The sequence below is a fragment of the Phyllobates terribilis genome, unplaced genomic scaffold (assembly GCF_046119375.1).
Source record: "Phyllobates terribilis strain yellow unplaced genomic scaffold, ASM4611937v1 Scaffold_12__6_contigs__length_324123572, whole genome shotgun sequence".
Classification (NCBI taxonomy): Eukaryota; Metazoa; Chordata; class Amphibia; order Anura; family Dendrobatidae; genus Phyllobates; species Phyllobates terribilis.
The window spans coordinates 290,810,483-290,954,661 of record NW_027362772.1 but is presented as its reverse complement, the minus strand read 5'-3'; the positions used below and the strand labels follow the sequence as shown (position 1 = coordinate 290,954,661).

Below are 144,179 nucleotides of genomic sequence, written 5' to 3'. Positions count from 1 at the left end.
GAGGAGCGGAGAAGGCTCCAGGAACGAGGAATGAAGGGATCCCAGGGGTGCGGACGGGCGAGTCGCCACCGCACGCCCGAATCCACCTGCGTGGAGGGGTCAGGCCAAAGGGGGAGACCGGTCCCCGAAACTAGTGGAGGCAGGAAACGACCCTCAGCTAGAAACCGGAGGCTGTGACATTTTATGTGGCACAGCCCCTCGCTACACCTGCTAGGAAGGCACCACATAGGGTCAGGGAAACTGGCGCCAAGTTTACCAAGAGGAGGCCCGAGGCAGCCGGACAGAAGAGTTGGTAAGAAAGGCCAGACAAAGGACACACAAAGGGGGTCCTGTGAAGCGCTCCAAAGTTATCTGGGAGTTGTCTGAGCCCCTCACCTGGTGAGCACAGTACGACGTGGGCAGCCGTTACCTGCAGACGTGGTCTGGATAATAAGAACTGTGAGTAAAGGCCCTGGACTGCATCACTGACTCCGTGTCGTTACTGCTGCTGCCCTGCACCATCACCCCCATCCTCCGCATACACTGCCCTGAGGCTATACTCCTCCCGTGGGGAGTTATGCTACGCTCTGCTGCACCCACAACACCAGCCTCAGCGGTCTGCCCTGCAGCGGCGGTTCACTCTGACCGCAATCCACGGGTGGCGTAGTCGGACATTTAAACATCAAAACCACATAAATAGTTCCGCCACTGGTTTGACCACCCTGAGCCACGGAACCGGGTCGCCGCCACGAAGACTACAACCACCAGCATCCACCAAAAAGGGTCCGGCTCCGGGTGTCCCAAGGCCCAGGGGGTGCATCAGAACATTTTCATCACCTTTCACAATCACCAATGGGACAAGGCAGGGATGTCCTCTGTCCCCTCTCTTATACATCCTAGTGACGGAGCACCTGCTCTCATCAATTCGCCATAACCCCAATATTAGGTGGATTGAGGTGGGAGGCACCGAGTACAAGTGCTCTCTATTTGCTGATGATGTCCTAGTATATATCACTCAATCACATATATCCATCCATGCTGCTATGGCTGAAATAGATCACTTTGTTACATGGTCAAATTTTAAAATCAGTGCAGCGAAGTCTGAGGCCCTCGATGTCTCCCTCCCCAAATCCATATAGGATTCCATCCAGTCCAACTTTTCCATTGCCTGGCCCTCACAGGGTATCAAATACTTAGGAATTCCTATTCATAGAGACCTCTCCCATCTATGTTATCTTAATTTTGGGCCCTTTATTGAACAACTCCATACAGACCACTGTTGGCAAGTTAGAACTGTAAGATTCACTACGTGAACCACTGGTGTTTTGTGGAAAAGCACATGTACACTGTGTTCCAAATTATTATGCAAAAAGTGTTTAGGAGTGATAAGGGAAGAATTTGTTTGTTTGTCAGTTAAACTCATTGATGGTGATGTGTGTCAGGGCTCTTTATATCACTGTAAGCAATTGCAGACACCTGTGCTAATTAGTTTGGCAGGTGTGTCCAATGAAAGGCAAGACTACTTAAGAAGGCTGTCTCACATTATTAAGCAGCCTACATTTTCTGCCAAAATGGGAAAGAAAAAGGATGTGTCGGCTGCTGAGAAGCAACAAATTGTGGAGTGTTTAGGTCAAGGCATGACTACAATCAACATTGTGCGATGATCAGGATGAAGTGTCTTGGCAATCAAGAAGTATGTAGCTGATTCACAGTACACACGTGTGCGTGCTGATAAGGGCAAATTGAGGACTCTTTCCTACAGGCAATTACGTCAGGTTAAAAGAGCAGCGGCAAAAAAGCCTTGTCATAGCAGCAGACAAGTTTTTGAAGCTGCTGGTGCCTCCAACGTTCCCCGAACAACAAGATGCAGGGTCCTTCAGAGGTTTGCAGCTGTGCATACGCCATCCTGTCAACCTCCTCTATCCACTTCACACAAGCAGAAACGGCTCCAGTGGGCTAAACATTACATGAAGACTGATTTCAAAACTGTTTTGTTCACGGATGAGTGCCGTGCAGCGCTCGATGGTCCAGATGGATGGAGTGGAGGATGGCTGGTTGATGGACACCCCACGCAAACACGGCTACAGCGCCAACAAGGAGGAGGTGGAGTAATGTTTTGGGCTGGAATCATGGGGAGAGAGATTGTCAGCCCCTTTAGGATCCCTGAAGGCGCTAAAGATGAACTCCATAATGTATGTGGATTTTCTCAAACAGCACTTCCTGCCATGGTTCAAGAAGAAGAACCGTGTATTTCACAGCAAGATCATTTTTTTGCATGATAATGCATCATCTCATGCTGCACATAAAACATCTGCATCTCTGGCTGATATGGGCATAAAAGGGGACAAACTTATGGTGTGACCCCCATGCTCCCCTGACCTCTACCCCATTCAGAACCTCTGGAGCATCATCAAAAGGAGTGTCTATGATGGCGGGAGGCAGTTCACATCTAAGCAACAGCTCTGGGAGGGTATTCTGTCCTCATGCAAAACAATTGAAGCAGAAACCATCCAAAACCTGACAAATTCAATGGACGAGAGAGTTCAGAAGCTCCTTTCGAACAAGGGGTCCTATGTGAAAATGTAACATCACCTAGAATAAAGTTTTGAGTTGAAAACTGTTTGATTTCAGTTTCTAATAACCTGCTAATGCTTATAATTTCAAAAATGACAATTTTTTTGGTCTTTATTAAAATGAAAAGGTTGATCGAAAAGTTTGGGGGATCTAAGAGTGTGGCAACCCAGTAGTCATGATTACTTCGAATTCTGACAATATGAGGGTCATGTTGCAGGTAGTGCAGCAAGAAGGCACTTATGTGTCTTGCGCATCTCGGAGCCCCAAAATTATTTTCCGGGCTAGATGCAGCTAAAAATTATTATTAATTTTAAATCTGATGGAGCTTAGTATAGATGGCCTAATAGGATCAGTGCTGCACACTGCTACAAAGCCCAAATTATTTTCCAGCCAAGATACAGATAAACATGATTAGTAATTTTAAATCTGGTGGAGCTTATTATAGATGGCCTAATAGAATCAGTGCTGCACACTGCTACAAAGCCCAAATTATTTTCCAGCCAAGATACAGATAAACATGATTAGTAATTTGAAAGCTTAAAACGGTTGGTAGGGTGATTTTAACCAATCATCAAGCTTTTACTCTCCCCAGGGTGACACAGGGGTAGAAAAGTCGTTTCGGATCCATGATTTGTTCATCTTTATGAACGTGAGTCTGTCTACATTATCAGTGGAGAGCCGCGTGCGCTTATCTGTCAGCACACCACCAGCAACGCTGAACACACGTTCAGACAGAACGCTGGCTGCGGGGCATGACAAGATCTCCAAGGCGTAAGTGGCTAGCTCCGGCCATTTATCCAGATTGGAAGCCCAAAAAGAGCAAGGGTCCAGTGACACAGTCATGGCTTCAATGTTTACTTGGAGATACTCCTGTACCATCGTCTCTAGGCGTTGACTATGTGTCAGACTTCTTGTCTCCTGTGGCCTTGCAAAGGATGGGCTAAAAAAGTGGTGAAATGATTCCGCAAAATTGATGTTACCAGCAGATACTGTGATTCTGTTACGGTTTGAGTGCTGAACACTTGACGGTCCCACGGTTGGCAAGTTGGAACTGTGAGATTCACTACGTGCACCACTGGTGTTTTGTGGAAAAGCACATGTAAGATTCTGCAACAGTCTCTGCTGATACTCCTGCATGCGTGCATCCCTTTCTATGGCAGGAATAATTTCGGCAAATTTACTTTTGTACCGGGGATCTAACAGTGTGGCAACCCAGTAGTCAGGATTATTTCTAATTCTCACAATTCGAGGGTCATGTTGCAGGTAGTGCAGCAAGAAGGCACTCATGTGTGTTGCGCATCCAGGAGCACCAAGTCCCTGTTGTGTTGGTGGCGAGGTAACAATCATGCTTCCTTCCTCTGTCCTCTCCCCCCAACCTCGCACAACAGAAATGTGATCAAGGTCTCCCTCATCTGATGAGTCTTCCATCAGTTCGTCCTCCACTTCTTCCTGGGCTCCTGCACCTTCCTCACTAGTTTGGCTGCTACCATGCGCCCTGGTAAAACCATCTCCCCCACCCTCACATGCCTGCCGCCTTGGTGCTGCCGACCGTCTGGACCTTGCAGATGTTAGCCCTTCCGCATACAACTCCTCCTCCTCTACTTCCTCCACCTCCTCTTGTGCCACCACCTGACTCCGAATTCTGTTTAACATGTGCTCCAGCATGTAAATCACCGGAATAGTCATGCTGATAATGGCATCGTCAGCACTAAACATCTTCGTCGCCATTTCAAAACTGTGCAGAAGGGTGCATAGGTCCCTGATCTGAGACCACTCCTCCAGCGTGATTTGCCCCACCTCTGGATCTCGTTGGCCCAGGCTATACGTCAGAACGTATTGCAACATGGCTTTTCGGTGCTGCCACAGTCGCTGCAACATGTGCAGAGTTGAATTCCACCGGGTAGGCACATCGCATTTTAGCCGGTGAAGTGGCAGGCCCAACGACTTCTGTAGAGATGTAAGTCGCTGAGCTGCGGGATGCGAACGGCGGAAGTGAGCACACAGCGACCGTGCCCTCTGCAGAAGGCCATCTAGTCTGGGATAGTGGGCTAAAAATTGCTGGACAACCAGGTTCAACACGTGAGCCATACAAGGCACGTGTGTGACATTGCCCCGGCGAAGGGCCGCACCCAGGTTTGCAGCATTGTCGCACACGGCCTTCCCTGGTTTCAGGTCCAGTGGAGACAACCATTCATGAAATTGGTTCTCCAGAGCTGACCACAACTCCTCAGCTGTGTGACTCACATTTCCCAGACATTTCAAAGTAAAAACCGCCTGATGATGTTGAGCCCTACTGCCAGCATAGTAAGGAGGTGTGCAGGATCCCTTCTGCGCAGTTAGAAAGCTTGTGGCATGACCAGACAGGCTTTGGGTGCAGGTGGAAGACCGAGAGGAGGTTGAGGAGGCAGAAGCAGTGGAGGAAAAATGACATAAAGAGGATTGACGCACAACTCGTGGGGACGGCAAGACTTGGACAGCAGCCCCTTGTCCTGCTGTCACCATAGTTACCCAGTGCCCAGTCAGCGACATGTAACGCCCCTGTCCATGCCTACTCGTCCAAGTGTCTGTGGTGAAATGCACCCTGTCACACACAGAGTTTCTCAAAGAAGCGGTGATGTTGTGTGCGACATGCTGGTGGAGCGCAGGCACACCTTTCTTTGAGAAGTAGTGCCGACTGGGCATCTGGTACTGGGGCACTGCGACGGACATAAGGTCTCGAAAATCCTCTGTGTCCACCAGGCGGAAAGGCAGCATTTCTGTAGCCAAGAGCTTGCAGATGGTGAAATTCAACCTCTTAGCTTTCTCATGGCTAGGAGGAAATGGTCTTTTACTTGTCCACATCTGAGGGACCGAGGGCTGGCTATTGTGCTTAGACGGGGTTGATAAGGGTGTCCCCGGCAAACTGCCGGTCTGTGAGGAAGATGCAGGCGGACATGTTAGATTGCCTTGATCCAAAGGTGGTGCTATCGATGTCGGACAGCGCTCAACACCAGCTGGTGTTACCACCTCCAAAGAAAATGATGACCTGCCAATCACGCTGGCTGTTGCGGGTAAAGAGGTGGCAGGTCTGCGCCCCAAAACAGGTGTGACTGCTGTCCCCCCAGTCACAGAGGATGAAGAGGCCGCGGATGCACAAGATATGGCAGACGGTGGTTGGCCCGGCCGGCTAGACCGCATTGTAGCACACTGAGCTTCCCACTGCAACTTATGCTTCATGTCCATGTGCCGGTTCATGCATGAAGTACTCAAACTATGTATTTTTTGGCCTCTACTTAGCTTTTGCTGACAAATGTTACAGATAACACGAGTTGGGTCATCTTTATCGATCTGAAAAAATGCCCAGGCTATGCAAGGCTTAGCACCCATGCGACCTGAAGAGCCACCACGACTTGTGGTGAGAGGCAGAGTTGTGTTTGAGGATGCAGTTGTTGACGTGCTTCCAGTACTACGTCTCTGTCCAGGAAGGCGCAACCTGACCTCGTCGTCACTAGCATCTTCCTCCACCTCCTCTGCTGACCTCATCTCTTGGCTGACTGTGGGTTGACAGTAAGTGGGATCTCCAACCTCATCATCATCACCCTGTGCGTTATCACACCCGTCGTCCTCAGAGCCAACCTGTTCCTGCCCTGACAAAAAACTAAAGTTGTCGCTCCAATCAGGTATTTGAGTCTCATCATCGTCTTCCTCATTGTCTCCACCAACAGGAGTTACAGTTTGGGAATGAGGGTCTACATTATGGTCAGAACCTTCTGCGTCTGGTCCTGGATCCGACTCATAAAGATTCTGGGCATCAGTGCAGATCATTTCCTCGTCTGGATTCACAGAAGCGCTGGAGTCGACCTCTGATTCCCAGGCTATAGTATGAGTAAACAGCTCTGCAGACTCAACCATCTATTCTACCTCATACTCAGACGGGCAGCTGGAGATTTGGGAGCTGTGAGAAAGCAAGTGCGATTGGGGTGACACCTTTGAGGACTGGAGTATTTGTGATGTTGAAGTTGATGTGCAGGAGAGCCCACTTAAAGGAGCACTTGATATCCGTTGAAGCACCTGCTGTTTTTGTGCCTCATCTGGAATTTGTAGCGATTGGCGTGGCCGTAAGAAAGGGATCTTATCACATTGTCCGCTAAAAGAAGTAGACATTTAAGTTTGGCTGGAAGATGGTCTTTCTTCTGCAGATGTTACTGTTGCTTTAACACCTACCCCATGGACACAACCTTTTTTCCCCTTTCCAACACGCCTATTCCCCTTTCCACCAGCAGCAGGCCTTTTTCCACTCATTTTGGTGGTTAACTAATTCACAACTCTGGAGTTGTTTGCACAAAAAAACAATGGATGGGAACCGAGCAGAGCTGAGTGGCCAAACTGTGGTATTAGGCCAAAACTATTGGCTGGGTTAGATGCAGAAAAAAATTATATTCGATTTGCAACCTGATGGAGGTCAGTATAGATGGACTAATAGAACAAGTCCCACACACAGCTAGAAGCCCAAATATTTTTTCAGAGGTAGATGCAGATAAAAATTATTTTTAATTTGCAACCTGATGGAGGTCTGTATAGATGGATTAATAGAACAAGTCCCACACACAGCTAGAAGCCCAATATTTTTTCAGAGGTAGATGCAGAAAAAAAATATATTCAGTTTGCAACCTGATGGAGGTCAGTATAGATGGACTAATAGAGAAAGTCCCACACACTGCTAGAAGGCCAAATATTTTTTCAGAGCTAGATGCAGACAAAAAATTATTTTGAATTTGCAACCTGATGGAGGTCAGTATAGGTGGACTAATAGAACAAGTCCCACACACTGCTAGAAGGCCAAATATTTTTTCAGAGCTAGATGCAGAAAAAAATTATATTCAGTTTGCAACCTGATGGAGGTCAGTATAGATGGACTAATAGAACAAGTCCCACACACAGCTAGAAGCCCAAATATTTTTTCAGAGGTAGATGCAGATAAAAATTATTTTTAATTTGCAACCTGATGGAGGTCAGTATAGATGGACTAATAGAGAAAGTCCCACACACTGCTAGAAGGCCAAATATTTTTTCAGAGCTAGATGCAGATAAAAATTATTTTTAATTTGCAACCTGATGGAGGTCAGTATAGATGGACTAATAGAGAAAGTCCCACACACTGCTAGAAGGCCAAATATTTTTTCAGAGCTAGATGCAGAAAAAAATTATATTCAGTTTGCAACCTGATGGAGGTCAGTATAGATGGACTAATAGAACAAGTCCCACACACAGCTAGAAGCCCAATATTTTTTCAGAGGTAGATGCAGAAAAAAAATTATTTTTAATTTACAACCTGATGGAGGTCAGTATAGATGGACTAATAGAGAAAGTCCCACACACTGCTAGAAGGCCAAATATTTTTTCAGAGCTAGATGCAGAAAAAAATTATATTCAGTTTGCAACCTGATGGAGGTCAGTATAGATGGACTAATAGAACAAGTCCCACACACAGCTAGAAGCCCAAATATTTTTTCAGAGGTAGATGCAGATAAAAATTATTTTTAATTTGCAACCTGATGGAGGTCAGTATAGATGGACTAATAGAGAAAGTCCCACACACTGCTAGAAGGCCAAATATTTTTTCAGAGCTAGATGCAGATAAAAATTATTTTTAATTTGCAACCTGATGGAGGTCAGTATAGATGGACTAATAGAGAAAGTCCCACACACTGCTAGAAGGCCAAATATTTTTTCAGAGCTAGATGCAGAAAAAAATTATCTTCAGTTTGCAACCTGATGGAGGTCAGTATAGATGGACTAATAGAACAAGTCCCACGCACAGCTAGAAGCCCAAATATTTTTTCAGAGGTAGATGCAGATAAAAATTATTTTTAATTTGCAACCTGATGGAGGTCAGTATAGATGGACTAATAGAGAAAGTCCCACACACTGCTAGAAGGCCAAATATTTTTTCAGAGCTAGATGCAGATAAAAATTATTTTTAATTTGCAACCTGATGGAGGTCAGTATAGATGGACTAATAGAGAAAGTCCGACACACTGCTAGAAGGCCAAATATTTTTTCAGAGCTAGATGCAGAAAAAATTATATTCAGTTTGCAACCTGGTGGAGGTCTGTATAGATGGATTAATAGAACAAGTCCCACACACAGCTAGAAGCCCAATATTTTTTCAGAGGTAGATGCAGAAAAAAAATATATTCAGTTTGCAACCTGATGGAGGTCAGTATAGATGGACTAATAGAGAAAGTCCCACACACTGCTAGAAGGCCAAATATTTTTTCAGAGCTAGATGCAGAAAAAAATTATATTCAGTTTGCAACCTGATGGAGGTCAGTATAGATGGACTAATAGAACAAGTCCCACACACAGATAGAAGCCCAAATATTTTTTCAGAGGTAGATGCAGATAAAAATTATTTTTAATTTGCAACCTGATGGAGGTCAGTATAGATGGACTAATAAAGAAAGTCCCACACACTGCTAGAAGGCCAAATATTTTTTCAGAGCTAGATGCAGATAAAAATTATTTTTAATTTGCAACCTGATGGAGGTCAGTATAGATGGACTAATAGAGAAAGTCCCACACACTGCTAGAAGGCCAAATATTTTTTCAGAGCTAGATGCAGAAAAAATTATATTCAGTTTGCAACCTGATGGAGGTCAGTATAGATGGACTAATAGAACAAGTCCCACACACAGCTAGAAGCCCAATTATTTTTTCAGAGGTAGATGCAGAAAAAAATTATATTCAGTTTGCAACCTGATGGAGGTCTGTATAGATGGATTAATAGAACAAGTCCCATACACAGCTAGAAGCCCAATATTTTTTCAGAGGTAGATGCAGAAAAAAAAATATTTTTAATTTGCAACCTGATGGAGGTCATTATAGATGGACTAATAGAGAAAGTCCCACACACTGCTAGAAGGCCAAATATTTTTTCAGAGCTAGATGCAGAAAAAAATGATATTCAGTTTGCAACCTGATGGAGGTCAGTATAGATGGACTAATAGAACAAGTCCCACACACAGCTAAAAGCCCAAATATTTTTTCAGAGGTAGATTCAGATAAAAATTATTTTTAATTTGCAACCTGATGGAGGTCAGTATAGATGGACTAATAGAGAAAGTCCCACACACTGCTAGAAGGCCAAATATTTTTTCAGAGCTAGATGCAGAAAAAAATTATATTCAGTTTGCAACCTGATGGAGGTCAGTATAGATGGACTAATAGAACAAGTCCCACACACAGCTAGAAGCCCAAATATTTTTTCAGAGGTAGATGCAGATAAAAATTATTTTTAATTTGCAACCTGATGGAGGTCAGTATAGATGGACTAATAGAGAAAGTCCCACACACTGCTAGAAGGCCAAATATTTTTTCAGAGCTAGATGCAGATAAAAATTATTTTTAATTTGCAACCTGATGGAGGTCAGTATAGATGGACTAATAGAGAAAGTCCCACACACTGCTAGAAGGCCAAATATTTTTTCAGAGCTAGATGCAGAAAAAAATTATATTCAGTTTGCAACCTGATGGAGGTCAGTATAGATGGACTAATAGAACAAGTCCCACACACAGCTAGAAGCCAAAATATTTTTTCAGAGGTAGATGCAGATAAAAATTATTTTTAATTTGCAACCTGATGGAGGTCAGTATAGATGGACTAATAGAACAAGTCCCACACACTGCTAGAAGGCCAAATATTTTTTCAGAGCTAGATGCAGAAAAAAATTATATTCAGTTTGCAACCTGATTGAGGTCAGTATAGATGGACTAATAGAACAAGTCCCACAAACTGCTAGAAGCCCAAATATTTTTTCAGAGCTAGATGCAGAAAAAAATTATATTCAATTTGAAACCTGATGGAGGTCAGTATAGATGGACTAATAGAATGATGCTATGCCCAAAAGATTTTACCTCACTAGGTGCAGTAAAAAAATTGGTATTCTATACACAGGTGGTATATCTTGCAACACAGATCGGCTACTCCACTGACTAACACACTCTGCAATAGGCCAAAAAGGATTAGCTTTGCTAGATTCAGCCAAATGCTGTGAAAAAAACTTGCACAGCACTGGCACAGACCTGCCTGGCAAAAACTGATAGGAACTGATGTAACCTAGTCCTGAAAAGGACTGCAATTACAATTAGTCTTTACTCCCACAATCTATCTATTTAAGAGCACAGACCTGCCTGATAAAAGTCATAGGAAATGCTGTACCCTAGTCCTTAAAAGGACTGCAATCACAACTATTCCCTACTCCCAAGCTATCTGTAGATTTGTGTGAAAATTGGCTTGAAATTAACAAGGTATAGCGCACACAGCAACAGCGGTGCCGTCTAACACGCAGCTGCAGCAGTGAGAAAATGGTGGCGACGGGGAAAATGGCTTGGTCTTATAGGGCAAGGACATGTGACATACACTGCCAATGACACATGCCCTTGCTTGTGTGAAAAACAGCAGTTCGCTCCGTGTGTGCGCTGCTGATAGGCTGACAGACTGCACCTCCCCACTGCAAATGCGGGAAAGAGAAAAAATAATGGAGATCTTCATTATTCCTGCAGAGATCCATCCCCTGCCCCTCCCCCCGCCCCGCTGTACACTCAAACTGCGTATTAACATTAATTTTCATCATTACTGAGAAAAAATCCAGTTATGATTTTGGTGCACGAACAGTTATCGAACATAACCTCGAACAGCCGAATTTTTCTCAAATCGTTCGTGTTCGTCGAACGGCTCGAACACCGCCCAAAACAGCTCGAATTTGAGATTGGCGAACAGTTCGAGTAGAACAACGCTCATCTCTAGTCCTAGAGTCTGGAGGAAGAGTGGAGAGGCCACAATCCAAGCTGCTTGAGGTCTAATGTGAAGTTTCCACAATCAGTGATGGTTTGGGGAGCCATGTCATCTTCTGGTGTAAGTCCACTGTGTTTTATCAAGACCAAAGTCAGCGCAGCCGTCTACTAGGACATTTTACAGCACTTCATGCTTCCCTCTGCCGACAAGCTTTTTGGAGATGGAAATGTCATTCTCCGGCAGGACTTGGCCCCTGTCCACACTGCCAGAAGCACCAATACCTGGTTTACACAACAGTATCACTGTGCTTGATTGGCAACAAACTCGCCTGACCTAATCCCCATAGAGAATCTATTATAGAGAATCTATGGGGTATTGTCAAGAGGAAGATGAGAGACACCAGACACAACAATGCAGACGAGCTGAAGGCTGCCATCAAAGCCACCTGGGCTTCCATAACACCTCAGCAGTGCCACAGGCTGATCGCCTCCATGCCACATTGCCGCATTGATGCAGTAATTGATGCAAAAGGAGCCCTGACCAAGTATTGAGGGCATTTACTGAACATACATTTCAGTAGGACAACATTTAGGATTTTAAAAACATTTTTCAAGCTGTTGTTATAAAGTATTCTAATTTACTGAGATAATGACTTTTGTGTTTTCAGTGCCTGTAATCCATAATCATCAACATTAACAGAAATAAACACTTGAAATAGATCACTCTGTGTGTAATGACTCTATATAATATAGGAGGTTCACTTTTTGTATTGAAGACCTGAAATAAATTAACTTTTTGATGATATTCTAATTTTGTGAGAAGCACCTGTATGTACATGTACATTAAATGCATAAATACTATACAGAAATACTGCATATACTCGTATAAGAACTTGCACAAGCCTCATACACAGAAGATTTTGAGTCGGTTCTCAAAGATGTTTGGAACAACCTCCGCAGAGTTCCTCCATAAACTGCGAGAAAATGTCAAGTGACTATGAAGAAGACCAGATACTGATGGGATTTAGATTTCTCTTGTGTTTATTCACTTTACATTTTGTTAATTGATACAAATAAACTCATCACTTCTACGTTTGTAAGCATTCTTACTTGAAAGCACTTTTTCAACGCCTGCCGAAAATGTTTGCACAATACTGTACATATAGACATACATTGCGCACATACAGTTAGGTTCAAAAATATTTGGCCAGTGACACAAGTTTTGGCATTTTAGCTGTTTACCAAAACATATTCAAGATACAGTCTTATAATCAATCTGGGCTTAAAGTGCAAACTCTCAGCTTTAATTTGAGGGTATTCACATCCTAATTGGAGGAAGGGTTTAGGAATTACACCTCTTTAATATGTAGCTGTCTCTTTTTAAAAGGAATAAAGGTAAGTGGACAATTATCTCGAAAGTTCTTTAATAGGCTGTATGGGCTATTCCCTCGTTAATCCATTATCATATAAGCAGGTAAAAGGTCTGGAGCTGATGCCAGGTGCGGCATTTGCATTTGGAAGCTGTTGCTGTTGACCCACAACATGTGATCAAAGGAGCTCTCAATGGAAGAGAAACAGACCATCATTAGGCTGAAATAAAGAAGAAATCCATCAGAGAGATAGCAGAAATGTTAGGAGTGGTCAAATCGACAGTCTGGTACATACTGAAAAAAAAAGCGCACTGGTGAGCTTGGGAACTCAAAAAGTCCTGGGCGTCCACAAAAGGCAACAGTGGTGGATGATCGCAGAATCCTTTCCATGGTGAAGAAAACCCCTTCACAACATCCACCTAAGTGAAGAACACTCTCCAGGAAGTTGGTGATTCAGTATCTAAGTCTGCCATAAAGAAAAGACTTCATGAGAGCAAATACAGAGGGTTCACCACAAGGTGCAAACCATTAAAGAGTCTTAAACAGAAAGGGCAGATTATACTTTGCCAAAAAACATCTAAAGAAGGTTCCCAGTTCTAGAAAAGCAAAACTAAGATCAACCTGAACCAGAATGATGGAAGAAGACAGTATGGAGGAGGCTTGAAACGGCTCATGATCAACGGCACAGTACTTCCTCTGTAACACATGGTGGAGGCAGTGTGATGGTGCGGACATTCATGGCTTCCAATGGCGCTGGGTCACTGGTAGTTATTGATGTGTCTGTAGACAGGAATATGTGGATGAATCCTGTGTGTACAGGGTGATACCTTCTGCTCAGATTCAACCAAATGCAGCAAGGTTGATAGGATGACGATTCACAGGACAGATGGACAATGACCCAAAACATCCTTCGAAAGCAAAGAAGTGGAATATTCTGCAATGGCCGAGTCATCACCGGATCTCACTCCATCGAGCAGCATTTCACAGGATAAAGACAAAACTTAAGGCAGAAAGACCCAAAAATGAGCAACAACTGAAGTCACTGCAGTAAAGGCGGCAAAGCATCACAAAGGGGGAACCAGCGTTTGGTGACGTCCATGGCTTCCAGACTTCAGGCCGTCATTAATAACCATAAGAAAGAAAAATGAGCTGCACTCACCAGTCCTTAAAAGCAGTATCTTTATTCCATAAGGATAAAAAGTCCGGCAAGCAGGGAGAGTGGGAAAGAAAAAAGCAGACAACAGCTGTTTCGCGTGAAGACGCTTCTACAGGTCTGTGTTACACACAAAACATGACATCACATCCTTTATATGCAAATTAAGCAAGAACACATGATCAGAAAAACAAAAAAAGCACAAATCAGAACAGAATCATAATAACAAAGAAAAATCCAGACGATCATTTAAGCCCAATGGACCATTAGCATTCAGGCGAATGATCCATTTAGTTTCGATTTGAAGCAGCAGCTTATTCAGATTGCCGCCTCTACTGGGAAAATGAAGCTGTTCTAAGCCAGCAAATCTCAATGATTTAGGGTTAGCATTATGAAATTCAGTAACATGCTTAATAAATCTTTTAGAGCCCTTTTGGGTTTCTAGGGAATGTAAATGCTCCCTGATCCTAATAAATAAAGAACGTATAGTCTTCCCTATGTAAAAAAAATTACAAGGACAAAAAATTACATAAACAATATTTTTGGACCTCCAGGTAATGAAATCCTTAACAAAATGTGTGATCGGGCCAATACGCAAGGGATTAGTCGTGAGGTGCAGATTACAAAAAGAACAAGAACCGCATCTAAAATTCCCGGAGGGAATGTTTTTCTGGAACCAATTTTTAGATTTTCTGGACGTTTCCATTTCAATTGACTAGGCCCTGCTCCTTTCTCCACTCCTCTGAGCAGAGATCCTACAGAGCTCCTGCTCCCAACTCTCTCTCCTCTGACTGATCTCTCCACAGAGTGATCTCATTCTAGATGGTTCCTTTCTTTCTTATACTCCTTCTGCCTGTGCTCCCCTGATCTACTTCCCACACCCACTACATGGTTTCCCCTCTCTTGATTCCCCCCCTTCCAGCCAGGGACAGGGCTCAGCACTGTACGCATGCATCTTGCCCCTCCTGCTGGTCTGGAATGGTGTAGTGTTGGATGCAGGTGGGTGGGTCCCGGGTAGTACCCCATCCTAACCTGAGAGTGGGGTACCACACCTCTGGGTGAGATGCAGTACCTCTGTGGTGACTGAACCCACAGGGGCGCCACATATACAGTACATGGATACTGTAACATTTCTCAGCTCGTGACGTGGGGGCGCCTGCATGGGTTAATTTATGTTATGGATCCGGGTGGTGGACCCTCTGTGCTGCGGTGCAAGGAGGGACCCAGAGGGGCGTAACTAGGTATCAACTCGGACCGACCAAGGTCGTATGGCGGCTCAATCGACTCCGTGACCAGGGAGGGACCGAGCAGAGGGACCAGGTGCTACTCTGGGGACTGACCTTGTATGAGAGCAGGTGACGCCCACGGGTCAGATGGCAGGAACTGACCGGTACAGCAGATGAGCACGGCAAGCAGACTGACGGGTGGTCCGGACTGACGGACTGGCAGACACGGCTGGTAACAACCAGGAGCCTCTAGGTAGGCTGACAGGTAGGCACGGCAGGTAACAGGCAGAAGCCTCTAGGTAGGCTGTCAGGCAGGCACGGCAAGTGACAGGCAGGAGCCTCTAGGTAGGCTGTCAGGTGGTCACGGCAAGTGACAGGCAGGAGCCTCTAGGTAGGCTGTCAGGCGGTCACGGCAAGTGACAGGCAGGAGCCTCTAGGTGGGCTGTCAGGTGGTTGCGGCATGTGACAGGCAGGTTCTCCAAGTAGGCAGGCTAGCCTAGCCCATAGATAGACTGGCGGGTTGACCGTAGGCAGACCGTCGGGCTGGAGAGTGTCCTTGGTTGGCGGAGACAGGTAGCAGGTGAAAGCTCCGGTTTAGCGGACTGGCCAAGCCCATAGACAGACTGGCAGACAGAGCTGTAAGCAGACTGTCGGGCTGGACGGATAGTCGGAAGTAGACTGGCAGACTGGGCTGGTAGTCAGGCAGGCAAAGGGACCTGAGGGCTGAAGCAGAGATTAACACACAAAGCTACAACCTTGCACGGGCATCTCCATTTTGGAGGAGGTGCCTTTTATAGGGGAAGTCCTCCGGCCATTGGCCGGAGACTTTTTAGGACGGCTCGCGTGGCCCCTTTAAGAGGGCAGGAGCGCGCGCGCGTGCCCTAAGCTCAGGGCCAGGGAAGCTGCGTGCACCAGCAGCAGCTGCAGGGAGGCCAGAAGACGCCGGAGCAGGACCGCGGCGGTAAGGGGGACGGCGTCTCTGCCGGGCAGGAGGCAGAGATGCCGATGCTACAGTACCTCCCCCCCCCCTTTAAGCCCCCTCTTTTTCAGGCCAGCAAGAATTTTTTTAAGGAGAAGCAGGGCGTGGATGTTCTCCCTGGGTTCCCAAGATCTCTCCTCTGGGCCAAACCCCTTCCAATCCACCAGAAAAAAGGTTTTTCCTCTTACCCTCTTGGTGGCCAGAATGTTCTCTACCTCATAGACGTCCTCAGCGGAGACCGGAGCTGGGGAGGTACCTGGATTGTCTGAAAAATAATTAAGCACAACTGGTTTGAGGAGAGATATGTGGAAGGAGTTGGGAATCCGTAAGGTGGCCGGGAGTTTTAACTTGTAGGCTACTGGGTTGATTTGCTTGAGGACTTCAAATGGGCCGATGAACCGTGGACCCAACTTATAGGAGGGTATTTTGAGACGAACATGTTTGGAGGAGAGAACCACCATAAATGAGGAGGGCACCATCTAATAAACGGGATCTACCTGCAGCATCTCATGAACTAACAAGTGAAAAATTATTTTTGGGAAAGAGGAGATGCTAACTAATAGAGATCACCAAAATGATCAAGAAATAAATAAATAGATAGTGATCAATAGCAACATCAATCTATGAAAATATGTCAATTTATTAAATACAAATGTTTCCTGACACATATACATGTAGTAACAAACTAACAAACATATAAAACACCATAAAATAGTGGAAAAACACCACTGTCTAAGGAGCCAGCTGATACATTATAATAGAATCACGTATATAATGATACAACAAATACTATATATGATAATTCAATGAATGAAGAAATACAGAGCGCACAGGCTCAGTGCAATATCTGTGATGGTCAATGATGTCTAGACCCTGCAATGCACTAGTTAAATAACAGGGTAAATGTGTAAAGGCAAGTGAAGCACATAAAAGGCTGAAAAGGCAGAGTATGGCAAAAAGCAGTACCTGTTTCCCCACACTGAATGGTGCCCCCACAAGGATAAAAGTACGATCCTAATGGATAACCAAATAGGTCCCTACAGCTAACATAAGCTAATGACCACAGCGGAACCTAAAGCACTAAATAAGGGGATGATACCAGAAAGTGAGAGCCTGTGCTGAAAAAAATATAATAAGAACAGCTGGCGCCGCGGAGCCCAACGCGTGTCCCTGATGAAGCCACCGTGAGTGGCGACACGCGTTGGGCTCCGCGGCGCCAGCTGTTCTTATTATATTTTTTTCAGCACAGGCTCTCACTTTCTGGTATCATCCCCTTATTTAGTGCTTTAGGTTCCGCTGTGGTCATTAGCTTATGTTAGCTGTAGGGACCTATTTGGTTATCCATTAGGATCGTACTTTTATCCTTGTGGGGGCACCATTCAGTGTGGGGAAACAGGTACTGCTTTTTGCCATACTCTGCCTTTTCAGCCTTTTATGTGCTTCACTTGCCTTTACACATTTACCCTGTTATTTAACTAGTGCATTGCAGGGTCTAGACATCATTGACCATCACAGATATTGCACTGAGCCTGTGCGCTCTGTATTTCTTCATTCATTGAATTATCATATATAGTATTTGTTGTATCATTATATACGTGATTCTATTATAATGTATCAGCTGGCTCCTTAGACAGTGGTGTTTTTCCACTATTTTATGGTGTTTTATATGTTTGTTAGTTTGTTACTACATGTATATGTGTCAGGAAACATTTGTATTTAATAAATTGACATATTTTCATAGATTGATATTGCTATTGATCACTATCTATTTATTTATTTCTTGATCATTTTGGTGATCACTATTAGTTAGCATCTCCTCTTTCCCAAAAATAATTTTTCACATGTTTGGAGGAGAGCCAAACCTTGTCTCCCGGACGGAATTGAGGTGGGTCCAGACGTCTTTTATCAGCATGCTTCTTCATCCGCTCAGAGGATTGGAGAAGTGCGGATCTAGTGACCTCCCAAATAGTGGAAAATTTGCTGACCAGAGACTCTGCGGCCGGGTTGTCCACAGAAGCGGAAACGGGAAACGGAATCCGGGGATGTTGGAAGAAGATTCACTCTCATGGTTGTTGTAGGAGAGCTCGGCCCATGGTAGGAGCTTCACCCAATCGGTATGGTGAGCGTTGACAAAGTGCCGGAGGTAGCTGGCAAGGATCTGGTTGATACGCTGCACTTGGCCATTGGACTGTGGATGATAAGCAGAGGAGAAATCCAGGGTGACATCCAGCAGTTTACACGTAGCTCTCCAGAAGCGCGAAGTGAACCGGACCCCTCGATCAGACACAATGTGGAGGGGTAGGCCGTGGAGACGAAAGATGTGATGGATGAAGTCCTTAGCCAGCACAGATGCAGACGGGAGACCAGGCAGAGGGATAAAGTGAGCAATTTTAGAAAATCTGTCAGCGACCACCCAAGCGACCGTACAACCGGCAGAAGCAGGGAGATCTGTAATAAAGTCCATAGCAATGTGTTGCCACGGGGCAGCAGGTACGGGAAGAGGCAGGAGACGGCCGGCAGGAAGAAGTCTGGGAACCTTGTTGAGGGCACAGGACGAACAGGCAGTGACGAAGTCTACCACATCCTGGCGCAGAGTAGGCCATCAGTAATGCCGAGTAATGAGCAGGAAGGTCTTCTTCTGGCCAGCATGGCCGACTAATTTCGATGAATGACCCCAGTGAAGAACCTTCTTACGATCCGGAACCGGTACCGCTACAAACGTCTTACCGGGTGGGAGACGAGACAGATCCAAGGGGGCCACATTCATCACTTTGGAGGGATCGATGATATGCATAGGCTCCTCCTCTTGATCGGAAGACAGAAAGGATCGGGACAAGGCGTCAGCTTTAATGTTCTTGTCCGCCGGGCGGTAATGTAGGGTAAAGTTAAAGCGGGCAAAGAACAAAGACCACCGGGCCTGACGCGGATTGAGTCTTTGGGCGTTCTGAAGATAAGCCAAGTTTTTGTGGTCAGTATAGATGACCACCGGATGCAGAGTCTCCTCGAGCAGGTAACGCCACTCCTCCAGCGCCAATTTGATGGCTAGCAGTTCTCGGTCTCCTATGGAGTAGTTGCACTCAGACGAGGAGAAGAGCTTGGAGAAGAAGCCGCAGGTTACCATTCTCGCGGATGGAGATTTCGGGGTGAGCACCTCTCCGGCTCCGGAAGCGGAAGCATCAACCTCCAGAAAGAACTGCTTGTTGCTATCCGGACGGTGCAGCACAGGGGCAGAAGAGAAGGCTTGTTTTAAGGAGAGGAAGGCCTCCTCCGCTTCAGACGTCCATTCCTTAGGATTTGCTCCCTTACGGGTGAGCGCAGAGATGGGAGCAGTCTGGGAAGAGAAATGTGGGATGAAGAAACGGTAATAGTTGGTGAAGCCCAGGAATCGCTGAATCACCTTCAACCCCTCCGGACGGGGTCACTTTAAGACGGCAGAGACCTTTTCGGGGTCTATCCGTAGACCTGTCTTAGAGATAATATAGCCCAGGAACGGAAGAGAGGACTGCTCGAAGAGGCACTTCTCAAACTTTGCGTACAGGTGATTCTGCCTGAGCCTAAGCAGAACCTGACGAACATCCCTCCGATGTGAGGGAAGATCCGGAGAGAAGACCAAGATGTCGTCCAGGTACACCACCACGCAAGAAAATAAGAGGCCACGGAAGATGTCGTTAACTAATTCTTGGAAGACGGCTGGAGCATTGCAGAGACCGAAGGGCATCACACGGTATTCATAGTGACCGTCCCGGGTATTAAATGACGTCTTCCACTCGTCCCCTTGGCGGATCCGGACCAAGTTATACGCCCCACGTAGATCTAGCTTGGTGAAGATCTTAGCGCCCTTAAGGCGGTCGAACAGCTCAGAAATGAGCGGGAGGGGGTATTTGTTTTTGATGGTAATTTGATTGAGACCTCTATAATCGATACAGGGACGTAGTGAACCGTCTTTCTTTTTGACAAAGAAAAATCCGGCTCCAGCCGGGGAGGTAGATTTCTGGATGAATCCCCTAGCCAGATTTTCTTCGATGTACTCTGACATGGCCCGGGTCTTGGCCGACGACAACGGGTAAATACGCCCACGGGGTGGAGTGGTACCGGGTACCAGATCGATAGGGCAATCATATGTCCTGTGAGGTGGCAGTGTCTCTGCTTCTTTCATGTCAAAGACATCTGCATAGGCCCAGTAGGGTGCCGGAAGACCAGGTAAATTAGCCGGAGTAGATGGAGGTCGAGCCTGGCGAACCGGAGCCAGGCAGGTCCCATGGCAATCCTGCCCCCAACAGAGCACCTCACCAGATCGCCAATTCAGGATGGGTTCATGTCTCTGTAGCTAGGGCAGGCCTAGTAATAGGGAGTGAGAGAGTCCGGGTAGCACATGGAAGGAGATTCTCTCCAAGAGCAGCATTCCCACCTGAAGAGTTACAGGCTCCGTAGCGAGCAAGATGGTCATCGGAAGGAGTCTTCAATCCACGGAGGTGACTGACAAAGGTTTGGCCAGGCGTTTGGTCTAGGACGACCTCTCCGAGCGGTCCTAGACACTGGAGTTTCCCGACCTCTCCGGGCAGGAATGGATCAGATGCTCCTTACTGCCACAGTAGAAGCAGCTCCCTTCGGCTCGGCGTGCCTCCTGACGAGACTTGACCATCTTGGTTTGGTCAATCTGCAAAGGTTCAGGCGAGCGTGCCCGGGGAATTGCTGGTTGGGAGGCAGGTCTCGGGAAAACAGGAGCGAGGCGGGGGAGTCCTCTACCGGGTAGCCTCCTTAGCTCGTTCCAGGAATCGGATGTCAATCCGGGTAGCAAGTGACACCAGGTCGTCCAGGGTGGTAGGAATGTCACGACCGGCTAGCTCGTCCTTGATCCGACCGGAAAGACCCTCCCAGAAGATGAATCCCTGGGCCTCATTGTTCCAGGCAGGCTCAGAAGCGAGGGTACGGAACTGTATGGCATATTGGCCCACGGTGAGACTCCCTTGGTGGAGACGTAGCAGAGAGGAGGCAGTAGAGGATTTTGGTCCAGGTTCATCGAAGACTTTCCGGAACGCAGCGATGAAAGACGATAGATCGGACACCAAGGGATCCTCTCTCTCCCACAGAGGGTTTAGCCATGCCAGTGCTTCTCCAGTGAGATGAGACATGATGAATGCCACCTTGGCCCGGTCGGAGATGAACTGGTGTACCAGGAGTTCAAAGTGCAGGGACCACTGGTTTATGAAACCCCGAGCTAAAGCGGGGTCGCCAGCAAAACGTAGGGGTGCCGAGAGCCGGGGTCCATAGCCGGATGCTATAATAGGACTGGGTTGCGATGCCGTGGGAGTAGGTGCCGCTTGGCCTGAGGCGGACACAGACGGGGCGGACAATGTGCCTAGGCGAGAGTTAACAGACCGCAGAGAGGACAGGACAGTCTCCTGTTGAACTCTCTGATGTAAGACCTCCTGGTGCTGGTCGGAGACCGCGGGGGTCTGGAGGTCACGGGTTCCATGGCCCGTACAAACTGTTACGGATCCGGGTGGTGGAACCTCTGTGCTGCGGTGCAAGGAGGGACCCAGACGGGCGTACCTAGGTATCAACTCGGACCGACCAAGGTCGTACGGTGGCTCAATTGACTCTGTGACCAGGGAGGGACCGAGCAGAGGGACCAGGTGCTACTCTGGGGACGACCTTGTAAGAGAGCAGGTGACTCCCATGGGTCAGATGGCAAGGACTGACCGGAACAGCAGATGAGCACGGCAAGCAGGCTGACGGGTGGTCCGGACTGACGGACTTGCAGACACGGCTGGTAACAAGCAGGAGCCTCCAGGTAGGCTGACAGGTAGGCACGGCAGGTAACAGGCAGGAGCCTCTAGGTAGGCTGGCAGGCAGGCACGGCAAGTGACGGGCAGGAGCCTCTAGGTAGGCTGTCAGGTGGTCACGGCAAGTGACAGGCAGGAGCCTCTAGGTAGGCTGTCAGGTGGTCACGGCAAGTGACAGGCAGGAGCCTCTAGGTAGGCTGTCAGACGGGCGTGGCAAGTGACGGGCAGGAGCCTCTAGGTGGGCTGTCAGGTGGTCGCGGCAAGTGACAGGCAGGTTCTCCAAGTAGGCAGGCTAGCCTAGCCCATAGACAGACTGGCGGGTTGAGCGTAGGCAGACCGTCGGGCTGGAGAGTGTCCTTGGCTGGCGGAGTCTGCAAGCAGACTGTCGGGCTGGATGGATAGTCAGAAGTAGACTGGCAGACTGGGCTGGTAGTCAGGCAGGCAAAGGGACCTGAGGGCTGAAGCAGAGATTAACACACAAAGCTACAACCTTGCACGGGCACCTCCATTTTGGAGGAGGTGCCTTTTATAGGGGAAGTCCTCCGGCCATTGGCCGAGGACTTTTTAGGATGGCGCGCGCGGCCCCTTTAAGAGGGCGGGAGCGCGTGCGTGCCCTAAGCACAGGGCCAGGGAAGCTGCGTGCACCAGCAGCAGCTGCAGGGAGGCCAGAAGACGCCGGAGCAGCACCGCAGCGGTAAGGGGGACGGAGTCTCTGCCGGGCAGGAGGCAGAGACACCGATGCTACAGCTTACCCTCTCAATCTTGCACTCAACCTCTATTATAGGCCACAAAATGAGAATAAATCACACCCTGACAGAGTCCATACAGCCCGGCTACATACACAACATGCTGCCACCACTCATCAAACACACGGGGTGATGAGTAGAGATGAGCGTTGTTCTACTCGAACTGTTCGCCAATCTCAAATTCGAGCTGTTTTGGGCGGTGTTCGAGCCGGTCGGCGAACACGAACAATTTGAGAAAAATTCGGCTGTTCGAGGTTATGTTCGATAACTGTTCGTGCACCAAAATCATAACTGGATTTTTTCTCAGTAATGATGAAAATTAATGTTAATACGCAGTTTGAGTGTACAGCGGGGCGGGGGGAGGGGCAGGGGATGGATCTCTGCAGGAACAATGAAGATCTCCATTTTTTTTTTCTCTTTCCCGCATTTGCAGTGGGGAGGTGCAATCTGTCAGCCTATCAGCAGCGCACATGGGACATATTCCTTTTTGAGGGGAATACCCGGCACCGGATCAGATGGGGGGTTGTAGTCTCCGAGCGGCTGTGACCCGGCCCGTGCCCAGGGCGTCAAACTCAGTGTTATGTGGCAGTCCTACAGATGTTATTAAGAGTTCTTTTGTGTCGACTACGCCACCCGTTGTGATGCGGTCACTGTGGCCGCCGCTGCAGCAGGGTCCGCTGAGGCTGATGGTGGGTGCGCAGCTTGGTGGGATAACCCCCAACGGGAGGGGTATAGCCTCAGGGGGGACAGGTGCAGAGGATGGGGGTTGTGGTGGTGCAGTGCAGACGGCAATGAAGACAGAGTCGGGTTGTGCAGTTAAGGGTGTTTACTTACTGCAGATGTTGTACTGGTCACTCCAGCTTCGAGTGACCACCCGAGCCGTGCTGCGTCCACCAGGTCCTGGATCCAGCCAACCCCCAAACAAGTCCGGAGCGTGGCCCTGAGCTCTCCTTCTGTCCCGTTCTCTGGCCGTCCCCACCAGTGATCCACCTAGGTCCAGCTCCCTCGGGCCTTCTGTTGGGACACCCTTGGCCCTGGGTTCCCTGACCCTTCATGTGGTGTGCCTTCGGGGTGGATGTGATGGGTGACCGTGGCAAACGCTGCCCACGGTCTCCGGTCTCTGGCTAGGGTGTGTTTTCTGCCCCCACCAGCTTGGGATCCGGTACCCTATGCCGACTCTTCACCCGGGGATTTAAGTTGGGATCTTGGAGTCCTTTTCTGCTGTTTCCCCCTCTGGGTCTCTTTCTCTCTTCTCCTCTCTCACTCTGGGTCTCTCTCTTCTCCTCTTCCTCTGCTTGCTGACTTGTTCTCTGCATCTGACCCTGTTCTTAGTTGGTGCCCACCTTATATACACCCTCTATGTGTGAGCTCAGGTGACCAGCACCCAATGAGCTCCTAACTTTACCCAGGCTGCTCCCCCTATCTGCCCCTACACTACTTGGGATGTACCACCCCCCTCCCACTCCAGCCAGGAACAGACTCGGTCGTACCTGCACATTTCTAAGTGGGAGTACCGTCGGCCTGTTCCTCGGAAATGGGATGTGTGTAGTGCATGCAGCCTACCGAGCTCAGTTCCACACTCCTTCCTTACTCGGGAGTGGAATATCACACCTCTGGGTTGAGGTGCAATACCCCTGTAGCAGCCGAATCCTCAGGGTGCTACATTCCCCCCTGGTAAATCACAGCACGTCCTCGGGCTGTAAGACATAAACACCAAACATACATTTTTTTTTCATAAACATATAAAACAACATATATTAGCAAATAAAACATTCTCGTCGCCTCTGGCTCCTCCTCCGGTCACTGTGCAACGTGTGACCGGGTACAGTGCGACAGTCTTTCTAGAAAAAATGGTTTTCCTATAAAACCAGTAGGGGGCGCTTTAGGAAGCGCAACTATATACAGGGGAAATTGGCCGCTCTCAGTCCTCGGCCAGGTAAAGGGAAGGGAATGGCTGCTCACAGTCCTCAGCCTGGTATGGATTACGGAATAACGGGTAAAAAGTTCACTCATGCTGGTCCCAACGGGGACTATATATATGTAGCAACAGTTTCTTTGGTACCCGGTCGGGTAACTATTTACATCTACTGCTCTGCCGCACTCAACGGCGTCTTCCTCCTGCTCTTTGCTTGTAGCTGGTTGTAACTTCAGACCCGTCCGGGTCCTCTTGCTCCTCCTCCTCGCACCGCAACTCCTCCTCCGTCAGGCGGTGTACGTGGAGAGCGTAAGGTCCTTTGGCACACTTGTGCCGGGTGAAAGTGACCTCGTCTCCGATGTAGAGGTCACGACCTCTGTGCCCCTCCGGCAGATGGGACTCCACGTCTCTGCGCGTGACAAAGACGTCGCCGGGGGTGTTGTTGTCTCGAATGAAGCCCCACCCATGCTGCTGGTTGAACTTGATCACTGTCCCGATGGTGCGGGGACAATGCGCTGCACGGGGGTCCCTCCTGGTCCGGCTCTTCTGCTCGGCGCTCCTTATTTGGGCCTGTTGTTCCCGGACCCGCCTCTCTCTCCGCTCCCTCGCAAACTCTTCGAGCTGCTGTCGGCAACACTCAGCGCGCTCTGCTGCAGCTGCCCTAGTTTCCTGAGTGAACCCCATTAGATCTTCTCCGGTGGGGTCCCACTCAAACTGTGCTTCCGCTAGCGGGGGCGAGATCCGTGTCACGGGCTTCGGAGCCGGAATCAGGGGTTCATCCAGGGGTCTTAGTCTCTGCTGCCGTTCCAGCTCATGGTATTCTTCGGGCCAGATGAAGGGCCGCCCGTCCGGCCATGTGAGCTGGCTGAACAAGTCCTCCCCCAGGTGTGGCACCCTTGGTTTTACGGGTGCGGGCGCGGTGGTGGTGGCGCCCGGGTTGCCCAGGCCTTGCGGCCAGGCCTGGGGCACCTGGAAGGTGAAGGGCACCGTTAGGACGGCGGCGCCCTGGGCTACCTGGCCTTGCGGCCAGGCCGGAGGCTCCGCGGAGGTAGGGGGCGCTGTCGGTGATGCGGCGCCCGGGGGTACTAGGCCTTGCGACCAGTCTGGTGGTATTTCCTGCTTTGTCACGCTCCGGGTCGAGGCGCGTGACGTCACAGGGGTCGCTGCGGCGGCTTCCGGTCGGGGCCTAGTCCATAGCGGTGACATGGCGGCTACGGGCACAGCAGGGGGACTTTCGGGCTCTGCGACGGGGAGCTGGGGCAGGTGGGCGGTTTCCCGGCTTGGGGTATAGGCGTCCCCTTTACCTGCCTCCATGCGTTCGGCTCCCTTCTCGGCGCCGTCTTCAGCCTTTGGTCCTCCCGCGCCATCCTCAGAGGCGGTCTGCTTCCTCTTCCAGGGTAGCGTGCTCCGTTGACTGGTCTCAGCTTGCTGGGCCATCTCCCGGCTCCATTCCGCCAATATCTCGCGCTGTACCCGGGCCATCCTCCGTGCGAGGCCCTCCAGGGCAGTCTGTGCACACTCCCGGTCTCGGGGGAGCTGTGCTAGGACCTCCACTAGGCCTAGTGGGGTCGTGGTGTCTAGCAGGCTCCTGACCAACGTGTCGGTGTTGCTCTGCTCTTCTTCCAGCAGGCTCCTGGCCAGCGGGCCGGTGCTGCTCTGCTCTCCTTCCTCGGTCTCTAGCAGACTCCTGGCCAGCGGGCCGGTGCTGTTCTGCTTTCTCTCCATATCCGGGTAAGCTCCTCCGCTACTCCTCGTTAGACTTCTTGCCTCCGGGTGCGCTCGCTCCAGACTGCTCCAGGCGGCACCCATCTTCGTTCTTTTCTTTCGTCTCCTCCCACTTAGAGGGCGGTCCCGGGGCAACTCGGTGACTGTCAGCTCCAGGGGCAGTTCTTTCACGCTGACAGACACCTCCAGCATCACAGTCTCTGTTGGTGGGGGCGGTTTCCACTTTTGGCGCCATTTTCTGTCCTGGCCCACGATGGGAGGCGGCCTCCTGCCCTCCTTTGGCACGCCCATAATGGCGTCCGCTGCTCTTCCAAGGCGGGAAATCTGCGGATTTGGCGGGAAGCGTCGCCCAGTGGCGGGAAACTCTGCAGATGGCGGGAACAAGCTGGAAATGGCGGACAATCGGCGGGAAACGACTGGTGATGGGGTCCGATGGCGGGGACCCTCCGGAACCGGCAGGAGACTTCTTTCTGAGGTAAACTTGCACTTTTCTTCAGGCACGCAGTACCCGGGTGTTGCGGGCACGTAATCCTGCCGACTACGCCAAAGTTGACGCGCCCCCTGGGACATATTCCTTTTTGAGGGGAATACCCGGCACCGGATCAGATGGGGGGTTGTAGTCTCCGAGCGGCTGTGACCCGGCCCGTGCCCAGGGCGTCAAACTCAGTGTTATGTGGCAGTCCTACAGATGTTATTAAGAGTTCTTTTGTGTCGACTACGCCACCCGTTGTGATGCGGTCACTGTGGCCGCCGCTGCAGCAGGGTCCGCTGAGGCTGATGGTGGGTGCGCAGCTTGGTGGGATAACCCCCAACGGGAGGAGTATAGCCTCAGGGGGGACAGGTGCAGAGGATGGGGGTTGTGGTGGTGCAGTGCAGACGGCAATGAAGACAGAGTCGGGTTGTGCAGTTAAGGGTGTTTACTTACTGCAGATGTTGTACTGGTCACTCCAGCTTCGAGTGACCACCCGAGCCGTGCTGCGTCCACCAGGTCCTGGATCCAGCCAACCCCCAAACAAGTCCGGAGCGTGGCCCTGAGCTCTCCTTCTGTCCCGTTCTCTGGCCGTCCCCACCAGTGATCCACCTAGGTCCAGCTCCCTCGGGCCTTCTGTTGGGACACCCTTGGCCCTGGGTTCCCTGACCCTTCATGTGGTGTGCCTTCGGGGTGGATGTGATGGGTGACCGTGGCAAACGCTGCCCACGGTCTCTGGTCTCTGGCTAGGGTGTGTTTTCTGCCCCCACCAGCTTGGGATCCGGTACCCTATGCCGACTCTTCACCCGGGGATTTAAGTTGGGATCTTGGAGTCCTTTTCTGCTGTTTCCCCCTCTGGGTCTCTTTCTCTCTTCTCCTCTCTCACTCTGGGTCTCTCTCTTCTCCTCTTCCTCTGCTTGCTGACTTGTTCTCTGCATCTGACCCTGTTCTTAGTTGGTGCCCACCTTATATACACCCTCTATGTGTGAGCTCAGGTGACCAGCACCCAATGAGCTCCTAACTTTACCCAGGCTGCTCCCCCTATCTGCCCCTACACTACTTGGGATGTACCACCCCCCTCCCACTCCAGCCAGGAACAGACTCGGTCGTACCTGCACATTTCTAAGTGGGAGTACCGTCGGCCTGTTCCTCGGAAATGGGATGTGTGTAGTGCATGCAGCCTACCGAGCTCAGTTCCACACTCCTTCCTTACTCGGGAGTGGAATATCACACCTCTGGGTTGAGGTGCAATACCCCTGTAGCAGCCGAATCCTCAGGGTGCTACACACACACGGAGCGAAGTGCTTTTTTTCACACAAGCAAGGGCATGTGTGATTGGCAGTGTATGTCACATGTCCTTGCCCTATAAGACCAAGCCATTTTCCCCGTCGCCACCATTTTCTCACTGCTGCAGCTGCGTGTTAGACGGCACCGCTGTTGCTGTGTGCGCTATACCTTGTTAATTTCAAGCCAATTTTCGCACAAATATACAGATAGCTTGGGAGTAGGGAATAGTTGTGATTGCAGTCCTTTTAAGGACTAGGTTACAGCATTTCCTACGACTTTTATCAGGCAGGTCTGTGCTCTTAAATAGATAGATTGTGGGAGTAAAGACTAATTGTAATTGGAGTCCTTTTCAGGACTAGGTTACATCAGTTCCTATCAGTTTTTGCCAGGCAGGTCTGTGCCAGTGCTGTGCAAGTTTTTTTCACAGCATTTGGCTGAATCTAGCAAAGCTAATCCTTTTTGGCCTATTGCAGAGTGTGTTAGTCAGTGGAGTAGCCTATCTGTGTTGCAAGATATACCACCTGTGTATAGAATACCAATTTTTTTACTGCACCTAGTGAAGTAAAATCTTTTGGGCATAGCATCATTCTATTAGTCCATCTATACTGACCTCCATCAGGTTGCAAACTGAATATAATTTTTTTCTGCATCTAGCTCTGAAAAAATATTTGGGCTTCTAGCAGTGTGTGGGACTTGGTCTATTAGTCCATCTATACTGACCTCCATCAGGTTGCAAATTAAAAATAATTTTTTTCTGCATCTAGCTCTGAAAAAATATTTGGGCTTCTAGCAGTGTGTGGGACTTGGTCTATTAGTCCATCTATACTGACCTCCATCAGGTTGCAAATTAAAAATAATTTTTTTCTGCATCTAGCTCTGAAAAAATATTTGGGCTTCTAGCAGTGTGTGGGACTTGGTCTATTAGTCCATCTATACTGACCTCCATCAGGTTGCAAATTGAATAAAAAAATTTTCTGCAACTAGCTCTGAAAAAATATTTGGGCTTCTAGCAGTGTGTGGGACTTTCTCTATTAGTCCATCTATACTGACCTCCATCAGGTTGCAAATTGAATATAATTTTTTTCTGCATCTAACCCAGCCAATAGTTTTGGCCTAATACCACAGTTTGGCCACTCAGCTCTGCTCGGTTACCATCCATTGTTTTTTTGTGCAAACAACTCCAGAGTTGTGAATTAGTTAACCACCAAAATGAGTGGAAAAAGGCCTGCTGCTGGTGGAAAGGGGAATAGGCGTGTTGGGAAGGGGAAAAAAGGTTGTGTCCGTGGGGTAGGTGCAGAAGAAAGACCATCTTCCAGCCAAACTAAAATGTCTACTTCTTTTAGCGGACAATGTGATAAGATCCCTTTCTTACGGCCACGCCAATCGCTACAAATTCCAGATGAGGCACAAAAACAGCAGGTGCTTCAACGGATATCAAGTGCTCCTTTAAGTGGGCTCTCCTCCACATCAACTTCAACATCACAAATACTCCAGTCCTCAAAGGTGTCACCCAAATCGCACTTGCTTCCTCACAGCTCCCAAATCTCCAGCTGCCCGTCTGAGTATGAGGTAGAACAGATGGTTGAGTCTGCAGAGCTGTTTACTCATACTATAGCCTGGGAATCAGAGGTCGACTCCAGCGCTTCTGTGAATCCAGACGAGGAAATGATCTGCACTGATGCCCAGAATCTTTATGAGTCGGATCCAGGACCAGACGCAGAAGGTTCTGACCATAATGTAGACCCTCATTCCCAAACTGTAACTCCTGTTGGTGGAGACAATGAGGAAGACGATGATAAGACTCAAATACCTGATTGGAGCGACAACTTTAGTTTTTTGTCAGGGCAGGAACAGGTTGGCTCTGAGGACGACGGGTGTGATAACGCACAGGGTGATGATGATGAGGTCGGAGATCCCACTTACTGTCAACCCACAGTCAGCCAAGAGATGAGGTCAGCAGAGGAGGTGGAGGAAGATGCTAGTGACGACGAGGTCAGGTTGCGCCTTCCTGGACAGAGACGTAGTACTGGAAGCACGTCAACAACTGCATCCTCAAACACAACTCTGCCTCTCACCACAAGTCGTGGTGGCTCTTCAGGTCGCATGGGTGCTAAGCCTTGCATAGCCTGGGCATTTTTTCAGATCGATAAAGATGACCCAACTCGTGTTATCTGTAACATTTGTCAGCAAAAGCTAAGTAGAGGCCAAAAAATACATAGTTTGAGTACTTCATGCATGAACCGGCACATGGACATGAAGCATAAGTTGCAGTGGGAAGCTCAGTGTGCTACAATGCGGTCTAGCCGGCCGGGCCAACCACCGTCTGCCATATCTTGTGCATCCGCGGCCTCTTCATCCTCTGTGACTGGGGGGACAGCAGTCACACCTGTTTTGGGGCGCAGACCTGCCACCTCTTTACCCGCAACAGCCAGCGTGATTGGCAGGTCATCATTTTCTTTGGAGGTGGTAACACCAGCTGGTCTTGAGCGCTGTCCGACATCGATAGCACCACCTTTGGATCAAGGCAACCTAACATGTCCGCCTGCATCTTCCTCACAGACCGGCAGTTTGCCGGGGACACCCTTATCAACCCCGTCTAAGCACAATAGCCAGCCCTCGGTCCCTCAGATGTGGACAAGTAAAAGACCATTTCCTCCTAGCCATGAGAAAGCTAAGAGCTTGAATTTCACCATCTGCAAGCTCTTGGCTACAGAAATGCTGCCTTTCCGCCTGGTGGACACAGAGGATTTTTGAGACCTTATGTCCGTCGCAGTGCCCCAGTACCAGATGCCCAGTCGGCACTACTTCTCAAAGAAAGGTGTGCCTGCGCTCCACCAGCATGTCGCACACAACATCACCGCTTCTTTGAGAAACTCTGTGTGTGACAGGGTGCATTTCACCACAGACACTTGGACGAGTAGGCATGGACAGGGGCGTTACATGTCGCTGACTGGGCACTGGGTAACTATGGTGACAGCAGGACAAGGGGCTGCTGTCCAAGTCTTGCCGTCCCCACGAGTTGTGCGTCAATCCTCTTTATGTCATTTTTCCTCCACTGCTTCTGCCTCCTCAACCTCCTCTCGGTCTTCCACCTGCACCCAAAGCCTGTCTGGTCATGCCACAAGCTTTCTAACTGCGCAGAAGGGATCCTGCACACCTCCTTACTATGCTGGCAGTAGGGCTCAACGTCATCAGGCGGTTTTTACATTGAAATGTCTGGGAAATGTGAGTCACACAGCTGAGGAGTTGTGGTCAGCTCTGGAGAACCAATTTCATGAATGGTTGTCTCCACTGGACCTGAAACCAGGGAAGGCCGTGTGCGACAATGCTGCAAACCTGGGTGCGGCCCTTCGCCGGGGCAATGTCACACACGTGCCTTGTATGGCTCACGTGTTGAACCTGGTTGTCCAGCAATTTTTAGCCCACTATCCCAGACTAGATGGCCTTCTGCAGAGGGCACGGTCGCTGTGTGCTCACTTCCGCCGTTCGCATCCCGCAGCTCAGCGACTTACATCTCTACAGAAGTCGTTGGGCCTGCCACTTCACCGGCTAAAATGCGATGTGCCTACCCGGTGGAATTCAACTCTGCACATGTTGCAGCGACTGTGGCAGCACCGACAAGCCCTGGTGCAATACGTTCTGACGTATAGCCTGGGCCAACGAGATTCAGAGGTGGGGCAAATCACGCTGGAGGAGTGGTCTCAGATCAGGGACCTATGCACCCTTCTGCACAGTTTTGAAATGGCGACGAAGATGTTTAGTGCTGACGATGCCATTATCAGCATGACTATTCCGGTGATTTACATGCTGGAGCACATGTTAAACAGAATTCGGAGTCAGGTGGTGGCACAAGAGGAGGTGGAGGAAGTAGAGGAGGAGGAGTTGTATGCGGAAGGGCTAACATCTGCAAGGTCCAGACGGTCGGCAGCACCAGGGCGGCAGGCATGTGAGGGTGGGGGAGATGATTTTACCAGGGCACATGGTAGCAGCCAAACTAGTGAGGAAGGTGCAGGAGCCCAGGAAGAAGTGGAGGACGAACTGATGGAAGACTCATCAGATGAGGGAGACCTTGATCACATTTCTGTTGTGCGAGGTTGGGGGGAGAGGACAGAGGAAGGAAGCATGATTGTTACCTCGCCACCAACACAACAGGGACTTGGTGCTCCTGGATGCGCAACACACATGAGTGCCTTCTTGCTGCACTACCTGCAACATGACCCTCGAATTGTGAGAATTAGAAATAATCCTGACTACTGGGTTGCCACACTGTTAGATCCCCGGTACAAAAGTAAATTTGCAGAAATTATTCCTGCCATAGAAAGGGATGCACGCATGCAGGAGTATCAGCAGAGACTGTTGCAGAATCTTACATGTGCTTTTCCACAAAATACCAGTGGTGCACGTAGTGAATCTCACAGTTCCAACTTGTCAACCGTGGGACCGTCAAGTGTTCAGCACTCAAACCGTAACAGAACCACAGTATCTGCTGGTAACATCAATTTTGCGGAATCATTTCACCACTTTTTTAGCCCATCCTTTGCAAGGCCACAGGAGACAAGAAGTCTGACACATAGTCAACGCCTAGAGACGATGGTACAGGAGTATCTCCAAGTAAACATTGAAGCCACGACTGTGTCACTGGACCCTTGCTCTTTTTGGGCTTCCAATCTGGATAAATGGCCGGAGCTAGCCACTTACGCCTTGGAGATCTTGTCATGCCCCGCAGCCAGCGTTCTGTCTGAACGTGTGTTCAGCGCTGCTGGTGGTGTGCTGACAGATAAGCGCACGCGGCTCTCCACTGATAATGTAGACAGACTCACGTTCATAAAGATGAACAAATCATGGATCCGAAACGACTTTTCTACCCCTGTGTCATCCTGGGGAGAGTAAAAGCTTGATGATTGGTTAAAATCACCCTACCAACCGTTTTAAGCTTTCAAATTACTAATCATGTTTATCTGTATCTTGACTGGAAAATAATTTGGGCTTTGTAGCAGTGTGCAGCACTGATCCTATTAGGCCATCTATAATAAGCTTCACCAGATTTAAAATTAAAAATAATTTTTAGCTGCATCTAGCCCGGAAAATAATTTTGGGGCTCCGAGATGCGCAAGACACATAAGTGCCTTCTTGCTGCACTACCTGCAGCATGACCCTCATATTGTCAGAATTCGAAGTAATCATGACTACTGGGTTGCCACACTCTTAGATCCCCCAAACTTTTCGATCAACCTTTTCATTTTAATAAAGACCAAAAAAATGGTCATTTTTGAAATTATAAGCATTAGCAGGTTGTTAGAAACTGAAATCAAACAGTTTTCAACTCAAAACTTTATTCTAGGTGATGTTACATTTTCACATAGGACCCCTTGTTCGAAAGGAGCTTCTGAACTCTCTCGTCCATTGAATTTGTCAGGTTTTGGATGGTTTCTGCTTCAATTGTTTTGCATGAGGACAGAATACCCTCCCAGAGCTGTTGCTTAGATGTGAACTGCCTCCCGCCATCATAGACACTCCTTTTAATGATGCTCCAAAGGTTCTGAATGGGGTAGAGGTCAGGGGAGCATGGGGGTCACACCATAAGTTTGTCCCCTTTTATGCCCATATCAGCCAGAGATGCAGATGTTTTATGTGCAGCATGAGATGGTGCATTATCATGCAGAAAAATGATCTTGCTGTGAAATACACGGTTCTTCTTCTTGAACCATGGCAGGAAGTGCTGTTTGAGAAAATCCACATACATTATGGAGTTCATCTTTAGCGCCTTCAGGGATCCTAAAGGGGCCGACAATCTCTCTCCCCATGATTCCAGCCCAAAACATTACTCCACCTCCTCCTTGTTGGCGCTGTAGCCGTGTTTGCGTGGGGTGTCCATCAACCAGCTATCCTCCACTCCATCCATCTGGACCATCGAGCGCTGCACGGCACTCATCCGTGAACAAAACAGTTTTGAAATCAGTCTTCATGTAATGTTTGGCCCACTGGAGCCGTTTCTGCTTGTGTGAAGTGGATAGAGGAGGTCGACAGGATGGCGTATGCACAGCTGCAAACCTCTGAAGGACCCTGCATCTTGTTGTTCGGGGGACGTTGGAGGCACAAGCAGCTTCAAAAACTTGTCTGCTGCTATGACAAGGCTTTTTTGCCGCTGCTCTTTCAGCCTGACGTAATTGCCTGTAGGAAACAGTCCTCAATTTGCCCTTATCAGCACGCACACGTGTGTACTGTGAATCAGCTACATACTTCTTGATTGCCAAGACACTTCATCCTGATCATCGCACAATGTTGATTGTAGTCATGCCTTGACCTAAACACTCCACAATTTGTTGCTTCTCAGCAGCCGACACATCCTTTCCCATTTTGGCAGAAAATGTAGGCTGCTTAATAATGTGAGAGAGCCTTCTTAAGTAGTCTTGCCTTTCATTGGACACACCTGCCAAACTAATTAGCACAGGTGTCTGCAATTGCTTACAGTGATATAAAGAGCCCTGACACACATCACCATCAATGAGTTTAACTGACAAACAAACAAATTCTTCCCTTATCACTCCTAAACACTTTTTGCATAATAATTTGGAACGCGGTGTACATGTGCTTTTCCACAAAACACCAGTGGTTCACGTAGTGAATCTTACAGTTCTAACTTGCCAACCGTGGTCTGTATGGAATTGTTCAATAAAGGGCCCAAAATTAAGATAACATAGATGGGAGAGGTCTCTATGAATAGGAATTCCTAAGTATTTGATACCCTGTGAGGGCCAGGCAAAGGGAAAGTTGGACTGGATGGAATCCTATATGGATTTAGGGAGGGAGACATCGAGGGCCTCAGACTTCGCTGCATTGATTTTAAAATTTTACCATGTAACAAAGTGATCTATTTCAGCCATAACAACAGGGATGGATATATGTGATTGAGTGATATATACTAGGACATCATCAGCAAATAGAGAGCACTTGTACTCGGTGCCTCCCACCTCAATCCACCTAATATTGGGGTTATGGCGAATTGATGAGAGCAGGTGCTCCGTCACTAGGATGTATAAGAGAGGGGACAGAGGACATCCCTGCCTTGTCCCATTGGTGATTGTGAAAGGTGATGAAAATGTTCTGACGCACCCCCTGGGCCTTGGGACACCCGGAGCCGGACCCTTTTTGGTGGATGCTGGTGGTTGTAGTCTTCGTGGCGGCGATCCGGTTCCGTGGCTCAGGGCGGTCAAACCAGTGGCGGAACTATTTATGTGGTTTTGATGTTTAAATGTCCGACTACGCCACCCGTGGATTGCGGTCAGAGTGAACCGCCGCTACAGGGCAGACCGCTAAGGCTGGTGTTGTGGGTGCAGCAGAGCGTAGCATAACTCCCCACGGGAGGAGTATAGCCTCAGGGCAGTGTATGCGGAGGATGGGGGTGATGGTGCAGGGCAGCAGCAGTAACGACACGGAGTCAGTGATGCAGTTCAGGGCCTTTACTCACAGTTCTTATTATCCAGACCACGTCTGCAGGTAACGGCTGCCCACGTCGTACTGTGCTCACCAGGTGAGGGGCTCAGACAACTCCCAGATAACTTTGGAGCACTTCACAGGACCCCCTTTGTGTGTCCTTTGTCTGGCCTTTCTTACCAACACTTCTGTCCGGCTGCCTCGGGCCTCCTCTTGGTAAACTTGGCGCCAGTTTCCCTGACCCTATGTGGTGCCTTCCTAGCGGGTGGAGCAAGGGGCTGCGCCACATAAAATGTCAGAGCCTCCGGTTTCTAGCTGAGGGTCGTTTCCTGCCTCCACTAGTTCGGGGACCGGTCTCCCCCTTTGGCCTGACCCCTCCACGCAGGTGGATTCGGGCGTGCGGTGGCGACTCGCCCGTCCGCACCCCTGGGATCCCTTCATTCCTCGTTCCTGGAGCCTTCTCCGCTCCTCTTCCTTCCTTCTCCCTCTTGCAGGCCTGGGCCTCTGTTACTAGGCCCGCCTCCGGAGCAGAGCTCATGCAGAGCCCCTGCTCCCTGCCACTTCTGCTCAGACTTCTCTGCACTGAACTAAGATGGTGCCCACCTTTTATACTCCCTTCTCAATGCACCCAGGAACTGCTTCCTCCCTGCTCCTGCACTGCAGGGTTCCCCTTCCTCAGTGTTCCCTCCCCCCACTCCAGCCAGGGACAGGGACTGTCGTGCCCATCTCAGGGGCATATTGGTCGCCCTGCCCCACGGCAATGTGGTGTAATGCATGCAGGTGTCGGGTCCTAATCCACACTCCATCCTTATCTGAGAGTGAGATATCACACCTCTGGGTGAGGTGCAATACGTCTGTAGCAACCGAGCCCTCGGTGCTACAGTTCCATTTATCTTCAGCCTAGGTGACGTATTGTGATACAGGGCCGTGATTTTGGCTATAAAAGGGTCCCCTAGACCCCTACCCCAAGCTTTTTAAGAGAATCATATATGGCGTGCCAGGAGACTCTATGGAATGCTTTCTCAGCATCCAACGAGAGTATCTACTTACAAATTTTTAACTGCATCTAGCCCAGGAAATACTTTGTGCCTAGTAGCAGTGTCTGCTAGTCAGCGGATTATCCCGGCTGTTAAGCAAGCTACACCACCTGTAGTTTGGACACTTAATTTTTTCAAAGGAAATGCTTCGGGACCACGGGATACTTAGTGAAGAGCATCAGGAGGCACCCCAAGGCATAGGGGCTGGGACTGGCACTAGGATGCCTTGCGGTGGACAGCCGAGCTCGATCCTTATAAAAGCTTTTTAACTGCAGCAGCTTTAGTGGACGCTACTGGAGCTGGAATTACGCGGCTGCTGGCATGAGACTTGCCCTCCAATAGATCCTTGTAAATGGATTTAAAGTGTATTCATTCAAATTAGAGGGACAATTTAAATTAAAAAGCTTAGAGCTGCCTCCACCACAGGGGGGCTCTCTCGACCCACCAGCGGACAGGCACCAGTATTGGGAGAGGGGGGCTGGCCGTCAGGGTTCACCGCGGCTCTGGCACAAACCCGGCGACACGGAGGTGGCACGGGCAGGAGCGGACTGGCCGTCTCGGCTTCTCACTTTTTGGATTTTAGAAGGGCATGACATGCCTATATCTGTGTCTCCCCCTCCTTTTACTCCTCCACCTCTTTTCTTTTCGCATGACTATATGTACTTGTCACTTTTCCATGTGTTAGTTGTGTCTTCTGAGCAGTTTGTCAGCTTTTGGACACCTTTGAAGGTGTTTTCTATGTGTTTCTATGTGTTTTTGTTTGCCTGCCATTGGTTTTAACGGTGTTCGAAGGTGTTCGACGAACAGTTCGACGAACAGTTCGGCGAACACACGGGTGTTCGACGAACCGAACCGAACTCGAACACTACGGGGGTGGCTCAACACTAGTGATGAGTCCTCGAAATATGCTACTGTCTGACAAACAAAGAGATCACACACTCTCTGAAGGACTATGGATTCTTTAGAGCATACAAGGACCAAACTTATTAAAGTTTTAAGCTTTAATATAAAAAGTACAGGGCTTACAAGAAAGGTATGAAAAGATAAAATAAAGCGACACACAAATATACAAAACAGTTATAAAATAAAAAGGGAGAAATAACAGAAATACCTAAACGTTTCCGTCTAAAGTTATTCTGTTTCCTTCAGGAAAGGAGAAATGGATTGTGGATCACATCCCGCAGAAGTTGACCTCCCTCATGTGAACATCTTTTCATTGTGTAACCCATCTTTTAATATGCCTAGTCATGGGCTCACAATTCCAGGATGGCCTAGATTATGATAATACAATTGCTGATCTGTGATTGGACCGCAGGCTAATTTAGGGGCGAACACCTTGTATTTTAAATACCTTGTGTCTCCAACCACCCCTCTCCATATAATAAATAGCAAATGTCCATCCTGGCTACAATGACCATCTGCCCTCACTTTGAAGCTTGGTTCACTAGGCTGAGACAAAACATATAAATCTCTTAAAAATTAATTTATTAGGTATGCATTACAAACGCACCAACAAACAAAATGGAAAGAAAATGCAAAAAATAATAAGAAACAGAATACCTCTGACTGTTTTTTAACCTAAGATCTCAGATGAATATGTCCACTAAAAACACCAGGCGACACCAGGGTAATTGTGAATCCCTTCAGTAATACCCTGTATACGGATACTGCCTAGCTGCGGGGGTTGGCACTCTAAAGGATAAATGAGAAATGGTGCCCCCACTCAACGGTGGATCTACCTAGTCAGCCCTGATAAGCCCTAACACAGTGAAGACCCAGGTACATATATCATCCACTGGTGGTCGAAAACAGATAATATATCTGCCCTGTAGGTCATGTATAGATATGGCGGATCTCCTAGAGAGGTCCCCTATCTATATCATCCCTGTAGGTCGTGTATAAAAATGGTGAATCTCCTAAAGATGTCTCCCATCTATATCTGCCCTGAAGGTCGTGTATAGACATGGGGGATATTCTGGAGATGTCCCCTACCTATATCTGCCCTGTAGGTCGGGTATAGACATGGCAGATCTCCTGGAGATGTCCCCTACCTACAGTATATCTACCCTGAAGGTCGTGTAAAGATATGATGAATCTTCTGGAGACATCCCCTACCTATGTCTGCCCTGTAGGTCGTGTATAAACATTGCCAATCTTCTGGAGACGTCCCCTACATATATCTGCCCTGTATGTCTTGTACAGACATGACAGATCGACTGGACAGGTCCCCTGCTTTTATCTACCTTGTAGGCCATGTATAGACATGGTGGATCTCCTGTAGACTTCCCCTATCTATATCTGCCCTGAAGGTCGTGTACCGACATGGCAGATATCCTTCTAGACTTCCCCTTACTATATCTTGCCTGTAGGTTGTATATAGACATGGTGGATCTCCTGGAGACGTCCCCTACCGATATCTGTCCTGTAGGTCATATTTAGACATGGCAGGTCTGCTGTAGATTAATGGAGCACAGTCTGCATTGCAAATCTACAGAAACTGTCGGAATTTAAGTGGATTTACGATAACATTGGCAGCACCTTCTAATTTTATCCCAAAGGCCAGAGGCATAGCTATGAGTTCATCTCGGGTGAAGAGGGTCGAAACATTTGAGTGTCCCTATTACTGCACCTACTTTTTGGCACAATAACAGTGCTTCTCTTAGTGCCCCACATAATAATGCCCACCACATAGTAGTAACGCCTCCTTTGTGCTCTCTAGATGGTAACATTGCCCCCTAGAAAATATTAATGCCCTGTGCAAATGCCCTAGAAAACAGTGTTCATATTTTGCCTGTTTGATGGCCACAATACTCTGAGTGCCCCTATAACAACAATGCTTCTTAAGTGCCCACTTAACATTTAATAATGTCCATTAAGTCTCCCAATGTACAGCTCCTCTATACACAGAATGATGTTCCCACAGCTCCCCTATACACAGTATGATGGGTCCACAACTCTGCTATACACAGTATAATGACCCCAACAATAGAATCCACATTGAATAATGGCCTCCACAGTAGTCACCACACTAGCTCCAAACAGTATAATGGGCCCCTCATTATCTCCCTCACTGTATAATGGCCCTCACAGTAAGCCCCAAACTATATAATGGACCCCACATTAGTTCCCATGCTGTAACGGCTCCCACACTTTATGACTGATGTCCCTTCATTGTATGAGAGCCCCTCAAACTGTATGAAGACCCCCCACAGTAGTCCCCACACTGTATGATAGCCCCCACATTAGTCCCCAAACTGTACAAAGGCCACCGCATTGGTCCCCAAACTTTATAATGGCCCCCACATTAGCTTCTATGCTATATAATGGTCCCACATTAACCCCCACACTGTAGAATGGCCCTTACCTTAGTCCCCCAAACTGTATAATGGTCATTACATTAACCCCCAAACTTCTTTTCTTTACCCCTACACTTTATAAGAGTTCCCATAGTAGTCCTTATAATGTATGAGCCCTTCACCTGTATCACGGTCCGCCATTGTTATGATTTCCCCATAAGTTTTAAAATAAAAATAAAAAACTTCATATACTCACCTAATCCAGGATCCTGAGTCTATAGGCGAGGCTCAGGCAGACCAACTTGCTGTCATAGTGAGCGGCGCACGCACAGAACGTCAGGGTGCCAGGACTCTCACAACCTATGCTCAATCTATGCTGCTAGTAGAGGCAGCTTTACCTCTGCAGAATCGGAGGGGCACGTGGGCATTGAAAATCAGAGCAACGCTTATAAGCTCTCAGCAAATATTTTGCAAGCACATATTCCATGTCTAGGAGAAAGTCCACCATGTAAAGTCTGCATAAGTAGCTGACTACCTATAAAACTGAGCAGTAAAGTATGGTTTTAAAAATCACTTCGTTCTTGAGTACAGAGAAGATTTTTAATAACAGATGAGTTGCAAAGTTGCTGATTTTTCCAAGCACTTAGCAATTGTATACATTTTTCAAATTTAAAGTTTTATTGGTTTTGCAATTTTACCAATTCAACAAGATGAGACGACACATCATGAAAAGCTAATGGCTGATCCTTTAAACAGATGCCATTTTAGTCATTGGCTGACAGGTTTCATCATCGCAGCCTCAATTTATGTATATATAATTGTGGCAGGATATTGCATTATCAGTTGTGGTACCTTGACATGATGTAATTACATTTTTGTTTTTGCTTTCTGTTCTTTGATCATTCTGCTAAAAAAAAAAAATCGACCTCTGGACGAAGCACTTTAATGCGAAACGCGCGTTGGGTGTGGTGGGTTCTTGGACTCCTATACTGCTGATGACGTTACCTTATACATTGGTTTCTATCTGTCTGGTATTTTTTGTGAAAGGTCTAAAAATACTATTGTACTTATACCATCTATTGTCATTACATTGCTATCATCACATTTAGGTGTGGAATCTCCTAGACCTAGTCCAACATCACTTATATGGTTGTGAGATACAGCTGTAAGAATTTACCAGGATTTTGCCAAGAGATTAAGCCCGTTAATATACGGATTTCTTGCTATCAAGTCCATTAAATGCTATGGTATTCTTTATATACATGAAATATAGATTTTGTACTATATCTTTATTTTATTGTTTAAACAATCATCTATAATATAATATTTAACAGATTTAGGATTGACCTAGCAGTATACTGTACTTTATCTCTAGCCAGGTATACCCACCTTTTTTCCGCATTTGTATTGCCCTGTTTTTAACATATTTATATGATTCTTTAGTCATTATTTTTAATGCATTATAATAAAGATGTATTTAACCCTTTCTAAAAAGCCTTATCTCTTTAAGTGATTGTCTTTGGTATGCTTTTTTGCTGTGATAATTTAGAGTTGAGGATATTGGTGCATTGAAATGTTACACAATAAGAGTCTGGGCACGAGATGGAAAAAGGAAACGGTCCTGCACTCGTCAAGCCACTAATAATAACTCAACTCAATCTTTTTTTCAGATTTTATGAAGGTTGATGGAAAGCGGTGTTACTACTTTTCTGCACTCGAGTGCCTTCTTACAACCCTGCAGATTCCATGCTGTTTTGATGAGTTTTCTACTTTCCTACATTAATTGTGTATGGACGTACAGCAGGTAATAATGTATCAGCCGGTAAAATGCACAGAATGAATAAACAGTATGCTGTACGCTCCTGAGCTCCCCCTAGTGGTGGCCGCAGGCAGACAGAATTCAACATTTGATTGGGACATAAAATGTTAATTGCAAAAAGAAACTTTTTTTAAACAATAGAAGTAACTAAAATACACATTAGATCAGCAAAAACATTCTACATTTTACACCCCCACTCTCCTGGTCAATGAACATCTAATATAGGCAGTGTTATAAAAAAAAAAAAAGGGATTGCTGTCAAGCCCTTTTACAACCATTCTCAATCTTTCGGCTGTGTGAACGTGCCGTCGACAAGATGAAGAATGAGCAAAATAATTTTTTTATTAACTGTTCTAGTTTGAAATAGTCATTTTATGGTGCCTGATTAAAGGAGTTTTCCACTACAATAACATTGATGATCGATCCATAGAAAAGCAAATGGAGATCAGATACCATAGATTGTGTCACCCGCTGCCACCTACATCTTGCATCACGTTCCTTATAAACTATAGGACTGAGGTTTGTTTGTTTGTTTGTTTTTTAACCCTTTAAAAAAAAAATTGCAATGTGATTTTACTGTGCCGAGATCGTAGTTACATTGCATCATCTGAAAAATTCCCTTATAAAACTAGAAGAAAAGAAGAACAAATCCCTCCTGTTAGAATTTTGGCACCGTCCATTGTAATAAGAGGCCGCACGGAGGGAAGCTGCTGTCACTTTTCTAGGAGCGCGAGTGAAAGAAGAACAGTCTCACGCCCTTTCATTCATAAGGATCTGCAGTATTTTAGGGTAAGAGAATCGTTGCATCTAATATATGTCTATCTATCTATTGTCTATCTATTATCTATCATCTATCTATAGATATATATCTATATATATATATACACACACACACGCATACTGTAGATACACACTATATGTATACTGTACACACATACCGTAATGTGCATGCATATTGTGTATACATGTATAAATATATTTTATTTTCACAAATTTTGGTACCTATTGGAAGTAGTGATCCTTATAGTCAATATCGACCCTTTAATGATCCTTACCACATGACTGAGAATAAAAGCAAAAGCAGAATCTCTATTTGCAGACGTGTTTCAGGGTGTTGTCCCCTCCTCAGTGAAATGATTGACCGTATGAGAGGCCTCTGACTGGGGCTTAAGGGGGTAACGTCTCTCATTGTGGAGAGTGACATGCCTGAAATGCCAGTGTAAGGAGACTTAAAGGAAACACCTGAAACTTGTGTCTAAAGCCCCCGTCTCACATAGCGAGATCGCTAGCGAGATCACTGCTGAGTCACGGTTTTGGTGACGCAACAGCGACCTCACCAGCGATGTCGCTATGTGTGACACTTTGCAGCGATCAGACCCCTGCTGTGAGGTCGCTGATCGCTGCAGAATGTCCTGGACCTTTTTTTGGCCGTTGCCCTCCCGCTGGTCAGCACACATCGCTGTGTGTGACCAGCGGGAGCAGCGATCAGGCTGGTAACCATGATAAACATCGGGTTACTAGGCGCACACGCGCACCTAGTAACCAGCTGTTTATCATGGTTACGAGCCTGCTAAAGTGAGCGGTAACCTCCCGCTCACCGTAGCAGAGTGGTAACCATGATAAACAGCGGGTTACTAGGTGCGCGTGTGCCCCTAGTAACCCGATGTTTACCATGGTTACCAGCCTGCTCCTGCTTCAGCAGGCTGGTAACCAGGAGTAGGACATCGTGGAAAGATTCTTTCCACGATGTCGCTGCTCCCCTGATCGTTGCTGAGCCTGCCTGTTTGACAGCTCACCAGCGACCACATAGCGACGCAGCAATGATCCCTGACAGGTCGTATCGTTGTCGCTAAACTGTGACAGGGCCTTAAATTGAGATTCTGATTTGTTTTGTATTACATGACAAGGCTCGTTAAAGGGTCAATATTGACTTTTAGGATTGCTACTTCCAATAGGTGGCGTTAGAGTTCAAGTACTCTTCCTCTCTGATGAGGCAATTTGCTTATTTAATTTCCCAGAAGAGCATTGCATGGCCTATATGTCTCCTTACACTGGCATGTCAGGCATGTCACTCTGCACAAGGAAAAATGTTACCCCTTAGACCCGAGAGTAAAAGACTGAAACACAGAGAGACACTGAAAAAGGAAGAGAAACCAAAATAGAGAGAGAGATCGTAACAGAGAGTGGGAGGACTTCCCTGTAGGCTTTAGTCTGGAGGTGATCGGAACCATTTGTGAGGAGGACCGTGTACAACATCTGGGGCACATGAGCGGTGGAGGGGAGGGGGATGGGATTAATACTTGTAGTACTGTATTACGTGAGCTCGTTAATAAAAGCAAACATTAAAAAAAAAAATTTCGAATTCCTTTTGTCCTTTTACAGAGGACATCCATTCCGTTCCTGGTCTCTCCATAACAACTAGGGAGTTTCCAAACTTCTAAAGTACAGAAAAATGTGACCGTTCAGGAACAGTACTTTCCATTTCCTTTTTTTTTTTTTTACCCAAACTTGTCACGTCATGAAGAATAAAATATCTGGATTACTTAACCCTTTACTAACCACCCTGTTGGCTTTTCACAGCTTTTTTTTTTACAGAAGATTCCAGCTCTGTAAAATCCTGATTCCTGGACCTCTGCTTGCATCATTGGGCATCAGGTAATTAGAGGAGATCACAAAAGGTCTACTTCAAATTTTTGTAACTCCTTAGATGCTGTGGTCAACCCATGGCCCACCTGCAATGTGATCTCAATGCCTTCTTACGGTAGACAAGGCGCTAAGAAAGCTCAATTATTTACCATAAGTATCTGACTATTAGACCATTCCAGGGGCGGATTATCTGAGGCAGATAACTAGGGATTTGAGGAAAATGGACACATGACAAAAAATAATATAGTGCTTAAATCTGCTGACCCACAGGTTATGTGTAATATCACAGCTCAGTCCCATTCATTTTAGTAGAGCTGGCCTGCATTACCAGACCCAACCTGTAGTCAAGGGTGGTGCTGTTTATGGAGGGAAGCAGACATGTTTTTCTAGTCCTGTATAAACCCTTTACGTATTATGAATAATTATAATTAATAATAATTATAAAAAATATATAAATAATTTAAGACAAGCAATTTTGGAACAGACGTACCTCTAAAGGAAGCAAGAAAAATAATTGCTATAATAATCTTTTTATTTATATAGTGCCAACGTATTCCACGGCGCTTTACAATTCAGGCAATTTTACAGACATTATGGGCAATGTCCCCATTGGGGCTCTCAATCTAGATTCCCTATCAGTATGTCTTTGGAGTGTGGGAGGAAACCGGAGAACCCAGAGGAAACCCACGCAAACACGGGGATGTGGCCATGGGCAGTTGTTTTGCTTATTTTTCTGAGGTTCATTAGCTGTAATTTTGCAAAAATTGTGTCAAATTAATATTTCTTTTTTTGCATCCGAAATGCAGTAACTTGGCAAACAGAGGTAAGAAGAACGGAAACCTCTGCAAACTACTTTGCAATTTAATATACCGTACTTGTGAGGGTAGGTTTGTAGGAAGCGAGCAGGTTCATGGCGGTTATGTATACAGTACAGACCAAAAGTTTGGACACACCTTCTCATTTAAAGATTTTTCTGTATTTTCATGACTATGAAAATTGTACATTCACACTGAAGACATCAAAACTATGAATTAACACATGTGGAATTATATACTTAACAAAAATGTGTGAAACAACTGAAAATATGTCTTATATTCTAGGTTCCTCAAAGTAGCCACCTTTTGCTTTGATGACTGCTTTGCACACTCTTGGCATTCTCTTGATGAGCTTCAAGAGGTAGTCACCAGAAATGGTTTTCACTTCACAGGTGTGCCCTGTCAGGTTTAATAAGTGGGATTTCTTGCCTTATAAATGGAGTTGGGACCATCAGTTGTGTTGTGCAGAAGCCTGGTGGATACACAGCTGATAGTCCTACTGAATAGACTGTTAGAATTTGTATTATGGCAAGAAAAAAGCAGCTAAGTAAAGAAAAACGAGTGGCCATCATTACATTAAGAAATGAAGGTCAGTCAGTCTGAAAAATTGGGAAAACTTTGAAAGTGTCCCCAAGTGCAGTTGCAAAAACCATCAAGTGCTACAAAGAAACTGTCTCACATGAGGACCGCCCCAGGAAAGGAAGACCAAGAGTCACCTCTGCTTCTGAGGATAAGTTTATCTGAGTCACCAGCCTCAGAAATCGCAGGTTAACAGCAGCTCAGATTAGAGACCAGGTCAATGCCACACAGAGTTCTAGCAGCAGACACATCTCTTCAACAACTGTTAAGAGGAGACTTTGTGCAGCAGGCCTTCATGGTAAAATAGTTGCTAGAAAACCACTGCTAAGGACAGACAACAAGCAGAAGAGACTTGTTTGGGCTAAAGAACACAAGGAATGGACATTAGACCAGTGGAAATCTGTGCTTTGGTCTGATGAGTCCAAATTTGAGATCTTTGGTTCCAACCACCGTGTCTTTCTGCGACGCAGAAAAGGTGAACGGATGGACTCTACATGCCTGGTTCCCACCGTGAAGCATGGAGGAGAAGGTGTGATGGTGTAGGGGTGCTTTGCTGGTGACATTGTTGGGGATTTATTCATAATTGAAGGCATACTGAACCAGCATGGGTACCACAGCATCTTGCAGCGGCATGCTATTCCATTCGGTTTGCGTTTAGTTGGACCATCATTTATTTTTCAACAGGACAATGACCCCAAACACACCTCCAGGCTGTGTAAGGGCTATTTGACCAAGAAGGAGAGTGATGGGGTGCTACCCCAGATGACCTGGCCTCCACAGTCACCAGACCTGAACCCAATCGAGATGGTTTGGGGTGAGCTGGACCGCAGAGTGAAGGCAAAAGGGCCAACAAGTGCTAAGCATCTCTGGGAACTCCTTCAAGATTGTTGGAAGACCATTTCCGGTGACTACCTCTTGAAGCTCATCAAGAGAATGCCAGGAGTGTGCAAAGCAGTCATCAAAGCAAAAGATGGCTACTTTGAAGAACCTAGAATATAAGACATATTTTCAGTTGTTTCACACTTTTTTGTTAAGTATATAATTCCACATGTGTTAATTCATAGTTTTGATGCCTTCAGTGTGAATGTACAATTTTCATAGTCAAGAAAATACAGAAAAATCTTTAAATGAGAAGGTGTGTCCAAACTTTTGGTCTGTACTGTATGTGCGATCATGAATGTATCAGTAGAAGTGAAGGTCTGAATGATCTGTAGCAGTCATCGGATGGATGCATAGTTTGCTTGCAGTATGTTTGTACCGGTAGTGTATGACGGTATTATTTCAGCACTCTATTCTTGTATTATTTGTTTATTAGGTGTCAATTTTGTATCGACTTAATTATTATGGAGGCCCTTTGTGTCATTGTGTTCCATCCATGATGGAACCGGGTGGATCCAATGGACGTGCAATGCTGACATCGGCAATTTTCTTGTTGTGTAGAAAAGCGGAAGATGATGATTACTACACATCTGCTCAGTCACGTTGCATATTTTATTGTTTTACTATGCACTTACGTTGCTTCATGCACTGAATGACCTCTTGTACTCTGGGGAAATCCCCGCTGCAGAGGAGGCTGGAGATGATGAAACCTGCTTAGACAAACTACTGTTACGTAAGCGTAAAGCATGGCATATTTAATGAGGTTGTCTACTGAAGACGTCCCCTACCTATATCTGGACATGGCTGATCTGCTGTAGAGTTGTAGGGCAGAGATTTGTAGAAATTGACCATATGTTGGAATCGCAGTGATCGGCAGCCGCTCTGGGGCATATGGACAGCATAGGGAGAAGGTCTCCTGCTTGGAACACTATGAACCAGAATGGAGAATTGATCCATAGGGAAAGCTCCTGTTCCGGTCTTGAACTCCATGGAATGGAAGCTTATAGGTGCCGGACGTGGAAGCATCCATTAAACTTATAGATCAATACCTTTTCATGCCATAACTAAAGTAAAGACCTTGCAAGAGCACGTTCCTTGCCTGGCTGATAAACTGGTGGTCGATAACCTGGACAGAAAACTACAGAATTAAAAAAATACCTTCCTTCTTGAGAGAGGAGAGGATTTTTAATAAGAATTAAATTGTAAAGTTGTTTTTAAAAGCACTTTAAAAAAAACTTAATTAATTAATTAATTAATTAAAGAAGTTGTCCACTACTTGGACAATTCCTTCTCATACCCCATGCTTGGCCCTGTGTTACGGATCCGGGTGGTGGAACTTCTGTGCTACGGTGCAAGGAGGGACCAGAGGGGCGTAACTAAGTATCTACTCAGCCTGACCAAGGTCGCATGGCGGCTCAATCGACTCCGTGAACCAGGGAGGGACCGAGCAGAGGGACCAGGTGCCACTCTGGGACCGACCTTGTATGAGAGCAGGTGATTCCCACGGGTCGGATGGCAGGAACTGACCGGTACAGCGGATGAGCACGGCAGGCAGGCTGACGGGTGGTCCGGGTAGACAAGCAGGCAGATTCGGCTGATAGCCAGATGGGTGCTCCGGGTAGGCAGGCTGGTGGGTACAACGGGTAACTGGCAGGTGCTTCCAGGTAAGCAGGCTGGCGGGCATGGCAGGTAACAGGCAGGTGCTGCCAGGTAAGCAGGCTGGCGGGCACGGCAGGTAACAGGCAGGTAACAGGCAGGTGCTTCCTGGTAAGCAGGCTGGCGGGCACGGCAGGTAACAGGCAGGTAACAGGTAGGTGCTTCCAAGTAAACGGACGGGTAAAGCCCATAGACAGACTGGCGGACTGTACTGTAGACAGACTGTCGGGCTGGATGGTAGTCAGACTGGCGGACTGGACTGAAGAACAGACTGGCGGACAGGACTGACTTGCAGAGGGTCCTGAGGGCTGAAGCATAGGTGAGAATCACAGAGCAACAACCTTGCACAGGCACCTCCATATTGGAGGAGGTGCTTTAAATAGGGAAAATCCTCCGGCCATTGGCCGGAGACATTTTAGGACGGCGCGTGCGGCCACATTAAGAGGGAGGGAGCGCGCGCACGCGCCCTAAGCACAGTGCCTGATTCTGCTTTACCGTAATTACCATCCTGCGGACAAGAAAATTAAAGCCGACGCTCTGTCCTGCTCATTCCTGTCTTCCGACCAAGAGGAGGAGCCTCTACATATCATCGACCCCTCCAAAGTGATGACTGTTGCTCCGTTGAACCTGTCTCGCCTTCCACCCGGTAAGACTTTTGTAGCAGTTCCGGATCGTAAGAAGGTTCTTCTCTGGGGCCATTCATCCAAACTAGCCGGCCATGCTGGCCAGAGGAAGACCTTCCTGCTCATCGCCCGGCATTACTGGTGGCCTTCCCTATGCAAGGATGTTGTGGATTTCGTCACGGCTTGTTCCTCCAGCGCCCGTAACAAGGTTCCCAGGCATCTTTCAGCCGGCCGTCTCCTTCCTCTTCCCGTGCCTTCCGCTCTGTGGCAACACATTGCTATGGACTTTATTACAGATCTCCCTGTGTCTGCCGGTTGTACTGTCATTTGGGTGGTCGCTGACCGCTTTTCTAAAATGGCCCACTTTATGCCTCCGCCTGGTCTCCCGTCTGCATCGGTGCTGGCTAAGGACTTCATCCATCACATCTTTCGTCTTCACGGCCTACCCCTCCACATTATGTCTGATCTCGGGGTCCAGTTCACTTTGCGCTTCTGGAGAGCTACGTGTAAGCTGCTGGATGTCTCCTTGGATTTCTCCTCTGCTTATCATCCTCAGTCCAGTGGTCAGGTGGAACGTATCAACCAGGTCCTTACCAGCTTTCTCCGGCACTTCGTCAACGCTCACCATAACGATTGGGTTGAGCTTCTACCGTGGGCCGAGTTCTCCTATAACAACCATGAAAGCGAGTCTTCTTCCAAGTCCCCGTTCTTTGTGGTCTACGGTCAACACCCCCGGATTCCGTTTCCCGTCTCCGCTTCAGTGGACAATCCTGCCGCGGAATCTCTGGTCTGCGAATTTTCTACTATTTGGGAGGAAACTAAATCCGCACTTCTTCAATCCTCCGAGCTCCTCTGCTGCTTCTGCTGTCGGCGAGCGCAGCTTCCCGGGCACTGTGCTTAGGACGCGCGCGTGCTCCCTCCCTCTTAAAGGAGCCGCGCGCTCTGTCCTAAGGAGGACTTCTCATATATAAGGCACCTCCTCCAAAATGGAGGTGCCCGTGCAAGGTTGTTGCTCTGTGTTCTAAACTCAGCTTCAGCCCTCAGGTCCCGCTGCCTGTCTGACTACCAGTCCAGTCCGCCAGTCTGACTACCAGTCCAGTAAGCAAGTCTGACTACCCGTCAAGCCCGACAGTCTGCCTACGGTCCAGTCCGCCAGTCTGTCTATGGGCTTGGCCAGTCTGCCTATCTGGAGCCTTTACCTGCTACCTGTCTCTGCCAGCCGGAATACACTCCAGCCCGACAGTCTGCCTACGGTCTAACCCGGCAGTCTGTCTATGGGCTTGGCCAGTCTGCCTACCAGGAGCACTTACCAGTAACCTGTCTTGCCTGCCAGCCAGCCTACCTGGAGGCTCCTGCCTATTACCTGTCGTGCCTGCCAGCTTGCCTACCTGGAGGCTCCTGCCTGTTATCTGTCGTGCCAGCCAGCCTGCCTGTTACCTGTTGTGCCCGCCAGCCTGCTTACCTGGAAGCACCTGCCAGTTACCCGTGGTGTCCGCCAGTCTGTCTACCTGGAGCACTCGTCTGGCTATCAGCCGAACCAGCCTGCCTGTCTACCTGGACCACCTGTCAGCCTGCCTGCTGTTCTCATCTGCTGTACCGGTCAGTTACTGCCATCTGACCTGTGGGAGTCACCTGCTCTCATACAAGGTCTGGCCCAGAGTGGCACCTGGTCCCTCTGCTCGGTCCCTCCCTGGTTCACGGAGTCGATTGAGCCGCCGTGCGACCTTGGTCAGGCCGAGTAGATACTTAGTCATGCCCCTCTGGTCCCTCCTTGCACAACAGCACAGAGGTGACAGTGACGCCAGCACTTTTTGGGTGCCTGGCTCACGTGTCACAACAACCACACAGGAGCCCCGGGACCACGAGTGCCGACAACACTGGAATGGCGCCGGCATGGGACGTGAATATAAGCTTTTTTATTTTATCGTGGTCAAACATTTAGATAAAGGAAGGGTTGTCCTAGTAGTGGACAACCCCTTTAAGATAAGACAACTCTTTTAATGAATACTTCATAAAAAAGCTCATTCTTTAACCCCTTTCCGACCTGGTCAGTAATAGTACGAAACAGGTCGGAAAGGCCGGTTCAGAGGGGGCTCCGGCGGTGAGCCCGCACTGAACCGAGCACATGTCAGCTGATTATTACAGCTGACATGTGCCCGCAACAGCCGCGGGTGGAATCGCGATCCACCCGCGGCTGTTAACATGTTAAATGCCGCTGTCAATCTCTGACAGCGGCATTTAACTCGCGCTTCCGGGAAGCGCGTCCTAAGCCCCGCCTATCGGTGACCCCGTCACGTGATCGAGGGTCACCAATGGGTGGGCATGACAACCCAGGGTCTGCAGCAGACGCCTGTGGTTGTCATGTCTCAATTGCTATGAGCACCACCTAGTGGTCAGCGCTCATATCAAGTGAGCATTTCTCCTGCATACAAGCGATCTGCTCATCGCTTGTATGCAGTAGAAGCAATCAGACAACTGCTGCTTCTAGTCTCCTATGGAGACTATAGAAGCAAGCAGAAAGTGTAAAAAAAAGTTTTTAAAAATATTAAAAATATAAAAAATATATAAAAGTTTAAAACACCCCCCTTTTGCCCCATTCAAAATAAAATATATATATATATTACAAAAAACCACATACACATATTTGGTATCGCCGCGTTTAGAATCGCCCGATCTATCAATATAAAAGAAGAATTAATCTGATCAGTAAACGGCGTAACGAGAAAAAAATTCTAAACGGCAGAATTACGTTTTTTTGGTCGATGCAACATTGCAATAAAATGCAATAACGGGCGATCAAAACAACAGATCTACTCCAAAATGGTATTAATAAAAACGTCAGCCCGGCGCGGAAAAAATAAGCCCTAACCCGGCCCCAGAGTCCGAAAAATGGAGACGCTACGGGTCTCGGAAAATGGTGTAATTTTTTTTCTTTTAGCAAACTTTGGATTTTTTTTTCACCACTTAAATAAAGAAGAACCTATACATGTTTGGTGTCTATGAACTCATAATGACATGGAGAATAATGATGGCAGGTCAGTTTTATCAATCAGTGAATGTGGTAAAAAAAGGACCCAAAAAACAACCGTGGAATTGCATTTTTTTTGCAGTTTCACCGCACTTGGAATTTTTTTCCTGTTTTCCAGCACACTATATGGTAAAACCAGTGATGGCGTTTAAAAGTACAACTTGTCCCGCAAAAAATAAGCCCTCACATGGCCATATTGAACGAAAATTAAAAAAGTTCTGGCTCTGGGAAGAAGGGGAGCAAAAAATGAAAACACAAAAACAGAAAGACCCAATGTCGTTAAGGGGTTAAATGGATGCCTTTATAGCCAATGGGTGATGGATGGCACCATCACAGCCTCCATTTCCGTGTTTATCTATGGCCGGGTGTTACATTATCTGTTACCTGATGTAATTAATTTGTATTTTCTCAAATTTTTCAGTAATTCTGCAAACAAGAAAAGAAATGTTGCAATGTGACCTTGCTGAGTGTTACACAATAGGAGTGTGAGTGCGGGATGCAAAGAGGTCCTAAATTCATCGATCCACTCTGTGAAGACCCGGGGTCTTCTGTGGGCGTAACACTACTCAGACAACACAGGGTGAGGGTAAGACAGAGTGGCAATACTTTATTGAACCACAATGCTGACAACAAAAAGGTAGAACAGTGTCAGCAAGTACCCAAGATGGTGCAAATTACAGAGTCCTCAACCTTCTGCTGAGGTTATGACAAGCTTAGGAAACTAGCTGAATACAGTGAGGTCTGGGGCCAGGTGACCTGTTTGTCCCAACCTGGATTCTTCAAGACGTCTCTGAGGGTCAAACAATGGTCAATGGAGCCGATCTGTATTCCTCCATCTGGGGCCGAAGTCCCCTAAGCTGACATGCTGTAGAATAACACTGAATAGAGGCAGAGACCCCTTTTTTATAGATCACAATTGTCCTTGCAGCCATCATTCACAGGACAAGGGTCAGGGATGAAGGTGGAAAGAGCTCATGACTCATTGTTTGAGCATTTAATCAACTTGCATAGTTTGTCCTCCATTGCTCGTCAAATCACCAACTCCCTTGACTTGGTATAATATGTAATCAGCATATTATTAAACAGTATGGCTCCATTAACCTATCTTGCAAGATTTGCAGACAATGAGTTGCAGACTCAGTACATCTTAACTCAAGTGTCAACATTCAGGATTATTCAAACAATAGTCTGTGTTAATCAACCAAAGAAGAATACAGGTTAAAAAAAGTCAACATAAAAATAAAGGTACATTGCTCTTGGTCATCAGAAAGTATGTCTGGCATAATTAAGAAGAAAAACTGTGTTGTCACACACTCATAGTAACTCAACTTTTTTTTTCAGCTTTTATGAACATGGATGAAAGGCCAAGTCAGCGTAAGTCGCAGTTACTACTTTTCCAAACTCTTGTGCTTTGTTAAAACATTGCGAGCTCCATGCAATTTTTTATTTAAGTATATTTATTGTATATGGACATACGGCAAATAATAATGTAATGCTGCATGAGCCAAAACAATGCACACAGTGAATAAATAGTATGCCGTATACTCCTAAGCTCTCTCTAGTGGTGGCTGCAGGCGGACGGAATTTCATAATTTGATGAGGACATAAAAAGATATTTGCAAATCAATTACAATTAATAAAACTAATAACTAATATACTTTATTTATTAGATCACCACTAATATTTCAATTGTATACCTCTACTCCAACGCAAGCAAGAAATATCAGTATGGGATGAAGGGGGCTGGCTGTCAGGCTTAGTTCATCAGCCATGGCAGACCCTGTCAGTGTTTTCACATCAACTATCCCTGTGGTCTCAGAAGTAAAGCCATATTGCATATTTAGCCATATTGCATCTAAAGTTGATTACCTAATTATCTCCATATACATCATCTGCCAGTAAAGGTCCTTTCACACCTGGCAATTATTCCCAATTATTGGAATGGATATACAATGCATTTGTTCGATTGATGAATGAGCCAAAGGCTCGTTCTATGGCTAATTGGATAGTTCATATCAGCTTCACATGGCAACGTGTAAACAGAGGATGTGCTGCCAACAACATGGCTGCTGTATCGGGACAGGACAACAACATGCCTTCTGTATGGGGACAGAACAACAACATGCCTGCTGCATGGAGACAGAACGACAACATGCCTGCTGCATGGGGACAGAACGGCAACATGTCTGCTGTATGGGGACAGAACGGCAACATGGCTGCTGTATGGAGACAGAACGACAACATGCCTGCTGTATGGAGACAGAACGACAACATGTCTGCTGTATGGGGACAGAACGGCAACATGTCTGCTGTATGGAGATAGAACGACAACATGTCTGCTGTATGGGGACAGAACGGCAACATGCCTGCTGTATGGAGACAGAACGACAACATGCCTGCTGTATGGAGACAGAACGACAACATGTCTGCTGTATAGGGACAGAACGACAACATGTCTGCTGTATGGGGACAGAACAACAACATGTCCGCTGTATGGGGACAGAACAACAACATGTCTGCTGTATGGGGCCAGAACGACAGCATGGCTGCTGTTTGGGGACAGAACAACAACATGCCTGCTGTATGGGGACAGAATGACAACATGGTTGCTATACGAGGACAGAACGACAACATGCCTGCTGTATGGGGACAGAACGACAACGTGCCTGCTGTATGGGGACAGAACAACAACATGGCTGTTGTATGGAGACAGAACAACAACATGCCTGCTGTATGGGGATAGATCGACAACATGCCTGCTGTATGGGGACAGGACGACAACATGTCTACTGTATGGGGGCAGAACGACAACATGCCCGCTGTATGGGGACAGAACGACAACATGTCTGCTGTATGGAGACAGACCAACAACATGACTGCTGTATAGGGTGTAAGGCGGCAGTGACCCAAGCAAGTCCAACATAAACAGCTTTTATTCAGCAACTCATGGGTAAACAGAAAGTCCTCCGGTTTGCAGCCCAGTTAACATGAGTCCATAAACAACGGTTGCCGGGGGCAACGGCCGCGCCAGGCCGCTCAGAGCCTGACGGGTGCAGAGCCTTCCCAGGCAGGAGTTCAGCCACACTCAATCCTGCTGAGCTTCCCTGCTATGCTCCTAGCAGGTCCCAACACTGTACAACACTAATCCTTAGTGCAGGGTTTATAAAGGACCTGTGGCAAGAGCCACTGGAAAACCAAGGTTGGAGGGAGGAGGCCGCCCCAATGCCTCCTGTGACCTCCTCCAAGAAATGAAGGCCCTGCCGGGTTTTACTTAATCTGCCTTAGCCAGGTGGTCTGACCAAGTCATTGCTCACCTTCATTCCTGCATTGCAGCTGCAGGTGAGTTTGTGACTGTGACGCGCCCCCTGGGACATATTCCTTTTTGAGGGGAATACCCGGCACTGGATCAGATGGGGGGTTGTAGTCTCCGAGCGGCTGTGACCCGGCCCCGTGCCCAGGGCGTCAAGCTCAGTGTTATGTGGCAGTCCTACAGATGTTATTAAGAGTTCTTTTGTGTCGACTACGCCACCCGTTGTGATGCGGTCACTGTGGCCGCCGCTGCAGCAGGGTCCGCTGAGGCTGATGGTGGGTGCGCAGCTTGGTGGGATAACCCCCAACGGGAGGGGTATAGCCTCAGAGGGGACAGGCGCAGAGGATGGGGGTTGTGGTGGTGTAGTGCAGACGGCAGTGAAGACAGAGTCGGGTTGTGCAGTTAAGGGTGTTTACTTACTGCAGATGTTGTACTGGTCACTCCAGCTGCTAGTGACCACCCGAGCCGTGCTGCGTCCACCAGGTCCTGGATCCAGCCAACCCCCAAACAAGTCCGGAGCGTGGCCCTGAGCTCTCTTTCTGTCCCGTTCTCTGGCCGTCCCCACCAGTAATCCACCTAGGTCCAGCTCCCTCGGGCCTTCTGTTGGGACACCCTTGGCCTTGGGTTCCCTGACCCTTCATGTGGTGTGCCTTCGGGGTGGATGTGATGGGTGACCGTGGCAGACGCTGCCCACGGTCTCCGGTCTCTGGCTGGGGAATGTTTTTACCCCCACCAGCTTGGGTTCCGGTACCCTGATGCCGACTCTTCACCCGGTGCTTTGAGTTGGGATCTCAGAGTCCTTCTCTTCTGTGCTCTGGGTCTCTCTCTTTTCTCCTCTCTCACTCTGGGTCTTTGTCTTTCTTCTCTCCTCTGCTCCTGACTTGTTCTCTGCAGCTGACTGACTCTCTGCATCTGATCCTCTGCATCTGACCCTGATCTTAGTTGGTGCCCACCTTATATACACCCTCTATGTGTGAGCTCAGGTGACCAGCACCCAATGAGCTCCTATCTTTACCCAGGCTGCTCCCCCTATCTGCCCCTACACTACATGGGATGTACCACCCCCCTCCCACTCCAGCCAGGAACAGACTCGGTCGTACCTGCACATTTCTAAGTGGGAGTACCGTCGGCCTGTTCCCCGGAAATGGGATGTGTGTAGTGCATGCAGCCTACCGAGCTCAGTTCCACACTCCATCCTTACCCGGGAGTGGAATATCACACCTCTGGGTTGAGGTGCAATACTCCTGTAGCAGCCGAATCCTCAGGGTGCTACAACTGCAATGCACTCCAATGGGTTTAATAGGTCTCTGTACACATTCTGGGGGATATATAACGTCCCTCGTATACGATCCCGTCACTGCCTCACAAGGGACAGAACGACAACATGGCTGCTGTATGGGGACAGAATGACAACATGTCTGCTGTAAGGGGACAGAACGACAACATGCTTGCTGTATGGGGACAGAACGACAACATGTCTGCTGTATGGGGACAGAACGACAATATGTCTGCTGTATCGGGGCAGAACGACACCATGTCTGCTGTGTGGGTTCATAACGATCTCATATTATTGATTGTTGCACCCATGCACAGTTTGTATTGGAACTGTGAATGAACGTTTATATGAGCACTATATTTGGACAGAAATTTGCCCATGTAATAGAACTTAAGACTCCATGAAGCTACAGACCCGTCATGGCTTGCTAACATAGCATTTTCCACATTACAATGAAAGACCAAGATAGCAACACAAATTCCAATAAGTTCCCCATACAGTCTTATAGTATGTTAACTTTACTACTATGAATTCTTTATGTGTTTTTATATCTTCTTTTTTCATTTATTGTAGATTATGTTCTGCAAATGAAACTACAATCACCTGGTAATATGATTTCAAGCTTATTTCTAGAAGTTACATACCCATGCTGAAATGAAACATGTCTGTACTAGATTTATGTATACCCTTTAGCCTGGTGGTCTAGGACATCAAAGGGGTAATAAAGACATTCCTTGAGGTCTAGGTTATTTAGGGGGGTTGATGTAGACCTCCCCAGAAGTCTTATTTAGTTAATAGAGAATTTCAGAAAATATATATTCTTGTACCGTGTTAGCCAGTAGATAGAAGAATATTTAGATTTGAGAGTCCTCAGTGGTTGATACCTTTTAATGGCTAACTGAAAAGATGGTAACAAATTGCAAGCTTTCGAGACTACTCAGGTCTCTTCATCAGGCATAGTATAAGACAAAATCTGAAGAGTCACATATTTATACACAATAAGACACACAAGAAAAAAAAATGCAATAGGTAAGACAGGTGATGAAAAGCAGAGTTATTATGGAAGAGATAAACAGTTCTGGCTATAAATATTTTAGCATTTAATAGATAAGGAGTGTGAAGGTTTTATTGTCCTGTGTCCAGTGTTGTGATGACCTCACAGGTCTGAGAGTCTGAGGAACACATTCCTTAGTTGATGTATAATGACATAAATCCATGCGACACATTCATTCCTGCTCTGAAAGTGTTAAAGGTCATCATCAGTTTATATTCTAAGACTCTTCTTTCTCTTTGAGATTTAAAGTTACCTTTCAATACCAGTAATTTCATATCTTTTATGCTGTGATCAGGGGAACAAAAATGCTTGGCTACAGGTAGATCTATTTTTTCTTCTTTTATTGTGTGGCGATGATGATTCATCCTTGTTCTAAGTTTTTGCCCTGTCTCCCCTACATAAAGACCCCCAGCTGGACATTTGGTACATATAATTAAGTACACTACATTAGATGTGATACAGCTGAACGTACCTGGGATCTTATAGTCCTGATGTGAATTGGGAATCTTTATCTTGTCTGTGGTCATTATAAACGGACAGGTTTTGCATTTTTTCTGGTTGCAAGGAAAGGTACCTGTAGCTGGAGGAGATGACAGGGAACTTCTGACAATGATGCTTCTTAGATTTGGGGGCTGCCTGAAACACAGAAGTGGGGGGTCTGGAAATATGGATTGTAATCGGGCATCTTTTTGTAGTAAGGGTTGTAGTTTCCGTGCAGCTCTTCTTAGCGCCTCCAGATTTGAATTGTAGGTGACTACTAGAGGCACCCGGTTGTTTTCTTGTTTGGTTTTGTAATGTAGGAGATGATTCCTTGATATTCTGGTGGCTCTTGTAATCTGGTTCTCAATTGTTCTTGGATGGTAGCCCTGTTTCAAAAAGGTCTTTCTGAGGCCATCAAGGTGTTTGTCTCTATCCATCTGGTTGGAACATATCCAATTGTATCTGATGGCTTGGCTGTAAACAATAGAGTTTTTATGTGTTTTGGATGGAAACTGTCCCATTTAAGGTATGTAGGACGGTCGATTGGTTTCCGGTACAAGGATGTCTCTATTTCATTGTTCTGTAGCTTGATGATGGTGTCCAAAAAGTTAATTTCAGTACAGGAGTAGTTGAGTGTTAGGTTGATGGTGGGATGAAATCGATTAAAGTGTTCATGGAACGTCTTCAGCTGTTGCTCAGACCCGGTCCAGATGATTAAAATATCGTCAATGAAATGATAGTAGGCAAGAGGCCTGATGGGACATGAGGACAGAAAGTCACTTTCAAGCTTGGCCATGAAAAGATTTGCGTACTGTGGAGCCATTTTACTTCCCATCGCTGTACCAGTTTCCAGTAGATATATGTTGTTATTAAATTCAAAGTAATTGTGGGTGAGGATGAATTCTGTAAGTTTGACCACAGAATCAGCAACAATTCCTGTATTTTCTATGAAGATTTTGCAGGCATTTAATCCATCCTTGTGTGGGATATTAGAATACAAAGATTCCACATCCATGGTGGCCAGGATGGTTCCTTCTGGTAGAGGACCTACTGCTGATAGTTTATTCAGTAGGTCAGTCGTGTCCTGAATGTAGCTGGGTGTACTCTTTACCAGGGGTTTAAGAACACACTCTACCCATCCAGAAAATTGCTCAGTAAGGGTGCCCACACATGAAATAATTGGTCTTCCTGGATTTCCAGATTTGTGGATTTTGGGGAGCATATAGAATGTCCCTAATCTTGGACTCTCTGCTATCAGGTCATCGGCTCTTATGGATTCTTCAGGAAGACACGATACCAACTTATTTAGTTCCTTGTAATAGTCCTGTGTAGGGTCAGTCTCCAGTTTTTTGTAGTAGCGGGTGTCCACCAGTTGTCTGTTTGCTTCCTTCATGTAGTCTGATGTGTTCATCATGACTATTGCACCACCCTTGTCAGCAGGTTTAATGATGATTTCTTTGTTGGGTGCCTCTAGTAGTCACCTACAATCCAAATCTGGAGGCGCTAAGAAGAGCTGCACGGAAACTACAACCCTTACTACAAAAAGATGCCCGATTACAATCCATATTTCCAGACCCCCCACTTCTGTGTTTCAGGCAGCCCCCAAGTCTAAGAAGCATCATTGTCAGAAGCTTTCTGTCATCTCCTCCAGCTACAGGTACCTTTCCTTGCAACCAGAAAAAATGCAAAACCTGTCCGTTTATAATGACCACAGACAAGATAAAGATTCCCAATTCACATCAGGACTATAAGATCCCAGGTACGTTCAGCTGAATCACATCTAATGTAGTGTACTTAATTATATGTACCAAATGTCCAGCTGGGGGTCTGTATGTAGTGAAGACAGGGCAAAAACTTAGAACAAGGATGAATCATCATCGCCACACAATAAAAGAAGAAAAAATAGATCTACCTGTAGCCAAGCATTTTTGTTCCCCTGATCACAGCATAAAAGATATGAAATTACTAGTATTAAAAGGTAACTTTAAATCTCAAAGAGAAAGAAGAGTCTTAGAATATAAACTGATGATGACCTTTAACACTTTCAGAGCAGGAATGAATGTGTCGCATGGATTTATGTCATTCTACATCAACTAAGGAATGTGTTCCTCAGACTCTCAGACCTGTGAGGTCATCACAACACTGGACACAGGACAATAAAACCTTCACACTCCTTATCTATTAAATGCTAAAATATTTATAGCCAGAACAGTTTATCTCTTCCATAATAACTCTGCTTTTGATCACCTGTCTTACCTATTGCATTTTTTTTTCTTGTGTGTCTTATTGTGTATAAATATGTGACTCTTCAGATTTTGTCTTATACTATGCCTGATGAAGAGACCTGAGTAGTCTCGAAAGCTTGCAATTTGTTACCATCTTTTCAGTTAGCCATTAAAAGGTATCAACCACTGAGGACTCTCAAATCTAAATATTCTTCTAGAGAATTTCACTAATTTGAAACTTCAGCTCTGACAGTTAAAGTCAAGAATCAGAGCTCCGAACACTGGAGAGCTGCAAAGATGTGATTTTATCATGCAATACAGTCCTGCTCATTGTTATTGGCACCCATGAAGTTTAAATACATAATGTGGAATATCTCCTGAAACTAATGAATCAAGTGAAACAGTTTTTTGTATAGAGACTCGTGTTAAATAAAAAAAGAGCAAATGATAAACAATAATTTTAAACAAAAAAACAATGGGAGGGAAAAATGGAAAAACCTAAAGCTTCCTGTGTCACTGGTATTGGCACCCTTTACATTAATTTAGTATGGAGACACATTTTGACTCACCTGTGGTAAATCACAAAAGAGATTCTCCTGTGATTAATTGTTGGTGAACATGTGACATGAATTAGCCAATGAATGACTTCAGTGTTTTAAAAAGTCACATGGTAGGCCCTGTTCCTTTGTCACAATGGTGAAGACAAAGGAGCTATCTGAGGATATCAGAACTGCTATTATTAGCAAACACAAGACTTCCAAAGGGTATAAGGCTATCTCCAAAAACCTTGGTATTCCTAGTTTCAACAGTGCACAATGTTATTAACAAGTTTGTCATGCATTGAACTGTCAAGAACCTCCCTGGACGTGGGGGAAAGAAGAAAATAGACAAGAGATGTCTTCGCAGTGGAAAAAATGGTGGAAAAAACACCACGTCAAACATCCGAAAGCTTGAAGGCCATCCTGGAACAGTCCGAGGTCATGGTTTTAACAAGTACCATATGCCACACACTAAACCAAGCAGAGATTTATGGGCAAGGGCCAAGGAAGAAACCATTGCTGAAGAAAATACATAAAAAGGAACGACTGATTTTTGCCAAAGAGTACCTTGACAAACCACAATCCTTCTGGGAAAATGTTCTGTGGACCAATGAAACAAAAATAGAGCTTTCTGGCAATGCAAAGCAGCAGTTTGTTTACAGAAGGCGCAATGAAGCTTAAAAGGAAAAGAACACCTTACCAAAAGTTAAGCATGGTGGACGATCCATAATGCTGTGGGGTTGCTTTGCTGCGTCTGGTACTGGAGGCCTTGACTGTATCACAGGAATCATGAAATCAGAAAATTATCAAGAGATTTTAGAGCGAAATGTCCTACCCAGTGTAAGAAGCTTGATTTGAGTCGAAGATCATGGGTCCTCCAGCAAGACAATGACCCAAAGCACACATCCAAAAGTACACAGGGATGATAGAAAAAGAAAAAATGGACTATTTTAAAATCGCTAGCAATGAGTCCTGACCTCAGTCCCATGGAAAATCTTTGAGGTGAGCTGAAATCTGCCATTGGGAAAAAGAACCCTGCAAACATTCAAGAGCTTGAACAAACTCCAAAGGAAAAGTAGGAGAAAATTCCAGCTGAGAAGTGCAAGAAGCTTATAGATGGCTACAAGAAATGTTTGTAGCCTGTCAGCAATGACAAAGGGTGTGCAACCAAGTATTAATAAGGGGTGCCTTTATTGCTACAAATGCTATTTATTCTATTTCTTCTTTGAAATTGCAACATAGAAGTTGAAAAACAATGTTTTACTGTTGTATTACTTTGGACCACTAATTAAAAAATCCTGAAGATACAACTTTGGTGCATTTCCATTTATTTCTAAAGATATTGTACAGTCTATGAAAAAATGAAGTGGTGCCAATAATGGTGAGCATCACTGTATAAAGACTACAATTACAGGAAGGCTCATAGATTTCAGGGAAAAACCCTTGTTTCTTTGCTTCAGCTCAAATAGTAATTCACACAGAAAAGCGATTGACTTGTTTGAACATGACCCATAATTGTAGCGTTATTGGGAGGATGGCGTAGACCTGAATTGGTGAGTGGAAAATGTAGAACAAACCACAATGGTTGTTCAAGAACTACAGTGGGTACGGAAAGTATTCAGACCCCTTTAAATTTTTCACTCTTTGTTTCATTGCAGCCATTTGGTAAATTCTAAAAAGTTCATTTTTTTTTCTCATTAAAGTACACTCTGCACCCCATCTTGAATGAAAAAAACAGAAATGTAAAAATTTTTGAAAATTTATTAAAAAAGAAAAACTGAAATATCACATAGTCATAAGTAGTGTTGAGCGATACCTTCCGATATCAGGAAATATCGTATCGGATTGGATCGGACCGATACCTAAAAAGTATCGGATATCACCGATTCCGATACCGGAAACCAATGCAAGTCAATGGGACACAAATATCGGAATGAAAATAAACCCTTTCTTTCCTTGTAGGTTAATTCTACATGAAGGAAAACAACTAAGAATAATGTAGAATGTATTACGCGAAAAGCCGGCAATTCATCAGCGGCATACACCGGTACCCGACAATTTACAACAGAAAGAATAGAGCTTCACACATAGATTAGATAGATAGAAACATGTCAGTCACATATATATGAAGTACAGTGACAGTGTTGCTTACTGTACTTGTCATTTAGTGTAAAGGATTTATTAAAAAAATAATAGTGTTTTCATGCACCGTCTCTTTAAAAAAGCCGGCCGGCAATTCAGCAGCGGTACCCGACAATTTAGAATAGAAGGAATAGAGCATCACACATAGATTAGATAGATAGAAACATGTCAGTCACATATATATGAAGTACAGTGACAGTGTTGATTACTGTACTTGTCATTTAGTGTTAAAATAAAGGATTTATTAAAAAAAAAATTGGCGTGGGGTTCCCCGTAATTTTAGGCTCTAGCAGAGGTTAAGCAGACAGCTGCGGCAGATGTTTGAAGCCTGGGAAGGGGGTAATACCCACGGGGCTTCCCAGGCTACTAATATCAGCCCCCAGCGGAATACCTAGCCTTTACTAGCTATTAAAATGGGGGACCCCCCTAAAAAAATGACGTGGGGTCCCCCCTAATTTAATAGCTAGCAAAGGCTAGGCAGACAGCTGCGGGCTGATATTAATAGCCCAGGAAGGGTGCCATGAATATTGGCCCCCTCCCAGGCTAGAAACACCAGCCATCAGCCGCCCCAGAAATGGCGCATCCATAGGATGCGCCAATTCTGGCACTTAGCCTCGCTCTTCCCACTGCCCTGTAGCGGTGGCAGTGGGGTAATAGGGCTGGGGTTGATGTCAGCTTATAATACCAGCTGACATCAAGCCCAGGTTAGTAATGGAGAGGCGTCTATAAGACACCCCCATTACTAACCCCATAGTTAAAGTTAAAAAAAAACACAAACACCCAGAATAAAGTCCTTTAATTGAAATAAAGACACAATTCTTTATTGTTCTAAATTAAACCATACTTACCACCACGCCCATTCCAGCTGAAGCCAACGATCTCCTGCAATAAAAGAAAAATAATAAAGCAACATCATCCTTACCTTTCCATGGTTCCCACGACAGCTTCAGCTCTGCTACATCGAGATGACAGGCTGGACCGCAGCAGAACGCTGCCATTCAGCCTGTCATCCCGCAGACACTGAGAAGCGCAGGCATGCTTGCACTCCTCAGTGTCTCTCTGTGACGGCATCCAGATGAGCCGAGTTCATGTCCAATGAACTCGGCTCACCTCATGCACATCACTGACAGCGTGGGAAAATTCTCCTGCACTCAGCGCTTCAGCGTGAGAATTTTCCCACGCTGTCAGTGATGTGCATGAGGTCAGCTGAGTTCATTGGACATGAGCTTACCTCAACACTAGTCATAAGTATTCAGACCGTTTGCTCAGTATAGAGTAGAAGCACCCTTTTGAGCTAGTACAGCCATGAGTCTTCCTGGGAATGATGCAACAAGTTTTTCACACCTGGATTTGGGGATTTCCAGTTCCATCAGGTTGGATGGTGAACGTTGGTGGACAGCCATTTTCAGGTCTCTCCAGAGATGCTCAATTGGGTTTAGGTCAGGGTTCTGGCTGGGCCAGTCAAGAATGGTCACAGAGTTGTTCTGAAGCCACTCCTTTGTTATTTTAGCTGTGTGCTTAGGGTCATTGTGTTATTGGAAGGTGAACCTTCGGCCAAGTCTGAGGTCCAGAGCACTCTGGAAGAGGTTTTCATCAAGGATATCTCTGTACTTTGCCGCATTCATGTTTCCTTCAATTGCAACCAGTTGTCCTGTACCTGCAGCTGAAAAACACCCCCATAGCATGATGCTGCCACCACCATGTTTCACTGTTGGGATTGTATTGGGCAGGTGATGAGCAGTGCCTGGTTTTCTCCACAAATACCGCTTAGAATTAGCACCAAAAAGTTCTATCTTTGTCTCATCAGACCAGAGAATCTTATTTCTCATAGTCTGGGAGTCCTTCATGTGTTTTTGAGCAAACTCTATGCGGGCTTTCATATGTCTTGCACTGAGGAGAGGCTTCCATCGGGCCACTCTGCCATAAAGGCCCAACTGGTGGAGGGCTACAGTGGTAGTTGGCTTGTGGAACTTTCTCCCATCTCCCTATAGCATCTCTGGCGCTCGCGATTGCTCAGTCTGGCTGGACGGCCAGGTCTAGGAAGACTTCTGGTGGTCCCAAACTTATTCCATTTAAGGATTATGGAGGCCACTGTGCTCTTAGGAACCTTGAGTAATGCAGAAATTCTTTTGTAACCTTGGCCAGATCTGTGCCTTGCCACAATTCTGTCTCTGAGCTCCTTTGGCAGTTCCTTTGAGCTCATGATTCTCATTTGGTCTGATATGCACTGTGAGCTGTGAGGTCTTATATAGACGGGTGTGTACCTTTCAAGATCAAGTCCTATCAGTATTATTAAACACAGCTGGATTCCAATGAAGGAGCAGAACCAACTCAAGGAGAATCACAAGGAAATGGATAGCCTGTGACTTAAATATGAGTGTCTGAGCAAAGGGTCTAAATACTTATGACCATGTGATATTTCAGTTTTTCTTTTTTAATAAATTTGCAAAAAATTCTACATTTCTGTTTTTTGTCAGTCAAGATGGGGTGCACTTTAATGAGAAAAAAATGAACTTTTTAGAATTTACCAAATGGCTGCAATGAAGCAAAGAATGAAAAATGTAAAGGGATCTAAATACTTTCCGTACTCACTGTATGTAAACTTCTTGTTTCAATTGTATATAAACTTCTGCTGTCATCTGTATGTAAACTTCTGGTTTCATTGTGGTATGGAGAAGTATAACCACATTAAGAGCATTGTCTTGTAAACTGTTTATTAGTATATAAATTGGTACTTCTGATGTAATGCAAACAGATCATAGGTTGAGTTTTAGCATCCATTTTTGTTCTGTAATTATAGATGAATTTGATGCCTGCAAAATGAGTGCCGGTAGGCAAAATGGATTTCCACAGATCATTAAAAATGACCTAGATGAATTGTTGATGGTCGACCCAGAAAACTCCCATGCCATTTTTGAACTGGTCCAGAATACTGTAGGTATGCAATAGCTTCTATTATTTACCTTATGTGGGAAATTGTTAAAAAATCATGCAGTATGGGGACAGAAAGACAACATGGCTGCTGTATGGGGACAGAAAGACAATATGGCTGCTGTATGGGGACAGAATGACAACATGGCTGCTGTATGGGGACAGAATGACAACATGGCTGCTGTGTGGGGACAGAACGACAACATGTCTGCTGTATGGGGACAGAATAACAACATGTCTGCTGTATGGGGACAGAACGACAACATATCTGCTGTATGAGGGCAGTATAACAACATGCCTGCTGTATGGGGACAGAACAACAACATGTCTGCTGTATGAGGACACAACGAACACATGTTTACTGTATTGGGACAGAACATCAACATGTCTGCTTTATGGGGACAGAACGACAACACGCCTGCTTTATCGGGACAGAACGACAAGATGTCTGCAGTATGGGGACAGAACGACAACATGGCTGCTGTATGGGGACAGAATGACAACATGGCTGCTGTGTGGGGACAGAATGACAACATGTTTGCTGTATGGGGATAGAACGACAATATGTCTTCTGTATAGGGAGAGAACGACAACATGTCTGCCGTATGGGGACAGAACGACAACATGGCTGCTGTATGGGGACAGAACGACAACATATCTACTGTATGAGGACAGAACAACAACATGCCTGCTGTATGGGGACAGAACAACAACATGTCTGCCGTATGAGGACACAACAAACACATGTCTACTGTATTGGGAAAGAACGCCTACATGTTTGCTTTATGGGGACAGAACGACAACATGTCTGCTTTATGGGGACAGAACGACAACATGACTGCTGTTTGAGGACGGAACGACAACATGCCTGCTTTGTGGGGACAGAACAACAACATATCTGCTGTATGGGGACAGAACAACAACAAGTCTGCTGTATGGGGACAGAACGACAACATGTCTTCTGTATAGGGACAGAACGACAAAATGTCTGCTGTATGGGGACAGAACGACAACATGGCTGCTGTATGGGGACAGAACGACAAAATGGCTGCTGTGTGGGACAGAATGACCACATGTTTGCTGTATGGGGACAGAACGACAACATGTCTGATGACTGTATGGGGACAGAACGACAACATGTCTGCTGTATGGGGACAGAACAACAATATGGCTGATGTGGTGAAGGAACAACAACATGCCTGCTGTATGGGGACATAACAACATGTCTGCTGTATGGGAACAGAGTGACAACAATCCTGCTGTATGGGGACAAAACAACAACATGTCTGCTGTATGGGGACAGAACGATAACATGCCTGCTGTATGGGGACAGAACAATGACGTGCCTGCTGTATGGGGACAGAACGACAATATTTCTGCTATATGGGGACAGAAAGACAACATGTCTGCTGTATGAGGACACAACGAACACATGTTTACTATATTGGGACAGAACATCAACATGTCTGCTTTATGGGGACAGAACGACAACACGCCTGCTTTATCGGGACAGAACGACAAGATGTCTGCAGTATGGGGACAGAACGACAACATGGCTGCTGTATGGGGACAGAATGACAACATGGCTGCTGTGTGGGGACAGAATGACAACATGTTTGCTGTATGGGGATAGAACGACAATATGTCTTCTGTATAGGGAGAGAACGACAACATGTCTGCCGTATGGGGACAGAACGACAACATGGCTGCTGTATGGGGACAGAATGACAACATTTCTACTGTATGAGGACAGAACAACAACATGCCTGCTGTATGGGGACAGAACAACAACATGTCTGCCGTATGAGGACACAACAAACACATGTCTACTGTATTGGGAAAGAACGCCTACATGTTTGCTTTATGGGGACAGAACGACAACATGTCTGCTTTATGGGGACAGAACAACAACATGACTGCTGTTTGAGGACGGAACGACAACATGCCTGCTTTGTGGGGACAGAACAACAACATATCTGCTGTATGGGGACAGAACAACAACAAGTCTGCTGTATGGGGACAGAACGACAACATGTCTTCTGTATAGGGACAGAACGACAAAATGTCTGCTGTATGGGGACAGAACGACAACATGGCTGCTGTATGGGGACAGAACGACAAAATGGCTGCTGTGTGGGACAGAATGACCACATGTTTGCTGTATGGGGACAGAACGACAACATGTCTGATGACTGTATGGGGACAGAACGACAACATGTCTGCTGTATGGGGACAGAACAACAATATGGCTGATGTGGTGAAGGAACAACAACATGCCTGCTGTATGGGGACATAACAACATGTCTGCTGTATGGGAACAGAGTGACAATAATCCTGCTGTATGGGGACAAAACAACAACATGTCTGCTGTATGGGGACAGAACGATAACATGCCTGCTGTATGGGGACAGAACAATGACGTGCCTGCTGTATGGGGACAGAACGACAATATTTCTGCTATATGGGGACAGAAAGACAACATGTCTGCTGTATGAGGACACAACGAACACATGTTTACTATATTGGGACAGAACATCAACATGTCTGCTTTATGGGGACAGAACGACAACACGCCTGCTTTATCGGGACAGAACGACAAGATGTCTGCAGTATGGGGACAGAACGACAACATGGCTGCTGTATGGGGACAGAATGACAACATGGCTGCTGTGTGGGGACAGAATGACAACATGTTTGCTGTATGGGGATAGAACGACAATATGTCTTCTGTATAGGGAGAGAACGACAACATGTCTGCCGTATGGGGACAGAACGACAACATGGCTGCTGTATGGGGACAGAATGACAACATATCTACTGTATGAGGACAGAACAACAACATGCCTGCTGTATGGGGACAGAACAACAACATGTCTGCCGTATGAGGACACAACAAACACATGTCTACTGTATTGGGAAAGAACGCCTACATGTTTGCTTTATGGGGACAGAACGACAACATGTCTGCTTTATGGGGACAGAACAACAACATGACTGCTGTTTGAGGACGGAACGACAACATGCCTGCTTTGTGGGGACAGAACAACAACATATCTGCTGTATGGGGACAGAACAACAACAAGTCTGCTGTATGGGGACAGAACGACAACATGTCTTCTGTATAGGGACAGAACGACAAAATGTCTGCTGTATGGGGACAGAACGACAACATGGCTGCTGTATGGGGACAGAACGACAAAATGGCTGCTGTGTGGGACAGAATGACCACATGTTTGCTGTATGGGGACAGAACGACAACATGTCTGATGACTGTATGGGGACAGAACGACAACATGTCTGCTGTATGGGGACAGAACAACAATATGGCTGATGTGGTGAAGGAACAACAACATGCCTGCTGTATGGGGACATAACAACATGTCTGCTGTATGGGAACAGAGTGACAACAATCCTGCTGTATGGGGACAAAACAACAACATGTCTGCTGTATGGGGACAGAACGATAACATGCCTGCTGTATGGGGACAGAACAATGACGTGCCTGCTGTATGGGGACAGAACGACAATATTTCTGCAATATGGGGACAGAAAGACAACATGTCTGCTGTATAGGGACAGAATGACAACATTTCTGCTGTATGGGGACAGAACTACAACATGTCTGCTGTAACGGGGACAGAACGACAACATGACTGCTGTTTGAGGACGGAACGACAACATGCCTGCTTTGTGGGGACAGAACAACAACATATCTGCTGTATCGGGACAGAACAACAACAAGTCTGCTGTATGGGGACAGAACGACAACATGTCTTCTGTATAGGGACAGAACGACAAAATGTCTGCTGTATGGGGACAGAACGACAACATGGCTGCTGTATGGGGACAGAATGACAAAATAGCTGCTGTGTGGGACAGAATGACCACATGTTTGCTGTATGGGGACAGAACGACAACATGTCTGATGGCTGTATGGGGACAGAACGACAACATGTCTGCTGTATGGGGACAGAACAACAATATGGCTGATGTGGTGAAGGAACAACAACATGCCTGCTGTATGGGGACATAACAACATGTCTGCTGTATGGGAACAGAGTGACAACAATCCTGCTGTATGGGGACAAAACAACAACATGTCTGCTGTATGGGGACAGAACGATAACATGCCTGCTGTATGGGGACAGAACAATGACATGCCTGCTGTATGGGGACACAACGACAATATTTCTGCTATATGGGGACAGAAAGACAACATGTCTGCTATATAAGGACAGAATGACAACATTTCTGCTGTATGGGGACAGAACTACAACATGTCTGCTGTAACGGGGACAGAACGACAACATGCCTGCTGTATGGGGACAGAACAACAACATGCCTGCTGTATGGGGACATAACAACAACATGTCTGCTGTATGGGGACAGAAAGACAACATGTCTGCTGTATGTGAACAGAAAGACAACATGTCTGCTGTATGGGGACAGAACAACAACTTGTCTGCTGTATGAGGACAAAACGACAACATTTCTGCTGTATGGGGTCAGAACGACAACATGCCTGCTGTATGGGGACAGAACGACAACATGTCTGCTGTATGGGGACAGAATAACAACATGTCTGCTGTATGGGGTCAGAACGACAACATGGCTGCTGTATGGGGACAGAACAACAACTTGTCTGCTGTATGAGGACAAAACGACAACATTTCTGCTGTATGGGGTCAGAACGACAACATGCCTGCTGTATGGGGACAGAACGACAACATGGCTGCTGTGTGGGGACAGAACGACAACATGTCTGCTGTATGGGGACAGAATAACAACATGTCTGCTGTATGGGGTCAGAACAACAACATGGCTGCTGTATGGGGACAGAACAACAACATGGCTGCTGTGTGGGACAGAATGACAACATGTTTGCTGTATGGGCACAGAACGACAACATGTCTGCTGGCTGTATGGGGACAGAACGACAACATGTCTGCTGTATGGGGACAGAACAACAATATGGCTGATGTGGTGAAGGAACAACAACATGCCTGCTGTATGGGGACATAACAACAACATGTCTGCTGTATGGGAACAGAGTGACAACAATCCTGCTGTATGGGGACAGAACGACAACATGCCTGCTGTATGGGGACAAAACGACAACATGCCTGCTATATGGGGACATAACAACAACATGTCTGCTGTATGGGGACAGAAAGACAACATGTCTGCTGTATGTGGACAGAAAGACAACATGTCTGCTGTATGGGGACAGAACAACAATTTGTCTGCTGTATGAGGACAAAACGACAACATTTCTGCTGTATGGGGTCAGAACGACAACATGCCTGCTGTATGGGGACAGAACGACAACATATCTGCTGTATGGGGACAGAACGACAATATTTCTGCTATATGGGGACAGAATGACATGTCTGCTGTATGGGACAGAAACAACAACTTGTCTGATGTATGAGGACAAAACGACAACGTTTCTGCTGTATGGGGTCAGAACGACAACATGCCTGCAGTATGGGGACAGAACGACAACATGTCTGCTGTATGGGGACAGAACGACAATATTTCTGCTATATGGGGACAGAATGACATGTCTGCTGTATGGGGACAGAAACGACAACATGTCTGCTGTATGAGAACAGAACGACAACATGTCTGCTGTATTAGGACAGATCGACAACATGGGTGCTGTATGGGGACAGAACAACAACATGCCTACTGTATGGGGACAGAACGACAACATGCCTGCTATATTGGGACATAACAACAACATCTCTGCTGTATGGGGACAAAAAGACAACATGTCTGCTGTATGGGGACAGAAAGACAACATGTCTGCTGTATGGGGACAGAACAACAACATGTCCGCTGTATGGGGACAGAACGAAACATGTCTGCTGTAGGGGGTCAGAACAACAACATGACTGCTGTATGGGGACAGAACGACAATATGTCTGCTGGCTGTATGGGGGCAGAATGAAAACATGACTGCTGTATGGGGACAGAACAACAATATGGCTGCTGTATGGTGAAGGAACAACAACATGCCTGCTGTATGGGGACAGAACGACAATATTTCTGCTATATGGGGACAGAACTACAACATGTCTGCTGTATAGGGACAGAATGACAATATTTCTGCTGTATGGGGACAGAACGACAACTTGTCTGCTGTATGGGGACAGAACGACAACATGCCTGCTGTATGGGGACAGAACGACAACATGCCTGCTATATGGGGACATAACAACAACATGTCTGCTGTATGGGGACAGAAAGACAACATGTCTTCTGTATGTGGACAGAAAGACAACATGTCTGCTGTATGGGGACAGAACAACAACATGTCTGCTGTATGGGGACATAACAACAACATGTCTGCTGTATGGGGACAGAACGACAACATGCCTACTGTATGGGGACAGAACGACAACATGTCTGCTGTATGAGGACAGATTGACAACATGGCTACTGTATGGGGATAGAAAGACAACATGTCTGCTGTATGGGGACAGAACGACAACATGCCTGCTGTATGGGGACAGAACAACAACATGCCTGCTATATTGGGACATAACAACAACATGTCTGCTGTATGGGGACAGAAAGACAACATGTCTGCTGTATGGGGACAGAAGAACAACATGTGTGCTGTATGGGGACAGAACGAAACATGTCTGCTGTATGGGGACAGAACAAGAACATGACTGCTGTATGGGGACAGAACGACAACATGTCTGCTGGCTGTATGGGGACAGAATGACAACATGACTGCTGTATGGGGACAGAACAACAATATGACTGCTGTATGGTGAAGGAACAACAACATGCCTGCTGTTTGGGGACAGAACAACAACATGTCTGCTGTATGGGGACAGAACAACAACATGTCTGCTGTATGGGGACAGAAAGACAACATGTCTGCTGGCTGTATGGGGACAGAATGACAACATGACTGCTGTATGGGGACAGAACAACAATATGGCTGCTGTATGGTGAAGGAACAACAACATGCCTGCTGTATGGGGACAGAACAACAACATGCCTGCTGTATGGGGACAGAACAACAACATGTCTGCTGTATGGGGACAGAAAGACAACATGCCTGCTGTATGGAGACAGAATGACAACATGGCTGCTGTATGGGAATAGAATGACAACGTCTGCTATATGGGAATAGAATGACAACACGCCTGCTGTTTGGGTTCATAATGATCATATTATCAATCGTTGTACCCCAGCACTGTTTGTATTGGCCTGCATAAATAAACGTTTAAATGAGCGCTAGATATGGGCAGAAATTTGCCCATGTAATAGCAACACCAATTCCAATAAGTTCCCCATACAGTCTTACAGTATGTTAACTGTACTACTATGAATTCTTTATGTGTTTTTATATCTTCTTTTTTCATTTATTGTAGATTATGTTCTGCAAATGAAACTACATTTATCTGGTAATATGATTTCAGGCTTATTTCGAGAAGCTACATACCCATGCTGAAACGAAACACAAAACATGTCTGTACTAGATTTATATATACCCTTTAGGTTGGTGGTCTAGGGCATCCGAGGGGTAATAAAGACATTCCTGGAGGTCTAGGTTATTTAGGGGGGTTGATGTAGACCTCCTCAGTATTCTTATTTAGTTAATAGAGAATTTCACTAATTTGAAACTTCTGCTCTAAAGTCAAGAATTAGAGCTCCGAACACTGGAGAGCTGCAAAGATGTGGTTTTATCATGCACTATAAAGACTACAATTACAGGAAGCCTCATAGATTTCAGGGAAAAACCCTTGTTTCTTTGCTTCAGCTCAGTTGGTAATTCACACAGAAAAGCGATTGACATTTCTGAACATGACCCATAATTGCACCGTTTTTGGGAGAATGGCGTAGACCTGAATTGGTGAGTGTAAAATATAGAACAAACCACAATGGTAGTGCAAGAACTATATCAGATCCTGTGGCTGTTTACACCAGAAGAAAAGTACTGAGACTCGCCTTCCCAGTTAATCTCAGCAGAAAAGAAACGTGCAAAAGTCTGATGCAGGCGTGGAAAAAATGCTGTAGAGGTTTGTTAAGGAGGTAAAAGAAATAGGCGTGTTGGCAAAGAGAGGTTCAGGTAAGGGTTTGGCCTCTAACAGGAGCGTGGAAAGGGCTAAATATTTCCATGACATTAAACTTCTCCCTGATGCCAACTTTGAAAAGTTATGAGTATGAGTTTCCAGTTATAGCTATTGGTATTGAGTAGTGATGAGTGAGCACTCAAATGCTTGGGTGCTCGTTGCTCGGGTCGAGCACATTGGAATACTCTGGTGCTCGACCCGAGCAACGAGCCCAATGTAAGTCTATGGGAAACGCAATCATTTTTCAGGCAGCTCCCCCCGGCGGTCTGCAGAGGGCCTAAAAATTGCCCAAATCGATGGGAACAGTGCTCAAATGGCATAAGAATAGCATGGGGAAGACCCCTGGAAGCATTTCTGACTCCCATGTCACTGCTGTCAACAAGGTTCTCAGAGTATTACGCCACTTTTACGGACTCACAATAAAACATACAAAAACAAAACCAAAATGGATTTTCCCTGGAAATATGTTAAAGAACATCCTTTCCAGGGTAATGACTTGTATATAAGGCAAAATAAATAATCAAAAGCAAAAATACTTCTCCACACCTTGGGCTATGTTCACACATAGCGTTTTTGATGCGTTTTTGCATTTTTGCATTGCTTTCAACCGTGACAAATGCATTCACCGGGAAATGTAATTTTTACAACTTTATATGGCCATGTGGTGTATGAGACATGATCACACACATCCTGTTTCATTTATGAAGGAGGGACTCTGAAAATCACAAAGCCTATTTTTATAGGGCCATCAGGCGGCCTTTACTATTCTTAAAGGGCCAGCAGTCGGCCCTCACTATTCTTAGAGAGCCATCAGCCGGCTATGCTTTGTTGATCCCATTACTAAAGAGTGGGTCTCCTATACTGTTATTGCGTATGCAGTGAGTGGCAGGGCTGCCCAAAATTTGGACACACCCCAATACCCCTTTGAAGAGACTTAGAGGAGGGCCTCCTAAAAACAATGTTCCCATTATCAGGAAGTGGGTCTCCCATACTGTTTGCCTATGCAGTGAATGTAAGGACTGCCAAAAATTTGGACCTACTACAATGTCCCTTGGAAGAGACGTAGAGGAGGGCCTCCTGAAAACAATGTTCCCACTATTAGGAAATGGGTCTCCCATTGTGTTTGCCTATGCAGTGAATGCAAGGGTTGCCAAAAATTTGGAGGCACTCCAATGCCCCTTGGAAAAGACGTGGAGGTCAGAGGGCCTCCTGAAAATCAATATTCTCATTATTAGGAAGTGGGTCTCCCATTGTGTTTGCCTATGCAGTAAATGCAAGGATTGCCAAAAATTTGGAGGCACTCCAATGCCCCTTGGAAGAGACGTAGAGGGCCTCATGAAAAAATATTTTCATTATTAGGAAATGGGTCTCCCATTATGTTTGCCTATACAGTGAATGCAAGGGCTGCCAAAAATTGGAAGGCACTCCAATGCCCCTTGGAAGAGATGTATAGGTCCTCATGAAAAATGTTCCCATTAGATTGGAGCGGGTCTCCTATACTTGTAATGCCCATGCACTAAGTGTATGGGCTGACAAACATTTACCCCTGGGAGGGTACACATGAACATTAATGTATAACAATTTTTTTTACAGGCATCATAAACACCCTTTAAAAAAATTATGTGGGTGTTGCATCACGGTCCACGGTCACCCTGGTGATATGGTGGTGGAGGATGAGGATGAGGAGAAGGAGGAGGACAAGAGCAAATAGCCAAAATCAGGAAGCGTATACCCATGTGTGGGTGTGAAGAGGTGCATGGGAATACACCTCCCAAAAAAGACAATGGATTTCAGTTTATGTTACGCTGCTATCATTTGGTGGTGCTGAGAAGTCTGACCCAATCCAGCCCTTGTTCATTTTTATAAGGGTCAGCCTGTCAGCATTTTAATTGACAGGCGGATGCGCTTATCAGTTATAATTCCACCAGTGGCACTAAAAACCTGCTCTGATACAATGCAGACGGCAGGGCAGGCCAGGACCTCCAAAGCATAGAGAGCCAGTTCATTCCACGTATCCAGCTTGGATACTCAATAATTATAAGGCACAGAGGAATTATGGAGGACGTTGGTACGGTCGGCAAGGTACTCACTCAGCATCTTCCCAAACTTTGCACTCCTTCTGAGAGTACCCTGCGCCTCAAGGCCTGTGCGATGGGAGGGGCTGAGAAAATTCTCCCAGAACTTGGACAGTGTTCCCCTACCTCTGCTGGAATCGAGTTGTGTCTCTCTCACCTGTAGTCCTTGGTTGTCTAACGAACTGTGACCTCTGCTGCCAGCGTTTTCAGATGGGAATTTTTTTAATAGTACCGCAACAAGGGCCTTCTGGTACTGCCCCATTTTTGTAGATCTGTCCACCTCAGGAATAAGAGATATAAAGTTCTCCTTGTAGCGTGGGTCTAGAAGCGTCACCAGCCAGTATTGACTGTCACCCAAAATTTTGAGAACGCGAGGGTCATGGGAAAGGCTGCCTATCATAAACTCAGCCATGCGTGCCAGACTGCTAACAGGCAAGACTTCTGTGTCTTCACCAAGAGGATGAGTGACAATGCTCTCCTCCTCCTCTCTGTCCTCAGGCCATCCACGCTGAACAGACGGTATGACAATTGTGCAGGTAGTACCGTCTATAGTGCATGAAACTAGCTCCTGTTCTTCCTCCTCCTCCTCTTTCTCATTGTCACCCAATCCACATTGGGATGAGATGAGGCTGGGCTGTATGTAATCACCCTGTATGGTTCCTTGCTCCATCTCATCGTGCTCCACCAGCAATGCATCCTCTTTGATTGTGAGCAGAGAGCGTTTCAGAAGACAGAGAGGCGGGATGGTGACACTAATTATGGCGTCATCACCGCTCGCCATCTTGGTGGAGTCCTCAAAGTTTTGGAGGATGGTACATATGTCTGACATCCATGTCCACTCCTGAGGTATTATGTGTGGAGTCTGAACTGAATACCGACGGCCTTGTTGATGCTGGTACTCAACAACTCTTCTGCTCACAAATCCTTCCCAACATCTGCAGTGTAGAGCTCCAACGCGTGGAGACATCACACACCAGTCTGTGAGCCGGAAGCTGCAAACGCTGCTGAAACACGACAAGGGCGGCGGAAGCAGTAGATGACATTCTAAAATGGGCACACAGGCGGCGTACTTTAGCAAGCAGATCCGGCAGCTCCGGGTAATGCGGGGATGGCACACTGGGAGAAATAGTGGCGGCTGGGGACCGAGTACCGAGGGATGGCCGCCGCCATCAGGTTGTGGAATGCTTCCATCGCCACGAGCCTAAAAGTCAACATTTCGAGCGCAAGCAGTCGCGAAATGTGGGAATTTAGTAGTGTGGCCTGTGGGGCGTTGGGCGTGGATTTGCGATTGCATTCCAAGGACTGGGGTATGGACAACTGAACGCTGTGCTGGGACAAGGACGTTGATGTGCTTCCTGATGCTGGTACTTGAGAGTGTGCAACGTCAAGTGCAGGGCAGGAGGCATCTTCGAATGCACCATGGACAGGGAATTGGCTTGCACGCACAATAGCGGAAGAAGCAGTGGTGCCACCCGCAGACACTGTTCCTGGACCCTGGGGTTCGGCCCACAAAGTCGGGTGCTTTGCTGTCATGTGCCTGATCATGGTGGTGGTGGTCAGGCTGTTTTGCTACCCCTGCTGATGCTGGCCTGGCAGGTGGTGCAAATGGCCTTTTTGGGGTTATCGGCAGAGCCTTTAAAAAACTACCAGACTCGGGAAGACCTAACAGTTGTACTGGCAACTTTCTTTGTGTTGGTGTTATGGAGAACGGTTGCCTGCCTTCTGTCTGCAGCCACCACACTGCTTCTTCCTGCCTGCTGCGGTGCTCTGCCTCCCTCCCCCTGTGTGCTGCTGTCCTTGCTCTGCATCTCCTCCTGCCAGGTTGGATCAGTTACTATATCATCCACCACCTCGTCTTCCACTTCCGCACCCTGGTCCTCCTCTGACTTTCTGGCAATTGTGTCTCATCACCGTCCACCTCTTGTGACACTTTCCCACCGTCGCCTTCATGTGACCGTGGCTGCTCAAATATTTGGGCATCGCTACATGCGATCTCCTCTTGCCCCGCTTCAAGTGGACCGGTCAAGAGGCCCAAATTTATAAATGGAAAAGTGAACAGCTCTTCGGAGTATCCAAGTGTGGGATCAGTTGTCTCTGGGCACTCGGCATGGTGGGAGGAAGGAAGTTCAGGGTGAGGAATATGCGGTCCAGACTCACGGCTACTGAGACTTGACCGTGTGGTGGTGGTGGCTAAGTGACTGGAAGCATTATCTGCTATCCAACCAATAACCTTTTCACACTGCTCTGTGTTCAATAGCGGTGTTCTGCAGTCCCCTATTAATTGGGACAGGAAGGTCGAGCGAGAAGATGTGGGTGTTTGTTGGGGCACAATTTCAGCTTGCCCACGGCTTCGGCCTCTGCATGCACCGTCACCATCACGTGCAGTTCCCGGTCCCTTGCCACATGCCTTGCCCATTTTAAATGGAGGACAATATCTTCAACGCGTACTACAAATGGCTGAATTTGGAGCGAACTTATATGTGATCCGTGTGACGGAGAAAACACAGTTTTAAATACCTGGCCTGTAGGTAACTGTTTCGAACAGCAAACTGGTGTCAATAGCTTCACTGACACACTGAAACAAATTTTTAATGGAGGCCAGAAATGGCAATATTTTCAGCGCAATTATGCTGTGATCAATTATATGATCCGTGTGACGGACAAACCACAGTTTTAAATAGCTGGATTTTTAGCGCTGTAATATGGAAAGGACCTGGCTGTATTCTGCAGTGCCAACAAGCAAATGAAGCAGAAAAACAGTGTTCTCTGGATTGCTTTTTAAGCAAATAATGAAGATTAAGATCCAAAAAAAAATTATTCCTGGCCCCTGAGACCTGGGCCTACGTCTAGAAATATCTAACAGCACCAGCAGCAGACAAAACTGGAATGGAGCCTCTTGTGCTATATGCACTGCAGTCTGCTATATACCCTGCCTGCCTATATAAACTGCCTGCCTGATATCTCTGCAGATGGATTAGTTGAGGACTGTTTGTTGAGATGGATATGTGTCTCTAATATAGTTTGGTACACCTACACTAACTAGAAACAAGTAAATCTCTCACTAGCTCAGCAGCACCTCTCCCTACACTGTCTGATTCTGGAGTGACTGTGACGAGCATGGCGGCGCCAGGTCTGATATAGATCTGATGATGCTGTGTGGCCAGCCAATCACTGTAATGCCACAACCAACATGGCTGCGGCATTACAGTGAGTGGCAGACAATCCCTGCATGTTCATTGGCTCTGTAAAGAGCGCCAAACATTCAGGGAGGGGACCCGAGCTCCGACCGAGCAACCCCAGAAATAATACTGCTCGGGCGAGCACCGAGCAGTAGCGAGCATGCTCGCTCATCACTAGTATTGAGTCAAGATCTGTGCCATTAACAGGCTAAAGGAAACCAGACCATATCAATAACTCTTTAATTAACATTGGGTGGGCTCACTGGGTTTAAGATTTAATATGTTGACGCTTATGGCCCTAATTCATCAAAGCTTTTTTCCCCAAAAGGTTGTGTAAAAACTTTGAAAAATTGAAAAATTTTGGATCAGCTCAAAGGTGCACGAAAATTTTGCAACTTTTGTCGTTTCCACCTATTTCGACGGAGTCTTGGCGGGAGGAGCACGTCTAATTCATGACGAGAGATTCCCTAAGCCAGAAACCACACTCCAGTCGCTCTTCATGAATAAGGAACATCTGAATCCATCAGGCCCAATGAAGACTGGTGAGGAAGTCAGAGATCTTGATGAATCGGAGCCACAGAGCTGGCAAAGCTGGAGAAGAATGAGAGCGCGGCGGGGACATGAAGCCAAGTCATATCTAATTCAAAACGAGAGATTCCGCTAGAAACCTCACTCCAGTCCGTCTTCACGATTAAGAAGCGTCTGACTCCACCACACCCCCTCATCAAGACCGGTGAGGAGATTGGAGGTCTTTATGAATCGAAGCCATAGAGTTGACCACCATTTACAATTGCATTATTTAATGGTTTCATTAGATCCCTTCTATAGATTATGCCGTAGTTGGGGACAGAAACATGCAGACATTGTGATTCGGAGAAGTATAGCCACATTAAGAGCATTGTCTTGTAAACTATTTGTATTTGTTAGTATATAAATCTGTACTTCTGATGTAACGCGAACAGATCATAGGTTGAATTTTAGAATCCATTTTTGTTCTGTAATTACAGATGAATGTGATGCCTTCAAAATGAGTGCCGGTAGGCAAAATGGATTTCCATGGACAATTAAAAATGAACTAGACGAACTGTTGATCGTCCACCCAGAAAACTCCCATGCCATTTTTGAACCGCTCCAGGATACCGTAGGTATGCAATAGCTTCTATTATTTACCTTGAGTGGGAAATACAGCGTTCGGTTATTTTGGCAGTCCCAGAGACAATTAACAGAGTGATGGTGGGCATGCACGGCCATTGATACATTTAAACCGGGACTTTAGAGACCCTTTCTCAGGATTTGGTGGGTCAGGCTTCCAATGAACAGCAAGTTATCACCCATCCTCTTGAGTTGGGAGTCATAATTCACAGATCTGTTTTGAAATAGATCCAAATTAATCGTAATGGATTCCGTTGATTTAGTGAATTCTGCTTTGAGCAGGGGGTTGGACCAGATGACCCAGAGGTCCCTTCCAACTCTACCATTCTATGATTCTATGATTTACGATGCATACGACAGGCATACAGCTGCAGACTAGCCTATACTTACAGTAAAAAAAAGGTTCAGAAACCCGATAAAACTGAAGAGTAGCCATAATATAAGGAATGTAAATTATTATTAATGTATCCACATTGTGGAGTTTGGTGACATTATGTCTGTGCTACAGAGGAGCAAGCGACATTATACCTGCAAATATATGGAGAGGATGCTCATCGCAGATCTGGATTACCGGTGGCCATCAGCTGCAAAATAGGAAAAATAAATTATGTCTTGAAGGCTGGAAACGTAGAAAGTGATGAGGTCTATGTTGAGGTAAGAGATGAACATGAATTTGGTGCATCTTTCAGATGTCCTCTGCCTCTGCAACAAATGTACTCCGGTATATTTCCGTTGTACTTCACACCCCTTTTAGTGGATGACATTATGATAAATTTGTCAGCTGCCCTTGAACATGCCCCCTTCTTGCCAAGTTCGATCCAAATTTTGAAAGTTGGCAAAGCTGTCCAAAAGTAAAAGTTGCCAAAAGTTGCAACATTTGTGCACCCCTACAAGTCATGCAAACATTTTTGCAACATTTAAAACACGTTAGAATATTGATGAAAACTATTTTATGAATTGGGGTAAGTCATAGAAATCGTTAGCACTATAATAATTCTTAGGAAGAGTTGCCCCCTTTCCTACCAGCATGTATGATATGTCTTAACAATCATGGGATGCCCATGTCATTCTTTGGGAAACCACATTTCTGATTACTCTTCTTTATAACGGAAAGTTCACACCACCATAAAGGGGTCACTTTTTGGTCGGTATCATGGCCACAGCTCATAACCTCACCACAAGTCTTAGGACCCAAGTTAAGAACAATCGTTGGAGCCAGTAATTGTTGAAAAAAAAATAAGTGAGAAAAAAAATGGCTGCATTAGCCTTCCTTAAACTGATTGCTTCTCAAATGAGGAGGTGTCTAAATTTTCTTTTACAACTTGTTATTTTACCCATGTTATCCATCTTTTTAATGGTTACATATTTATAGTATAGATTATGTATCTCTAGTAATATTTACAACTATTAACCAAAACCCTAATTTACTAGGAACATAAATTGCCACCAGAAATCTCAACAAAGACCAGTGAATTGATCTTCTACCTGCAAGAATTTTCGATTGGGTACAAAAGCTTCTGTTTTGAGTCATCATTGAAGGAAGGATTTTTCCTCGCATGGAACGCAGAAAAGAAGTTGATACTTAAACCTAAACCTAAAGTTTTCATTGATGAAACATTGAACTTTTTCCTTGTTAGAAAATACTGACAACAAAAACTTTGATACGACCACATAAGCTGTACAAGAAGGTAAAAATATACTGACTAATGTGATAAGGCAGGTTATAGCCACGTTATAATTTCCTTTTGGCAATAAACCAGAGAATTTGGCCAAATAATGTAAAAATATACTCGAGGGACCCATGTCAAAATATTATTATTTATTTATATAGCTCCATTGATTCCATGGTGCTGTGCATGAGAAGGGGTTACACAAAATACAGATATCACTTACAGTAAAAAAAACTAACAATGATAGCCTGGTACAGAGGGAAGAGGACCCTGCCCCTGCCGGCTTACATTCTACAGGATGGTGGGGAAGGAGACAGTAGCTCAGGTGGCATTGAGGAGGCAGCGGGGTCATTGCAGGCTGTAAGCTTTCTTGAAGAAATGGGTTTTCAGTTTCTGTCTGAAGGATCCGAATGTGGTGGCTAATCGGACGTGCTGGGGCATAGAATTCAAGAGGATGGGGATATTCGGGAGAAGTCTTGGAGGCAATTGGGTGAGGAACGAATAAGTGTGGGGGAGAGAAGGAGGTCTTGGGAGGACCGGAGAGGAAAGATATCAGGAGATTAGTTTGGAGATGTACAGAGGAGAAAGGTTATGGATGGCTTTGTAGGTCAGTGTTAGTAGTTTGAACTGGATATGTGTCATGCAAGGTGTAGGAAAGACTAAGTGCAACACGAAGGGAAGAGGGGAAACACTAGGGTAAGGGGGAGTGGAGACCTCCTAGGCTGATCTGATTTCACCCTGACTCCCCTATAGTCACTATATTGGTTCCTCACAAATCGCCGCACAGGAACCTAAGCCCTGTATATCCCTAGCGCTTGGCCTTGGATAGGGAGGGGGGATGAGCACTAGTCAGTCCCATTAGCAACTAAAGACAACAAGGGAGACACAAACGGGGAAAAGTAACTTAGCTTGGGCCGACTTCAGAGAGATACACCGAACGTCCTCCTAGACAGACACAAGAAGATGTCTGTAATGCCAAACGAAGAGATCTTCTGCAACCAACTGCAGGGCGACTGTCTGTCACATCTGACACACCCATGACAGTACCCCTCCTATCTACAAGTGGCCTCCGGACACTCAGGATCAGGTTTCTCAGGATAAGAGGTGTGAAATGAATGAACCAACCTGGAAACATTCACCTCTGATGCTGAAACCCACATCCTCTCCTCTGGATTATAACCCTTCCAGTGCACCAAGTATTGTAGGGAACGACGTTGGAGACGAGAATTCACAATCCTTGAAATCTGAAACTCCAGATTACCATCAACCATTATTGGGGTCTATGGGGTGTGGGCTCAAGAGGTTCCACATATTTTTGAGTAAGGACCTGTGGAAAACATTGTGGAACTTAAGGGCCTGAGAAAGATCAAGACGAAATGCTGTTGGGTTAATGACGGCGGTTATTTTATAGCCAGTAAAGGCTAGGTATTCAGCTGGGGGCTGATATTAGTAGCCTGGGAAGCTCCGTGGGTATTACCCCCTTCCCAGGCTTCAAACATCTGCCCCAGCCGTCTGCTTAACCTCCGCTAGAGACTAAAATTACAGGGAACCCCACGCCAATTTTTTTTTTAATAAATCCTTTACTTTAACACTAAATGACAAGTACAGTAACCAACACTGTCACTGTACTTATTATATATGTGACTGACATGTTTCTATCTATCTAATCTATGTGTGATGCTCTATTCTTTCTGTTATAAATTGTCGGGTACCGATGTATGCTGCTGATGAATTGCTGGCTTTTCATGTTTCACTGAGCACTGTTCCCATCGATTTGGGCAATCACTGTAATGCCACAACCAACATGGCTGCGGCATTACAGTGAGTGGCAGACAATCTCTGCATGTTGATTGGCGCTCTAAATAGCGCCAAACATGCAGGGCTGGGACCCGAGCTCCCGCCCGAGCATCTCGAAAGTACTTGGCGAGCTCCGAGCATCTCAAGTACTGAGATGCTCGGGTGAGTACCGAGCAGTGGCGAGCATGCTCGCTCATCACTATTGATCAATAAAGGCAGTGTCAGGGCCTGGAGGTCAGTATATTATGACTACTTGGAGGTTAGAGAGAGAGTAGATGCAGAAAGAGTGGACTTCAAAAGAAGAAAGGATAAGTGAGGGTAGAGGTAGGATTGGGTTGAAGGTGCAGTTGGTAAAAAGGAGAAGACCCACTCCTCTACCATGTCTGTTGCCAGGGCGAGGAGTGTGGGTAAAGTGGAGGCCGCAGTAACACGACACCATGTTTCGGTGAGGCCCAGGAAGGAAAGATTGCGAGCGGTAAAGAGATCATGAATCACATGGAGATGGAGTGGGTGTTCCAGAAAGAGGGAGCAGGGGGGTGGGCTTCAGGGGCATGGGTTTTACGTAGGAGAGATTGCGGTGGTTCATATTAGGTAGGAAGCGATAGGAGGGGGAATTAATGGGAAGTATCAGCTTTAGGGGTCCAGGATTGGGAGATACTTCGCCAACACCGAGGAGAAGCAGGGAGAGGAGGTGAGAGAAGTAGAGTGGTCGGTTTGTTTTCTGTTTTAGTAGGGGAGACCTGAGATTGAGGAGCAGGTTTGCAGATGAGGTCAGGTGGGGAGGTAAGAGGGAAGGAGAGATAATTATTTGGTTAGAGGGTGCTGGGGTTTGGAGATAGTGAGGAAGGAGAGTGTAAATTAGTGGACCAAAAACTCTAAGGCTGAGTTCACACGATGCGTATTTCATGCGTTTCCGCGGCGTTTTTGCAGTTGTGTAAACGCCGCGGAAACGCATGAAAAACGCATGGTAGAAGGGCAGCAATGTTACCCAATGGAAATCCGCATGTGCTGTGCCCATGATGTGGATTTTTCAAAAATCCGCAGCATGTCAATTAATTTTGCGGAAACGCGGCGATTTCGCCGCCATTGACTTGCATTAGAACGCGCCAATTCCGCAAGACAGCATCTGTACTTGCGCTATTGGCGCGTTCTAATATGCGGATGGTACCCGAGTGTGGAGGAGAGGAGAGTCTCATCCACACCCAGGTACCATTAAAAAAGCTGTAAAAAAAGAATAAAATAAAAAATAAATGTATTCTTACCTTCTGTCGGCCCGCGCAGCGCTCCCGCTTGGTTCCCGGCACTTGCAGTGAGTTGTAGGACCTGCGCTGACGTCAGAGTCATGTGACGGGTCACGTGACGCTGACGTCGGCAGGTCTTTCAATTCAAAGTTGCCGGCAGCCGGGAACTTTGTAAAGCAGGACAGCGCGGGCCATCGGAGGTAAGTATATACACTCTCTCGGGTCATACTATATAAATCCATGCTATTTGCATGGATTTATATAGTGTGACCTAGTTGTCAAGCACTTTCCAGATGATGCTAAAATCGCCTGGAAAGCGCTTGTCAATCTGCATGCGGAAACGCATGTGAATCTGCATGTGGATCCGCATGTATTCTGCAGGAAAAACGCATGCACAATCTGCATGCGTTTTTTCTGCCAGGGAGATGCAGAAATGATGCAGAAATTTTCTGCTTCATTTCTGCATCGTGTGCACATACCCTAAAGGCATATGTAAGCATGGTGAAAGAGTAAGAGTGAGAAAAGTACATTTAGTAAACAGTAGTTACTCGTACCTTCTGGTGACTTCTGGTACATTTCTGGCATATTTCTGCTGTACACTTAAAGAGCCACACTTGATGGAGCAATATCAAATATATATATATTTCTTTATTATTATACAGCCATTTATTCCATGGCGCTTTACATGTGAAAAGGGGTATACATAGCAAAAACAATTACAATAATCTTGAACAAAACATGATGGCGACTGGTACAGGAGGAGCGAGGACCCTGCCCGCGAGGGCTTACAGTCTACAAGAAATGGGTGAGGATACAGTAGGTGAGGGTAGGGCTGGTCGTGGAGCGATGGTTAATGCAGGATGTAGGCTTGTCGGAAGAGGTGGGTCTTCAGGTTCCTTTTGAAGGTTTCCACGGTCGGCGAGAGTCTGATGTGCTGGGGTAGAGAGTTCCAGAGTAGGGGGGATGCATGGGAGAAATCTTGTATGTGATTGTGGGAAGAGGAGTTAAGAAGGGAGTAGAGAAGGAGATCTTGTGAGGATCGGAGGTTGCTTGCGGGTATGTACCGGGAGACTAGGTCAGAGATATATGGAGGAGACAGGTTGTGAATGGCTTTATATGCCATGGTTAGGGTTTTGAACTAGAGTCTCTGAGCAATAGGGAGCCAGTGAAGAGATTGACAGAGAGGAGAGGCCGGGGAAAACGTGGGGGACAGATGGATTAGTCGGGCAGCAGAGTTTAAGATAGATTGGAGGGGTGCGAGAGTGTTTGAAGGGAGGCCACAGAGCAGGAGGTTGCAGTAGTCGAGGCGGGAGATGATGAGGACGTGCACTAGTGTTTTTGCAGATTCATAGTTGAAGAATGTGCGGATCCGGGAGATATTGTTAAGTTGGAGCCGGCAGGAAGTGGAAAGGGCTTGGATATGTGGTTTGAAGGAGAGTTCAGAGTCCAGGGTTACCCCAAGGCAGCGAGCTTGAGGGACTGGGGAGAGTGGACAGCCATTGACATTGATGGATAGGTCAGTTGGGGGGGTTGAATAAGATGGCGGAAAGACAATGAGTTTTGTTTTATCCATGTTAAGTTTTAGAAATCTAGCAGAGAAGAAGGATGAGATAGCGGACAGACATTGTGGGATTTTGGTTAGTAGGGAGGAGATATAGGGTGCAGAGAGGTAGATCTGTGTGTCATCAGCATAGAGGTGATAATGAAAGCCATGAGACTCTATGAGCTGTCCCAGGCCTAAGGTGTAGATGGAGAAGAGTAGGGGTCCTAGAACTGAACCTTGGGGGACACCAACAGATAGGGGGTGAGATGAGGAGGTGGTGTGTGAGTGGGAGACACTGAATGTCCGGTCTGTTAGGTATGAGGAAATCCAGGATAGGGCCAAGTCTGTGATGCCGAGAGATGAGAGAGTTTGGAGTAAGAGGGAATGGTCCACTGTGTCGAAGGCAGATGACAGGTCCAGGAGGTGGAGTACAGAGTAGTGTCGCTTGGATTTGGTAGTTGGTAGGTCGTTGGTGACTGTAGTCAGTGCAGTTTCAGTAGAATGGTGCGGTCGGAAACCAGATTGTAGGTGGTCAAAGAGGGAGCAGGAGGAGAGGTGGGAGGACAGTTCAAAATGGACGTGTTGTTCCAGTAGTTTTGAGGCATAGGGTGATAAGTGATATGGGGCGATAGCTAGTCAGAGAGGATGGGTTAAGGGAGGGCTTTTTGAGGATGGGTGTGATCGAAGCATGTTTGAAGCATGAGGGGAAGATGCCACTTGTTAGTGACAGGTTGAAGAGGTGGGCTAGGGTTGGGATGAAGATAGTGGTAAGGATTGGGGTGAGGTGGGACGGGATTGGGTCAAGTTCACAGGTGGTGAGGTGTGATTTGGAGAGTAAAGAGAAAAGTTGATCTTCCGTAATGGTGGAGAAGGTGGTTTTGGAGGAGGAGGGTTGAGTATGTGTGGGGAGGGGCTGTGGGGACTTTAGGCAACAGCTTTGTCTGATGGTGTCAATCTTCAGCTTGAAGAATGAGGCAAAGTATTCTGCTGAAATAAGAGGAGAGGGAGGAGGCACTGGGGGACGGAGGAGAGAATTGAAGGTGTTTTATAGTTGTTTAGGGTTGTGAGACAGGGATGATATGAGAGATGAGAAGTATGTGTGTTTTTTGGGACCTTTTCCATCTATGCTCAGCAACCCTGAAGGCCCGTCGCAGTTCTTTTGTTAGGCTGGTGTGTCAGGGTTGTCTGTTAATTGTGCGAGCTTTGGTATGTGTGAGGGGGGCAACCGAATTGAGAGCTGCAGCTGTTGTGGTGTTGTATAAAGTGGCAGCAACATCTGCATCATGTAAGGAACTAATGTCTGTAAGAGGGAGAAGGGATTCAGAGAGTGAGTGTCGGTCAAGGTGTTTGAGATTTCTGCAAGATTGTGCAAATTTGTGGAGTGGGGATTGTTGCCCTGGAGAGCAGAGGATAGAGAATGTAAGTAGGTTGTGGTCAGAAAGAGGGAGAGGTGAGTTAGAGAAGTTAGATCGGGAACAGAGGGTGAAGATGAGGTCCAGTGTGTGGCCGTCTTTGTGGGTGGCTGCGGAAGACCACTGACTAAGGCCGAAGGAGGCAGTGAGGGATAGAAGCTTAGAGACAGCTGGGAGGGAAGTGTTAATAGGGATGTTGAAGTCGCCCATGAGGATAGTGGGGATGTCAATGGAGAGGAAATAAAGTAGCCAGGTGGTGAAGTGGTCAAAGAAGGTGGTGGTTGATCCTGGGGGGGGGCGGTAAATGACTGCCAGTTGGAGGTTGGAGGGGCAGTGCACTTCAAAAGAAGGGAAAATAATGGAGGGCGGCAGTGGAATTTGCGTGAAGGAGCAGCTATCTGATAGGAGGAAACCTATTCCTCCACCATGCTTGCCGGTGGGGCGGGGTGTGTGGGAAAGGTGGAATCCACCGTACGAAAGTACAGCAGGAGAGGCCGTGTCGGAGGGGGTGAGCCAGGTTTCAGTGATGCCGAGGAAGGAAAGCTTGCTAGTGATGAAGAGATCGTGAATGTAGGAAAATTTGTTGCAAACGGAGTGAGCGTTCCATAGAGCTCCTGTTAGAGGGACTGGGGAAGTGGGGGCTGGGCAGATGGGTATAAGGTTAGAAGGGTTACAAGAGTTTGGCATAGATAGTGGGTAATAGGTGGAAGTGATTGTAGGGATGTGGTGAGGAGGGCCAGGATTTGGAGAGATGACGCCGGCAGTGGGGAGGAGCAGAGAAAGCATTAGTAGGTGGGAGCAGGAGAGGGCATGAGGTGGCTGTCTGTGTTTGGAGACAAAGGATTGTATGTGGAGGAATAGCTCATTAGTATATTGGAGCAGAGAGGTACAGAAAAATCTGCATGGAAATCAGGATGGGAATGCTGAGTCACGTACCTTTAGTATATAGAAGCAAAGAGGTACAGAGAAATCTGCATGGAAATCAGGATGGAAAGTTGAGTCATGTACCATTAGTATATGGGAGCAGAGAGGTACAGAGAAATCTGCATGGAAATCAGGATGGGAAATCTGAGTTGCGTACACTTAAGCAATGGACACACTTAAGGTGATGGACACAAATAGCTCCTTTCATTTCTTTAGGTGGTTCCAACCCTGTGACTCCCATCTCATGAAAGGATGACCTGTACCTTATCAGTTTTTCTTCCCATCTATTGTGAAAGAGATTGGCAACATGATATTGAACCAAAGGTGTTCCCTATCTGTTTTCAAACAGAATCACACTTATGACATTTGACACACAGATGATTGGCTATAACTAAGAACCCACAATGGGTTGGAAATGCCTTGGTTTAGTGGCCATTTTTTAGGAAAAAACTGTTTTGTTTATGGTTTTAATGAAGAATCAACTGAATGTTTTGATAAAGATGTGTTTCTGGAATACCTCTATTATTTTTATATTGCTTTAATCAAGTGCCAGGGCGTTAGCCTGACCATCCGAGCACCTCATACGTCTTTGGGAATCTGAGCTACTTCCACTTGAAGGGGTGAGTGTGATGCTTGTAAAGGTTCCTAATCACAGACACACCATGAGGCAAAGGTGTAACAGGTCACAGTCTGAGGTCAGAATTCTGGGGAGGTATTGGATCGAGATAAAGGGGCTAGGCAAACAGATGGTCAAAGGAAAGGTCCAAGGTCAGGCAGCAAAAGATAAGAATAACAAAGCACTGAGAGTCAAGGCACACACACCCCCCAGCTAAAGCTACGTCTGGCAATCGTCTAACCATTGTCAGCCAGCTAAATAGCCAGGCAATCTCCCTGAAAGAGTGACACATGGAGAAAACTCAGCAAGCCCGGCCTGATTGAGCTGTTGGGCAATCCTATTAACATTACTGACAGCCCGACATGCCCCCGCTATCCATAGTGTGGTTAAGCTGTCACTCACAGCGAGCGGCGGGATCGATCGTGACAGTGAGCTGATTATTTCTCTTGTTATTTTACAAATGAGTCCTCTCATACATTGTACCTTGCTTTTATGTCCCACTAAAAAGATGAACATCACTGAAAAGATGGTCAGATAGTTGTCTAAAATGTCTTATTTTGGACTCCGTATGCATCCCTCATGTGGCTCAATGGGCGGGCATATCTGAATCCTGTTTTTTGATGATTCAGATGGAGGCCCCAACAGTTATGGGAGCAATGTTGTGGTTGTGTTTTCAGAAAAAACGTCCATCTTGAACAGACGCCGATCCTTCCAGGTTGCTGCTTGTGGCAACCTTCATGATAAAAATTCCATAACTACCACCGCTACCAACTTATACGTTTCTCAACGTTGAAATTGCTACACCAAGAAGGAAAAGTCATGTAATTATTGAAATCACAGGATGGATAGACATGTTAATGATCTGCAATTGGTGAAAAAATGGAAACAACATTTTCAAAATCTCGATTTATTCATTGTTAAGTATGAGTTCCACATGAACAAATTGCTGCACATGTCTCCATCCTATGATTTCCAGAACTCCAGGACTTTTCCTTCTTGGTGTTGCAAGAGATAGAAAAGACAGCGCACATAGGGCTTTATCTGTATAATAGTAAATACCAGGTCCCACAATCAGTCTGACTCACCTTCTGAGGTTGTGTGAGTCACAACCAACTGTGAAGCACCTGTCAGATGGCCGCTGCAGGAGACCCCGCTGATCAGTAAACAATGAGAGGAGATAAGAAGCCGGGCTGATCCTCCGGGCTGGTCCAGACACACACAAGGGTTAATGATAAACCAAACCTTCTTTATTACTTGGCCTATGCATTTTGTGGCTACACTGCCACTTCCTTCTTGGTGTTGCAATTTCATTGTTGAAGAATGTACACTGCTCAAAAAAATAAAGGGAACACTGAAATAACACATCCTAGATCTGAATGAATGAAATATTCTCATTGAATACTTTGTTCTGTAAAAAGTTGAATGTGCTGACAACAAAATCACACAAAAATCATCAAAGGAAATCAAAGGTATTAACCAATGGAGGCCTGGATTTGGAGTCACCCCCAAAATTAAAGTGGAAAAACACACTACAGGCTGATCCAACTTTGATATAATGTCCTTAAAACAAGTCAAATTGAGGCTCAGTATTGTGTGTGGCTTCCACATGCCTGTATGACCTCCCTACAACGCCTGGGCATGCTCCTGATGAGGTTGCGGATGGTCTCCTGTGGGATCTCCTCCCAGACCTGGACTAAAGCATACGCCAACTCCTGGACAGTCTGTGGTGCAACGTGGCGTTGGTGGATGGAGCGAGACATGATGTCCCAGATGTGCTCAATTGGATTCAGGTCTGGAGAACGGATGGGCCAGTCCATAGCTTTAATGCCTTCATCTTGCATGAACTGCTGACACACTCCAGCCACATGAGGTCTGGCATTGTCCTGCAACCCAGGGCCAAGCGCACCAGCATATGGTCTCATAAGGGGTCTGAGGATCTTATCTCGGTACCTAATGGCAGTCAGGCTACCTCTGGTAAGCAAATGGAGGGCTGTGCGGCCCTCCAAAGAAATGCCACCCCACACCATTACTGACCCACTGCGAAACCAGTCATGCTGAAGGATGTTGCAGGCAGCAGATCGCTCTCCACGGCATCTCCAGACTCTGTCATGTCTGTCACATGTGCTCAGTGCGAACCTGCTTTCATCTGTAAAGAGCACAGGGCACCAGTGGCGACTTTGCCAATCCTGGTGTTCTGTGGCAAATGGCAAGCGTCCTGCACGGTGTTGGACTGTGAGCACAACCCCCATCTGTGGACATCGGGCCCTCATACCACCCTCATGGAGTCGGTTTCTAAGCGTTTGTGCAGACACATGCACATTTGTGGCCTGCTGGAGGTCATTTTCCAGGGCTTTGACAGTGCTGCTCCTGTTCCTCCTTGCACAAAGGCGGAAGTAGTGGTCCTGCTGCTGGGTTGTTGCCCTCCTACGGCCCTCTCCACGTCTCCTGATGTACTGGCCTGTCTCCTGGTAGCGCCTCCAGCCTCTGGACACTACGCTGACAGACACAGCAAACCTTCTTGCCACAGCTCGCATTGATGTGCCATCCTGAATGAGCTGCACTATCTGAGCAACTTCTGTGGGTTGTAAAGTCCGTCTAATGCTACCACGAGTGTGAAAGCACAACCAACATTCAAAAGTGACAAAAACATCAGCCAGAAAGCATTGGTACTGAGATGTGGTCTGTGGTCCCCACCTGCAGAACCACTCCTTTATTGAGGGTGTCTTGATAATTGCCAATAATTTCCATCTATTGTCTATTCCATTTGCACAACAGCATGTGAAATTGATTGTCAATCAGTGTTGCTTCCTAAGTGGACAGTTTGATTTCACAGAAGTTTGATCTACTCTGAGTTATATTCTGTTGTTTAAGTGTTCCCTTTATTTTTTTAGTAAATGTGAATAGCGGTACCAGAGCGCCAATAACAGGGCAAAAATATTAAAAGGACTGATTTATTAATACACACAAAGCGTTTCGGTGGACACAGCCACCTTCATCAGGTGACACCTGATGAAGGTGGCTGTGTCCACTGAAACGCGTTGTGTGTATTAATAAATCAGTCCTTTTAATATTTTGCCCTGTTATTGGCGCTCTGGTACCGCTATTCACATTTACTGATTGTCCCTTTCCCCCTGTTGGGGTGTGGTAGAGCTGCCTTTAATTAATTGCTCATTCACCTGTGGGAGGAATTTAATTAGAATTACTACCCTGGTTTTCCAACGCTGCCGGGGGTGTTGGTGAAGCTGGGCGTCCATCTCGGCGTTACATGCAACTAACCTGATCACGTGATCCACCACCGTGAGATCAGGATCTGTGAACGCCGCTGGAATCAGGTGACAGCCACCAACAGAGCGGAGCTTGTGGAGCTTTACACTGGGGTTGTGCAGAGGTGCACAACTCGATATGGTTAGTAGCCATTCCCACACCCCTCTAACAATTGTAATACTGAGTCACCCATTGCGCCTTGTTCTCTACTCTCTTTACCCTTTATTTTTTTGAGCAGTGTATAAAACAAAAAATGGAGAACAAGACTAAGTTACAAGAAAGAATTTTCTATCCCAGTTTCCCTCTGCAAAGTCACATCTCCTTCTTCCCTCACATTTCCTAACATCTCTGATCTAGATTATTTGTTTTGTCTCCATCCACTCATTTGCTCTTTGTTATGGACTCCTTACAGCTGCTCTTCTCCCCCCTGACTTCTTCATTCTGGTTTCATGATCTCGCCATATATACTCTTAGTTTTTACATATCCTCACTGACCTCCAAGTGGATGTAAATTAAAACACTTGGTTTTATTACAAAGAACATTTTGTGATTTACCAAACCCTGGGTTTCATTGTGACTGGTTCCAAGGCTGCGAATAAAAACTATTTGGTTCCCTATTCCTGGAGTACAGACAGACCTCATCTTCTCTATTTCTATTGCTTTGGATGGTTAAAATGCTAAACAAATTGTAAATTAATAAATACCTAAATAGAAACTGGGCAGTAAGTGATCTATTGTCATGCAGCGGCCGCACAGAGGAAATTAAGCAATAAACAGTTGGTTGTCCATGTAATACTGGACAAATTACTGGACACCCATCATCTCTTTATGAAAGGGAGTTTTCTAAACTTGGACAATCAGCATGCACAACAGAAAAAAAATGTAAACCAAGCCATAAAAACATAAGGGAAAAACACCTAATGATTAGTGATGAGCGAGCATGCTCGCCACTTCTCGATACTCGATAGAGAATCAGGGTGCTCGGGTACGCTTGTTACACCATGCTCTAGACAGGCAATAAACATGCGGTGATTGTCTTCCATACACGGTAATGCCGTAGCCATGTTGGCTACTGGCATTACTGTGATTGGCCGGCCGCATCGCAACATTGGGTCTTATGAAAGACACAGTGATGCGATACTCGGCACAAGATGGAAGCAGTTCAGGGAGAGTTGATCTAGGAGGAAAAGCTTAGATGAGAGCAGGCATATAGGCAGTGTTTAATAGCTATTGCAGTACTTGTATACCACTGCTGCACCGTTATAACAAAAGTCCTTTTCAGGGCTACATACTGTCTGTTCTCTAGTAAAACCACTGTTACCTGTATTCAGTGTACAGATAGCTGGTGAAGGAGGGATGGTTTTGGATTAAAGGCATATAGGCAGGGTTTATTGCCTTGCAGTACTTCTATAGGTATACTACTGCTGCAACCTGAAAACAAAAGTCCTTTTCAGGGCTACATATTTTCTTTTATCTATTAATGCTGGAAAGTTTGCAGACATACAGTATATTATACACCTAATTTAAAATGCGTAAGGCATGCAGTAAGGAACGGGGAAGTGGACGTGCTGCTGATGATGCACACTGAGGCTGAGGCCGTGGGCCTGGTGAAACTGTGCCTGCTGCAGGAACACAACAAACACGCTCATCCACAATACCTACCTTCCTGTCCCACATTGCAGAGGAGCACGGGACACCACTTTTGAAGCTAGAACAGTGCGAACAGGTGGTTGGTTGGATGGCAGATAATGCTTCCAGCATGTTTCCCAGCACCATCTTGTCTTCCACACGGTCCAGTCTCACTAGCCAAGAGTCCGGACCACATAATCCTCACCCTGATCCTACCCAAATTTGCTTGAGCTACTTGTGAAGGTACACCGCGTATATGCACCCATTTCCGCAAGTCAGCCACAGCTGCCGCTGGTCCCTCTTTCCTAAATTAAGCAGGATGTGTCTGACCAAGTCACACACATCACATGTCCAGATAAGGTAGTAAATGTTAAACTTACATTTACCTGCGACTACCAGTGAGCGTAGTTTTATTTCCCCCCTACAATGTCATCTACCATAGTCATAGGCGAAGGGGAAATACGGTGAGAGATGGCCCGGCTATTAAGGGGGGGAGGAAGCGTTTTTTTTTTAATTTTGCATTACATACAAGTCATTATACAGGAAAGAATGTTTCCTAACATTTTTTCCTGTAAAACCAATTTTATCTTCGGTTTTGTATGTTTTATTGTCAATCGGTAAAAGTGGAGTAATACTCTGACAACATCGTTCCCAGCAGCAACGTGGAAGTCAGAGATGCCTCCAGGCATCTTCCCCATGCGGTTTCCATTCCATTTGAGCACTATTTCCATCCATATCAGCGATTTTCCTCCCTCCCCAACCCTCCTTTAAGCGTCTTCCGGAAAAATAATCGATTTGCTTCTAACATATTTGATGCAAAATTAATGTTCTTAATGATGTTCTTAAATCTCTCCAGGCCCAAGAGCAGCATAATCGTAGGTTAAAAAAAGATTTAAAAATTACACTCACCCAGCCATTACCTGTCCCATTGCACAGCTCCTCACTCCGTCTCTATTTTCTGCCATCTTTGGCACCTCTGGTGCTGACAGGGGCCCATGACATAAGGACGTACTGGGGCATCACAACATTGTATGGTTTGGTTTTCTGGCATCTTCGACACCTTCGGGTCTCACAAGGGCTCATGATGTAAGGACTTACTGGGGCATCACAATGTCATATTGCTCAGTTTTCTGGCATCTTCTGCACCTCCTCACGAAATAAGGACCAAAACAACATCGATGGCTTGGCTTTCTGCCATCTTCGGTGCCTCTAACGCTGACAAGGGTTCATTTCATAAGGATGTACTGGGGCATCACAAAGATGTATGGCTTAGTTTTCTGGCTTCTTCAGCGATTTTGGGGGAAGACAAAGGCTCACGACATAAGGATGTGTCGGGGCATCATAAGGTTGTATCGATTGGTTTTCTGGCATCTTCAGTGCCTTTGGGGGCAGACAAAGGCTCATTACATAACGACATGCCAGGGCATCATAATGTTGTATGGACTTGTTTTCTGTCATCTTCAGTGCCTTCGGGGCAGACAAAGGCTCACTATATAAAGACGTGCCATAGCATCATAACATTGAATGGTTCGGTTTTCTGGTATCTTCAGCCCATATGGGCAAACAAAGGCTCACTACATAAGGACGTGCCATGGCATCATAACATTGAATGGCTTGGTTTTCTGGCTTCTTTGGCGCCTTCAGGGCTGACAAGGGTTCACCCCATAAGGACATGTCGGGCCATCATGACATAGAAACACCTAGTTAGCACCAGAGGCACAAAGATGCCAGAAGACGGAGTTGAAGTGAAGACTAGACTGGAGAGTGGCTACACAGCAAGAGAGGGGCTGAGGTCTACTTGCTTATCATTTTTTACATTTTTATTAACTCTTTACCGTCCATTTAAAATCCTGCCGGCCACCTTTTTTCTAGGTTCCCTTGAGGTGAGTTGCTGAAGACTTGCAGCAAATTCGATTCAACTTGAATAAATCTGCTTATCTCTAGTAAATACCAAAGAAAACTTTGGGCCTCCGATATCAAATTGCACTTATTGTCCATAGCAATCAATGTTTTGTTTTTTCTTCAGATCACGAATGAATTAAGTCTAAATTATAATTGTGCTTCCTTCACTTCCCTAACATTAGCCGTGTCATCGGCACTTGTACAAAACTGCGAAAAGGCTTAGATTTCACAGTCATGGTGATGTGAGACATTGTCATGTCCGACTTTCCTCTCCTTACACCTCATGTGAGAATTCATTCTTGACATCGCAGATACCTCTGCTCGGACCAGTCAGACAAGTTTGGATTGCAATATCCACCACATTGATTGAATATACACCACAAACCAGCTGGGCAACCCACGCCGGGTCAGAACAAATGCAGTGGGATTTATCAATGAAGTTACACAACCAACTCTCCAAACCCATCACATTCATACATATTTATGTACCATAGGTCACGCTCATGAGTTGAAAAAGGATTGGGGGGAGAAAGTTAATAAATCTGACATTCGGGCAAAAAAAAAATCAAAACTCTATCTTCATACTGCTATGCCAGAACTTTCTTGAAGAGGTTGTCCATATATGACATATATCATGCACCCACAGGATTGGTGATAGATGTGTAATTGTTGGGGGTCTGACCATTGGGACTCCCACTGATCTTGAAAACAAATGTCCCCAAATCCCCTATGTGAATGGAACTGTAGTGAGCATGTGCGACCACCTTTCTATAGGAGAGGTGGTCACTCATGCTCACTACCACTCTATTCACAAAGGGGACATTGGTCCCACCATTATCAAAATTGGTACTGGTCTGTCTCAGCAGCTGGGTCCCTAGTAATCATAGATTTATCTATTCTATGGGTGTGGTTTATGGGACAACCCCTTCAATTGGATTGATTGATCTCCATCACTTATTTGTGTCAGAAAATAGGGACCGGGCATTTCAAAACATGTGTGGTTTAGATGAATGAGGTCTAAAGTGGGAATGACTCCTCAGGGCTAATGGAATTGGAATCTGCCCCCACTTTCTGTAGAGAAATAGTCGCTTTCACTTCCTGTAGAAATACAAATAGCCACACCCACTTCCTGTAGCGAGATAAATAGCCGTCCCCAATTCCTGTAGAGAGATAAATAGCCGTCCCCAATTCCTGTAGAGAGATAGTCGCTTTCACTTCCTGTAGAAATATAATTAGCCACCTCCACTTCCTGTAGAGAGATAGTCACTTTCACTTCCTGTAGAAAGATAAAGTCACTTTCAATTCCTGTAGAGATAAATAGCCATCCCCACTTCCTGTAGAAATAAAAACCGCCCCAACTTCCTGTATGGAGATTAATAGCCATCCTCTCTTCCTGTAGAGATAAATAACCGCGTCCACTTCCTGTTTGGAGATTAATAGCCGTCCTCACTTCCTGTACAGATTAATAGCCGTCCTCACTTTCTGTATGGAGATTAATAGCTGTCCTCACTTCCTGTATGGAGATTAATGCCGTCCCCACTTCCTGTAGAGATTAATAGCCATCCACACTTCCTGTATGGAGATTAATAGCCATCCTCACCTCCTGCATGGAGATTAATAGCCATCCACACTTCCTGTAGAGATTAATAGCCGTCCTCACTTTCTGTAGAGATTAATAGCCATCCTCACTGCCTGTATGGAGATTAATAGTCGTCCTCACTTCCTGTATGGAGATTAATAGCCGTCCTCATTTGCTGTAGAGATTAATAGCCGTCCTCACTTCCTGTTGAGATTAATAGCCGTCCTCACTTCCTGTAGAGATTAATAGCCATCCTCACTTCCTGTATGGAGATTAATAGCCGTCCTCACTGCCTGTATGGAGATTAATAGTCGTCCTCACTTCCTGTATGGAGATTAATAGTCGTCCTCACTTCCTGTATGGAGATTAATAGCCGTCCTCACTTCCTGTTGAGATTAATAGCCGTCCTCACTTCCTATAGAGATTAATAGCCATCCTCACTTCCTGTAGAAAGATAAATAGCAGCCCCCTACTTTCTGTAGAGAGTTAAATAGGCGTCCCCACTTCCTGTAGAGAGATAGTCGCTTTCACTTCCTGTAGAAATATAAATAGCCACCTCCACTTCCTGTAGAGAGATAGTCACTTTCACTTCCTGTAGAAATATAAATAGTCACTTTCAATTCCTGTAGAGATAAATAGCCATCCCCACTTCCTGTAGAAATAAAAACCGCCCCAACTTCTTGTATGGAGATTAATAGCCGTCCTCACTTCCTGTAGAGATTAGTAGCCGTCCTCACTTTCTGTATGGAGATTAATAGCCGTCCTCACTTCCTGTATAGAGATTAATGCCGTCCCCACTTCCTGTAGAGATTAATAGCCATCCTCACTTCCTGTATGGAGATTAATAGCCATCCTCACCTCCTGCATGGAGATTAATAGCCATCCACACTTCCTGTAGAGATTAATAGCCGTCCTCACTTTCTGTAGAGATTAATAGCCGTCCTCACTGCCTGTATGGAGATTAATAGCCGTCCTCACTTCCTGTAGAGATTAATAGCCGTCCTCACTTCCTGTTGAGATTAATAGCCGTCCTCACTTCCTGTAGAAAGATAAATAGCTGCCCCCTACTTCCTGTAGAGAGTTAAATAGGCGTCCCCACTTCCTGTAGGGAGATAGTCGCTCTCACTTCCCCTAGAGAGATAAATAGGCGCCATTACTTCCTGTAGAGAGATAAATATGGTTTACCCAGCCCCACTCTGAGTCCACCATACGCTGTCACTAATTATTTTCTGGTAAGCCAATCACAGGATCTGAGGATCTGTCCCTATAGTACCATACATTTGAGCAAGCATTCCACCATGTCTTCAGAGTACATTAGCTCAGCTGTTGTTTGCATATGTCAAGAGACAAAGCAACAGCGCACTTCATGGCGGCAGCCATGTAAGTAAAGAAAGGAGAAGTATCGCTTGTGCCCCCATCTTTGGAAATAAAGAATGTACATATTAAATAAGGCAACGATGAATAATAGTTCATGATAAATAGTAGAATCTATAAGCATAATTGGATGCAACAGATATAAGCACCCGGAGATGCAAGAAATAGGGTAACAGCAAGGAGGATTCTTTAATAGGGGACAAGTCATCTTCCTCTACCACCCTAGAATGTGCTCTCGGAGAGGCCGCCGCAGACATAAAAAATAGAACATGGTTGTGAAACAACGATTTGAGAGAACTACCACAGAAAACGTCAATGGTGAGGAAGGAGGACAAAGAACTAGTCGAAAATATGAAAATATTTCCTCTAAACCACCTACCCATGCCCAGACGTCTATATTAAGTAAAGGACTGTCCTTTTGCCCTGGAACGAAAATAGACTACTTTCAATTCAGTTACATTTATATAATTTCTTCAGATCCAAACAAAGTTTGGTTTTCTCTTTGTCTATTGATAAATCTATTACTATTGAATTAACTTTGAAAAAGTTTTCATTGTCTAGAGGACCATTTACTTTGGCTGATAATTTTCCTAATTATCAACCTAAACAAGCCGTAAATCAACTCAACGACAAGCAAACCGCTCATGCGGCGGGGTGAAATGATTTTTTAGCTTGCGTAAACAGGAAATGTTCTGCCAAGAACAATGGCATTGTATGTGCACAGAACAATCGTATTAACCATTGTTCTGTGTGCTTGGAAGGGTGGTCGGCCTGTCTATGCAGACTATTAAACAGTCGTCGATCAGCTTAACTGTAGTCGATTGGCAGTCAGCTACAGCCCACGATCGGCCGGTGTAAATACACCCAACCAAGAGCAATTTTGTTCCACCCATGGTTTTATTTCAGCTGTACAAAATAATAAGATAAGATAAGATAAGATAAGATATACTTTATTTATCCCGGAGGAAATTGCGGTATCACAGCAGCAGAACACAGATCTCGAACATGACACATATGATAACATAACATTTGGAATGCTTTAGACATTGCTTTTCAGACATTTGTTAAACACCCCCATAGCTGTTGGAACAAACGATCTCCTGTATTTTTCTTTTTACACCTTAGTTGTATTAGGCGATTGCTGAATGTGCTCTTCTGTTTCGCAAACAGTTCATAAAGCGGGTGTGTGTTGTTGCCCATTATAGCTCTGCACTTCTTCTTAATCCTATCCTCTACCACCTCTTCAAAAGTCCCAAGCTGTAGGCCCACCGTCGCGCTAGCCTTCTTTATAAGTTTGTTGAGCTTGTTGGCGTCAGCAACACGCACACTGTTACCCCAGCAAATTATTGCCGCAAAGGTGGCACTAGCCACAATGGATTGGTAGAACACCTCAAGCATTTTGCCACACACATTAAAAGACCTTAACTTCCTTAGGAAGTACAATCTACTCATCCCCTTCTTGTAGACCTTCTCCATGTGGCACTTCCAGTCTAGCTTGCTATCCAGGTAAACCCCCAAATATTTGAAACTGTCCACCATCTCCACATCCTGACCGTCAATGGTAACAGGTAGGCATACCTTCTTGCACCTTCCATAGCTCATCACCAACTCCCTGGTTTTCTTAACATTTAGTTGTAGATGGTTAGCCTGGCACCATACTACAAAGTCTGCAACCACCCTTCTATATTCCTCTTCATCCTGGTCCTTCCCAATACTGCCAACTATCACAGAGTCAATGAATAATTTTAGGGAGATTAATACAATTGAATGATGCGCAAAGAGATTGGAGCCCTTCATGATCTTGTCCATGACACCACCTTGTCTGGTACCACGGAGCAGATCCAAGTTAGGTATAATGATCGCATGACAGAATAGGGTTGGAAAGGATTAATGTTTTCCTGGATGTACAGGGGTGATACTAAAAGTGTATATCAGAAGGGCCTGGATAATTGGAATATAGGGTCTGTGGGTGTGATTTTAGCGCAGGTTACGTAAGGAATTGGCGGGAAGATGACTCAGTTACCAGCCAAGAAAGAGAATTGTGCAATTAGAAGGTAAAATGTGACTGGTTGCCTAATTATATTATATTATATTACTTTCTTTAGATGAAAGTGACATCAGAGTGGATTGAGAGAGCAATAACAGTTCCCAATTATTCCGGCTCATGTGACATAGCAATGGCGCCACCATCACTGCAACAGTACGACACCGTAGGTGAGTACAGGCTGTTTTTACTTTACATGAGGGAATACAGTAATTGAAAAAACTTTTTCCGAGTAGTGACCAAAGCCTTTAAGGTCCATTTTCACTGCAAGATTACAGCTTCACTAGAGCTGTGCAGTCTATACAGGCTGCCGATCACCCGATAAATGAGCAAAAAGCTTATTCGTCGGGGAAATTGATCTTTTGGGCTCCTCAAAACATGATCGTTCTCGGCAGCACATGGTCCTGTGTAAACAGGGACAGCAATGACGGCCTATGTGCACTACAGCTCATACAGTGTGCATCTGAAGCTGGGTCCTCCTGCAGAAATAGGCTAATAAGTTGGCCGGTCAACAGTCTTTGAACACTGCGCGTCATAACAACACGTAGAATAGAAGGAAAAGATTTGGCCATCAGTACATGGTGTAAAAAAATGGTGTGATTTTTCTTTCTACATTACTTATAAAAAAAACAGTTAATACAAATGTAAAAATTTACATTCATGTTTGGCAAAATGCCACTTAGAAGAACAAGACTTAATATAGTGATGCTTAACCCCTTAAGCCCCGAGGGTGGTTTGCACGTTAATGACCAGGCCAATTTTTACAATTCTGACCACTATCACTTTATGAGGTAATTACTCTGGAACGCTTCAACGGATCCCCCTGATTCTGAGAATGTTTTTTCGTGACATATTGTACTTCATGATTGTGGAAAAATTTCTTCGATATCACTTGCGTTTATTTGTGAAAAAAACGGAAATTTGGTGAAAATTTTGAAAATTTTGCAATTTTCAAAATTTGAATTTTTAAGCCCTGAAATCAGAGCGATATGTCACACAAAAGAGTTAATAAATAACATTTCCCACATTTCTACTTTACATCAGCACAATTTTGGAACCAAAATTTTTTTTTGTTAGGGAGCTATAAGGGTTAAAAGTTGACCAGCGATTTCTCATTTTTCCAACAAAATTTACAAAACCATTTTTTTAGGGACCACATCACATTTGAAGTCACTTTGAGAGGTTTTTATGACAGAAAATACCCAAAAGTGACACCATTCTAAAAACTGCACCCCTCAAGGTGCTCAAAACCACATTCAAGAACTTTATTAACCCTTCAGGTGCTTCACAGGAATTTTTTGAATGTGGAAGAAAAAAATGAACATTTAACTTTTTTCACAAAAATGTTACTTTAGACCCAATTTTTTTCATTTTCACAGGGGTAACAAGAAAATATGGACCACAAAATTTGTTGTGCAATTTCCCCTGGGCACGGAGATACCCAATATTTGGGGAAAAAACACTGTTTGGGCGCACGGCAGGGCTCGGAAGGGAAGGAGCGCCATTTGACTTTTTGATTGTAAAATTTGCTTGAATAATTAGCGGACGCCATGTTGTGTTTGGAGAGCCCATGTGTGCCCAAACTTTGGAGCTCCCCCACAAGTGACCCCATTTTGGAAACTAGACCCCCCAAGGCACCTATCTAGATGCATAGTGAGCACTTGGAACCCCCAGGTGCTTCACAAATTGATTCGTAAAAATGAAAAAGTGAAAAAAAAAACACTTTTTCATTTTTATGAATCAATTTGTGAAGCACCTGGGGTTCCAAGTGCTCACTATGAATCTAGATAGGTGCCTTGGGGGGTCTAGTTTCCAAAATGGGGTCACTTGTGGGGGAGCTCCAATGTTTGGGCACACAGGGACTCTCCAAATGCAACATGATATCCGCTAACAAATTGAATGGAAAATCGGCTCAAATTGTTAGCGGACACCACGTTGCGTTTGGAGAGCCCCTCTGTGCCCAAACTTTGGAGCTCCCCCACAAGTGACCCCATTTTGGAAACGAGACCCCCCAAGGCACCTTTCTAGTTGCATAGTGAGCACTTGGAACCCCCAGGTGCTTCACAAATTGATTAGTAAAAATGAAAAAGTGAAAAAAAAAACACTTTTTCATTTTATGAATCAATTTGTGAAGCACCTGGGGTTCCAAGTGCTCACTATGAATCTAGATAGGTGCCTTGGGGGGTCTAGTTTCCAAAATGGGGTCACTTGTGGGGGAGCTCCAAAGTTTGGGCACACAGGGGCTCGCCAAACGCAACATGGTGTCCGCTAACAATTTGAGCCGAAAATTTGTTAGCGGATATCATGTTGCATTTGGAGAGTCTCTGTGTGCCCAAACATTGGAGCTCCCCCACAAGTGACCCCATTTTGGAAACTAGACCCCCCAAGGCACCTATCTAGATTCATAGTGAGCACTTGGAACCCCAGGTGCTTCACAAATTGATTCATAAAAATGAAAAAGTGTTTTTTTTTTCACTTTTTCATTTTTACGAATCAATTTGTGAAGCACCTGGGGGTTCCAAGTGCTCACTATGCATCTAGATAGGTGCCTTGGGGGGTCTAGTTTCCAAAATGGGGTCACTTGTGGGGGAGCTCCAATGTTTGGGCACACAGGAGCTCTCCAAACACAACATGGCATCCGCTAACAATTTGAGCCGATTTTCCATTCAATTTGTTAGCGGACACCATGTCGCGTTTGGAGAGCCCGTGATGTGCCTAAACAGTGGAGCTCCCCCACAAGTGTCCCCATTTTGGAAACTATACCCCTCAAGGATTTTATTAAGGTGTATAGTGAACATTTTGAACCCAGAGGTACGGCACAGAATTTGTTTACATTAGGTCATCATATTGAATAAGTTGTCATTATTCTTGAGCGCAAGTGCTCGCTACTTGAGTTTGCATCGGGTACTCAGGTATGCACCATGTACAGCGTGTGCTCGAGTGACATGCTCGAGTCCCTGCTCCGCATGTTTCACGGTTATTAGACACCCAAAAAAAAACATGCAGGAATCGCTCGTGCATGGCAGGCAATCCCCGTAAAGTTTTTTGGCCGCGAAGCATATGGGGCAGAGAATCGAGCATGTCACTCAAATACCCACGATACTCAATGCATACCAGAGCACCCGATGCAAACTCAAGTAGCGAGCACTTGCTCTCAACACTAGTCGCCATATCGTCATCTTTTTTCCTTACTTTTGAAAAAAATCCCAACCCCAGCCCTAACCCTAGCACAACCCTAACCATAGCGCAACCCTAGCCCTAGCACAACCCTAGCCATAGCACAACCCTAGCCCCAGCACAACCCTAGCCCCAAACCCAGCCCTAGCCCAATCCTAACCCAAGAGTTTATTTTTGGCGCCGTTCCTTGTGCGGTATAAGTGATTAGACGACTTTATTCTTCGGGTCGGTGCGATTACAGCGATACCAGAATCATATGGGGTTTTTATGACTGACAGCTGTCACACACTAAAAGATGCATTTTTTGTAAAATCTAGTTTTTGCATCGCCATATTTTGAGAGCTATAATTTTTCCAGATTTTGGCAGACAGTCATGTGACGGCTCGTTTTTCGCGGGATGACTTGACGTTGTTATTGGTACCATTTTCAGGCACGTGACATTTTTTGATCGCTTTCTATTCCGATTTTTGGGAGGCAGAATAAACAAAAACCAACAATTCAGGAATTGTTTTTTTTTTTATTTTATTCTGTTCTGCGTGTGGTAAAATTGATAAGGCAGCTTTATTCTTCGGGTCAGTACGTTTACAGCGGTACCACATTTGTATAATTTTTCTATGTTTTGGCGCTTATACACAATAAAAGCTATTTTATAGAAAAAAATATTTTTTAGCATCGCTTTATTCTGAGAGCTATAACTTTTTTATTTTTCGGCTGATGGAGCTGTATGGCGGCTTGTTTTTTGCGGGACGAGATGACGTTTTCAGCGGTATGATTTTTATTTATATGCGTCTTTTTGATCGCGTGTTATTCCACTTTTTGTTTGGCGGTATGGTGATAAAGCATTGTTTTTTGCTTCGTTTTTTTTTTTTTTTTTACCGTGTTCACTGAAGGGGTTAACTAGTGGGACAGTTTTATAGGTCAGGTTGTTCCGGACGCGGCGATACCAAATATGTGTACTTTTATTGTTTTTTTTTTATAATAATATTTATTGATGGGTACATTATATTTTTATTTTTGGTGGATTATTTTTTTTATTTTTTTTTTTATATTTTTGCAAATGTTTTTTTTTTTTTTTTTTCCACTTTCACACAGTTTATACACTTTATTACTTTGTCCCACTCTGGGACTTTCACTTTTTTTTTTCTGATCGCCTGCATGGCATAGGGACGGAGCACCATCCCTATGCCATGAAGGCTGTCAGCGGTGCACAATGTGAAGATTGCTTGGAGATGCACTGCGCATGTCCAAGCAATCTTCCTGCTCTCTGGTGACCCGGATGTTGTCATGACGACATCGGGTCGTCATGGCAATGACGCACCCCTGGGCCTGTGTCGCGCTGCGTTGCGCATGCGGGAGCTTACCCGGAGCCGGATCTCTTGAGGGTTGTAGTCTCGTGGCGGTGATCCGGTCCGTGCCCAGGGAGTCAGACTAAGTGGCGCTGTATTAGCGGTAGATGTTGGACGACTACGCCACCCGTTGAGTACAGCTAAGGAGCTGCTGCTGCAGGGCAGACCGCTGAGGCCGGTGGTAGGATTATGCAGCGTGATAGTATAACCCCCAACGGGAGGGGTATGGCCTCAGGGCAGCCGACGTGGATGATGGGGGTAGCAGGAACCACTCGGAGACGGTACGGTGTAGTTCAGGGTCTTTACTGGAGACAAAGATAGACCCTCCCGGAGTACTGGCTAGCGATTGGGGCCTGGTCAGTCCTTGAGCAGATGGGATCTCCCCTGGCCAGGCGGAGTTGTAGGCCTCCCAAACTAACTGTACTCTTCTGGCTACCTTGCTAGAGGCGGGTATAAGTAGCCCACGTCCCTGAGTGAACCGTGTGGTGCTCACCCGTATGGCCGGTGACTCGGGGCCTTCTAGTAGCTTCCGCTCCACGACGGCGGTGCTGGTCCCATGCGTGTGACCGTGCCTTCGGGTTTCTTGGCCAGAGGACCTGAAATCCCCTGCCTGACGGATTCTGCTGCTGGGTAGGAGTTAGTCCCCACAGCCTCGGACTCCGGGTCCGGTGATAGCTTCTCAGTCAGGGCGAGCTCTGCAGCTGCCAGCCCCTGACTCCTTGTAACACTGCTCCCACAGAGCTCCTGTTGTTTCTTCCCATAGCTGCTTCTCTTCTCTGTCTCTACTTCTGGCATGGCCCAGGAGCTGGGCCCAGCCGGAGCCACAGCTCCCTGTCAGCCCTCCTGGCTGAACTCTCCCTCTGAACTCTCTAACCCTGCCTCAGCCCCAGGTTTATATAGGGGAAGTTCTTCCCCTCCCAGGACTGGGCAGGAGGTGTGGCATGCATAGGATTCCTGACCAAGAGACCTCCCACCTGCTCTCAGACATAACATTGCTGTTACTGTGGAAACCAGACCCCTGGGGTGCCACATTCCCCCCTAGTGAAATTTAGTACTCCGGGACTAAACATATTTTTAGAAAAACATAACAAGGTATAAACAATAATAATACAATAAGAAAAACACATAAAGATGGTTACGGCGTGTCCGCAACCGGGTGCAGTTTTGAAGAAAAGCAAGGTGTCCATTTCACCAAAACAGGAAGACGTAACCAGGTAGGGGTCTGTCCTGCCCCGAGTCCTTAACAGTCTTTAGTCCATTCCTGGGTTACGCTCCAACCATGTACAAAGGATTCCCGGTAAATCCACCAAAGACTCCCATAAATTACTAGAAACACATAATTATTTACAGGATATGGCCGCTCTCAGTCCTCGGCCAGTGGGGATAAGGAATGGCTGCTCACAGTCCTCAGCCTGGTTTAAGATAGGGGCACATGGGGAACAATTCACTAATCCCAACGGGGACCATATTTTAATTAGCAGCAGTCCTTGTACCCTTACGGGTAACTATTTACAGCTCTTTATTCACGCTACTTCCCTTCAGTAGCTATGTCCTCTTTGTGCTCCCTCCTGAGGGTAGTCCTCAGACCCGTCCGGGTCCTCTTGGCTTTCCTCGTATTGGTAGTACTGCAGCTCCTCCTCGGTTAGCTGGGTTAGTATCTCTGCGACAGTCCTCCTCCCAGGTGGCCAGGACTTTACCTCCCTTTGGGCTGCCCCGGTTAATTGGGCCACCAGGATGCTCACTTTTTGCTCCTCTGTGAGGGGGTACACCTGGAAGAGGCTATCCAGCTTTTCTCTAAAGTCATGCAGGGTATGTGACTCCCCTGAGTACTGGGGTAGCCAGGCCGCCCCCGGGATATAGGGCATGGTGAAAGGCATGACCGCAACAGCGGTGGCGCTGGCGGGGGTTGAAGCGGTGAGGCTATCCTCCATATCCGACATCCTTCTCCCCCCTAGTGGACCGTGGCCTACCTTGCGATGATCCTCTTCCGTAGGCCGCGGCTCTGCAGTGGATCGTCAGGGTTGAGGACCTTCCGTCGCGCTCCTGTGACGTCGGCGTCTGCTGGGCTCCTTCCAGGACCTTACGCAACGTCCGAACGTGAGGCGGGGCTTCAGTTCTCGCGCGCTTTCGGAGTCCACGCCCTCTTCTTCCCGCGCGGCGTCCTCAAGATGGCGTCCAATGGCGGGAAAACTCCACGTATGGCGGGAAGAAGGCCGAAGATGGCGCCGGATGGCGGGAAAACTCCACCGATGGCGGGAAGGAAGCGGAAGATGGCGCCGGATGGCGGGAATCTTCACCACAGGTAAGTTTGAACAGTCTTTTTCAGGCACGCAGTACCCGGTGGTTGCGGGCACGAAATCCTGCCGACTACGCCAAAAGCTGACGCACCCCTGGGCCTGTGTCGCGCTGCGTTGCGCATGCGGGAGCTTACCCGGAGCCGGATCTCTTGAGGGTTGTAGTCTCGTGGCGGTGATCCGGTCCGTGCCCAGGGAGTCAGACTAAGTGGCGCTGTATTAGCGGTAGATGTTGGACGACTACGCCACCCGTTGAGTACAGCTAAGGAGCTGCTGCTGCAGGGCAGACCGCTGAGGCCGGTGGTAGGATTGTGCAGCGTGATAGTATAACCCCCAACGGGAGGGGTATGGCCTCAGGGCAGCCGACGTGGATGATGGGGGTAGCAGGAACCACTCGGAGACGGTACGGTGTAGTTCAGGGTCTTTACTGGAGACAAAGATAGACCCTCCCGGAGTACTGGCTAGCGATTGGGGCCTGGTCAGTCCTTGAGCAGATGGGATCTCCCCTGGCCAGGTGGAGTTGTAGGCCTCCCAAACTAACTGTACTCTTCTGGCTACCTTGCTAGAGGCGGGTATAAGTAGCCCACGTCCCTGAGTGAACCGTGTGGTGCTCACCCGTATGGCCGGTGACTCGGGGCCTTCTAGTAGCTTCCGCTCCACGACGGCGGTGCTGGTCCCATGCGTGTGACCGTGCCTTCGGGTTTCTTGGCCAGAGGACCTGAAATCCCCTGCCTGACGGATTCTGCTGCTGGGTAGGAGTTAGTCCCCACAGCCTCGGACTCCGGGTCCGGTGATAGCTTCTCAGTCAGGGCGAGCTCTGCAGCTGCCAGCCCCTGACTCCTTGTAACACTGCTCCCACAGAGCTCCTGTTGTTTCTTCCCATAGCTGCTTCTCTTCTCTGTCTCTACTTCTGGCATGGCCCAGGAGCTGGGCCCAGCCGGAGCCACAGCTCCCTGTCAGCCCTCCTGGCTGAACTCTCCCTCTGAACTCTCTAACCCTGCCTCAGCCCCAGGTTTATATAGGGGAAGTTCTTCCCCTCCCAGGACTGGGCAGGAGGTGTGGCATGCATAGGATTCCTGACCAAGAGACCTCCCACCTGCTTTCAGACATAACATTGCTGTTACTGTGGAAACCAGACCCCTGGGGTGCCACAGCAACACCCGGGAAGCCTTTGCAGACTGCGCTGGAAGCCGGAAGAGGAGGTGAGTATCGCCGATCACCTCCCCTTGCCCCCGCAATGCCGCGATCGATTTCGATCGACTTCGATCGCAGCATAGCGGGGGTTAATGTGCTGGGAGCGGTGCAGGACCGCTCCCTGCACATAGTACCGGGTGTCAGCTGTGACAATCAGCTGACACCCGGCGGCGATCGCGCCCGCACAGCCTGTGTGCGCGCGCGATCGCGATGACGTACTAATACGGGTCTGGGTCTTAAGTCCCAGGGCACAGACGCGTATTAGTACGTCAGATGTTGTTAAGGGGTTAAAGGGGTTGTGCCACGAACAAAAGTTCATTTTAATCAATAGATCTTGGCATAATAATAACTTCCACAATTGGATGTGTTTAAATAAAATGTTCCTGTGCTGAGATAATCTTATAAATGTGCCCCTGCTGTGTACTGTGTAATGGCTGTGTCTGACCGTGCTGGAACATGGTCTGATCATACCACAGCTCCTGGGCAGGGGAGGAAGCAAAAGAGTGTACAGACATTACAGCACAGGATCACAGCTGATTCTTTCTTTCAGATAAGATATTGTTTAAAAACAGGCAGTGAAATGTTTTACTCACAAAAAAAATCAGCTGTGATCCCCTGCTGTCCTGTCTGTATACTCTTTTGCTTCCTCCCCTGCCCAGGAGCTGTGGTATGATCAGACCATGTTCCAGCATGGTCAAACACAGCCATTACACAGTACACAGCAGGGGCACATTTATAAGATTATCTCAGCACAGGGACATTTTATTTAAACACATCCAATTATGGAAATTATTATTATTCCAAGATCTATTGATTAAAATGAACTTTTATATGTGGGAAAACCCCTTTAAGTAAAAAAAAAAAAAAGTCACGGTTGTTAAAATTATGAATGAACAACAACAAACATTTTTCTGTTTGTGTGAACAAGTGCACCATAAAAATGTCATTGTGTATGTGCAAGTATTATGTCTAGATGTGTATTTTATATATATACCTGTGTGCATGTGTATACTGTGTATATGTGTGTAATGCATTAGCCTATGTATATGTTATATATGTGTGTCTAATGTGAATAAGTGTTGCACAGGATCCCTTCACTGTCAGTGTCCACCCCCGGATAGATATTCTATGAATAGACAATCTTGATTATTTGGGCTTCCACCACCCATACTCCCCGATGACTTGACCCCATTTAATTTGGACATCTCATGGAGGATTTCTTGGTGGCTTGTTCCCTTTGGCTGTTGTTATGAATCACTATTGAATGTCATTGTTACGAACAGCTTTTTGCATTGTTGAGGACAACGTCTTCACTTTCTCGGTGCTGCAGGAAATCTGTATATGACTTCCCTATGTGAGAACACGTGACGTTGAACTCAGAAATGACCTCAGTGTGAGAAATCAAGTGGGTGGTTGTACTGTAGATGTCTATATACCTGTGCTCCGTCTGGGGTCACACACAACGAGCAGCACCATGGAGATGACAGCAGAAGGTAAGTGTGACCTTGGACTTGTGTACGGCAGCCGTATAGATAAATGTGTGTTTTTACTATAAGGGAAGTCACCATACATTGTAATGAACGATGCACAGATCAGATTTCAGCTCTGCAGCTCCGTAGTATTTGTCGTACCACACCCGGAGTCCTCAAGAAACAATAACTTTCTTGCTTACTGCAGAACAGATGGAAGCAATGTTTGGTTTCTCCGATACCTACTGTGGGATTCAATCTAATCTCTACTTTATCTCGTATAACTAATCCTGACAACCTCTGAAATAAAGGTCATCAATATTAGATCGGTGGGGTCGGACTTGGGGCTTCTGTACTTGCGTAGGAACTACCGGTACATCTCCTTTATTATTTCAGTTCACCTGCACAATATATTTTTTGAAAACCAGTAGACAATTATTACTGCTTTATCTCATTAGTCGGACCCCCCACTGAGCTAATATTTTTGGTCCATCCACCTCGATAAACCTTTTAAGATGGCCATGCACACTTGATTAACGGGGCAAGTGAAAATGCAAAAAAAAACTTTTTACTAAACTTTTCTAACCATCATTGTAAAAAAAAAAATTATATATATATTTTCCACCTCTTTATTAATAATTTGTGGGTGGTTGATGACCACCACTCACACTCTTCCCTTGCCAAAAGAACACCAAAGTAATCTTAGTGCCTCTGTTGTGATTCATATCCGGTCACCCCTTACATCCTAGGGGCCATTAAATGAAACATGCAAAAAGAAAGTACGCCAAAAATGAGAAGGAGCGGCCAGGAATACCAATGTGCCACGACTTATGAAAAACTTTTTTGGGGGGAGCAGCCATGTTCGTCATCTCTAGATAAACGTATCCCTTTAAATCTTGTTACAACACAAACTCCCAATTTCTAAGAGCATACCCTATTGGAGAGACCATAAATGTCTGAAATGCGAATGCCCTTTAAAAGCGCACCTGTCAGCACGATTATGCTAAGTAAACTACATACACTGTCAGGTGGTCGCCATTACACAGAATAAAATGATACCTGGGTTGATGAAATCCATCCTGTAGTTGATGAAAATAATGCCAGAGCACCAAAGAAAGCCCCGCCCACAGGCCGCCCTGAAGCAGGAGCATCTCATTATCTCCAAACTACAAATAAAGATTAAACAACAACCACAGGACGGATTTCATCAACCAAGGTATCATTTTAATCAGTGTAACGACGCCAACCTGACACTGCCAGTAGTTTACTTAGCACAATCCTGATGACAGGTAACTTTATATGCAAAAATTTATGTAATTTTGCTGTCAAGGGCAGCTGAATTTTTTTATCACAAAGGGTTTTCTTTAAAAAAAAAGAAAAAAAAGAAAGAAAATAAAACATTAAATTGTCTCAAGAAAGCCAACTAAAAATGTATACAGAAAAAAATGAATTATTGTCATTTCTATCTTTTTGATCAATACACTTTAATCAGATTTTGGATTTTTATGAGTTGCACAACCTAATTTAAACTAGCAATTTTTTTGGGAGCTGATAAAAAGGAAAACTACACTGCTCAAAAAACAAAGGGAACAAACAGAATATAACTCCAAGTAAATCAAACTTCTGTGAAATCAAACTGTCACTTAGGAAGCAACACTGATTGACAATCAATTTCACTTGCTGATATGCAAATGGAATAGACAATAGATGGAAATTATTGGCAATTATCAAGACACCCTCAATAAAGGAGTGGTTCTGTAGGTGGGGACCACAGACCACATTTCAGTACCAATGCTTTCTGGCTGAAGTTTTGGTCACTTTTGAATGTTGGTTGTGCTTTCACACTCGTGGTAGCATGTGACGGACTCTACCACCCACAGAAGTTGCTCAGGTAGTGCAGCTCATCCAGGATGGCACATCAATGCGACCTGTGGCAAGAAGGTTTGCTGTGTCTGTCAGCGTAGTGTCCAGAGGCTGGAGGCGCTACCAGGAGACAGGCCAGTACACCAGAAGACGTGGAAGGGGCTGTAGGAGGGCAACAACCCAGCAGCAGGACCACTACTTCCGCCTTTGTGCAAGGAGGAACAGGAGGAGCACTGCCAGAGCCCTGCAAAATGACCTCCAGCAGGCCACAAATGTGCATGTGTCTGCACAAATGGTTTGAAACCGACTCCATGAGGGTGGTATGAGGGCCCAACGTCCACAGATGGGGGTTGTGCTCACAGACCAACACCGTGCAGGACGCTAGGCATTTGCCACAAAACACCAGGATTGGCAAAGTCGCCACTGGTGCCCTGTGCTCTTCACAGATGAAAGCAGGTTCACACTGAGCACATGTGACAGACGTGACAGAGTCTGGAGACGCCGTGGAGAGCGATCTGCTGCCTGCAACAACCTTCAGCATGACCGGTTTGGCAGTGGGTCAGTAATGGTGTGGGGTGGCATTTCTTTGGAGGGCCGCACAGCCCTCCATGTGCTCGCCAGAGGTAGCCTGCCTGCCATTAGGTGCCGAGATGAGATCCTCAGACCAGACCCCTTGTGAGACCATATGCTGGTGCGGTTGGCCCTGGGTTCCTCCTAATGCAGGACAATGCCAGACCTCATGTGGCTGGAGTGTGTCAGCAGTTCCTGCAAGATGAAGGCATTGAAGCTATGGACTGGCCCGCCCGTTCCCCAGACCTGAATCCGATTGAGCACATCTGGGACATCATGTCTCGCTCCATCCACCAACGTCATGTTGCACCACAGACTGTCCAGGAGTTAGCAGATGCTTTAGTCCAGGTCTGGGAGGAGATCCCACAGGAGACCATCCGCAACCTCATCAGGAGCATGCCCAGGCGTTGTAGGGAGGTCATACAGGCAAGTGGAGGCCACACACAATACTGAGCCTCATTTTAACTTGTTTTAAGGACATTACATCAAAGTTGGATCAGCCTGTAGTGTTTTTTTCCACTTTAATTTTGGGGGTGACTCCAAATCCAGGCCTCCATTGGTTAATAAATTTGATTTCCATTGATGATTTTTGTGTGATTTTGTTGTCAGCACATTCAACTTTGTACAGAACAAAGTATTCAATGAGAATATTTCAATCATTCAGATCTACGATGTGTTATTTCAGTGTTCCCTTTATTTTTTTGAGCAGTGTATATTAAACTGCCATCAAAATAATTATGTGCAACCCCCCATAAAAATGCATAAAAAAACCCACCATAAACAGTTAAGATTCCCCCATACCTGAAATATCTGTCAGCCAAATGGGAGTTCTCTCTGTTTTTAAGGAGGAGAATGAAATTGGAGTAAGTGCAGATGGCGTCTTTTTCAGGTGGGCACGCTCCGTCAAAAGAATGAACATGAGCATAGGAATCAAAAAGACGACTCTGCATAGGTTCCATCTCTTTGAACTTTTTTTTTAACCGCTTCCAGTTTTCAAAGACGCAAAGAAGTTTAAAAGTTTCAAATATCTGATCCTTTTTGTTTTATAACAGATAAGTCTCCAGCAGAAATGTCTGGCATAGGCTTCATCCCCACTCCCCGTTGAGAACACATTCACGCTGGTTCGAGAGGAGGGCAGGAGGAATAGCTGTCTCCTGAACCTTTGACAGCTCTCTAAGCTGCGCTGCTCCTTTACTTACGGGTTTCTTCATAGATCACAGCTGATCTCCAGAGACATCTAACCAATAGGGATTTAATCACCGTTATCAATTGTATTTAATTCTTTTTTTCTTCTGCAGAAATTGACTTTGAAATATTTTCCATACTGAATGGGATTTTACATTTCAGAGGTGAGTATAAGTTAATCAAAACTTTACTAAAAACAACAATGTCCAAAGTTAACCTCTTTAAAGGGATCGGCAGGATTTCAAACCTCAAACTATTTATATGCGCATGCAGCTCTTTTAATGACAAGTCCAGCAATATCTTTACGTGACCAGTCCCTTCCTCCATTACTGAGAAATCAGTCTTTGAATTGATATGTAAATAAGGCTGAAGAGCTATAGTAGATCTGAAGCCTCTGTCACTCCAGCTCTATTCCTTGTCCAGCTTCGCCTCCTCCTCCTTAGCTGACAGCTCCTTTGCCGGAAGTGCACCAGGTAGGATGACTATACGGGATACTTATAAATCTCAGGGTGGAAGATCACTTTAATTCTTCAGATCATTATGTAAATATAAATGTATTATTATATTTTTACTACATATTTTTTCTTTATTTTTGCTGCATAATATGTCTTTTAAGAGGTAATAGCACTTTTTTCATTTTTTTATTGCTGTTTTTAACGCTAACTAGGGCATCTATAGGCGCTGTAGTTACAAAAAAAAAACAGCCAAGTCACAGGCAGACCTAATCCAGATCTGCTGGGTCAAGTAGAGGCATCAGAATGACCAATGTTTGTATTCAATACATGACACTAAACCACCTCTCTCTGTTCCCCAGGATCTTCCACTATTTTTTTTTATAGGGAGCCTGTCACCACGTTTTCCTCACATAAAGTACAGCCAGCACCTTTAAGCCCTCTTTACTAGTGTTGAGCCACCCCCGTAGTGTTCGGGTTCGGTTCGGTTCGTCAAACACCGGGATGTTCGAGGAACTGTTCGTCGAACTGTTCGTCGAACACCTTAGAACACCGTCGAACACCGTTAAAACCAATGGCAGGCAAACAAAAACACATAGAAACACATAGAAAACACCTGCAAAGGTGTCCAAAAGCTGACAAACTGCTCAGAAGACACTCTCTTTAAAAAAGCCGGCCGGCAAATTCAGCAGCGGCATACACCGGTACCCGACAATTTAGACAAGAAGGAATAGAGCATCACACATAGATTAGATAGATAGAAACATGTCAGTCACACATATAAGAAGCACAGTGACAGTGTTGGTTACTGCACTTGTCATTTAGTGTAAAGGATTTATTAAAAAAAATATTAGTGTTTTCATGCACCGTCTCTTTAAAAAAGCCGGCCGGCAATTCAGCATCTGTACCCGACAATTTAGAACAGAAAGAATAGAGCTTCACACATAGATTAGATAGATAGAAACATGTCAGTCACATATATAATAAGTACAGTGACAGTGTTGCTTACTGTACTTGTCATTTAGTGTAAAGGATTTATTTAAAAAAATAATAGTGTTTTCATGCACTGTCTCTTTAAAAAAGCCGGCCGGCAATTCAGCAGCGGTACCCGACAATTTAGAACAGAAAGATAGAGCATCACACATAGATTAGATAGATAGAAACATGTCAGTCACATATATATGAAGTACAGTGATAGTGTTGGTTACTGTACTTGTCATTTAGTATTAAAATAAAGGATTTATTATTAAAAAAATTGGCGTGGGGTTCCCCTTAATTTTAGGCTCTAGCGGAGGTTAAGCAGACGGCTGGGGCAGATGTTTGAAGCCTGGGAAGGGGGTAATACCCACGGAGCTTCCCAGGCTACTAATATCAGCCCCCAGCTGAATACATAGCCTTTACTAGCTATTAAAATGGGGGACCCCCCAAAAAAAATGACGTGGGGTCCCCCCTAATGTAATAGCTAGCAAAGGCTAGGCAGACAGCTGGGGGCTGATATTAATAGCCCAGGAAGGGTGCCATGAATATTGGCCCCCTCCCAGGCTAGAAACACCAGCCGTCAGCCGCCCCAGAAATGGCGCATTCATAGGATGCGCCAATTCTGGCACTTAGCCTCGCTCTTCCACGCTGCCCTGGTGCGGTGGCAGGGGGTAATAGGGTTGGGGTTGATGTCAGCTTATAATGCCAGCTGACATCAAGCCCAGGTTAGTAATGGAGAGGCGTCTATAAGACACCCCCATTACTAACCCCATAGTCAAAGTTAAAAAAAACACAAACACCCAGAATAAAGTCCTTTAATTGAAATAAAGACACAATCCTTTATTGTTCTAAATTAAACCATACTTACCATCACGCCCATTCCAGCTGAAGCCAACGATCTCCTGCAATAAAAGAAAAATAATAAAGCAACCTCATCCTTACCTTTCCATGGTTCCCAGGACAGCTTCAGCTCTGCTACATCGAGATGACAGGCTGGACCGCAGCAGAACGCCGCCATCCAGCCTGTCATCCCGCAGACACTGAGAAGCGCAGGCTTGCTTGCGCTGCTCAGCGTCTCTCTGTGACGACATCCAGATGAGCCGAGTTCATGTCCAATGAACTCGGCTCACCTCATGCACGTCACTGACAGCGTGGGAAAATTCTCACGCTGAAGCGCTGATTGCAGGAGAATTTTCCCACGCTGTCAGTGACGTGCAGGAGGTGAGCTGAGTTCATTGGACATGAGCTCACCTCATGCACATCACTGACAGCGTGGGAGAATTCTCCTGCACTCAGCACTTCAGCGTGAGAATTTTCCCACGCTGTCAGTGACGTGCATGAGGTGAGCCGAGTTCATTGGACATGACCTCGGCTCATCTGGATGCCGTCACAGCGAGACAGTGAGGAGCGCAAGCATGCCTGCGCTTCTCAGTGTCTGCGGGATGACAGACTGGATGGCAGCGTTCTGCTGCGGTCCAGCCAGTCATCTCGATGTAGCAGAGCTGAAGCTGTCGTGGGAACCATGGAAAGGTAAGGATGAGGTTGGTTTATTATTTTTCTTTTATTGCAGGAGATCGTTGGCTTCAGCTGGAATGGGTGTGATGGTAAGTATGGTTTAATTTAGAACAATAAAGAATTGTGTCTTTATTTCAATTAAAGGACTTTATTCTGGGTGTTGTGTTTTTTTTAAATACTTTACTAGAAATTCATGGCGGTCATGTCTAATACTGGCGTGACCCCATGAATTTTGGGCTTGGGGCCAGCTGATAATACCAAGCTGGCCCTAACCCCTTTATTACCCAGTGAGCCACCGCACCAGGGCCCTGGATGAGTTGGGTACAGCGCCAGAAGATGGCGCTTCTATGAACGCGCCATTTTCCGGGGTGGCTGCGGACTGCAATTTGTAGCGGGGGGGGGCCCAGAAAGCTTGGGCCTCCCTGCGCTGCAGATTCCAGCCCCCAGCTGCCTAGTTGTACCTGGCTGGACACAAAAATAGGGCGAAGCCCCACGTACTTTTTTTTTTAATTATTTCATGAAATTCATGAAATAATTAAGAAAAAAAGGCCTTCCCTATATTGTTGTGTCCGGCCAGGTACAAATAGGCAGCTGGTGGTTGGGGGCAGCCCGTTCCTGCCTGCTGTACCTGGCTGGACACAAATATAGTGCGAAGCCCCACTTCAATTTTTTTTAATTATTTCATGAAATTCATGAAATAATTAAGAAAAAAAGGGCTTCCCTATATTGTTGTGTCCGGCCAGGTACAAATAGGCAGCTGGTGGATGGGGGCAGCCCGTTCCTGCCTGCTGTACCTGGCTGGACACAAATATAGTGCGAAGCCCCACTTCAATTTTTTTTAATTATTTCATGAAATTCATGAAATAATTAAGAAAAAAAGGGCTTCCCTATATTGTTGTGTCCGGCCAGGTACAAATAGGCAGCTGGTGGATGGGGGCAGCCCGTTCCTGCCTGCTGTACCTGGCTGGACACAAATATAGGGCGAAGCCCCACATCAATTTTTTTTTAATTATTTCATGAATTTCCTGAAATAATTTAAAAAAAATTGACGTGGGGCTTCGCACTATATTTGTGTCCAGCCAGGTACAGCAGGCAGGAACGGGCTGCCCCCAACCACCAGCTGCCTATTTGTACCTGGCCGGACACAACAATATAGGGAAGCCCTTTTTTTCTTAATTATTTCATGAAATAATTTAAAGAAAATTGACGCGGGGCTTCGCCCTGTTTTTGTGTCCAGCCAGGTACAACTAGGCAGCTGGGGGCTGGAATCCGCAGTGCAGGGAGGCCCAAGCTTTCTGGGCCACCCCCGCTGCAAATTGCAGTCCGCAGCCACCCCGGAAAATGGCGCGTTCATAGAAGCGCCATCTTCTGGCGCTGTACCCAACTCATCCAGGGCCCTGATGCGGTGGCTCACTGGGTAATAAAGGGGTTAGGGCCAGCTTGGCATTATCAGCTGGCCCTAAGCCCGAAATTCATGGGGTCACGCCAATATTAGACATGACCACCATGAATTTCTAGTAAAGTATTTAAAAAAAACACAACACCCAGAATAAAGTCCTTTAATTGAAATAAACACACAATTCTTTATTGTTCTAAATTAAACCATACTTACCATCACGCCCATTCCAGCTGAAGCCAACGATCTCCTGAAATAAAAGAAAAATAATAAAGCAACATCATCCTTACCTTTCCATGGTTCCCATGACAGCTTCAGCTCTGCTACATCGAGATGACAGGCTGGACCGCAGCAGAACGCTGCCATCCAGCCTGTCATCCCGCAGACACTGAGAAGCGCAGGCTTGCTTGCGCTCCACAGTGTCTCTCTGTGAGGGCATCCAGATGAGCCGAGTTAATGTCCAATGAACTCGGCTCACCTCATGCACGTCACTGACAGCGTGGGAAAATTCTCCTGCACTCAGCGCTTCAGCGTGGGAGAATTCTCACACTGAAGCGCTGAGTGCAGGAGAATTCTCCCACGCTGTCAGTGACGTGCAGGAGGTGAGCTGAGTTCATTGGACATGAGCTCACCTTATGCACGTCACTGACAGCGTGGGAAAATTCTCCTGCACTCAGCGCTTTAGCGTGGGAGAATTCTCACGCTGAAGCGCTGAGTGCAGGAGAATTCTCCCACGCTGTCAGTGACGTGCAGGAGGTGAGCTGAGTTCATTGGACATGAGCTCACCTTATGCACGTCACTGACAGCGTGGGAGAATTCTCCTGCACTCACCGCTTCAGCGTGAGAATTTTCCCACACTGTCAGTGACGTGCATGAGGTGAGCCGAGTTCATTGGACATGAACTCGGCTCATCTGGATGTCGTCACAGAGAGACGCTGAGCAGCGCAAGCAAGCCTGCGCTTCTCAGTGTCTGCGGGATGAGAGGCTGGATGGCAGCGTTCTGCTGCGGTCCAGCCTGTCATCTCGATGTAGCAGAGCTGAAGCTGTCGTGGGAACCATGGAAAGGTAAGGATGAGGTTGCTTTATTATTTTTCTTTTATTGCAGGAGATCGTTGGCTTCAGCTGGAATGGGCGTGATGGTAAGTATGGTTTAATTTAGAACAATAAAGGATTGTGTCTTTATTTCAATTAAAGGACTTTATTCTGGGTGTTTGTGTTTTTTTTAACTTTGACTATGGGGTTAGTAATGGGGGTGTCTTATAGACGCCTCTCCATTACTAACCTGGGCTTGATGTCAGCTGGCATTATAAGCTGACATCAACCCCAACCCTATTACCCCCTGCCACCGCACCAGGGCAGCGTGGAAGAGCGAGGCTAAGTGCCAGAATTGGCGCATCCTATGAATGCGCCATTTCTGGGGCGGCTGACGGCTGGTGTTTCTAGCCTGGGAGGGGGCCAATATTCATGGCTCCCTTCCTGGGCTATTAATATCAGCCCCCAGCTGTCTGCCTAGCCTTTGCTAGCTATTAAATTAGGGGGGACCCCACGTCATTTTTTTTGGGGGGTCCCCCATTTTAATAGCTAGTAAAGGCTATGTATTCAGCTGGGGGCTGATATTAGTAGCCTGGGAAGCTCCGTGGGTATTACCCCCTTCCCAGGCTTCAAACATCTGCCCCAGCCGTCTGCTTAACCTCCGCTAGAGCCTAAAATTAAGGGGAACCCCACGCCAATTTTTTTAATAATAAATCCTTTATTTTAATACTAAATGACAAGTACAGTAACCAACACTATCACTGTACTTCATATATATGTGACTGACATGTTTCTATCTATCTAATCTATGTGTGAAGCTCTATTCTGTCTGTTATAAATTGTCGGGTACCGCTGCTGAATTGCCGGCCGGCTTTCTTAAAGAGACGGTGCATGAAAACACTAATATTTTTTTAAATAAATCCTTTACACTAAATGATAAGTACAGTAAGCAACACTGTCACTGTACTTCTTATATATGTGGCTGACATGTTTCTATCTATCTAATCTATGTGTGAAGCTCTATTCTTTCTGTTATAAATTGTCGGGTACCGCTGCTGAATTGCCGGCCGGCTTTTTTAAAGAGACGGTGCATGAAAACACTATTATTTTTTTTGATAAATCCTTTACGCTAAATGACAAGTACAGTAAGCAGCACTTTCACTGTACTTCGTATATATGTGGCTGACATGTTTATATCTATCTAATCTATGTGTGAAGCTCTATTCTTTCGGTTCTAAATTGTCGGGTACAGGTGTATGCCGCTGCTGAATTGCCGGCTTTTCATGTTTCACTGTTGGCACTGTTCCCATCGATTTGGGTAATCACTGTAATGCCACAACCACCATGGCTGTGGCATTACAGTGAGTGGCAGACAATCCCTGCATGATTGGTGCTCTAAATAGCGCCAGACATGCAGGACACGCTTTTGGTGCACGAACAGTTATCGAACATAACCTCGAACAGCCGAATTTTTTGCAAATCGTTCGGGTTCGTCGAACAACTCGAACACCGCCCAAAACAGCTCGAATTTGAGATTGGCGAACAGTTCTAGTCGAACACCGCTCATCTCTACTCTTTACCATGATTCTAGTGTGCTGTATGTCTGTCCCCAATCTCTTATGCAAGGCGAAAAAAAGAGCTTCTATTATGCTCATACATGGTGCGGTCCAGTCTGATGGGCGTCTCTGGTCTAGATCCGGCATCCTCCACTCTGCCTATGATCGCCGTCCTCCTTCTTGCTTCATGTGGATGATGCTTCCTACGTCATCCAGTGTCCCCTATCACACTCCTGTGCAGGCGCACGTCTCTCTGCCCTGTCAATGGCTGTCAATGGCTGAGCAAAGCACTGTTGTGCGCATGCGCCGGCGTTACCTACAGGTCATTGAAGCTCTTTGGCCTTTTTGGGCCCATGAGCACCGCAGTAATTTGCTCTGTCCTTGGCAGGGCAGGGAGAAATGTGCCTGCGCAGGAGGGAAATTGGGGGACACTTTGTGGATGACGTAGGACTCGTCATCCACATGAAGCAAGAAGGAGGACGGCGATCGTAAGAAGATCAAAACCAGGGACGCCCATCAGAACGGACCGCACCGTCTGTGAGTATAATAAAAAGTCTTTTTTGTGCCTTGCATAGGGGGTTGGGGGCATACAGGTAGCATACCAGAATGCTGTTGAAGAGGGCTTTACAGGTGCTGGCAGCCCTTTACACGAGGTTCCCTTTAAGTAACATAAGTTGCCAGAAATTCTCCCTTTTTACTTCCTGAATGTCGCAGCCGTTTTATTAGATATTTCTTTTGTTGTTTATTGAGAAGTACAGTATATGAATTAGAGAGGTTGCCGCAAAACTCTTCACATGGGAAAATCTGAAAAAGGGGAAGAAAGTGCTACGCTTGACTAATTGTTTAATTGCTACTCGCATGTTGCTTCAAATCATGGATGCAATGATCAGACGTGGTCAGTGGCTAGGTCACTTCATATACTAGGATGTAGCAGGAGTTAAGGCTCCCTGGTTTTCACCTTTTAACCTCTACACAGGAGTATGGCCTTCAATTCAGGGGCCCTTGGGTTGGATCAACAGAGTAGCTGCTTGCCAGTAAATCAAGCCGAGGGATTGAACCCAACAAGTCAGGTCTTTACCACAGAGTTGGGACAAAGACAAAATCAGGAACCAAATATTTTGGTCAGGGGGAAGACGGGTTCAAGTCCAGGGAGTCAATCAAAAATGGGTGTCAGGCAGAGAGAGGGCATCCGAAGGAATGAACAGGAACACCGACAGGTCAGAATACACTGTGTTCCAAATTATTATGCAAATAATATTTTCTCAGACTTTCCCAAATTACCTATATGAATTGCAGTCATTGTAATTTTCCAGTCAAATAACTATTAGAGTACAATTGAAAGGTTTTTGTACAAACTGCCTATGATAACAGTATATTTAAAAAAAAATTAAAAACTCAAACTGCACTCAAAATGCATGTTCCAAATTATTATGCACAGCAGAGTTTTCAACCTTTTCATTTCAATAAAGAACAAAAAAATGGTCATTTTTGAAATTATAAGCATTAGCAGATTATTACAAACTGAAATCAAACAGTTTTCAACTCAAAACTTTATTCTAGGTGATGTTACATTTGCACATAGGACCCTTTGTTCGAAAGGAGCTTCTGAACTCTCTCGTCCATTGAATTTGTCAGGTTTTGGATGGTTTCTGCTTCAATTGTTTTGCATGAGGACAGAATACCCTCCCAGAGCTGTTGCTTAGATGTGAACTGTCTCCCGCCATCATAGACACTCCTTTTGATGATGCTCCAGAGGTTCTCAATGGGGTTGAGGTCAGGGGAGCATGGGTGCCACACCATAACTTTGTCCCCTTTTATGCCCATAGCAGCCAGAGATGCAGATGTGTTATGTGCAGGATGAGAAGGGGCATTATCATGCATGAAATGATCTCGATAGTTCAGATGGATGGAGTGGAGGATGGCTGGTTGATGGACACCCCATGCAAACACGGCTACGGCGCTAACAATGAGGAGGTGGAGTAATGTTTTGGGCTGGAATCATAGGGAGAGAAATTGTCAGCCCTTTTAGGATCCCTGAAGGGGTAAAGATGAACTCCATAATGTATGTTGATTTTCTCAAACAGCACTTCCTTCCATGGTTCAAGAAGAAGAACCGTGCATTCCGCAGCAAGATCATTTTCATGCATGATAATGCCCCGTCTCATGCTGCACATAACACATCTGCATCTCTGGCTGCTATGGGCATAAAAGGGGACAAACTTATGGTGTGGCACCCATGCTCCCCTGACCTAAACCCCATTGAGAATCTCTGGAGCATCATCAAAAGGAGTGTCTATGATGGCGGGAGGCAGTTCACATCTAAGCAACAGCTCTGGGAGGGTATTCTGTCCTCATACAAAACAATTAAAGCAGAAACCATCCAAAACTTGACAAATTCAATGGACGAGAGAGTTCAGAAGCTCCTTTCGAACAAGGGGTCCTATGTGCAAATGTAACATCACCTAGAATAAAGTTTTGAGTTGAAAACTGTTTGATTTCAGTTTGTAATAACCTGCTAATGCTTATAATTTCAAAAATGACCATTTTTTTGTTCTTTATTAAAATGAAAAGGTTGAAAACTCTGCTGTGCATAATAATTTGGAACATGCATTTTGAGTGCAGTTTGAGTTTTTTATATTTTTTTTAAATATACTGATATCATAGGCAGTTTGTACAAAAACCTTTCAATTGTACTCTAATAGTTATTTGACTGGAAAATTACAATGACTGCAATTCATATAGGTAATTTGGGAAAATCTGAGAAAATATTATTTGCATAATAATTTGGAACACAGTGTATAAGTACACTAGGGAAATATCAATAATCTTAATAGGAGGCCGGAAAGGGGTTAGAAATATTATTATACTCACCTGTCCTCGACTTGGAATTCTTCTAGCTTCAGAATGGTCTTCCATCGTTGACTTTGCCTCTAGATGCCCCAATGCGGTCACATGGGGCATGACAATAACCTACATTGCTCTACAGGACTCATCCACACTGGAAGACCGATCTGAAGCTTGAGGAAGACAGGTAAGTGGCATGCCTAGAACAGGTGAATATATTTTCTTTTTAACCCCTTCCTGGGCCTATAAAAATACAGTCAAAGAGGTAGATTCGTGCAGGTCAAATCTCAAAAATGCTCTATTTTGTCAATTTTAAACTGTTCCGGAAATTCGGAATGAATTTGATTCTTTCTGAATCGATGCATTCATCTCTCACTAGAACGTGACACAGTGGTCTCTCTGTGTCTCACCGATTGTTGCCCAGTAGCGGCCTCAGGCGATTGTGCTCATTTCAAAAGGAACAATAATGAAAAAGGTAACAACAAATTATATAGGGATGTGGTGAAATAGAGTACCTAGAAATAACCAGGTGCTGGAATTTTCCAGCAATTATTTTATCTTTATTGACTTCCTTTGCAGTAAAATTCTTATCTCTACAAATAAGGAGACAGATTTATGGCCAGTTGGGAAAACATTGGTTCATGTTTATGGATACTTTCTAGGGTCAGCATTAATAGATTCAGTGTAAACGTGACCTTAAATTCACAGATAAGGAGTTATAAATCCTGATGCAGTCTGGGCAAACAACCAGTGACTATAAAGACCTGTGAGGAAGGGACCATGAGAAATCCTTGAATAAATAATAAACCACTCCCGATGGGTCTAGATCGCTCATTACACTTCCTGCTACGTATAGTCCAAAAGTGTAACTTCTAGCAACTTTGCAGGAGAATCCAACTTTATGGAGTTAAATCTTCTTTATTAGAGCAGTGTTGAGGTTAAAACTATGGTAAGATAACAACGTGTGCATAGTCTATGCCTGGGACAGCCCAGCTGTCGAAGCGTTTCTGGTGTTTCCACCCCTAATCATGAATTTATTTGTTCATGATTAAAGGTAGAACCACCAGAAACGAGTGGATAGCTGGGCTGGCCCAGGCATAGACTATGCACACGTTGTTATCTTAACATGGTTTTAACCTCAACACTTTCACTAAAAAGAAGATTTAACTCAGTGAAGTTGGAATCTCCTTCAAAGCTGCTTTGATTGCGTCCAAACAAAGACGTTTATCCTCCGGAACATATGGGACATAGATGATGGTGAGCTGGTTTTTCTCACATTCTTCGTAACTACTAGTAATCCCAAACCAGTCTACACATTAATTTCCAAAATGGACCAAACCAGTCTACACATTAATTTCCAAGATGGAATCGCCATCACTTTTATTAAAAGGGCTGTGATTTTGGACCTAACTCTGAAAGCCAAAACAGACAGCTCTAGGTCTGCTAGACCAAAGCGATTATTCATTTAGTAAGATGTAAGTAAAAGGAGAGGAAATGGATTGCCAACTCTTGAGGAACTTCCTGGAGGAAAAAGAGGAGGCCTACTGGAAGAGTAGGGAAATCTCCTGGGAGCTGCTAAAACGTCCTAGAAACTAGCACTTTCCAAAAGTTTATTTCAGAGCATCACATTAAACAAATACACATACAGTGGGGAAAGTAAGTATTTGATACACGGCCGATTTTGCAAGTTTTCCCACCTACAAAGAGAAGTCTATAATTTTTATTGTAGGTACACTTCAACTGTGAAAGACAGAATCTTAAAAAAAAAATCCAGAAAATCACATTGTATGATTTCTAAATTATTAAATTACATTTTATTGCTTGAAATAAGTATTTGATGACCTACCAACCAGCAAGAATTCTGGCTCTCACAGACCTGTTAAGTTTTTCTTTAAGAAGCCCTCCTACTCTGCACTCATTACTGTCCACAAAATCAATCACATTCCAACTTCTCCACCATGGCCAAGACTAAATAGCTGTCTAAGGACACTAAGGACAAAATTGTAGACCTGCACAAGGCTGGGATGGGCAACAGGACAATAGTCAAGCAGCTTGGTGAGATGGCAACAACTGTTGGTGCAATTATTAGAAAATGGAAGAAACACAAGATGACTGTCTTCCTCGGTTTGGGGCTCCATGCAGGATCTCGCCTCGTGGGGTAAGGATGTTTCTGAGAAAGGTCAGGAATCAGCCCAGAACTTCCTGTAGAGAGCTAAAGACCCGCCACCACTTTATGTTGAGAGACAAAGACCAACCCCACTTCCTGTAGAGGCAAAGACCGCCCCCATTTTGTGTCAAGACAAAGACACACCCCCACTTCCTGTAGAGAGGCAAAGACCCACTCCCCACTAACTGTAGAGAGACAAAGACCCACCCCCACTTATAGTAGAGAGACAGAGACGCACCCCCACTTCCAGTAGAGACAAAAACCCACCCCTACTTCCTGTAGAGAGACAAAGACCCGCCCCCACTTCCTGTAGAGACAAAGACCACCCCCATTTTGTGTCAAGACAAAGACACACCCCTACTTCCTATAGAGAGACAAAGACCCGCCCCCACTTCCTGTAGAGACAAAGACCCACCCCCACTTATAGTAGAGAGACAGAGACGCACCCCCACTTCCAGTAGAGACAAAAACCCACCCCTACTTCCTGTAGAGAGACAAAGACCCGCCCCCACTTCCTGTAGAGACAAAGACCACCCCCATTTTGTGTCAAGACAAAGACACACCCCTACTTCCTGTAGAGAGACAAAGACCCGCCCCCACTTCCTGTAGAGACAAAGACCCGCCCCCACTTCCTGTAGAGAGATAAAGACCCGCCCCCACTTCCAGTAGAGAGACAAAGACCCGCCCCCACTTCCTGTAGAGAGATAAAGACCCACCCCCACTTCCTGTAGAGAGATAAAGACTCGCCCCCACTTCCAGCAGAGAGACAAAGACCTGCCTCCACTTCCTGTAGAGACAAAGACCTGCCTCCACTTCCTGTAGAGACAAAGACCTGCCCCCACTTCCAGTAGAGACAAAGACCCGCCCCCACTTCCTGTATAGAGACCAAGATCTGCCCCCACCTCCTGAAGAGACAAAGACCCACCCCCACTTCCTGTAGAGAGATAAAGACTCGCCCCCACTTCCAGTAGAGAGACAAAGACCTGCCTCCACTTCCTGTACAGACAAAGACCTGCCTCCACTTCCTGTAGAGACAAAGACCTGCCCCCACTTCCAGTAGAGACAAAGACCCGCCCCCACTTCCTGTATAGAGACCAAGATCCGCCCCCACCTCCTGAAGAGACAAAGACCCGCCCCTACTTCCAGTTATCTCAGTGCCTTTGTTGCTAGAGATGAATTACATGTGAATACAGGGAGTAGGCAGCAATTTAGAAGGAACGTAGACATCTACAGACCGACACTTAGGGGTAAAACGCAATAATTGATAAAGTTATCTGTAGATTGTCTATCACTTTTTGAATTAAATTAGATCATCTGAAAATACAGGGGCAATTTAAATTAAAGGAAAAGTGTCTATATTTTTACCTTTCTCTAATGTCCATCATTGAAATTACAGACAACTTACAGACAGATGCATGGAAGAAGTCACAGAAGTGCATAACAGCAAGTATTGAGAACATTTTCAAACAATGCTTGGAAGCTCACCCGGATGACCCTGATGGTGGTACTGCGGTCTTTGCTAATCCAGGATCAGGTAGTGAAAGCAGCTTGTGGCCAATGCATTCTTAAAGAGGTTGTCCACAACAGTTAACATTGCCCCCATGGTTTTAAATTGTGGCAACAAGTCTTTTTGTAAATACCTTGCGTGTTCTTTATTGCCTGTGAGCGGCGCTATCGCCAGCTGCTCACCAGGCATCACGTGACCCCCGGCTGCAGCCGGCTCTGACATCCGCTGATGTCACGTTAAGTTCCGGCTGCAGCCGGGCGTGACCCAGTGACGCGCTCCCCTCTGATTTATGGGCTGTGGTTGGGGGTTTTACCGCACATCACAGCCAAGCATTCACCATGCGCTTTCCCAACGAAATAAAGAACACGCAAGGTATTTACAAAAAGACTTGTTGCCACAATTTAAATTGTTGTGGACAACCTCTTTAATGTTTAGCTTATAGTTAGACTTGTTCTGTATGTAAAGCAGACCTGACATCTTTTGGAAGTTTGCAACCCGGAGAGGATGAGTTTTTTTCATTTTAATTTTATTCAGGAGTTCAAAGATCCTTGTCCTAAGGGATGAGGAAAACCTTTCTTAAGCGGTCACTGTCGCATTACTAGAACGCCCAGAGACTCAGGTTCAGTTTATATGGCTACCTGTCTCACTGGACATTCTGGTAATATGTGCAAACTCTTTAATTGTCCTACCCCGGCTGTATGTGTTACAGTCTGTTGTGTGTCTGTTATGGGACAATTGTCGCTTTGTTTATTTCTTACATGTTACACCTATTGGGATGTGCGTTATATCGGCGTAAGTGGCCTTTTTCTTTTTTTTTTCTTTTACCTCTATGTGTAGTTTTATTTTGTATTATGCTGGTTTTAATCTAAGCAATACTGAAGATTTAAGTATTTTTGCAGGATTGAGTTCTATATATTGGCATAATAGCTGGTGGTTATTGCTTTCTTGTGTTTTATCTCAACCTAAAGCTGGATTCACAGCTACACTGCTCAGTACCGTTGTATGATATCCATGCTGCTGCTGACCATGAACATATGATACATAAAGACAGAAGAGCAAGAATCCTTCATGTCTGTGTGTATTGTGTATGAGAGACTCATAGCAGCTAACCTACACCCACTAGCTCAGAGGCAACTTGAAATTAGAGATAGAACCTGCAGAGGGAAAAACTAGTGAAAACATGCAGGATAGAAGTCTTATGATGGCCAGAAATAAGAAGAGCAGCAATCCTTCATGTCTGTGTGTGTGTTGTACATGAGAGACTCATAGCAGTTAACCCTACACCCACTAGCTCAGAGGCAACTTAAAATTAGAGATAGAGCCTGCTGCAGGGAAAAACTGGTGAAAACATGCAGGATAGAAGTCTTATGATGGCCAGAAATATGAAGAGCAGGAATCCTTCATGTCTGTGTGTGTTGTACATGAGAGACTCATAGCAGCTAACCTTCACCCACTAGCTCAGAGACAACTTAAAATTAGAGATAGAGCCTGTAGAGGGAAAAACTGGTGAAAACATGCAGGATATAAGTCTTATGATGGCCAGAAATAGTGTTATGCCTTATATTTCGACACCTGAAAGGACAAGTATGCTTAAAGTACCAGGGTAGAATTTGAAGCCAAAATATACAACACATACATGGAACTATATTGTTACTTACCAACATCAATATTGTAAAGACGTTTAAGTCCTGTCCTCAGAGCACCCCAAAATGCCAACATTTGTTACGGATTTACATTAATTCCTTATTTTAGGGCTCCGGTCATGCCCAAATTTGCTGGTATGGTTTTCAAAAATTCACAAGTGTCAGCAACTTTAGCCGTTAACAGTACAGATGAGCAAACCCGAACTTAAAAGTAATTAATGGTAAATTTAATGTTCGGAGTTCCAGGAGAAGGAGAGAGAGAGAGCTAGGAACAGAGAGACAGAGATTCAAAAGGACAGATATTCAAAAGTTCTGGGGTGAGGGTTGAAGTTGGTGGACAGTTCTGGTACCTAAACTGAACTTTGGACTAAAGTTCGGTCAAATACCAGAACCCAAACTACCACGGGTCTGTTCATCCCTAATTAACAGCTTAAAATAAGACAAAAATGTTCTGTGTTTTATTTTTTTGTTTTCAGACTGGCAGAGATTTGAGCTTCAGATATATAACTCTACTACCAAGAGTGATGGACTACCTGTGGCATTTGGTGTAAAGTATAAAGATAGGAAATATTACATGTGCTGCACAGAAGACATGCAGCTTTATTTCAAGGTAAGACAAAGTCAGAGGAGACTGAAGGTCAGAGACCATAGATCATCATTTGAAGTGATATGCAAATGAGGCTGAAGAGCTATGGTAGATCTGAAGCTTCTGTCACTCCAGGTCTATCCCTCGCCCAGCACCACCTCCTCCTGCTTGACTGAAAGCCTCTATGTTGTGTGACTTCAGGCCAAGGAGTCATCACTCAAGCAGGAGGTGGTGCTGAGTAGAAAATAGAGCTGGGGTTACTGATTTTTATTGCTAAGCCAGCCTTCTTCTATTTCTATACACTGTGGCAGAGAAGGGGGCTGGCCTTTCACACTGTACTGCCCCACAAGAACATAAGTGAGTTCACCCTTTCTGTCCTATTACTGATATTCTTTGAGAATGCAAAACAGTGAGCACCATGTGATTAAACGGGGTGACTCACTCACTACTTTACCCAGAAAAATTGCTATAACTTCTAAGACATGGTCGACCGTACTGAAATTTGGACTGGAAATACCTTGTTTCATTAGAACTAAGAGTGCAATGAACCTCAGCGACACTAACAAGATAAATCCTCACGAGTGGTCTCGCCAACTTATCGCCTCACCAGTCGTTTCCTATACGAGATAGACTTTCTGAGTGTCGGTAGTTTGTGCGTGATGCTTACATTTCACTCCTGCCGAATTCCTACTTCATGTTTTAATGTACAGATGTAATTCGGAGGAACGTCCTTTCATTGTGAAGACTTATTGGAAAACTGAGTCCTTAAACAGGTGCCGAAGTGAGTTTCTAAATAAGTTTGGAAGTTCGAAATCCGCCGTCCAAGTAATCTCCAGGGAACTCTGGCCACCAAGATCGCCTGATTTAACACCGCCGGATTTTTTCCTTTGGGGCCATTGAAAGTTCAGGTGTACAGTATCAAGTCACGAACATTACAGGCACTCCTAGAGAACATACAGCAAGAAATTCAGGCTATGACCCCAGTCCTCCTGCAGAATACATTCAACAACATAGAGCGGACCGTGCAGGCTTGGCTGCGAACGGTGGACATCTTCAACACCTGCTTTATAACATCAGTTTCTCATTAACCAATCCAAATTTTAGTACGAAGGATCATCTCTTTTAGACATTAAAGCAATTTTTACGGGTAAAGCAGAGAGTGAATCACCCTGTACTATACTTTTGGAAAGTCTCATCATTTTTAGTCAATTTCACATTTTTTTTTTACATAAACGCATGTTTTGTTTTTTTGTTTCTAAAATAGTATTTTTGCCTTTAAGTTTTCTTAAAATAGTTTTTTTTAAAATTTTATTGCAGAGCTCTAAAATAATTCACCTTCTCCAGGTCCAGCGCTGCCTCGCTGTCCCTGCTCTGGCCTTTGTTGATTGGCTTCAGCACTGTAGAAATTACATCCCCATTGCAAAGAGTAGAGCAGCGGCAAAGAGGCGGCACTGGTCCTCGGGGAGGGCGAAGAGCATCTTAGTTTGTTATTTTAGACCTCTGTACTTCTAAAGTACAATACATTTTAAAGAAGAAACAACTACTTTAAAAACGTGAGAGTGTTTGACTTCTATAGTCTTCAGAATGGGTTACCAATGAGATTTGGGCCGTGAGCTCGTTTTTATGTCTTCTCCTGAACCATCTTCTAAGCTTATTTTTGACTTCAACTAGGTTCAAGAGGAATGATAAGGGTTAAAAAGCTGTAATCGGACTGTGCTCGCTGACTGATTCACTGGTAACTTATCCTACAATCTGATATGTACGGTTATGCATGTACATATACACACACAGAGGTTGTAGAAGTCAAATGGTCCAAAATTTTTAATAAAACCCAATCGCAAAAATACATTTAGTTCAGGAAAAGAAAATTGGCTAAAAATGTGTCCATATGCTTTAATGTGTCGCTTGATATAATGCATGAAGAAGCAGAAGGGTTAATGAAGGGCGGACTTGGGGATGGACATGCTATCCAGTGCTTTACGTAATCTATAGATGCTTTCATTGTTACAGAAAGGAGACTTGCCCAACGATATTGCCGGAAACAGCAGCGATGCCATCTTTTTCCAAAAAGTATTCTGCGAAGGCGACGACGGCTTCAAATTCCAATCAGCTCTCAAATCGGGCTACTATTTAGCAGTCCGTAACGAAGGCGGAAAACAGAAGTTGGTTCTCCAGGAAAGTGAAAGTTTCAGTGAAAAAGAAAAGTTTATTGTAAATTGGTGAAAGATATGGACGGAGAAGCCAATCCAAAAGGGAAAGGAGTTGATGGAGTTCTGGCTGACGCGGAATCGTAAAGACTTGATGACACATTTACAGCTGGCATCGCCATGTTACTCAACAAGTTGGCATGTTATGAGTGGATATGGCACGTATGACCCTGCAAATACTAAACCTTATTCTTAATGGGGTATTCCACCTTTGACGTTTATGGCCTATCCACTTGTCCCTGTACCCTAGCCACCACATCATTGTAGCTCAATCTATTCACTTCTATGGGCCCCGCTAAGAAGAGGGGATCGGGAAGGCCAGTCTTGATGGGGTTAGCGAAATACTATTCTGCAGGATCAAGCGGTGGGATGCATATCAGACAGTTACAGCATATATTGTGGATATGCCATTAAAAGGAATGTCTGGTTTCATACTTTTCCCATCCACTGTGTCTATTGTATCATCGTTTCTCCTTGTGGACAGTGACAAGCCTGACATGCAAGAATAAGGAGACTTATAGGCTGGGGAGCATTGCACAGCCTATAAGTCTCCTTACTCTGGCATATTGTTCTCCACAAGGAGAAACGTTAGCCCTTAGACCCTAGTGAAAGGTCTCTCATACAGCCAAATCAGATCTCATGCTTTGCACTGAGGAGGGGCAACACCCAGAAACACGTGTCTACAAATTGAGATTCTCGTTTGGCTTTTTTTTTGTTTTGGCTCATTAAAGGGTCGATATAATGACTTTTAAGATTGTTAGTTCCAATAGGTGGCGCTAGAGTTCAAGTCCTCTTCGTCTCTGAAGAGACAATTCACATATCATGGCATGGCACACAACTTTCTAATTTATTATTTTTCATCCCCGGTAGTCCCCAGACTGCTATAGCTTTGCCACCTTCTGAAATGACTGCCTCCTAAGGCGTGCCCTGTACATATGTCAGCAGTACCGTGGTTCATTGGTACCATAGGACCGCACACAGTTCCTGTGGTTCCACTTTTGGAAAGGGCAAGATGGTCTGCAGACCTGGAGGAGGACTAGGCCGGGGAGATAAGAAATAGAAAGCGACCAGTAGGAAGAACTGTTTGAAGCTAAAACTACTACTATAACCTCCGCAGCTCTGGCACAAAGTAGTCTGCAAATGGGTAATGATTTGGCTAAACCCAAGTGAAAATTGTCTGTAGTTCCTTTTTTGGGGGGGGGAGACAGATGACCCCTTTAATGTTTAAAGGTGTGAATACCCTTTGAAGAAATCTTTCTCCATTTGTGAATACTAGAATTTGTTAGTTTTGTTTGTTTTTCATTGTCTTGTTTTATAAAACTTTATTAACCACTATAACATTTCCTTTATGTATTATTTCATTAATCTAAAACTATTGGCAAAAAAGAAAATAATTGATATAAAACACAGGGGAAATGGAGAAGGACTTATTATTAGCGGACGTCTAAAAAAAATGGAACTTCAGCAATTAGTGTCAGACATCTGCTGGAAAGCCAAATATATATCAGGATACAAGTAAACGGGCTCAGCCATTCATGATGAGTACACGGTTTTATCCGTAAATAAATTTTATCAGGCCAGACAAGGATACTGTATATACAGTTGAAACCAGAAGTTTACATACACTATATAAAAATACACATATGCATGTTTTTCTCAATATCTGACATGAAATCAGAATATTCCTTTCCCGTTTTAGGTCAATTAGGATTACCATCATTTTTAATATTTGCCAAATGCCAGAATAATGAGAGAATGTTTTAAAGGCATTTTTTATTACTGCAAAGTCAAAAGTTTACATCCACTAAGATTCCTATGCCTTTAAAAAATTCTGGACTGCCCATATGATGATGTCATGTGTTTGGAGACTTCTGATAGGTTTTTTGGCAACATCTGAGTTAATTAGAGACACACCTGTGGATGTATTTTAATGCACACCTGAAACACACTGCTTCTTTATGTAGCATCATGGGAAAGTCTAAAGAAATCAGCCAAGATATCAGGAAGAGAATTGTGGACTTGCACAAGTCTGGCTCATCCTTGGGTACAATTTCAAGATACCTTAAGGTGCCTCGTTCATCTGTACAAATAATTATACGCAAGTACAAACAAGATGGGAATGTCCAGCCATCATACCGCTCAGGAAGGAGACGGGTTCTGTGTCCCAGAGATGAACGTGCTTTGGTCCGACATGTGCATATCAACCCAAGGATAAAAGCAAAAGACCTTGTGAAGATGATGGCGGAAGCTGGTAAGATTGTGTCAATATCCACAGTGAAACGAGTACTGTATCAACATGGGCTGAAAGGCCACTCTGCCAGGAAGAAGCCATTACTCCAAAAGAAACATAAAAAAGCCAGATTAATGTTTGCAAATACACACAGGAACAAAGACCTTAATTTTATTTTTGGAGACATGTCCCGTGGTCTGATGAAACTAAAATTGAACTTTTTGGGCATAATGACCATCGTTACGTTTGCAGGAAAAAGGGAGAAGCTTGGAAGGCTAAGAACATCATCCCAACTGTGAAACACGGGGGTGGCAGCATTATGTTGTGGGGTTGTTTTGCTGCAGGAGGGACTGGTGCACTTCACAAAATAGATGGAATCATGAGAAAAGAAGATTATGTGGCAATACTGAATCAACATCTCAAGACATCAGCCAGAAAGTTAAAGCTTGGGCGGAAATGGGTCTTCCAAATGGACAATGACCAGAAGCATACTGTTAAAATGGTAACAAGTGGCTTAAGGATAAAAAAGTCAATGTTTTGGAGTGGCCATCACCAAGCCCTGATCTCAATTCTATTGAAAATTTATGGGCAAAGCTGAAAAGGCTGCGAGCAAGGCGGCCTACAAACCTGGATCAGTTAAACCAGTTTTGTCAGGAGGAATCGGCCCAAATTCCCACCAACTATTGTGAGAAGCTTGTTGAAGGATATCCAAAACGTTTCACCCAAGTCATTCGGTTTAAGGGCAATGGGACCAAATACTAATGAAATGTATGGAAACTTTTGACTTTGTAGTAAGTAATAAAAATGCCTTAAAACATTCTCTCGCTCTCATTATTCTGGCATTTCGCAAATATTAAAAATAATGGTAATTAATGTTGAGCGAATTTGTTCGGCATTTCAAATTCGTGTTCGTGTTCAGGGTTCCGGCTTGTTCAAATGCCGAACAAATTCACTCAACACTAATGGTAATCCTAACTGACCTAAAACGGGAAAGGTTTATTCTGATTTCATGTCAGATATTGAGAAAAACATGAATATGTGTCTTTTTATATAGTGAATGTAAACTTCTGGTATCAACTGTATATAAAAAAAATTATTGCTCAAGTGGAGCGTGGACTATGAGACTTAAAAGATTAGCAAAATTTTTATGTCTAAGTTTGCTAAGAAAGTCAAGGGGTGACACCATTAAGTCTAAATAAATGAAAGGTGTATTACTCTTCACCATTGAAGTTGCACTTCCCGAGATCAGAGCATGAGGTCCACATTGCACAATACAGATGACATTACAACCTTTGGGGATGATACTCAAAAAAAAAAGTTTAAATTAATTTATGTAATTTTCTCTTTTTTTGCCGTTTTTTTCCAGCCCAATTCATTGTGTTTTGAACTTTTTTTTTAAACTCTTCGACACTTAACTTTTCTTCAAATTTATGCGCCCAAGTGTTCTACACTGGTGGTTTTTTCTTTTGCGTAGTTGAAGGCCAATGTGTAACATTTTAATGGATCACATGACTTTTAACTCTAAAAAAACTAAGCCTACAATACAAGCAAAAGAGCCAGAAAATACATATTTGCAGTTGCACAACATACAGCCAAACATCTTGTTCCCTTTTCTTTGTTGGCAGATTTTACGTCAAATTCAACAAAATGAAGAACAAGACAAAAAATAGTGAATTAAAAAAAATGGAAATGATGACTAGGAGCTTTTGCAGTGTTCGAAAAATCTAAAAGGTGTCAAATTAGGTCACTTAAAAAAGCCGCCCATGATTAAAACACGTTTCTTACAAAAAACTACATTACATCTGTTCACAAGTTGTGCGTTTGGTACTCCTTTTATAAGGACAGGTGAAAACCACTAGAGCTGCAGTGCTGGAGTATTACAACTCACTACAATGAAGAGGAGCTGCAATACTCCAACACTTTAGTGGTTTTCACCTCTGTTTATAAAAGGAGTATCAGCAAAAAAAATACTGTTCAAACCAAGCACAGGTGCTTGATGCATCCTTGGTATGGCCAAACAATTCAGTGCACCCTTCCACCTTCTTGTTTTCCATCTGTCTATGCCTCCCTCTTCCTTGATGGACACCTCTGGCTTTAAAGGAACCAAAAGGAGTGCGGACATAGATGGAAAAAAACTAGCAGGTAAAAAAGGGCATTGAACTGTTCGGCCACGACAAGGGTGCCCTGAATGCCTGTGCTTGGTTTGAACAGTCATTATGTGAAGATAGACTCCTTTTATAAACAGAGGTGAAAACCACTAGAGCTGCAGTGCTGGAGTATTGCAGCTCTGCTTCATTGTAGTGAGTTGCAATATTTCAGCACCACAGCTCTAGTGGTTTTCACCTGTCCTTATAAAAGGAGTACCAAACGCACAAATTGTGAACAGATGTAGTGCAGTTTTTACCGCTTAGGCCACATAGAGAGGTCATGTTGCAGCTGTTACAATTGTCAGGGTGGTAGAAAAACTGCCCTTCTACAAAACAAAGCAACTATTACAAAAGCCATTAAAAACCAACACATTGGCCCCTTCCATCTGTTTTTTTTGGCAGTTCTATCTGGACTTACATTTACCTTTCTGTAGGGATCATATGTTTAACATCTACATAACCGTTGTAACCAATCATTGGCCTAAACATAGAGTTACAATCATGGAGACATCAAAGCGGAGGTCAGTGATTGGCTGCAGCTCACACAGAAGTGAATGTGAGCTGATTCGGATACGTGTTTTACACTGGGAAAATGCCAACAGATGTCGGATATCGATGATCTATCCAAGAGATAGGCCATAAACATGCAAAGTCCGGGACAACCCCTTTAAGTTATAAAATCCTAGCCAACAATCACCACCATTGAGTTCAACAGGACTTGAATAAATTTGAATTGGGGAACCCATAATGTATTGGGTTATTGACAATACAGACCACCTTCTCTTCTAGGACCCCAACCCCTGACCATCAAACCATCCATTACATCAAGGCGAGGATCAAACAGGTGGTTCAGCATTTCTCTACATACATTTCGATGGAAGTTATACAAACTGCTTTCTGGGAGATATCGAGGCAAATCCATATTTGACAACAAAAAACAAACAAAAAAATACTATCTTCTGGATGTATGTTACATGGATATTTTCACTCGAGACCTGTTCCCTGATGTCCGATGACTCTGACGTTGTGTAACCGTTCCCGCTAACAGTTCCCTCTGACTTCCTTTTAATTCTGTGGTTTTCACATTTTTCTAAATTTCCATTCTAACATTTGACACGAGAATACATGACTTCAATTTCCCAAAACTTAATCTTGTTTTCATGCAAAAAAAAAAAAAAAATCAAAAGTTCATCTTGAAAAGTGTGATGCCAATGAAAATTCCGGGAAGTCACCGAAGCCAGAAGCGGTAATGACTGCAAAAGTGCTAAAATGCCTTTAATACAATATCTGGTGGCTGCAGGATTATCACCTGGTCTGGATTGTCAGAGGATATGAGGAAAATATGTAAAAAATCACTTGTATTCGGGGAGGCATAAAAAAAACAACAAAGTGCTATCAGCAAATTTTGAGTAGATGAGTTTATTATTTCTACCTCGTCTTCTGCTCGAGCTTTTTGCGAAATTCCTTATTATTTTGCAATTTTGTGCTGGAAACAGGTTTTTAGATGCTACATTGAAGGAATTGCAATATCATTACCTTTAAGGTGCTTGGTTCTGGTGATTTATAACAACTCTGCTTAAAATCCAAACTTGCCATCTGTAATGATGCATTGGATAAATTGATTGTGATTTTTTACGTCACCACGGCCGGCAGCAAGGTGTAAATTTCCTGGAAATCATGAATTGGAATGATTTTTGCACATGGTTGGATTAGCAGGAAATCTGGATAAAAGGAGTCTAAAGTAGTGATGAGCGAGCATGCTCGCTACTGCTCGGTGCTCGCCTGAGCATCTCACTGCTCGAGATGCTCGGCGCTCGCTGAGTATTTCCGGGTTGCTCGGCGGGAGCTCGAGTCTCCTCCCTGCATGTCTGGCGCTCTTTAGAGAGCCAATGAACATGCAGGGATTGTCTGCCACACACTGTAATGCCGCAGCCATGTTGGTTGTGGCATTACAGTGATTGGCTGGCCGCACAGAGTCATCAGGTCTATATCAGACCTGGCGCCGCCATGTTCGTCACAGTCACTCCGGAATCAGACAGTGTAGGGAGAGGTGCTGCTGTGTCAGGGAGAGATTTGATCGTGTATTAGGTAGTGTAGGGAGAAAAAACGTACATTACACATATCCATGTTAACAGAGTCCTTTTGAGGACTAACTAATCCATCTGCAGAGATATCAGGCAGGCAGTGTATATAGGCAGGCAGGCAGTGTATATATCAGACTGCAGTGCATATAGAAAAGGAGGCTCCATTCCAATTCTGCCTTCTGCTGCTGTTAGATATTTCTATACAAATGATCCCACACTTGAACACTCTGAAGAGCTGTTCACTTTTCCATTTATAGATTCAGGCCTCTCGCCCAGTCCAGTTGAAGCGGGGCAAGAGGAGATCGCGTTTAGCGATGCCCAAATATTTGAGCAGCCACAGTCACAGGAAGGCGATGGCGGGAAAGTGTCACAAGAGGTGGACGATGATGAGACACAATTGCCAGAAAGTCAGGAGAACCAGGGTGCGGAAGTGGAAGACGAGGTGGTGGATGATATAGTAACTGACCTAACATGGCAGGAGGACATGCAGAGCGAGGACAGCAGCACACAGGGGGAGGGAGGCAGAGCACCCCAACAGGCAGGAAGAAGCAGTGTGGTGGCCGCAGGCAGAAGGCAGGCAACCGTTCCCCGTAACACCAACACGAATGAAGTTGCCAGTACAACTGTTAGGTCTTCCCGAGTCTGGTTGTTTTTTAAAGACTCTGCCGATAACCCCAAAAAGGCCATTTGCACCACCTGCCAGGCCAGCATCAGCAGGGGTGGCAAAACGACCAGCCTGACCACCACCAGCATGATCAGGCACATGGCCGCAAAGCACCCGACTTTGTGGGCCGAACCCCAGGGTCCAGGAACAGTGTCTGCAGGTGGCACCATTGCTTCTTCCACTGTTATGCATGCAAGTCAATCCCCTGTCCATGGTGCATGCGAAGATGCCTCCTGCCCTGCACCTGTCGTTGCGCACTCTCAAGTAGCAGAATCAGGAAGCACGTCCATGTCCTTGTCCCAGCGCAGCGTTCAGTTGTTCATACCCCAGCCCTTGGAACGCAAGCGCAAATATGCAGCCAACGCCCCACAGGCCACACTACTAAATTCTCACATTTCACGACTGCTTGCGCTCGAAATGTTGCCTTTTAGGCTCGTGGAGACGGAAGCATTCCGCAATCTGATGGCGGCCGTCCCTCGGTACTCAGTCCCCAGCCGCCACTATTTCTCCAGGTGTGCCGTCCCCGCATTACACAAGCAAGTGTCCCAAAACATTAGCCGTGCCCTCAACAAAGCAGTTACCGGGAAAGTCCACCTAACCAGAGACACGTGGACAAGTGCTTGTGGGCAGGGATGGTACATCTCGCTGATGGCACACTGGGTTAACATAGTGGAAGCCGGGACCCAGTCGGACCTTGGGACGGAACACGTCCTCCCGACGCCAAGGAATGAGGGCCCTAGGTCAATCAGGGTTGCCCCCATGGTCTACAGCTCCTGCACCTCATCCTCCTCCTCTTCTTCAGCCTCCATCTCCGAAATGACCACACCAGTCACAAGCTGGAAGCACTGCGACACTGCCTCGGCCAAGCGGCAACAGGCTGTGCAGAAGCTAATATGCTTAGGTGACAAACTGCACAATGCTGAAGAGTTGTGGACAGCTCTGAAAGAGCAGGCAGATCTGTGGCTCACACCGCTGAACCTACAGCCAGGCATGGTCGTGTGTGACAATGGCCGGAACCTGGTGGCGGCTCTGAGGCGAGGCGAGCTCACACACGTACCATGCCTGGCCCATGTGCTTAACCTCGTGGTTCAGCGGTTTCTCAAATCCTAACCGGAGCTGCCGGATCTGCTTGTTAAAGTACGCCACCTGTGTGCCCATTTTAGAAAGTCAGCTACAGCTTCCGCCGCCCTTGCAGTGTTTCAGCAGCGTTTGCAGCTTCCGGCTCACAGACTGGTGTGTGATGTCCCCACGCGTTGGAACTCTACACTGCAGATGTTGGGAAGGATTTGTGAGCAGAAGAGGGCAGTTGTTGAGTACCAGCATCAACAAGGCCGTCGGTATTCAGTTCAGACTCCACGCATAAGACCTCAGGAGTGGACATGGATCTCAGACATATGTACCATCCTCCAAAACTTTGAGGACTCCACCAAGATGGTGAGCGGCGATGACGCCATAATTAGAGTCACCATCCCGCTTCTCTGTCTTCTGAAACGCTCTCTGCTCACAATCAAAGAGGATGCAATGCAGGTGGAGCACGATGAGATGGAGCAAGGAACCATACAGGGTGATTACACACAGCCAAGCCTCCTCTCATCCCAACGTGGATTGGGTGACAATGAAAAGGAGGAGGAGGAGGAGGAGGAGGAAGGACAGGAGCTAGTTTCATGCACTATAGCCGGTACTACCTGCACAGCTGTCATACCGTCTGTTCAGCGTGGATGGCCAGAGGACAGAGAGGAGGAGGAGGAGAGCACGGTCAGTCATCCTCTTGGTGAGGACACGGAAGTCTTGCCTGTTAGTAGTCTGGCACATTTGGCTGAGTTTATGTTACGCTGCCTTTCCCATGACCCTCGCGTTTTCAAAATTTTGGGTGACAGTCATTACTGGTTGGTGACACTTCTAGACCTATGCTACAAGGAGAATTTTATATCTCTTATTCCAGAGGCGAACAGGTCTACAAAAATGGGGCTGTAGCCGAAGGCCCTTGTTGTGGAACTATTAAAAAAATTCCCATCTGAAAACGCTGGCGGCAGAGGGCACACTTCGTTGGACAACCAAGGAGTACAGGCGAGAGAGACACAACTTCAATTCAGCAGAGGCAGGGGAACACTGTCAAAGTTCTGGGAGAGTTTTCTCAGACCCTCCCATCGGACAGGTTCTGAGGCACGGGGTACTCTCACAAGGAGTGCAAAGTTTTCGAAGATGCTGAGGGAGTACCTTGCCGACCGTACCAACGTCCTCCATGATTCCGCTGTGCCTTATAATTATTGGGTATCCAAGCTGGATAAGTGGAATGAACTGGCTCTCTATGCCTTGGAGGTGTTGGCCTGCCCTGCTGCCAGCGTTTTATCAGAGCGGGTTTTTAGTGCTGCTGGTGGAATTATAACTGATAAGTGCATCGGCCTGTCAACTGAAAATGCTGACAGGCTGACTCTTATAAGAATGAACAAGGGCTGGATTGGGCCAGACTTCTCAACACCACCGAATGATAGCAGCGTAACAAACTCAAATCCAGTGTCTTTTCTTGGGAGGTGTATTCCCATGCACATTTTCACACCCACACATGGGTATACGCTTCCTGATTTTGGCTATTTGCTCTTGTCCTCCTCCTTCTCCTCATCCTTCACCACATCACTGGTGTGACCGTGGTCCGTGATGCAACACCAACATAATTTTTTTAAAGGGTGTTTATGATGCACGTAAAAAAAATTTTTTATACAGTATGTTCATGTATACCCCCCAGGGGGTAAATGTTTGTCAGCCCATACACTTAGTGCATAGGCATTACAAGTATAGGAGGCCCGCTCCTTTCTAATGGGAACATTTTTTTTATGAGGCCCTCCTCCTCGTCTCTTCCAAGGGGCATTGAAGTGCCTCCAAATTTTTGGCAGCCCTTGCACTCACTGCATAGGCCAACACTATGGGAGACTCTCTTTCTAATGGGAATTTGCCATTACTGTGGCCCTGCTCTATGTGTCTTTAATTTCTTACTGGGTTTTTTCCTAAATTTGGACAGCCGTTGGACTCACTGCATACCCTAGAACAGTATAGCAGACCCTCTCCTTTCTAATGGGAATTTGTCATTACTGTGGCCCTGCTCTATGTGTCTCTAATTTCTTACTGGGGTTTTTCCTAAAATTGGTCAGCCGTTGGACTCACTGCATACCCTATAACTGCATAGCAGACTCTCTCCTTTCTAATGAGAACATGTCATACCTTGTTACTCTGGCCCTGCTCTGTGTGTCTTTAAATTCTTAGTGGGGTTTTTCCTAAAATTGGTCAGCCATTGGACTCACTGCATACCCTATAACTGTATAGCAGACCCTCTCCTTTCTAATTGGAATTTGTCGCTAAATTCTTAGTGTGGTTTTTCCCAAATTTTGGCAGCCCTTGCAGTCACAGCATGGGCATTACCACTATAGGAGACAAGCTCCTTTATAATGGGAACATTTTTTTTACTGAGACCCTCCTGTTTCTCTTCAAAGGGGTATTGGGTAGCGTCCAAATTTTTGGCAGCCCTTGCAGTCACTGGATACGCAATAACAGTATAGGAGACCCACTTGTTAATAATGGGAACAACAAAGCATAGCCGGCTGATGGCTCTCTAACAATAGCGAGGGCCGACTGCTGGCCTTTTAAGAATAGTAAGGGCCATCTGATGGCCCTATAAAAATAGGCTTTATGACTTTCAGAGTCCCTCCATCATGAATAAAACAGGATGTGTCTGATGATGTGTCACACATCACATTGCCAGATAAGGTTGTAAAATGTTAAAATGACATTTCCCGGTGAATACATTTGTCTTAAAAAATAACGTAAAAAAAAACAAAATAGGATCTTTCTTTAGTATAAAAAACAGCGTCACCAATTTAACCTCAATGTAATCACATTGTTCAGCTCCTGCACCTCCTCCTCCATCTCCGAAATGACCATATCAGTCACAAGCTGAGCACTGCAGCACTGCCTTGGCCAAGCGGCAACAGGCTGTGCTGAAGATAACATGCTTAATTGACAAACCGCCCAGCGCTGCAGAGTTGTTGAAAGCTGTAACACAGCAGCCTGATCTGTGGCTCTCACAGCTGAACATACAGCCAGGCATGGTTGTGTGTGACAATGGGCGGAACCTGGTGACGGAGAAATGACACCCAGGGTAGATACGGTTTCCCTCTATGACAGTCCTTTCACCGAGCTACATACAACTCTGAGCAAAAAAAGCCGTGGACTGGCTCCGTATCGTCCCTGGCCACATTCACCTGTCCATGTGTTTGTGGTTGGGCGATCCTTCCCAGTAAGTGCACTGGGGACGGCACGGGTAATGTTGTGGGACCCATGCTTGTGGAAGGCGGAGACGATACTGGGAAATATAATGGCGGCTGGGACAGAGTATGGATACCCAGTCGCCGCCTCCATAAGATTGTGGACAGCTTCCGCCTCCACGAGCCTAAAAGGCCACATTTCAAGTGCAAGCAGCTGTCAAAAATTTGGCAGTATAGTATTGCAGCCTGTGGGTGGGTGGGTGGCTGGCTGCATACTTGCGCTTGCATTCCAAGTAACAGAAAACTAAGCAGATGGTGGCCTCTATCATCATCATGGCCTCACCTCGGCACTATGAACTCTCCTCAAGGAGAAGCCAGGGCCCACCAGAGTAGTCTCCGGTTCTCTGGTGGGCCAGTCCAACCCTGCCGAGAAGCAGCCCTGGCTAAGAAAAGTGTGGGGGAAGGTTCCCGGACACTCTATGGCTGCTTTTTTAATGTGGATCGGACATGCTTATGTTATTTCTTAAACCGTATTGAACATCAGGCCATTGTCCAACTCTGTATTCA

General features: G+C 45.7%; 2 protein-coding genes across 9 annotated transcripts; both read left to right on the top strand.

Annotated features, from left to right (window-relative positions):
* The first annotated feature begins 42,239 nt into the window (after positions 1-42,239).
* IL18 (interleukin 18) lies at positions 42,240-101,419 on the top strand. 7 transcript variants are annotated; one of them, XM_073657172.1, is made up of 11 exons: positions 42,240-42,359; positions 44,151-44,225; positions 52,218-52,376; positions 53,138-53,170; positions 56,956-56,988; positions 65,623-65,760; positions 73,148-73,180; positions 80,111-80,248; positions 80,764-80,909; positions 81,687-81,943; positions 101,312-101,419. In XM_073657172.1, exons 4-10 carry the CDS (start codon positions 53,143-53,145, stop codon positions 81,900-81,902), a joined length of 732 nt encoding a protein of 243 aa, XP_073513273.1. In that variant the 5' UTR covers positions 42,240-42,359; positions 44,151-44,225; positions 52,218-52,376; positions 53,138-53,142; the 3' UTR covers positions 81,903-81,943; positions 101,312-101,419. The 7 variants fall into 7 exon arrangements, with proteins under 7 accessions (XP_073513273.1, XP_073513272.1, XP_073513274.1 ...); XM_073657171.1 differs by lacking the exon at positions 101,312-101,419 and having other exon boundaries at positions 81,687-89,302; XM_073657173.1 differs by lacking the exon at positions 101,312-101,419 and having other exon boundaries at positions 52,218-52,382; positions 81,687-89,302.
* A 9,182-nt stretch (positions 101,420-110,601) lies between these two features.
* On the top strand, positions 110,602-133,569 carry LOC141172708 (interleukin-18-like). Of its 2 annotated transcripts, XM_073657155.1 has the most exons (6): positions 110,602-110,754; positions 114,462-114,512; positions 124,501-124,596; positions 127,685-127,822; positions 129,915-130,048; positions 132,035-133,569. In XM_073657155.1, exons 1-6 carry the CDS (start codon positions 110,736-110,738, stop codon positions 132,245-132,247), a joined length of 651 nt encoding a protein of 216 aa, XP_073513256.1. In that variant the 5' UTR covers positions 110,602-110,735; the 3' UTR covers positions 132,248-133,569. The 2 variants fall into 2 exon arrangements, with proteins under 2 accessions (XP_073513256.1, XP_073513257.1); XM_073657156.1 differs by lacking the exon at positions 124,501-124,596.
* The last annotated feature ends 10,610 nt before the right edge of the window (positions 133,570-144,179 follow it).

Bases quoted from the DNA above. Each gene is read 5' to 3' on its own strand.
- IL18 (XM_073657172.1), top strand. From the start codon at position 53,143: ATGAACATGGATGAAAGGCCAAGTCAGC. The intron at 65,761-73,147 runs GTATGCAATAGC...CATTTATTGTAG, and splicing joins ACTGGTCCAGAATACTGTAG to ATTATGTTCTGCAAATGAAA. The intron at 80,249-80,763 runs GTATGCAATAGC...TCTGTGCTACAG, and splicing joins ACCGCTCCAGGATACCGTAG to AGGAGCAAGCGACATTATAC.
- LOC141172708 (XM_073657155.1), top strand. The intron at 124,597-127,684 runs GTAACAACAAAT...TTGAAATTACAG, and splicing joins AAGGAACAATAATGAAAAAG to ACAACTTACAGACAGATGCA. The intron at 130,049-132,034 runs GTAAGACAAAGT...TCATTGTTACAG, and splicing joins ACATGCAGCTTTATTTCAAG to AAAGGAGACTTGCCCAACGA.